This window comes from Equus caballus, chromosome 2, assembly GCF_041296265.1.
Source record: "Equus caballus isolate H_3958 breed thoroughbred chromosome 2, TB-T2T, whole genome shotgun sequence".
Taxonomy (NCBI): Eukaryota; Metazoa; Chordata; class Mammalia; order Perissodactyla; family Equidae; genus Equus; species Equus caballus.
This window is the reverse complement of record NC_091685.1, coordinates 27,324,183-27,444,587: the sequence shown is the minus strand read 5'-3', so window position 1 is coordinate 27,444,587 and position 120,405 is coordinate 27,324,183. Positions and strand designations below refer to the sequence as shown.

At 42.1% G+C, this 120,405-nt stretch overlaps 3 protein-coding genes and 1 non-coding gene across 15 annotated transcripts; 3 read left to right on the top strand and 1 right to left on the bottom strand.

The window, feature by feature from the left end:
* Positions 1–259: 259 nt before the first annotated feature.
* On the bottom strand, positions 260–25,982 carry TAF12 (TATA-box binding protein associated factor 12). 4 transcript variants are annotated; one of them, XM_023634966.2, is made up of 7 exons: positions 25,812–25,943; positions 15,152–15,236; positions 14,168–14,419; positions 12,277–12,354; positions 7,126–7,240; positions 2,242–2,330; positions 260–737 (listed from the first exon to the last, which is right to left on the bottom strand). In XM_023634966.2, exons 2-7 carry the CDS (start codon positions 15,221–15,223, stop codon positions 702–704), a joined length of 642 nt encoding a protein of 213 aa, XP_023490734.1. In that variant the 5' UTR covers positions 15,224–15,236; positions 25,812–25,943; the 3' UTR covers positions 260–701. The 4 variants fall into 4 exon arrangements, with proteins under 4 accessions (XP_023490734.1, XP_070116729.1, XP_023490737.1 ...); XM_070260628.1 differs by having other exon boundaries at positions 25,742–25,905; XM_023634969.2 differs by lacking the exon at positions 15,152–15,236 and having other exon boundaries at positions 25,812–25,982.
* Positions 25,983–30,011: 4,029 nt separating this feature from the next.
* LOC111772611 (U11 spliceosomal RNA) lies at positions 30,012–30,145 on the top strand. The gene has a single exon (XR_002806618.1). It is a non-coding gene; the product is annotated as a U11 spliceosomal RNA (small nuclear RNA).
* Positions 30,146–45,215: 15,070 nt separating this feature from the next.
* Positions 45,216–72,914, top strand: GMEB1 (glucocorticoid modulatory element binding protein 1). Of its 8 annotated transcripts, none has more exons than XM_070260622.1 (10): positions 45,216–45,648; positions 51,788–51,945; positions 56,967–57,049; positions 58,024–58,148; positions 59,754–59,857; positions 62,085–62,242; positions 64,121–64,252; positions 65,242–65,379; positions 67,623–67,745; positions 70,602–72,914. In XM_070260622.1, exons 2-10 carry the CDS (start codon positions 51,818–51,820, stop codon positions 71,300–71,302), a joined length of 1,692 nt encoding a protein of 563 aa, XP_070116723.1. In that variant the 5' UTR covers positions 45,216–45,648; positions 51,788–51,817; the 3' UTR covers positions 71,303–72,914. The 8 variants fall into 8 exon arrangements, with proteins under 8 accessions (XP_070116723.1, XP_070116725.1, XP_023490708.1 ...); XM_070260624.1 differs by having other exon boundaries at positions 45,223–45,648; positions 51,791–51,945; XM_023634940.2 differs by having other exon boundaries at positions 45,530–45,648; positions 56,937–57,049.
* An 11,599-nt stretch (positions 72,915–84,513) lies between these two features.
* Positions 84,514–115,929, top strand: YTHDF2 (YTH N6-methyladenosine RNA binding protein F2). 2 transcript variants are annotated; one of them, XM_001500333.6, is made up of 5 exons: positions 84,514–85,060; positions 85,537–85,561; positions 86,137–86,216; positions 89,034–90,620; positions 111,862–112,710. In XM_001500333.6, the coding sequence occupies exons 1-5, from the start codon at positions 85,034–85,036 to the stop codon at positions 111,883–111,885; spliced, it is 1,743 nt and encodes a 580-aa protein (XP_001500383.2). In that variant the 5' UTR covers positions 84,514–85,033; the 3' UTR covers positions 111,886–112,710. The 2 variants fall into 2 exon arrangements, with proteins under 2 accessions (XP_001500383.2, XP_014592872.1); XM_014737386.3 differs by lacking the exon at positions 111,862–112,710 and adding an exon at positions 113,839–115,929 and having other exon boundaries at positions 84,696–85,060; positions 89,034–89,235.
* Positions 115,930–120,405: the final 4,476 nt, after the last annotated feature.

Below are 120,405 nucleotides of genomic sequence, written 5' to 3'. Positions count from 1 at the left end.
CAAAGGTGCTTCTTCAGTTTGGGCCTCATGAGAGAAAGAAGGTCACCCTGCCCAATACTTATGGCAGAGAAACTGGACACAAACTTCTCCTGATGGTTTGGTCTTCCTTGGAGTAAAACAATGGAAAAATCCCTGGGTTTTTTCTCAATCACAGAAATTAATAATGTGCTGCCACCTGCTGACTAGAGAGCTACATCCAGCCCTGCTTGTCCTAACTCCCTCTGGCATCTCAAAGGCTGTAAGCCATGTACCCTGTGTCTTTCGATTAATAACTTCTTTATTCTGGAAAAGCAAACCAAAGTCATATTCATATAAACACTGACATTACAAAGTACAGGGAAAAGGGGAAGGGAGAAGGAAACAAAAACCTCTACAAATCCTGCTAATACTGTCTCACCGAACAAGACCATAATGCTTTGTCCCATATTCAATCACTTATATAATTAACCACAAATAAAATCTTCTCTGGAAGATACATTGCTCCTCTTTGAGACGGCAGGGAAAAGGGACCGGAAGTTGGGGCAGGAGGCTTTATTCTTTTGGCAGATCCTCTCAGTCATTATAGATATTGCTGCACTGTTAATAAAAAATATATGCTTCTCTGTAAAGCATTAAAAAAAAAATCCAAGGATGAGATGGCTGAGGTCTCAGCTCAAGTATCTCCAAGTACATTGTTGTCCATTCCCTGACCTGTCCGTGTGTTATTTCTTGGTTGTTTTCCGGATCAATGCCATTCTCTGAAAGGAGAGAGAAACAGGCAGTTACATGGGCTAGAGTCAGGAACTTTCTGGGTGTTCCATGTGTGGACGTGCAACCCGGTCTACACCACAGGCTGGCGCCCTCGGGAACCTACCAGCACAGGGCAGCTCGGCAGGCTGCTTCTAACCCAAGAGCAGTCTGCAGGCCCCGGATGCTTAGCAGATAAGCCAGGGGACCCATTGCATCGGCCAAAGACCCAAACTGCTCTAGGCCAGCAGGATGGCGAAAAAGTTAAAAGCAGGAAAAGGTGACAGCTCTTGCCTTTTGAGGACCTGGGACAGGCCATCAAAGCATGTGTTTTGTAGGTGCCCGTCCCCTCCCACCCCCGTCTCTTTCCCTGATGATGGAGACAGTAGGGAAGGGCCTCTATTCCAAGTCTCTTGCCACACATAAAGGGAGCAGACATTTCACACTCGATGACCTACAATGAAGGAAACTGACGCTGACAACTTCCACTGCAACCCAACAGGGAAACAGTCAGATCGTGGGTTTCCAATTTACTATTACCAGCCGCTGGGCAAATTGCTAACTTGCTTTGCTCACCCTTTTTGACCAAGAGATTGTCCCAACATTACGATATTGGTTGATAAGTAAATAAATAAATAGGGCTGAAAAGTGGGTAATTTGGGAACTGAGCCAAAATGACTGTCCATTGTCTGGAGGGGCTCCCTTCTGGATAATGTTTCGGCCCTTTGATTCAAGCTCTTGGCAGCTTCCTGGTAGGGTTTCCTTTGTGAGCTCTGTAAACGTACCCACTCCAGAGAGCCCAAGCTACGGAAAAGCAAGGGCCACGCAGCCAGGACTGCCCAGTTGTGCCTGTCAAGCTTGGAAAAAGCTCACTTTTCAAATCAGAGTAGCCAGTTAAATTAAGACAGAAGGGTAACAGCCTTGTCAAGGGAGGCCAACATTGTTATGAGACTGACCAATGACAGGGACAACTGGCTCCAGAGCAGAAGTGGTGTTGGGTTCTCACGCTGACCCCTCAGTTCCACAGTAAGAGCGTCAGAGAACAAAGGTCGGTTAAGCTGGGACAGAGGCCAGAAGGCCAGACGGCGAGGCAGAGCAGCGCGGGTGCTGGCTCCCACCACAAGCATATTTCTGCTTTCATTAACCGGCCCTCTAGTCATAGGGCCGTACATGACGTGCAAACGAGCAACGATGGAGGAGGATGTCATTAAAGGGATGTGCAGGCGCCAAGTTCCACCCATAATAAAAGAACCTGGAATCAACAGCTTTAAGTGATGCCCATGAGAGCTGACAGAAAAAACTGAGACCCCGTATGGGAACAGCAAAGCACCACGCAAATATCTGATTGATCTCCCGCGGAGCCCAGCTGCCTCTGCCCTCTCTGACCGTTGGGGCAGAGTGAAGCTGGCCATGTGGGGAAGTGACAACTGCAGTGACGGTGGCTGTGTGCACGCCCTCTGAGACACAGCTCAAGGGATCAGCTGTGGCTGCCCTGCGGCTCTGGCTGCTCCTCACCTGTTTGTGAGCTTCTGTGGTGCAAGCTTTTTTGTAGGGTCGGATTTCTTCAGAGCCGAATCCTGGGATCCACATGTTCCACTGGCGCTCTGCAAGGAAGAGGCCAGCACAGAGATGAGGGGACTGGCAGGGTGGCGGCAGGGCGCAATGTGACCCTCAGACATGGGTCAAGGAGGACTAATCTGAGCCATCACCTGTATTCACACTAATACTGTGGCAAGATCCTATACAAATGGGAGAATCGCATGTGACACCTCCAAGGTTTTTTTTTTTTTAAAGATTGGCACCTGAGCTAACAACCGTTGCCAATCTTTTTTTTTTTTTTCCTGCTTTTTTCTCCCTGACTCCCCACAGTACATAGTTGTATATTTTAGTTGTGGGTCCTTCTAGTTGTGGCATGTGGGAACGCCGCCTCAACGTGGCCTAATGAGCGGTGCCATGTCCGCGCCCAGGATCCCAACCGGCGAAATCCTGGGCCGCCAAAGCGGAACGAGTGAACTTAACCACTCGGCCACAGGGCCAGCCCCACCTCCAAGGTTTTAAGGGGCAGCATTAGACTGTCTTGCAAAGAAAAAAGGGGTAAATGAGTCAAAGCTGTGAGCGCTAAGCTCTAAGGCTTCCGGGCGGCTCCACAGAAAAGGAAAGTCATCTGTTTCTTCAGTTGTCTTACTCCGATGTGCAAAGTAACCCCTCTCAACCGAAAGGAAGAGGAGGAACAGAAAGGTATTGCTATTCCTAGCATTCTGGAGTTAACGGCCAAGTCCTAGCTCTCCTGCTTCACCGTGGAGCTGCATGACATCGGCCTCAGTTTCCTCATCTTTCACATGGCAGTAACAACAGTAAGCACCGTCTGATAGGCTGACTGAGAGCATTCAATGACACCATGCAATCCCAGAGCCTGGGATAAGTACATGGAGCTATGGATATAGATACGTCCATGCCACAGCTTCATGTCCTTGTGCCACCAGATATGATCATTCCTTTAAGACTGTCACTAGAAGATCCCAGAGGGCAGAGATTTTGTTTATTCCACTTTGCCAGTAACTGGCATAGTTACATGGCCCCTAAAACCCCAAAATAAAAATATACTGCACTTTAGGGGCCGGCCCGGTGGCGCAGTGGTTAAGTTCACATGTTCCACTTCTTGGCAGCCCAGGGTTTGCCAGTTCAGATCCCGGGTGAGGACATGGCACCACTTGGCAAGTCATGCTGTGGCAGGCGTCCCACATATAAAGTGGAGGAAGATGGGCATGGATGTTAGCTCAGGGCCAGGCTTCCTCAGCAAAAAAAGAGGAGGACTGGCAGTAGTTAGCTCAGGGCTAATCTTCTTCAAAAAAAAATACTGCACTTTAAACATACCCAATATAAAAAAATTATACTTACAGGAGATTATTTAGGGAGTAAGTCTCTACTCAAAAGGAATTACATGGGGACTCCTTCATCACCACTCCCCTACGGCAGTGAAAACATCAGTTTTGCAAATTTGTTTGCCCCAGCAGGCACATACTTAAATCAAATGAAATATTAGTGGCTTTGGGCCGGCCCGGTGGCGGAGTGGTTAAGTTCACACGTTCCATTTCTCAGCGGCCCAGGGTTCACCAGTTTGGATCCCAAGTGCGGACATGGCACCGCTTGGCAAAAAGCCATGCTGTGGTAGGTGTCCCACATATAAAGTAGAGGAAGATGGGCAAAGGTGTTAGCTCAGGGCCAGTCTTCCTCAGCAAAAAGAGGAGGATTAGTAGTGGATGTTAGCTCAGAGCTAAACTTTCTCAAAAGAAAAAAAAGAAAGAAAGAAAGAAAGAAAGTGACACTGCACAACTAGAAGGACCCACAACTAAAATATACAACTATGAACTGGGGGGCTGGGAGGAAGGAAAAATTTTTAAAAAAGAATGAAGGAAAGAAAGTGACACTAAGATTATTCTCTGAGAGTTAAACTTTGCAATCAACACCAAGTGGGTAAGTTTATGGATATGCAAAGTCACTTCAAAGAAAGAGGGCAGCTACCAGGCATGAATGCTCACATGTAAGTATGTGTAGCTATATATTTAAATGTGTGTATTTATATTTTACATAATATGAATATAATAGCAACAACAACCATTTAGTGAATAAAATATGTAGGAAAATGCCTGGTACAAAGCAGCAATGTGCAAAGCATTCTATGTACATTATCTCGTTTAACATTAACATTTCGAAAGAAAATCTCCGTGAATCAGAAGGGAGGTTAGTCAACTCCGCAAGTATAGAAAGCTGGGCAGAAGCAAACACTGGCAGCACCCAGCCGAGCCCAGCCGGAAGACAGGCCTCGAGGGTTACAGCCCAGTGGCAAGCTTATCTTTGTTGAGGGGTGTGGGGCACGTGTGCAGCAGACCCAGCCAGGCTGGTGCCATTGAACCCCAAGTTCCCTAAGGCCCCAACTCTGATTCGGCTCCAGCCTCTCCAGGCCGCCTTCTGAAGAGGGTTTAGCGTCCACTAGGGCCTGCCGCAGAAGCGTGTCTGGCCACGCAGACTTTGGTGTCTTCCAGTCTCCGTGATAATGATTTCTTACCTTTAATGAATAAACTGACATTCCAATTTTATTTTCAATAATTAGAATACAAAATATTTTTAAAAATAGGAATGCTAAACTCTCAAGGTAATATAATGTGTTGTGGCGGGGTGTTTTTCTGTGTGTGGTAAAATATACATAACACAAAATCCACCATTTTAACCATTTTCAGTGTACAGTTGAGTGGCATTAAGCACATTTACACTGCGCAACCATTGCCACTATCCATCTCCAAAACCCTTTCATCTTCCCAAACTAAAACTCTGTACCCAAACACTAACTCCCCATTCCTCCCCGCCCCCACCCAGCTCCTGGTAACCACCATTCTACTTTCTGTCTCTACGAATTTGTGTTGTGGTGATTTTAAAATATGTCTGCAAATTCTTTGACACTCCTCCCATCAAGAAGTGGAATCAGAGGGCCGGCCCGGTAGCGCAGTGGTTAACTGTGCATGTTCCGCTTTGGCGGCCCGGGGTTCGCCGGTTCGGATCGTTAGCTCATGGCCAGTTTTCCTCAGCAAAAAGAGGAGGACTGGCAGATGTTAGCTCAGGGCTAATCTTCCTCAAAAAAAAGAAGAAGAAGAAGAAGTGGAATCAGTGTTGCCTCCCCTTGAACCTGGACAGGCTTTGTGATTGCCTCAAGGAAAAGAATTCAGCTGAAGTGATGCCATGTGACTTCAGAGACTGGGTTAAAAAAGGCCATGCAGTTTCTGCCAGGTGGTTATAGGACACTTGTTCTGGGAGCCTTCAGCTGCCATGTGAGAAGTCCAGCTATCCTGAGACTGCATATGATGAGGCCACAGACACAGAGAGAGAGACCTGTGGAGTCCCAGCTTCTTGAGTGTTCCTCGCCCAGGCATCACACAGGGACATGAGGAAACTCTGTTATGGCTTAAATTGTGTTCTCCAAAAAGGAGTGTTGAAGTCCTCACCCCCAGTACCTCAGAATGTACTGGAAAGAGCGTTGTTACAGATATAATTAGTTAAGATGAGGTCATACTGAAGTAGGGTAGGGCTTTAATCCAGAATGACTGGTGTCCTATGAGCAGAGAAGGGAGACAGAGACAGAGACACACAGGGGAGAAGCCCACGTGAAGATGGAGACACAGACTGGAGCGATGCAGCTGCAAACCAGAGAATGTCAGGACTGCTGGCCACCACCGGAAGCTGGGCAGAGGCCAGGAAGGATTCTGAAGTTAAGGCACTGGAGAGAGCACAGCCTGCTGACACCTTGATTTCAGACCTTGGCCTCCAGGCTGTGAGAGAATAACTGTGTTGTTTTAAACTACCTAGTTTGTAGAACTTTGTCACAGCAGCCCTAGGAGACTACCACACCTTCGTTCAAAACCATCTCAGCCCCAGCCACCACCTGACTTGAATCACATGAGAGACTCCTAGCAAAACTGCCCAGCTAAACCCAGTCAAGCCTCAGACTTAGGAACAAAATAAACAACTGTAATTGTTTTAAGCCACTGTTTTGGGGTGGTTGGTAACACAATAATAGACAATCGGAATATCTGTCCCCTGCTATTAATACCAGCAACGTTAACCAGAAGTGCGTGGTTTACTCCACCTAGACGACCAGCGCCTCCCCAAGCAGTATCTTCCCGACACTGGGAGGAAGGCTTTCAGTGACCAGTCGCGGGCTGAGCTGCACTGCATCCCTTAATGTCTTCCGCCTCATTCACTTGGCCTGACTGTCTGTAGTTAGGGATTGTGCCCTTTCTTTGGATCACACTGTAACCACTGCAGAGAGGGGCTTAGCATTTCCAAGTGATCATGGTTATCAATGTTAGATGAATATCTCCTAGAAAAATTCAAGCTCGAATTTAGTGTCTGTTAAGCAGAAAAGCAGAATACAAAGGTACATGTACATTATGATTGTAATTTTCTTGGGGAAAATGCATAAATAGGCTAGAAACTGGAAGGGAAATGCCATTATTTGAATGGTAGAGATATAGTAGCTACATTTACTAAGCTCTTACTTTGTGCCAGGTCCTATGCCAGCTAATTTACAAACACTCCATAATTCTCACAGTTACCCTGTACGGAGGCTATTATGATCCCCACTTTACAAATGAGGAAACAGGCTCTAAGAGAAAGTAAGTAGGAAAGATAAGTTGATACAGTAGGAAAGTGGCAAAAACAACGCCCGGGCTCATTCCCCCTACTGTGGATGGCCTTCTCTTTTCTATTTAATGCTACTATTGAATGAATACATAAATCCCAGAGCCCAAAGGTCTGACGCCGGCATGAAGGTTCCTCTGACTCACTTTCCCTGGCGGTCCTGAAGGAGCAGTAGTGGGGATCCCTTAGGGAGGAGAGACCACGTACCTAGATGCAGCTGGACATCTTTCACCTCCAGGGTGCTGGACTTGCGATGCCGAGCAAGCTGGCAGGCTGCTGTCACCACACTCTCGATAAAATCATCAGCAATCTGCAGCAGCATCTGGGGAAGACAAAAGTAAGGGAGAGTAACCATAACACTGGCAGGGCAGGCTCCTGCTGCTGGGACAACTCTATCTGCCCAAGTCCCACATTTAGTCAGGCTTTCGATTACAAGGCCTGGAATCAGCATTTGGGCTAAGGTCGGGAGGAGGAGTGAGGACAACAGAAACACATCAACTCCTTAACCAGGCAGAGTGCAACTCACACCCGAGGACATACCTTCTGCACTTTCCCCAGGAGGGAGCAATTAGTTCAACCCCTTACCCCTTTATTTTCTTCTGAATTAGGTAGGAAAACAAAAATGAATCATTATAATTCCTTACTCATAGTCTCATAAAGCATTTTTATTTCTCACCTAGTCCTGATTATTATAAGTCCTGTGAAAAAAATGTGGCATCAATTTCATCCTTATTCTGCAGAGAAGGATGCTAAGATTCAAGGAGACTAACTTGCTCACGGCCATGTCACTATTAAGCAGTGGAACCAGGATTCAACCTCAAGGTTCTAAGTCCAAATTCTGGGTATTTTTCACTTCATTACCAATTATTCCTGGATTGTGTAAAGACCAAAATCAGAATTCTGAAGCTAAAAATCTAAATAAAAAATTCGATCAGTCAATACATTCCCCATGGCTTCCGCTGCTGACCAAAATATAAAATAAAGTTACATCCATAGATACAGACATTGCTTGTTCAGCTGGAGCATTAACACATTGTCCTCTTTCCTATGGCGCCAAATGGATTCCACCTAATGGAAAGATTTCTGATTATACATGGCAGATCAACTCCAAAAATGACCTCCTCTCCTTCCCTAAATGCACTAAAGTAACAGTAAAGGAAAAAAAGACAAACATAAATCAAGAAAGACACAAGAACAGGAGAGACAACTTTAATGGACAAGACATTCCAATAAACTTTTTTTTGTCTTGAGGAAGATTAGCCCTGAGCTAACTGCTGCCAATCCTCCTCTTTTTGCCGAGGAAGACTGGCCCTGAGCTAACATCCGTGCCCATCTTCCTCTACTTTGTATGTGGGATGCCTACCACAGTATGGCGTCCCAAGCGGTGCCATTTCTGTACCCAGGATCCAAACTGGCAAACCCTGGACTGCCAAAGCAGAACATGTGCACTTAACGGCTGCGCCACCAGGCCGGCCCCTAATAAACTTTTAAAGTAAATATTCGCTAAAGAGATAGAGGAAGAGTAGGAATTAACCTAGCTGACAAAAGGTACAACACAAGTACCTGGAGAGGGGCCATCAATGAGGAGTGAACTGATTTGCCCTTTGTAACCCCTAAGAGATCCAAGATTTGGAGGTGCCGTTTATCATAGAAGATTGGGCTGAGGCATGGAACTGAAAACTGGGGAACTACCTCATGTCTGCATACAGAGTAGTCTCCCCAGCCCCACACTCCAAAAGCAGCCAAGTGACCTCTCCCCACACATACCTGACCCAGAACACAGTAGGTCTATTCTCTAGAGAAAGGGAATGCGAGTGAGCTCTGGATCAGAATACACCAGATACGGCAGAGGGAGGGGAGAGACATAGCCCCTTTCTCTTGCCTTGCTTCCAGAATGTTAGAAGCTAGGGATAAACCCTCCAGATAGGAGACTGGAGGATTTTTCTCTGGAGATTCTAAATGACTTCAGAGAAAACACAGATACAGACATTTAGGGAACTCCTCAGTAAGAAGGTTGACTTGTGAAGAAATTATTCTGAAGGGAAGCCAGTGGTGTGCTGGAGCCAGCTGAGATGAGCTCATGAAAGCCAATTATATGCATTTCTTCCCAATTGTGCATTCAGTGTCAGTATGTTGATAGCTTAAAATAGGGCATAGTGGGAATATTTACAACACAGACATCAGGAAATGCTGAAAATCAGGGCCTTTTTCTCCACACAGTTGGTTGTTAAACATTTACCAGCACTTTACTGGGCAAAGCCCATCAGTCATTAAGTTCTGCTTCAAACCAGCTTTTTAGTAGCTGCTTCTTTAAGAATAGATAGCCGGTATCACCAGACATTTGAAGAAAGTCTCCAACACCAAAAAGAAAATAAACAAAAGAGCAAAAAAGGGACCCAGAGGAAACAAAGACATGCAGAGAAAAGAAGAAAGTAAGATAATTTAATTAATATCCTCAGAGAGAAAGGAAAAAAAGACATTACAACCACAAAATGAATGGTTTAAGAAAAAAAAATAATAACCAATCAGTCAACAAGAAAAAGCTTGTGAAAATTAAAAATTTTATATATAAAAAAACGTTGGGGCCGGCCCGGTGGTGCAGCAGTTAAGTTTGCACGTTCTGCTTCAGAGGCCCGGAGTTCGCGAGTTCAGATCCCATGTGTGAACATGGCATCACTTGGCACACCATGCTGTGGTAGGCACCCTACATATAAAGTAGAGGAAGATGGGTATGGATGTTAGCTCAGGGCCAGTCTTCCTCAGCAAAAAGAGGAGGATTGGTGGCAGATGTTAGCTCAGGGCTAATCTTCCTCAAAAAAAAAAGTTAAAAGCTTTAAAAGATAAACAAAGGAAAATCTCCTCTGTAAGTAGAACTTAGAATTACAAAGAAATGAAAAGTAGGAGAGAAAAGACCAAAAAACCTAGGAAGATCAATGCAGAAGAGCCAATATCCAACTGCCATTCCAGAAAAAAAAGAGCAAAAATAGAGAAGAAATTATCAAAAAACTTAGATAAGAGAAGAGAACCCTCAGACACTGCTGGTGAGGTGCAAAAGGGTGCAGCACTTTGGAAAAACAGTCAGGAATTTCCTCAAAGGAAAGCAGAAAGTTACCATATGACTCAGCAGTTCCTTTCCTAGGCATATCCCACGAGAAATGAAAACATATGTCCACACAAAACTTGTACACGAATAAAAAAAAGAAAGCAAAAACAAACAACTTGCAACACACACGTCCATCAACTGAGGAATGGATAAATAATATGTGATCTACCCATACAATGGAATGTTATTCAGCCAAAAATGGAAGTACTGATACCTGCTACGGCATGGATAAATTTTAAAAACATTATGCTAAGTGAAATAAGCCAGTCACAAAAGACCAAATATTATATGATTCCATGTATTTGAAATGTCCAGAATAGGCAAATCTAGAGAAATAGAAAGTAGATTAGTGGTTGCCTAGGGCTGTGGGGGTTGGGGAGAAATGGAGAGTCACTGCTAGTGGGTTTGGGTTTCTTTTTGGGGTGATGAAAATGTTCTAAAATTGATTGCACTGATAGTTGCACAACTCTGTGAATATACTAAAAACCACTGAAGTGTCTATTGAAATGGGTAAATTTTATGGTACGAATTATATCTCAATAAACTACTACTCAAAAAAAAAACACATACACACAAAAAGGGCAAATATTTTCCCTCTGGTTAAAAAAATAAAAATAAAAATAACAGTGGAGGGGTCAGCCTGGTGGCGTAGGGTTAAGTTCACGCACTCCACTTCGGCAGCCTGGGATTCGCAGGCTGGGATCCCGGGCATGGACCTACACACCCCTCGTCAAGCCACGCTGTAGCAGCGTCCCATATACAAAATAGAGGAAGAGTGGCATGGATGTTAACTCAGGGACAATCTTCCTCAAGCAAAAAGGGAAAGATTGGCAACAGATGTTAGCTCAGGGCCAATCTTCCTCACCAAAAAAAAAAAAACCCAGAAAACAAAAAGAACAGTGGAGTTATACTGTTTTTGTAACCTGCATTTCCTTTCCCTATCATGACATATTCCTCAGCAAAAGCAAAAAAAAACAACCAAAAACATACAAAATCACCCCAGAATCAAGGTACGCAAGTCTCCAGAATCAAAGAAGTCTCTCAGAATTTAGCGCGACAAATGAAAAAAGATACATATTAAGGCTCATGTGAAAATTCAGAGCAGGAAAAAGTTAAGACACGAAAAGGATGGGGACTAGAATAGCATAAGATTTCTTAATAGGAGATTTTAGAAGACAATGGAGCAATGCCTTCACAATCGAAAGGCAAAAGCAACTTCCAAAATAGAATTCTAAATCCAGCCCAACTAAAAATTAAGTGTGAGGTTAGAATGTAGATATTTTCAGACATTTACTTCTCATCTATCTTTTCATAGGAAGTAACAAAAAATCTGCTCTAACAAAAAGGGAGTCAAGTAAGAAGAGGACGTGAGATCTAGGAAACAAGAGATCCAAAGAGAAAAAGAGCAAAAGGAGGGTCCAGGAGGGGTTTGTGCAAGTCACCTAAAATTAATCAGACCAGAAGAGGATGGAGGTTTCTGAGTGAAATATCCTGGGGAGGGGGGATGACCCGAACCAATAGATTATTTTACATTTGGAAAACAGTGTTAATAGGTGTATAACAGAGCTGATAGCCGAAGCAGAATAAAAAAGGCACAAAGAAAACTAAGTAAATAAAATTGGGTCAGTTATCAACTTCAAGAAAATAAGTTGTACAAGAAACGAAAGGTAATCATGGACATGACTTGGCTCAATGGTGAACAATACTTATGTAGTCAGAGTAATGTAAATACTGAGTTCTGAGTTATCCAAAAATTGTGAGAAAACTCTATTGGAAAAGAGGGAAAGAAGGCGTGTATGGCACGTGTATGAGTGGCTTAACAAAATTCTCATCTACCTTAACAGGAAGTGTACAGACTATTATAAAATTCATGAATCAAAGAGTATCTGTTTAAGTATACTACTTAGAAATACAGAGGAATATTCTAGAAACAAAACTGTTGCAAGTACTTATGAGCAACAGACCTTTTTGACAGGTAAAAGTAGTAGCAGCTGTTGAGTATAAAGTGCTGGGCATTCTAGCTGATTTGTATAAGTTATTCCATGGGACCTTCACAAGAACTCTGTAGATAAATAATGTCATACCCTACCAACACAGGAGGAATTGAGTCTCAGAAAGCTTAAGTGACTCATCCACAGCTATGAAGCTGGTAAGTGGCAGAGCCAAGATTCAAATTCAGATTTGTCTGCTTCTGAAGTGTGTGCTTTTAACCGCTATTCTATACTAGCTCTCAGGGGTACCCAACCCCGCCTTACCTCCTCCACATCTTCATCCAATTGCTCATTAGGATCCACTTCTCTTACTAAATCTTGTAATTTCTTCTTGGTCAATACCTAAAGTTAATTGGGAGAAGACTTTTCAGCCAGGTATCAAGGAAACAAAACAACTCATTACCCTGTAATGAAGAAAGGCTGTCAATTTGTTGGGTTTAGTTGCTACTTTCCAAAGAGTTAACAGTCTGGCCTACCTGAGTATTTCCTACAAGACTACACTCTCAAGACAGAAGTAGCTTAGGGAAAGGCAGAAAAAGCAGTTTGGAAAAGACGCCAGCATCTATCAGGCCGTTTATTTCAGCCTCTTCTTTTTCTCACTGTCTCACCTTCCCTCTACATTAAATAATTTGCAATCTTCTGCCCACCATAAATTGCACTGTGCCTCTGTGCCTTTGGACATGCTCTTCTACCCTTCTTCCTACCTGCTCAGCTCGTGGTGCCTCCCTTCTGATGCTTTTCGTAGCCCACCCAGCTAAAAACAACCGCTTCGTCCTTTGGCCTCTACTGTACCCTGTCCACCCTTCTATCATTGTACATATTTATAAACTTGCCCGTTTCTGACTTAATAGGCTGAAAGCTCCCTCAGGGCAGGGAACTAGTATTCATCTCTTTATAACTAAATATTTCTATAAGTATGTACAACTATGATCCCTCTTTGATAAAGGAAATGTCATCACATATATATGCCATTAAAAAGTGATCAAAAGACATACACTAAAGTACTAATCATAGTTATTTTTGGGTGGTAGTAGAATTATGGGCTATTTATTTTTTGTGTTTTTCTAAACTTTTTGTGATAAACATGTATAACTTTGGAAACAAGGAAAAATTAATGTTTTAAATAAATATTTGCTCATGATGTCTCAGATCTAGCCATTCTTTTCCATTTGATGATTATCACTTAATCACTTAAAAAAGCCTTTACCGCATGTCTTGATTTAGTGCAGAAGTCTTAGACTTGGTCTTCCTCCCAGTCTACTCCCTTTCCTACCTTTTTTGTCCTTTTATTGCCAAGTAAATCCCCCTAAGACATATTACTTTGATCAGGTTACTCTTACTCCTCTATTAAATATTTGGAAAGATTGTTTATTGACTAAAAGTTCCAATGGAAATTGACTAGTATAGGCCCAGTAAGTTCAGCCGTAATCCTATCCAGTTTCATCTCTTGCTCTTCTCCAATAAACTCCACATTCAACAACACAGGTTGGCCCCCGACTATCTGCCTAACCCTCCCCATTCACCTTTGCTAGTCCCCCCCCCCCATTCTCTTGAAATGTTGTCCCCTCATCCTGTTCTATCCAGCCTACAAGGCCTAAGTCAAGAGATTATGCTGATTTCTATTTCGTGTGGCTCTGGAGGACAGAATCAGGATCATGAGGAGAAAGAGAGGGGCAGATTTTAGAATCACTGCAGAAAATTAATAATGGCAGCAGCTGGATGAACTACAAGGAGAAAAGACTTGAGGCAAGAGTACTTTTATTATAGGAACAATGAATAATGAATCCATTAATTATTTTATCATTTTATTTAACTATTGCATTTTATTTAACAATTATATAGCATATATATTTATATATATAAATATATAAAAACCTATCATAGGCAAGGTATTTGTTAGTGTGTGTGTGTGTGTGTGTGTGTGTATGGATCTATGTATATGTGCATACACACACACATAAATACTACAGGATAAAAACTGGTAAATGTTGTACAGGATAATTCAATAAAGAATTTTATAAGTCCAAACGAGGGAAAAGACCTTCTTTTTCTGCTGAGAGAAAGAGGTAGCATATGAGATGGACATCTCTCAGAGCATTACTGGTTCAAAGAACAGATAAGAGATGCCTTACAGAGAACAAAAAGAGGAGGATACCTGATTGTTTTCAGGGCTGAGACGCCCCCCTGTCCCAGGAGTGCCTGGTATCTTTACCACTGTAGTGCTATTGGCCATGGAGGCTTGTGGAGGGGTGCTGGCTGGTTCCGGTTTAATGGATGAGAAATTGGAGAGGTTAATTAGGGCTGAGGGGCCAAACTGGTTCATAATGTGCCGAGCTTTGGACTTCAGATCATAGAGCTTATCCAGATCCTGCTTCTTTTTGGAGCTGTGAGGACCAAGGCCAATCAACTGTAGAAGGAAAACATGAGAATTAGCTCCAGAAGCACCTGTAATAAAGGATGAGTTGTGAAAGTAAAATTATATGAGGTCTGTCTGACTTTGAAGCGTCTTCAGTATATCTGGGGTAGTGACCATTTGAGACCTGCACACTAAAAATGGAGGGAATGAAGAATATTCATTGCTCTCACCTGATATTTAGAAACCATCTCTTCTCCAAAAGCAAAACGAAATAGTTCACAAATTGAAATAAGGAAGAAAGTAAATGAAATGAGGGATCTTATGTACAAAAATAAACTAGAATAAGCAAGACATTTCTGAAGACTTTGTAAAAATAGAATACTTGGTTAAGTACTACATGCATTATTTCTGAGCATCAAATAAGGTTAAAGTCAAATAAATTATGGCACAATCACATATTTAAAACTCAAACACAAAACTTCAGAAAACAGATTAGTTCATTTTGGCATTTCAAAACATGCATAAGTCTATGGCTATGTCAGGACTATGCCTAACACAATTTTTAGCAATTGTTAAACGTAAGATCTTCTTTGTCATCAAGAGCACATTTTCTCTGAGTGTTAGCAATCTTTAAGTACATGCAGAGTCCCTAGCCTGGAGTAGCCGAGACTCCTAAATTTTAGAGCCATGAGATTGACTCTGTGGACATCAGCTTTGGTGTCACCAAGATCAGAAGCACATTCACCAAGTTCGGCCCACAGTAGCCTCAAGGAGCTTACTTACAGCTATCTGAGTGTCTAGATCTTTAATTACATCAGCAACGGCTGTGAGCCCGGTGAAATGAGAGGCAGCCATTTTCAAAAGCTACCTGTAAATGAACAACTAGCATCAAGCACCACCCTCGCCAGACATCCATTTCAGCTGCGCGGCCTGGCGCATCTTCACTAACCAGGCTCTGGCAAACTGAATGCGGAGACACATATCTCCTTAGCCCCACTGGGCACCAAGAAAAGTATCTCCATCTCTTTCACATACAACTTATAAAATTACTTAATGATAATTATAGTAACAAAGACTCTCTTCCTATAAAATAAATCTTCTGGGGCTGGCCCGGTGGCACAGCAGTTAAGTTTGCAAGTTCTACTTTGGCCTGGGGTTTGCTGGTTCAGATCCCGGGTGTGGACCTACATACTGCTTGTCAAGCCATGCTGTGGCAGGTGTCCCACGTATACAGTAGAGGAAGATGGGCATGGATGTTAGCTCAGGGCCAGTCTTCCTCAGCAAAAAGACGAGGATTGGTGGCAGATGTTAGCTCAGGGCTAATCTTCCTCAAATAAATAAATAAATAAATAAATAAATGTTCTATTATTAGGGACAAATGGGCAGCATATGAAACACTTTATTGGCCAAAACGGTGGAATTTTAACTTGCAGGAATCATGCAACAGTTTTCAGAACTTGGTAAAACTTGGCAACCTGAATGAGAACCTGCATTTCTTCTACTCTTGCCCTTATTGCTGAGTTCCTCGCCAACACACTAACTTTCTAATATGAGAAATCATCTTCTGCTAGTTTTCCCTTAGTAAAAGCAACTAACTGTGCTCTGGTTAAATGATCAAGAGAAACTTGTTGGCTAAGAGCCAGCTGAGGGGGACAGCAGAGCATCAAGATCATCTTTCTTTTTTTTAACCATATGTGGTCCATGCCTTTTCCCTTACAAATGTTACCAATGGAAGAATCAGGATAGCAAAAGATTGCTAACATGGTAACAGGCATTCTAAGTTTATAAAAGCAAACAATTTTCCCAGAGCAAATTTCATGAAAAAGCCTTATTAAAGATTATCAGTATGTTTACCACACTGAACATAGTCTACCTCTCAAATAACAGTCCCACGACTTTCAAGGAATTCCCAAACAGTACTGCTCAAAATAAATGGAGACTTTTTCATAATAGAGATTTCTGTATAATGGCAATTTTTCACTTTTGGGGGTGATTTCTATAATAAGACCTGAAGACAAAAAAGATAGCCTATCTGCTAATCACAGATCAAATTAGGAATTAATTTTTAAAACTTTTAAAAAATTTTTTTTTAAAGATTGGCACCTGAGGGGCTGGCCCTGTGGCTGAGTGGTTAAGTTTGCGCACTCCGCTGCAGGCGGCCCAGTGTTTCGTTGGTTCAAGTCCTGGGCGCGGACATGGCACTGCTCATCAAACCACGCTGAGGCAGCATCCCACATGCCACAACTAGAAGGAACCACAACGAACAATATACAACTATGTACTGGGGGGCTTTGGGGAGAAAAAGGAAAAAAATAAAATCTTAAAAAAAAAAAAAAAGATTGGCACCTGAGCTAACATCTGTTGCCAATCTTCTTTCCTTTTAATCTCTTTTTTTCTTTTCTTCAAAGCCCCCCAGTACATAGTTGTATATTCTTGTTCTAGGTCCTTCTGGCTCTGCTATGTGGGACGCCTCCTCAGCATGGCCTGATGAGCGGTGCCATGTCTGAGCCCAGGATCCGAACTGGTGAAACCCTGGGCCGCAAACTTAACTACTTGGCCACGGGGTCGGCCCCAGGGATTAACTTTAAGGAATAGCTCCAATGGCTATTAAGGAAACAAGTCACTTTGATGAAATAAGTGGAATCTCTAAAATGTGAGAAAAATCAAAGTTTCTCCCTAAGAAACTACACTGCAATTTACTGTACTCATTGATCTTGTTGAGAAGCAAACAATACTTCTGAATTTTCAATAATTCTGGGTAAATGAGCTACTTCTTCATTAAAACGAAACAAAGCAGATGATAACCAGACACCCATTGCTAGACGGACACTGCCCTTAGTTTCCTAGACTGCTCCTTTATTTGGGTGGATTTAACACATCATAACAGGGGCTGGCCCCGTGGCTGAGTGGTTAAGTTCGTGTGCTCCGCTGCAGGCGGCCCAGTGTTTCATTGGTTCGAATCCTGGGGGCGGACATGGCACTACTCATCAAACCACGCTGAGGTAGCGTCCCACATGCCACACCTAGAAGGACCCGCAACAAAGAATATACAACTAGGTACCGGGGAGCTTTGGGGAGAAAAAGGAAAAAAATAAAATCTTAAAAAAAAAAAATTCATAACATGTTTGGGTGGGGTGATTATTACAAGAGTTTATACAACTATCAAACACATCACACTGAACATTTAAGATCTGTGCATTTTATTGTATGTAAATTATACCACGATTAAGAACAAGAAATCAAATCCTCTCCACTAGGTAAAGGATTGCACTCCTAGGCATTTATCCTAGAAAAATGAAAACTTACGTTGCCATACAAGCCTGTTTGCTAATGTTCATAGCATATATCAACATGGAAAAGACAGATTCTTGAATAAATGATGGTATATAACTGAGTACATCTGGAAAACATCTGGTTTAATGTTTAAAATTTACATATTTGATCCATCTGGAATGAGGAGGAGGAGTATAATATACATTCCTCCTTTCATACACTCCTCTATCCCAGAGGGCTCAAATATTTAAATTTTAAATATAAAATCATGTACTAGAAAAATACAGGAGTTTTTAACAATATTCTGAAACCTAAACCTCAAACTTTATACAAAATTCAACTCAAAATGGATCACAGACTTAAACGTAAAAAGTACAAGTGTAAAACTTTTCTAGCCAGGCAAAAAGTTCATAGACTTGACACCAAAAATCAATAAAAGGAAAAATTGATAGATTGGCCCTCATCAAATTAAAAGAGTTCCCTCTGTGAAAGCCCATGTGGAAAAGATGAAAAGACAAGCTATAGACTTGGAGAAAATATTCACAATCTACATATCCAACAAAGACCAGTATCTAGAATGTACAAAGAACTCTCAAAACTCAATAGTTTAAGAGATAAGAAAGGTAATTCAATTAGAAAACGGACAAAAGGCATGACCAGACACTTTACCAAACAAGATATATGGATGGCAAATAAGCACATGAAAAGATGCTCAACATCATCAGTCACTAAAGAAAGGCAAATTAAAACTACAAGGAGATAGAGGCCAGCCTGGTGGCGCAGTAGTTAAGTTCGCACGTTCTGCTTCGGTGGCCTGGGGTTCGCCAGTTTGGATCCCAGGTGTGGACATGGCACCGCTTGGCACACCATGCTGTGGTAGGTGTCACACATATAGAGGAAGATGGGCATGGATGTTAGCTCAGGGCCAGTCTTTCTCGGCAAAAAGAGGAGGACTGGCAGAAGTTAGCTCAGGGCTAATCTTCCTCAAAAAAAAAAATTAAAAAATGGGTTTATTTTAAAAAAATGAAATGACCCTTATTCTAATTCATAATAAAAATGCAAATTAAAACTACAAGCTACTACTTATTCCCCATTGGGCAATGATGAAAAAGTTTTATACATACTGTGTTTGAAAATTTTAGGAAGAGTCACTTCATGTTGGGGTAGAAAGAAGATAAATTAGCTAGAGGTCTCTATAAAGGGCTACTCGGCAGTATCTACCCAAATTAAAAAAGTATATATTGTTTTGATGTCATAGTTCCATTTTTAGTGATTTATATTATAGTTGAACTTGTATGTGGATAGAATGCTACACATACAAGGAATTAAAACCTAAATGTCCATCAAAAGTGATAGAGTTAAACAAATTAGGGTACAACTATATAATAGAATACACTGAAAAAGAATGAGACTCATGAAAATATTATGCTAAAGGAAAGAAACCAGTCCCCAAAAAACACATATTATGTGATTCCAAATCTACAGAGACAGAAAGTAGATTAGTGGTTGCCTAGGGCTGGGAGGTGGGGGAGAGAACAGAGATTGATTGCTAATGGGCATGGGGTTTCTTTTAGGGGGGACAAATATAACCGAAAATTAGATTGTGGTGATGGTCACACAACCCTAAATGCATAAACAAACACTGAATTGTATACTTTAAATTGGTGAATTGTATGATGTGTGAATGATATCTCAATAAAGCTGTTTTAAAAAAGAGGAAGCTCACGAAACGATCTCCAAGATACAATGGAGATATAATGGTCTCCAAGAACAAGACATTGTTCAGTGAAAATGCAAGGTACAGAATAGTGAGAATAATTTGCTGTCATTTACTAAAACACACAGACACGCAACTGTAAATGCATAAGTTATTCCTGGAAAGATACATAAGAACCTGATAACAGGGGGTGTCTTGGTAGTATCTGAGTGGCCTATGGGACTAAGGAAAGAGAAGACTTACTTTTCATTGTGTACCCTAAATTCTCTATTATGTGGATATGTTACCTATGAAAAAAAATTAAAATAAACTACTATTTGGTTGGTTTCCTCTGAAGAAATAGATAATACTGATCCCTGTTTTTAAATCATAACAAAAAAAATAGAGCAGTAACAACAAAAATGAACCTTGACCTATATCTCACATCTTATACAAAAGTAAATTCAAAATTGATAATAGACTAAAAGTAAAAATATAAGATTATAAAACTTTTAGAAGAAAACTTAGGAGAAACTCTCCATGACTTTGGGTCAGGCAGAGTTCTTAGATACAACCCCAAAAGCACAATCCACAAGAGAAAGAAATTGATAAAGTGGACTTAAACCAAAATGTAAAATTTCTACTCTACAAAAGAAAATAAAAAGGTAAGTCAGAGACTAAGAGATTTACAAATCACATAGCTGACAAAGGACTTGTATCCAGGATATATAAAGAACTCTCAAAATTAAACAATAAGAAAACAAACAATCCAATAAAAAAATGAGCAAAAGATCTGAACAAACCCCTCACCAAAGAAGATATAGATGGCAAATATCATTAGAAAAGATGCCCAATATCATTAGCCATCAGGGAAATGTAAATTAAAACCACAATGAGATACCACTATTAGAACAGATAAAACAAACAAAAAAAAGTGCTAGAGAGGTTGTGGAGCAAATGAAACCCTCATACATTTCTGATGTGAATGTAAAATGATGCAGTCTCTTTGGGAAACAGTTTGGTAGTTTCTTTCTTTTTTTTTTTTTAAACAATTTTATTCCTATAAATTTATTCCTTCTTTTTTTTTTTTTTGAGAAAGATCAGCCCTGAGCTAACATCTGCTGCAAATCCTCTTCTTTTTGCTGAGGAAGACTGGCCCTGAGCTAACAACCGTGACAATCTTCCTCTACTTTATATGTGGGACACCTGCCACAGCATGGCTTGCCACGTGGTGCCATGTCCGCACCCAGGATCCGAACTCGCAAACCCTGGGCTGCCAAAGCAGAACGTGTGCACTAAACTGCTGCACTACTAGGCTGGCCCCGTGGCAGTTTCTTATAAAGGTAAATATACACTTATCAGAGGACCCAGCAATCTTACTCCTAGGTATTTTACCCTAAAGGAATGAAAACTTATATTCACACAAAAATTGGTACATGAATGTTTATAGCAACATTATTCATAATTGCCCCAAACTAGAAACAATCCAGATGTCCTTCAGCTAGTGAATGGATAAACAAACTGAGTTTATCCATACAGTGGAATACTACTCAGCAACAGAAAGGAAGGACTACTGAGACATGCAACAACATGGAGAATCTCAAATGTGTCACGCTAAGTGAAAGAGGCAAGACTCAAAAGGCTACTTACTGTACGACTCCATTAACATGGCACTCTGGAAAGGGCAAAGCCATATGGATGGAGAACAGATCAGTGGTTGCCAGGGGATTGGGGTGGGGAGGTTTGACTGCAAAGAAGCAGCATGAAAGAAATGTTGGCAGGGAGACGGGGGCGTGGAACTGTTTGGTAACCTGAGTGTTATGGTGCTTACATGACAGTATGCATTTGTCACCACTCACAGAACTGTACCCATGAAAGGGTGAATTTCGAGGTATGTAAATTTAAAAAACACAACATCACAACCTGATCAGAATGGTCAATGGCTCCCAGTCCAGTTACCTGCTTACTGACAACTTTCATTAAGCCACATTGTGGATGATGCTGAGCAAGCACAATGAAATGAAGTGACTGTAAATAACCTGGATTCCGATATGTAATGTACCATAGTTGCCTTTGGGCTACTCAAATTTGTTATTCTCACTTCCTTAGAATGCCAAGAGATAGGGATGGACTACTGTGTAAAAACAGAGGCGTTAGCTGTGGGACAGTTTGAGAGAACAATTACGATAGTAAACTCTTGCCATCACCTGCTATGTGGAAGTCACGTGCAATGGGATTCACAGAGTAAGTCCCGAAAGTCCACGCCCTAGTGATCTATAGTTGAAAATACTTAAGAATCTATCAAAACAAGATTATGTGGCTGAGAGTTCAATTAATCAACGAAGTCGATCCTTCCTCCCGCCATGTGTCATATTTAAACTGTGGTTGATAGGCTGAGGAGGACAAGCCCTAACTGCTTTTCCTTTTAACAATGTGTACCTCAAGCAGATGTCCACTTGCAACCCTATCACTGTATTAAGAGGATCTGACTTTTCAGAGGGTAGGAAACTCGGGGAGACCTTGCAGTAGCTATAGCACCCTGGCCTTCTCTGGGCATGTGTTTCATTAACAGATTAGTGTTTTTTTAAGTGAAGAGAATAGGGGAATAGAAGACCAGATTGTCTTTGACACCCTTTACCTCGGAAATGTTTAGGAATTTATTATTTAAACAAAATCCTGGAGAGGAGTCAACCAGCCTGGTTGTATGAAAGCCCTATCACTGTGGTGCATGGCTTGACTGGGTTTTCCACCTGGCTGTTTCTCTCCTCACTGGCTTCTGCAGGTAACTAAATAAGCTCCTATTTCCCAGCCTAAATAAACCAAAAGGAATCAATTAATTGCAGTCTGTGAGACTTGAAAGCAACAGAAACATAAGATTTTTTTCCACTAGTTTTTTGACTAGTTTGATCCTGTTTAGGTAGTTTTGACTGAGAAAGGTAGTACAGTATAGCGGTCAGGCACGTGGACTGTGGTGGCAGTCTGGGTTCAAGTACCAACTCTGCCACTTAGTAGCTTTATGTCCTTGAGCAAGTTACCTAATCTCTTTATGCTTCGATTTCCTCATCTGAAAAATCGAGTTAATCATACAGTGTATCTCATGGGATTGTTGTGACAATTCAGAGTTTATATATGTAAAGCACTTAGAAGAGTGTGTGGCACACGTTAAGTACAAATAAATGTGTGCTAATATTATTTATTTATTTTAGGAAGATTAGCCCTAAACTAACATCTGCTGTCAATCCTCCTCTTTTTGCTGAGGAAGACTTGCCCTGAGCTAACATCCGTGCCCATCTTCCTCTACTTTCTATGTGGGACGCCTACAACAGCATGGCTTGCCAAGTGGTGCCATGTCCATACCCGGGATCCGAACTGTCAAACCCCAGGCGCCGAAGCAGAACATGCACACTTAACCGCTGCAGCACCACTGGCCCTGCTAATGTTATTTATGTGTTCTCCTCTTCTAAATCTTAGTTATAAAAATCAGTGTATGAGGCCCACCCAGTGACATAGTGGTTAAGATTGCGCTCTCTGCTTCAGTGGCCTGGGATTCGAGAGTTCACACCCTCGGTGCAGACCTACACACTGCTCATCAAGCCATGCTGTGGTGGTGTCCCACACACAAAATAGAGGAAGACTGGCACAGATGTTAGCTTAGCAACAAGCTTCCTCACCCTCTCCCCCCAAAAATCAGTGTATTAAAATTAAAAGGTTTCACCTATCCTGCTATGTTTTGGCGGCATCCTATAACTATTCTTATGACTAAAGACATTAAAAGAAGAACAGTGGATTGAAAAAAAAAAAAGTTCAGTGTCAAATGGTCAGCAGGAGGCTGGTGAGAGGTACTGTGGTAGAGGGAAGACCCAAGTCAGGAGGGCTGGGTGCCATCCTACCTCTGATATTGAGTTATGTGAGCTCTCTTTGACCAGTTTCCACAACTATAATTAGGAGCGGGACCAGGCAAATTGTAAAGTCCCTTCTAGCTCTAACAACCAGTGTAAGATTTTTAAATTAAGTCTATATGTACACATTTCAAAGTCTGTCTTCTGCCTCCAACACACCTGTTTCACAGTGCAGACTGTAAACACTGCTCATGTATTGCCTCCAGGGTATTTTGGGGCTTTTCATGAAGACCTTGGGTCAAAAGTAATGTGTCCTATGTTCATATCTGCTCTAAGACAATGATTTTCTGATCAGATACTTTGAAATCCTACTATAATAACTCAATCAATGCTAGAGCCACAAATGAGTGAAACAAATACCTTTTGCAAATGTAGATGAGGATGTTAACTCAGGAATAAATTATCATAAATTAAACCATCAAGTACTTTGAAATGGTGACATGGGCATGCTTTACCTCACAATCTGGTTTAAGTTTTGGTCACTTGCATACAGAATAGGTACTTCCAAATAATATAACCCATTGGGAAAAAATAGTAGTTTCAACTAAGTTAGCCTAATTTCCCCAACCATATAGTTCATGCTACAATTAATTGTAGAGTTAATCCAAGTTAAGTCCTGGTTCTTCAAATTGGTCTTTTTTGGCCTCCTAAATCTAAAAGGAAATATATTCTACTCCATTGTGAGGAAAAGTTGTATTTAGGTCCTATTTTTATTTCTTGAGTGTCTATGCTTCTTCAAAAACATATTTAATTTAGTTCTCCTCAAATACCACACTAACTTAAGTACCCCAATAAGTTACAGTATTTGACATTAAGAGGAGTCTTAAGAAGGAGGGGGTGTTTCATTCAATGATATGCTTTATAGAACCATCCTATTTTGCTGATATGCAAAACATGGTGAGGAATCCACTTAGAAAAGTAGAAAAAAGTTTTAGTCAAACATATAACTGGGTTTGCCTGGGGCTGGGCCACTTAGTACCATGTGATTTCAGGCAAGGTGCTTAACCTCTCTGAACCAATCTCCTTTTCCGTACAATGGGATTAACAGTATCTAATGTGTGGGGCTGCAAGTGATATTTAAATGATATAATACTTGAAACTATTTATGATGATGCCTGGGTAGTCGAAGCAAATTTCAGCAAAAGATATTACTGAGGATGGGAAGCGACTGGTCCAACGCTCCCAGCCGTCCTTATCCTTATCCCAAACCAGCCATCTCCAGTAAATGCTTATGCTAAAAATAAAGGCTACAACTGACTCATCTGCAACTTTCTAAACCGCTTACTATATTTGGGGGGTTGGGGTTAAGGGGCTTCATTTAAAGGTTTCCTAACTGGTAGGTGACATTCACTGTATCAATATCAATATGACTCAAAATAAAGTACTAGAATCTGTGAAAACTCCCCTCTTGAGTTCGAAGTTAGAGCAAAGATTCTAGAAGCATGTTTTCAAGGAATATTAACCAAGCGTCTCCTATTGCTATGCACAGCAGGGCGCTGTATCTCAATTATGATCTAATCAATCACTGTCAGCCTGTGATGCGAAGCCCTCGTTGGACCTCAGCCTCCTTTCGGGGAAAATAAGAGTTTAAGACAGATTCTCTTTCCCGGCCCTTCCATTTCTGACATTCTTTTATTGGAGATGCAGAGATCTGTGCTCCATCGGGGTGGAGTGGAATGGAATTTAAAGCACTTATCCAGTATATAACTGAGTTCAAACTGCTTCAACTTCACGTCAGAGCTTCGCAAGTATGAAGCTGAAAACGAAGATGCTTGCAGGTGGGCTTCCTAGATTAAGTATCTGACACAAGAAACGCCTGCCAACAGCCAAGGAGGCAGCGCGCAGGAGGAGCCGTCTTCCCCTGAAGACATCCTTTACCACTTCGGGTTCAGAGCACACGAGAAAAATGGATCACTATCTCTTTCCCGAACTCTCTCCCTTCCCCCTGGAGGCTGATCTCCTCACGGCCATGGCCCCTGATCCTCTCTGCTTGCGGGAGCTCGGGTCCTCACAGCCCTGTTCCCGCAAGTACTTCGGAGTCTCCAAGCCCAGATCCCGTCCCCACAGAAGCCGGTCTTCACTGCCCGCTCGTGCTCCTTCCCAAACCCAAGTGCTCTCCTACTGCTCCAGCCCCTCAGGAACCGAAGTCTTCGTGCCCTGTTTCTGAATCCTTGGGATCCTGGGTCTTCACTGTCCCGCTTCTGCCTCTCAGGAGCCCAAGTCCTCTCAGCTCCGCTTTTACCTCTCAGGAGCCCGTGCCTTCACGCCCCGTTCCGCTCCGACCCTCTCCTCTTAAGAGCGCGGGTCCTCACCATCCTGTCCCTCTCTGACCGCTTTCCCTCAGGTGCTGGAGAACTCACATCCGTCCCCGTTCCCCGAGTCCCGTCTGGAGCCCGGGTCCCCAGAGCCGCGTCTTCTCCGAGCCCCGAGCCCCTCACTCCCGTCCCAAGAGCCTGATTCCTCACAGCCCCGTCTCCTCCACAACCTGGCTCTTCAAACACTGACCCGCTGTGGGTCTGGGTCCTGACTCCCTCCTCCCGCTCTTCTTCCTCGACTGCCAGGGCCCAAGACTCACAGGCAGCAGCGTCTATCTCCCCATGATATGCGGAGACTGCCCCAGTGAAGCGATCGTCTCAGCAGCCGGTCCGACTGCTCGGCCCTCCCCGAGTACTTCCGGCACCGCTCCCCGCCTCCAACCCGGAAACGCGCGGCTCTTCCGGCTGGCGGGCGCGCGCCTGGCTTGCGCAGGCGCAGACGGCCTTCCGACACGTGGTCGCCGTCTTGGGCTGTTGCTCGGCTCTGGCGGTTAGGCTTTTTCCTGCTTGCGGTTGACTGGCAGCGTGGGCGAGCTCCGCGCCTGCTACCCTGGCGTTACTTCCCGACTCCGCCTGTCGTATCTATGGCTAGGATGACAGGTAATTGACGCCCTCTGATGGCTTAGAGGTCGCCATTTTTGGTTGGTGACTTTGTGGTGATCTCAGGACTGGGATATCACCTGGGACGACAGCATCCCATAGATTTCTTGTGGGACTCCAACAGGGAAGTTGGCATCACAAGAACATGGGGACAAGAGAGACCGGTTGTGTCTGTGAATTCGGAATTAATAATAATAATTGACCGCTTACTTTCTACCAGGAACTTTGCTAAGCCCCTTACCTCTGATAAATCATTTAATGATTTAAAGGAAACTTCTGAGAGATTAAGCAAGGTTCTAGCTAGTAAGTGCAGAGTTTCAACTTGAACTAAGAATTCTCACTCCAAAGCCTGACCCTGCCCTGTACCAATTAAACTGATGCTTTCGGTTATTTCATCTAGCAAATGCTTGGTGAGAACTGCTGTATTTACCCTATGCTAGATGCTAGGCATGTAAACAAGCCCCGGTTCCAGCCTAAGTCCCGTCTGGAGCCAGGTTCCCCACACTAGGATGGATAATACCCCACAAACGTAAAGGAATGTACAAAGGGCTGTGACAGCCCAGTGGAAGCGACAGTAACTGCCAGCAGGAATCAGGAAGAGCTGCCTCCCACCTGGATTGGAGCAGCAACCTGCCCTCCCTGTTTATATCTTCCCATCCTCATCCCAGCAAATTTCCAATCCCCTTAGACTGCCTGCACCAGATCCAGATTCACAGATTTGAGGCCCATTCACCATTAGGCTCCAAGCCATGTTCCTAGTCTTTTTTCTCTGCCACTGCTATCTTCATTCTCCTAAGGTTCTGGCATACCACTTTTTGTGTTTGCCCTCCAATCCATCTTTTTAAGACCTGGTTCAAATGTACATTCATTCATTAAACAAATAGAGTGCTCATTGTGTGCCAAGAGTTTTGCTAGGTGCTAGGTATATACACTAGTAAATAAGACAGGCAATATCTCTGTCCTTAGAGAGTTTACAATCTAAGTGGGAAAAAGACCACTAGCAAGTACACAAAAGCCTAAGAGGAGGGGCCAGCCTGGTGGCGTAGTGGTTAAGTTCATGCACTCTGCTTTGGTGGCCAGGGTTCTGGTTTGGATCCCGGGTGCAGACCTAGCACCACTCGTCAAGCCATGCTGTGGCAGCATCCCGCATAAAGTAAAGGAAGATTGGCAACAGATGTTAGCTCAGGGCCAATCTTCCTCACACACAGATGCACACAAAGTGTGAGAGGAGGGAATACCAGAATAAACTAGAATACCAGAAGAAACTAGCTGGGTGATGAAGGGCCCTGAGCTAGGAATGAGCTTATTCAAGGCCCAAGATGGCCAAGGTGGCAACGCTTAATAGGTGATGGGGAGAGTGGGAGGTGATGAGGTTAGAGAGGCAGGCAGGACCTTGTAGGCTATGGTGGGCATGTGGCATTTTATTTATGGTGCAGTGGGAAGGCATTGGAGGGTTGAGTGGAGGCGTGAAATGATGATTTTTTTAAAGAGATGACTGGTGCATTTCAGGAGGAGCCCTCAACAGACAATTGACAGTGTCCATATCTAGGCTTCCCACCAGTTTATACCACACAGCTGCTTCCTATTATAATGTACGCTGTTTATGTGACTCCCTTCTCTTGCAGCTTCTACTTTGTAGAGGTCAGGGACCTCCATATATTATTAAAATATATTAAGGAAAGTAAAATGCCTGAGTCTATATTTTTTGTTTAAAAAAATCTAAGTATATAATATATATATATGTACATAGAAAACAGTCTGGCAAGATAAACACTAAACTGTTAATAGTAGTGTGGGGAAAGCATTCTTACATTCCTGTACTCTCAATTTCTTTACCATTAGCACATTTTTTTTATATTAAAAATGAAATATACGTGAATGGTTCCATTTTTATGCCATTCTGGAAAAGGCAAAACTACAGGGCCAGAGAAAAGCACTGGTTGCCAGGTTTGGGAATAGGGGAGGAGTTGACTAGAGAAGGGGACAAAGGGACTTTTTGGGGTAAGAGAAATGTTTGATATTTTGATGAATTGTGGTAACAGATACATGTCTGTATGAGTTTGTTAAAATTCACAGAACTGGATGATAAAAAAGGTGACTTTACTGTATATAAATTATACCTCAATAAACCTGACTTTTAAAAGTGAAATGTACAGAGAAAATATAGACAGCAAGGACGATATTTTATTTTCTTTTGAGGAAGATTCGCCCTAAGCTAACATCTGCTGCCCATCCTCCTCTTTTTTGCTGAGGAAGACTGGCCCTGAGCTAACATCTGTGCCCATCTTCCTCTACTTTTTATATGTGGGACGCCTGCCTCACCATGGCTTGACAAGTGGTGCATAGGTCTGCACCCAGGATCCAAACCCGAGAACCCTGAGCTGCCAAAGCAGAATGTGCCAACTCAATTGCAGAGCCACCAGGCTGACCCCAAGGACTATATTTTTAAAATAATTTTAGGGCCAGCCCCTGTGACCTAGTGGTTAAGTTCAGCTCGCTCCCTTTGGTGACCCTGGGTTCAGTTCCCTAGGCATGACCTACACTGCTCTGTTAGCAGCCATGCTGTGCTGGCAGCCTACATAAAAACTCTAAAAATATTTTAAATTACACAAGCAATAAAATTACACAATAAATAAATAATCCGTTATGCATTTTAAAAATTAGAACATTACAGGTGAATCTAAAGTCTTGTGTGTCAGGTCCCCATTCTGATCCCCTCCTTCCTTCCCGGGGGTGAACACTGATGTGTGTTCTTCCACATTTTTTAAAAAGTTAAAACATACAAATATGTGGTTGTAGAAAATGTATAGCACTGGGTTTTCTGTGGACACGTGCGTGCTCTTTATTACATTAATGGTATCACACAGTACCCTAATCAATAACTTTTTCACTGTTTTTTTCTTTTTGGTGAGGAAGATTGGCTCTGAGCTAACATCTGTTGCCAATCTTATTGTTTTTGCTTGAGGAAGATTGTCCCTGAGCTAACAACCGTGCCAATCTTTCTCTATTTTCTATGTGGGATGCTTCCCCAGCAGCGTGATGAGCAGTGTGTAGGTCGGCGTCAGGACAGCCGTGAAGCCCGGTGCAGGAATTTAACCAATACGCCACCAGCCGGCTCCTCGCTTTTTCTTTTTTATGTATCTGTTGATAAAGATCTACTTCCATCACTCCAAGTGCAGGATTAAATTTTTTGTTTGTTTACGATCATGGTATCATGCTGTACCTTATTCTGCAACTCATCACTGTTTTTTGATGTCTAATTCACTCGCTGGAAGTGCAGCAGATAGCATTCCACTTCACGAACACACCGCATTCTGTTAATCCGTTGTGTAGGTGATTAGCTGGCTCCCAGTTTTTCGCTCTTACAGTGATCCCCTGCCCACCGTGCTCGCGTGCTGGGCCGCTTCAGGGTGGATGGCTAGGAGTGGCACAGTTTGTGCACTTTCAATTTTAACAGGATAGGACTCGCGTCTTCCCCAGATAGGCACCCAGAGCCACCCAGAAGCGGGTCGGCGGCGCACCGGACGATCGGACAGACCCCGCTCATAGCCGCCGCCCGGGGCTCCACGGCTGCCCTAGCGCAGCCGCTCTTCCCCGCCCCTCCCTCGGCGCCCGCCGAGACCTTCCCAGCAAGCACTGCACATATTTGCATAGCAATTCGCGTCCTTGCTTCACTTCAAAAAACAGAAATGACAAATCAAAGAGTCTTCTTGTGAAGACGTCCCTTTGCTTCAGAAGATGTTGCAGTTCCTCTCTCAAACTCAGGAACAGGGAGTAGGAAATGGCATCGGCTTTGTTTTCACCTTTACCAAAAGAGAGGTTCGGCAACAGCGCCCCCCTGCTTTGAATTTTTTCTTTTTAAAAAGGGCTTCTGTCGTGAGTGGCACACGTGGGGCAGCTCAATTGCTCTTCGTGCGGAATCGACATCAAGAGATTTCGGAAGCATAATTTTTTGGTACTCGGGCAGCTGGTGATCGTTGGTCTCGGCGCCCCTGTTCAGATGGGTCCGAAAAGAAAAACGAGTTCTCGTTGGCCTCTGTAAGAGTAGTAAGTGACGTGCTTTTGAGCTTCGAGTTCCCGTGCTAAAGTTTAATTGTGAGAGATTCTTTCCGAGTCCAGCGTTGATGTTTCCTAGGCTTCTCTCAATGTTGCTGTGTAACCTGAAACTTAGGTTGGAGTTTCACGGGTGTTTGCCCACGTGCTGCTTTCTAAAACCTGTTCAGTCCTTGAAATGCCATTTCTGTAAGACACTTTTTGGCAATAAGCCGTTTGCCAAATTAACTGTTTGTGAGAAGCGTGGAAGAACTGATGTGGTTATAAACTTTTTCCCAACTGCCAAGGACGCAAGGGACCACTTTGATAGCCAAGCAACTGGTTCTCTCCTGAAATAGAAAGAGGAGGTATTATTTTTCCCGTTTCACAGATTAGGAAATTGAGATTTCAGCAAAGCAAGTCGTAGGTTTGTCCAAAGACACACTGCAGTTATGCAGAAGAAAGATATCCGTATTCCGCCCAGGTGCCTGCCTGCGGGAGTGATGGAATCATCATGCAAAACTTTGATTTTGTAAAAAATCCGCCCCTTTTACCGGGCACACACATCCTTTTCTAAAGCTGCATTGATGTTCATTCTGTGGTTTTTATCCTTTAAAAACATAGAGGCAACAGTTTAAAACTCCAGCTAAGTAGCACTTTCTCACTGCTGATAGCAACCTTTGTGAAGAGCAATTCAGCAACAGACATAAAAATCTAAAACTTTCCAAAAATTCCTCTCCTAAGAATGTATCCTCATATGTAAAATTATGTTTAAGAGGAGATTTAGCAATAAGCATTCATTAATTCTTTTTTTTTTTTTTTTTGAGGAAGATTAGCCTTGAGCTAACTGCTGCCAATCCTCCTTTTTGCTGAGGAAGACTGGCCTAGAGCTAACATCTGTGCCCATCTTCCTCTACTTTACATGTGGGACGCCTACCACAGCATGGCTCTTGCTAAGTGGTGCCATGTCCACACCCGGGATCCGGACCGGCAAACCTGGGCCACCAAAGCGGAACGTGTGTACCTAACTGCTGTGCCACCGGGCCAGCCCCAGGGTTCATTAATTCTAACAACAAATATGTAATGTGCCCCAGTATAGTGCCAAACACAATAGACCCAGTGCCTGACTTCACAAGGCTTACAGTTTAGTGAGGGGAGAGAACAGGAAATTGAGCACATCTGCGGGGAGGGGAAGATCTGGGAAAGCTTTCCTGAGGCAAAAACTTTGAAGCTAAAACCTAAAGAATAAGTAGAAGACAATCAGGCAAAGTTGGGGGGTGGGGAGATGTTTATGTAGAGGCAAAGCCTTGAGGGTGGAGAGAATGTGCTGCGATCCAAGAGCTGAAAGGCCTGGATGGCCCCAGTGAAACATTCAGGTGTCCCGACACGGGAAGCCTGAAGAGACGGCTGAGGCCTGGTCTCACAGGCCTTGGATGTTCATTGCAGTGTTTTTTATAAAGCAGAAGAAATGAAAATCTACCTACACAGGGTATCAATAAATCTTTCCTGTAAAGGGCCAGATAGTGCATATTTTAGGCTTTGTGGCCATATGGTCTTTGCTAGCTACTCAACTCTTGCTGTTGCAAAGCAGCAACAGACAATGTGTAAACAAATAGGCATGGCTGTGTTCCAATAAAACTTTATTTATGGACACTGAAATTTGAATTTCATATAATTTTCATGCGTTATGAAATAATATTCTTTTGATTTTTTTTTTCCTGCCAACCATTTTAAAATGTGAAAAGCATTCTTAGGTTCCCAGGCAATACCCAGGAAGCTGTAGTTTACCAACTCCTGGCCCACGTGTTCAAGAGCAATAAGAGCCTGGTCAAACCAGCTACAAGGCATCCACACAGTGGAATACTAAGCATTCACTAAAATGTTGAAATACGATCCTTCGTGATAATGGTTCATCTCTATGCAGCACTTTTCAAGCGCCAGGCCCTGTATTAAGCACTTAGTATGCTTTAGCTCTTATTAACCATCACATAAACCAATGAGGTAGGTAGTATTATTATGCTTGCTTTACAGATGAGAAAACAGAAGCTCCAAGAGGCCCAGATCACATAGCTAGAAAGTAGCAGAGTCAAGAGGTGAGCCCTGGTCTTCTGACAGGAATCAGTTGCTCTGACCACACAGAACGCCCAAAGGGAAGGCCAACTGCAGTGGGCTCTCTCAGAGAGCGAAGATTTATTGGGAAAGTGAAGCTGGTTTCCTTTTGCTTATCCATAATTTCCTATTTTCTAAGAAAATATGGAGTACATGAAAAGGTCAGAGAAATAATGAGGACACATGGTCACTGGAATACAAATGATGACAAATAAAATCAGACTCACAAAGAAGTCAGTCACAGAAGGCCACATATCACATGATTCCTTTCATAGGAAGCGTCCAGAAATGGCAAATCTATAGAGACAGGAAGCATGGGGCTGGGGGGGGGGAGCAGGGATTGACTACAAATAGGAGGGATCTTTTGGGGGTGAAGGAAATGTTCTAAAACTGGATAATGGAGAGTTGCACGACTCTATAAATTTACTAAAAATCATTCAATTGTACACCTAAAATGGGCGAAGTTTATGGTATGTAAATTATACTTTTAAAAAATTTATTTATTTATTTTTTTAATTGCAGTAACATAGGATTATAACATTATATAGCTTTCGGATGTACATCATAATATATTTCAAATTCTGTGTAGATTACACCATGTTCACCACCCAAAGACTAATTATAGTCCATCCCCTCACATGTGAGCCTAATCACCCCTTTTGCCCTCCCCTCCTTCCCCTATGGTAACCACCAATCCAATCTCCAATGCTATGTGTTTGTTTGTCGTTGTTTTTATCTTCTACTTATGAGTGAGATCATACGGTATTCGACTTTCTTCCTCTGACTTATTTCACTCAGCATAATACCCTCAAGGTCCATCCATGTTGTCACAAATGGCCAGATTTCATCATTTCTTATGGCTGAGTAGTATTCCATCGTGTATATATACCACATCTTCTTTATCCATTCGTCCCTTGATGGGCACCTAGGTTGCTTCCAAGTCTTGGCTATCGTGTATAATGCTGCAATGAACATAGGGGTGCAGGGATCTTTATGCCTCTGCGTTTTCAAGTTCTTTGGATAAATACCCAGCAGTGGGATAGCTGGATCATATGGTAGATCTATCCTTAATTTTCTGAGGATACTCCATACTGCTTTCCAAGTGGCTGCACCAGTTTGCACTCCCACCAGCAGTGTACAAGGGTTCCCTTCTCTCCACATCCTCTCCAACATTTGTTGTTTCCTGTCTTGTTAATTATAGCCATTCTGACCAGAGTGAGGTGTAAATTATACTTTAATAAAGCTGTTTACAAAAAAAAAATCAAGGGCTGGAAGGAGAAAAGTTCACCCAGCTAGGAGCCTGAGAATCTATAGTCAGTTTATGGAATAAATTCTCTAATTTAGAAACTTGACCTTAGTGCATTTCCTGCATGCTGAGCTTCTGGAGCTGGAGGTGGGAGCAGGGATTGACTACAAATAAACATGAGGGATATTTTTAGGGGCCGGCCCCATGTCTGAGTGGTTAAGTTCGCGCACTCCACTTCGGTGGCCCAGGGTTGCGCCAGTTTGAATCCTGGGCATGGACGTGGCACTGCTCATCAAGCCATGCTGAGGCAGCATCCCACATGCCACAACTAGCAGGACCCACAACTAAAAATACACAACTATGTACCAGGGGTCTTTGGGGAGAAAAAGGAAAAATAAAATCTTAAAAAAAAAGAGGGGTGTTTTTGGGGTGAAGGAAATGTTCACTGATCGTGTGTTAGCTGGTCATGTCACTCACTCCCTCATTTAAAACCCTTCAGTGGTGCCTAACTAGCTTGGGTTAGCATCCTGTAAGTCTCGAGTGACCCACCACCATTCTTTGTTCTCAGGGCTCCAGCCACACCTATCTTTTCTCTGTATCTCTGAAGCCACTACTCTCCTCTCCTCAGGGCCTCCAGAAAGTTCTCACCTCTAGCTCTTTCTCAACAGCCCCCTCTCCTCTCCCCCTCTGCCAAAGTGGCTAACTCCTCTTCATTGTTCATATCTCAGCTCAAATGTCACTTCCTCAAGGAGGCACTCCTTGACCTCCCCACCCTTCACTAGGTTAGCTCCCCCACCCTCTGTGACATTCTTTCACAGCACCATGTGCTTCTCTGCAGAACATTATCGTGATGGTTATTAGTGCATTAGTTGTAAAGTTAGTTGCTCAATATTTATATTCCCAAGTCAGAATGTCACCTATGTGAGGGCAGGGAACCTGACTAGGTCTTGGATGCCACTTGCATCCTTGGTGTCTGGTGCAGTACCTGGCACATAGCAAGCATTCAATACATATACGTGGAGCACTTCACAATCCACGAAGTACTTGTATATATACAATTACATTGGCCACTATTTATTAAGCATCTACTATATGCTGGGTCTTAGGATATAGGAATAAACAAGACAGCCAGCTCCTGTCCATTCTAGAGGGTTGACTGTATTCTCCTAAGAAGGATAAGAACAATCTTCCCAATTTACAAGTAGCCTACGCTTACACCACTTGTAAGGCAGTAGCAGAACTTTCTGAAACTAAAATGGAACTCCTTCTAGTAAGATCATAGACTCCCAACAGGATGAGTTTACTGCAGGTGGCTGAGGGGAGGGGAGGGGAGGTGGCTGAGGGAGATGGGTTTTTAGAGAACATGAAGCTTTAGCATTTTGAAGGGTGGAGAGGAAGACGGTGTCAGTTTGTCAGAGGAGAAGAGGAAGTTTCCATCCTTCAGGTGGGTGGATACAAGCATGGCTCCTCTCTTAAAACCAACCATACTTGGTCCCTGAGCTCACCTATTATTGGTCCATATCTGGGATGTTGGGATCAGCGAGCACTGATAAGAAACGATGGTCATGCAAAAATTGTGTTTCTATACACTAACAGTGAACAATCCAGAAAGGAAATTAAGAAAAATATTGCATTTACAATAACAGAAAAAAAAACCCTTATGAATAAATTTAATCAAGGAAATGAAACTTAACCAAGGAGGAGTGTAACTTGTACACTGAAAACTACCAACATTGCTTAAAGAAATGAAAGAAGGGGTCAGCCCTGTGGCCGAGTGGCTAAGTTTGACACACTTCTCTTTGGTGGCCTGGGTTCATTTCCTGGGCGCAGACCTACGCCACTCATCGGCAGCCGTGCTGTGGTGGTGACCCACATACAAAATAGAGGAAGTTAGGCACGGATGTTAGCTCAGCACGAATATTCCTCAAGCAAAAAGAGGAAGATTGGCAACAGATGTTAGCTCAGGGCAAATCTTCCTCAGCCAAAAAAAAAAAAAAAAGAAGAAGAAAAAGAAATGAAATAAGACATAAATAATCGGTAAGATATCCCATGTTCACAGATTGGAAGACTTAATGTTGTTAAGATATCAGTACTAGCCAAAGTGATCTGTGGATTCAATGCAATCACTAAAAAAATGCTAATCACATTTTTTTTTGTAGAAATAGAAAAGCCCATCATAAAATTCATATGGAATCTCATGGGACTCTGAATAGCCAAAACACTCTTGAAAAGGAACAAAGTTGGAAGACTACACTTCCTGATTTCAAAACTTACTACAAAGCTACAATAAGTAAAACAGTGTAGTACTGTTAGATAGACAGACATATAGACCAATGTAATAGAGAGTCCAGAACTAAACCCTGGCATCAAATGATTTTTGGTCAGAGTTCCAAGATCATTCAATGGGGAAAGGACAGTCTTTTCAGCAAATGGTGCTGGAAAAACTGGATATTCACACACAAAAGAATAAAGTTGCATTCTTACCTTACACCACATACAAAAATTAACTCAAAATGGATCAAAGACCTAAACATAAGAGCTAAAACTATAAAGCTCTGGAAAAAAAACAGGAGAAAACCTTCATGACATTGGATTTGGTGATGATTTCTTGAACATGACACCAAAACCACAGGCAACAAAAGAAAAAATAAGTAAATTGGACTTGATCAATATTTAAAACTTCTGTGCGTCACAGGATGCTATCACAGGAAAGGGCACCCACAGAATGGGAGAAAATATTTGCAAATCACATATCTGATAAGGGGTTAATATCCAGAATATATAAAGAACTCCTACAACTCAACAATAAAAAAGCAATAAAACAATGGGAAAAAGACTTGGATAGACATTTCTCTAAAGATACACAAATGGTCAGTAAACACATGAAAAGATGCTCAACATCATTAATCATTAGGGAAATGCAAAATAAAACCAGAGTGAGATACCACTTAACACTTATTAGGATGGCTACTATAAAAAAAAAAAAAGCAAATGTTGGCAAGGATGTGGAGAATTTGAAACCCTTATGCCCTGTTGGTGGAAATGTAAAATGGTACAGTGCTGTGGAAAACAGTATGGCAATTCCTCAAAAAATTGAAAATAGACTTTCCATATGATCCAGCAATTGCACTTCTGGGTAAATACCCAAAAGAATTGAAAGCAGAGTCTCAAAGAGATATTTGTACATCCACATTCATAGCAGCATTGCTCACAATAGCCAAAAGGAGGAAACAACCCAAACGTCCATCAAAGGATGAATGGATAAACAAAATGAATGAATATCTATACAATGGAATATTATTCAGCCATAGAAGTGCATGAAGTGCTGACACATGCTATAACATGAGTGAACCTTGAAGACACTATGCTGAGTGAAATAAGCCAGACTTAAAAGGACAAATATAGGGCTGGCCCCGTGGCTGAGTGGTTAAGTTCGCGCACTCCGCTGCAGGCGGCCCAGTGTTTCATTGGTTCGAATCCTGGGCGCGGACATGGCACTGCTCATCAAACTACGCTGAGGCAGCGTCCCACATGCCACAACCAGAAGGACCCTCAACGAAGAATATACAACTATGTACTGGGGGGCTTTGGGGAGAAAAAGGAAAAAAATAAAATCTTTAAAAAAAAAAAAGAACAAATATTGTACGATTCCATTTATTTGAGGTATCTAGAATAGTCAAATTCAGAGAGACAGAAAGTGGAATAGTGGTCCCCAAGGGCTGGGAGGAGGGAGGTATGAGAAGTCATTGTTTAATGGATACAGAGTTTCAGGTGAGGATGATAAAAAAGTTATTGAAATGGACAGTGGTGATGGTTGTACAACAATGCAAATGTACTTAATGCCACTGAACTGTACACTTAAAAATAGTTAAAATGAGGGGCCAGCCCAGTGGTGTAGTGGTTAAGTTCACATGCTGTGCTTCAGCAGCCCAGGGTTCGTGGTTTTGGATCCAGGGCATGGACCTACACACTGCTCATCAAGCCATACTGTGGCAGCATCCTACTTACAAAAAATAGAGGACGACTGGTACAGATGTTAGCTCAGCAGCAATCTTCCTCAAGCAAAAGAGAAAGATTGGCAGCAGATGTCAGCTCAGGGCCAATCTTCCTCACCAAAGGAAAAAAAACAAAACCAATAGTTAAAATGATAAGTTTTATATGTATATTTTACCATGATTTAAAAAAAAATAAAAATGAATACAATAAAATAACTTTTTTTGCTTGGGAAGATTCACCCTGAGCTCACATCTGTGCCAGTCTTCCTCTATTTTGCATGTGGGTCACAGCCACAGCATGTCCACTGATGAGTGGTGCAGGTCTGCGCCCAGGAACTGAATCTGGGCCACTGAAGTAAAGCATGCTGAACTTAACCATTAGGCCAGGGGGCCAGCCCCCTAAAATAATTTTTTTTTTAAGATTTTATTTTTTCCTTTTTCTCCCCAAAGCCCCCCGGTACATAGTTGTATCTTCTTAGTTGTGGATCCTTCTAGTTGTGGCATGTGGGACGCCGTATCAGCGTGCCTCGATGAGCAGTGCCATGTCCGCGCCCAGGATTCGAACCAATGAAACACTGGGCCGCCTGCAGTGGAGTGCGGCGAACTTAACCACTCGGCCACGGAGCCAGCCCCCTAAAATAATTTTTAAGAAAAGAAAAGATGGGGGCCAGCCCAGTGGTGCAGCAGCTACATTCGCATGTTCTGCTGTGGCAGCCCGAGGTTTGCCAGTTTGGATCCCAGGTGCAGACATGGCACTGCTCAGCAAGCCATGGTGTGATAGGCATCCCACATATAAAGTAGAGGAAGATGGGCACGGATGTTAGCTCAAGGCCAGTCTTCCTCAGCAAAAAGAGGAGGATTGGCAGTGGATGTTGGCTCACGGCTAATCTTCCTCAAAAAAAAAAAAAAAAGAAAAAAGAAAAGAAAAGATGGTAAAGAACAAGGTTTGGGGCATGTCTGATGTCCCTGGCACTGGGCTGGAAGCTGGTCACAGCTCAGGGAGCTTATACTCTGGTGGACAAAACCAGGCAAGTGCCAAGTGCCTAGTAAAGAGTGTGTGCTCATAAATGTCCCAATGTGCTACTAATGGTCCCAATCACAGATGAGGAGACTGAGGCCCAGAGAGGGCCTTAACTAAGGTCCTGGAGCCACTGGAGGCAGCTAACTGGGCTCTGAGTTCTGTAAGGCAGGTGTATGGTGAGTGCCAGTTGCAGTGTTAGTAATAATACCAGCTGGCATTTCTTGAATGCTGACTACATTCCAGGCTTTATTCTAAGTCCTTCTGTAAGTGTGGATTACCTCATTTACTCTCCACAACCCCCCTGTGATTGTGAGCGAGGTAGCATTACCATCTCCCTTTTACAGATGCGGAAACTGAGGCCAAGACAGAGACTGATCCAAGGTCACGGAGCCAGCAAGCACTGAACTTGTCCTCTCTGACTCCAAAACCAGGAAGTCCGCCTTTCGCTTTGGTCGTGGTGGTGGGCAGTGGGTGAGGGTGGGGTGAGGGCAGGGGAGGAAGTGATTCACTTGGCTGTATCCAGATTCATCCCAGACTTTTTTTTTCTTGTACCCACTGGCAGAACTTCCTCCTTTTCTCTCTCTGCCTCGTTTTCTGATTCACTCCCCATCTGTTATGGTTTCTGAGAATGTGGGTGCAGAGGGTGGGGTAAGCTGTGGGGAGTGGGAGGGAGAATGCAGCCAGTCCTTAATAAACAAATATTTTTTATGCTCTCTATGTACCAGGCAACGTTCTAGGGGCTGGGAGTCCTGCCGTGAATAAAACAGACCTTGTCCCAGCTCTCATGGAGAGTCCATTGCAGGGTGTATGTGTGTGTTGAGGGCATGGTGAGGGATAAAGAGGGGGCTGGGGTAGAAAGGGAGGGAGAGTGGGGGAGAGGGGAGGAGAGTGGATACAGACAAAGAACAAGATATGTCAGGTGTCAGTAAGGACTACAGAGGAGACATGAGAGGGAAAGACTAGGGAGGGGAGATAACTGGAGACAATGAGAACAGGGAAGGCCTGGCTCAGTTGCTGAGACCTGGAGGATGAGGAGGAGCCAGTTAAAGATCTGAAGAAGAGCGTTCCAGGATAGGGAAACAGCATGGGCAAAGGTCATGAAATCCATGGGTTGGAGGAACTTGGAGAAGGCCAGTGAGGCTGAAGCAGTGACAGAAAGAAAAGGAGTCAAGAGAAGATCCCAATGCCAGTTCATGTAGGGTCTTGTAGACCATAAGGAGGAGTTCAAGGTTAATTCTAAGGGGAAGGCAGGCCATCGGAGGAGTTAAGAATGAAGACTGGAAGGCAGCATGACAGGAAGTGGGGAGACCAATTAGGAGGTTCTGGCTGTAATGTAAGAGAGGCAGGGGATGATGGTGGTCTGGACCAAGAGGGGATTCAGAGAGAAGGTGGTATTAGAGGGGTCTCTGGGAGGTGGCTGAGTGATGGAGATGCCATTCTCTGAGATGGAGGAGACAAGAGGAGAAGCAAGTCTGGAATGCAGGAGGACCTAAGGAAAGGTGGGAAGAAATTTTGAATTCAGTTGTGGACCTGTTGAATTTGCAGAGTTAGTGGCTGGCCAGGCAGCTAGAGACACTGTTCTGGGCTAGAAGTAGACACCTGAGAGGAGAGACCAGAGGCTGCCACTCGGGACCCACAGGCCACACTTCTTCACAGATGGGTAATGTAGAGCCCAGAGGATGCTTTAAGTTTTTTTCCTTTTTAATTGGTTATCAACATTTACAAATCCAGAAATATCAAATAAAACTCAGGATTTCCACCTCCTCTTCCAAGTTGGATGCTCTGGCCACACTGGGGCCACATGCTGGAAAGGCCACAGCAGGCTGGTAGAGGAGCTGCAGACCCTCCAGACAGGGCGTGAACTCTCTGGCTGGTCCCACCCCCCAGCAGGCCTGCTGCAGATTCCATTCAAGGCCTGGTCCTGGCAGCACTGCAGTTTCAAGCTCTGTCACAGGCCTGGATTTTGGACAGACCCACTGGGAACGGCAGCTCTGCTGCTTCTCAGCCTTGTAACCCAGGGTGTGCCATTTATTTCACTGAGTCTCTCTTGCCTCTTCTGGCAAATGGGGGTAACATTCTCTACCTGGAGAGGAAATTCCTACCTGGAATTTCATCTATGGGAAAGCTCCCAGCACGGTGGCAGACAAAGAGAAGGCGCTCAAGCAATGTCAGTTTCTTTTCCTTTCAATCTGATGAGCAGCTAGTCTCAAGGGAATCAGAATGATTAGGCCATAGCACAGGCTGAGGTAAAGAGCCCAGATTCTGGCTCTACCACTTATCAAGTATGCAACCTTAGTTTTCCTATCTGTAAGATAGGGACACTGGTGGTACCTACCTTGTGGGGATTAAACAAGCTAATACAAGGTGTTTAAAATGGCACAGCACTCAGTAAGCATTACCCATTATTACTGTTGTTGCTGTTATTGTTACTTGGTATGGAATAAATATACGCAAGAGCCAGCTGTGGTTCTGCTACCTGGCTGACTGTGAGAGTCATCTGGGGACATTTTAGAAAATATTCATGTCTGGGCTCTACCCTCAGAGATCCCACCTGAATTCACCTGGGGTGGGGTCCTCATATGGGTATATTATAAAATCTCCCCAGGAGCCAGCTCCATGGTTTAGTGGTTAAGTTCAGCACGTTCCACTTCGGTGGCCTGGGTTTGCTTCCTGGTTGTGGACCTACACAACTTGTCGGCAGCCATGCTGCGGAGGCCACCCACATACAAAATAGAGGAAGAGTGGCATAGATGTTAGCTCAGGGCAAATCTTCCTCAGCAAAAAACCTCCAAACTCCCCCAAAGATTCCACGTGCAGCCAGGGATAGGAGCTCTGCAGTGGAGGGGTAATAAGGAGCCTGGGCTCTGGAGCGCAACTGTTCAAATCCAACCCAGCTGATCAACAGGTGTGTGAGCTTGGGAAAGTTCTTAATCTATCAGGTTAAACAGGACTTGGGAGGTTGTCTGGATCTAAAGTGCTCAGAGCAGTGCCCTGCAGCTAGCAAGCCCTCAGTAGGCCTGGGCATCACCACGCCTCAGTTTCCCTGCTGTTTCCAAACTGGTCGCAACCACTGTGGGCCTATGTCCAGCTCACAGCCACAATCTCCTCAAGGGGGGCTTGGGTGCCTTAAACATCCCACAGCAGGGCCTCTCCTAACCCTGCCAGCTGCCCCCGAAGTTATTTTTGGCCCTTCCACTGTTCAGTTTATTCACCCAAACTGAACAGAATTATCTCCCAAACAAAATTGTCTGGTTAGAAACCAAAGAACCCCAAGAATGTTAGAGGAGAGGATAGAACCAGGAGAGACTGGCCATTCAAGTGTGGGGTGGGGGAGCGGAGGAGGAGGGTGGAGGAGAAAAATTATCTTCAATGCTTAGGAAACGGTGTTTAGAGGGGGGAAAAGTATAACATGAAATTGTACATTCAACATAATTTATCCAGGTAAAGGAAAAAAAGACATAGAAAAAAGACTGGAAGGAAACAGGCCAGATATTAAATAGAAGTTTTTTCTCTGCTTCTCCATTCTTTATGCACTTTACAATTTTCTACAGTGAACATGTAATTATAGAAAAAATAAAGTGAAAAAAATTAAAAAGAAAAGCCTTCACATGACTTTCTCTCTTCTTAAAATAGTCATCTTATTGCCATATGTCTTAGTTCCTCCTTTCTATCAATAAATTTTAAAGAATTGTCTCCACTCTCTGTTTCTGCCACTTCTCTTTCCATTTACTACTTGATCCACTACAATCTGGCTTCCTCCCCCACCTCAGAGGTGACCCTACCCTGGAAGGATCAGCAATGACCTCTTAGTCGCCAAATCCAGTAGCTCCTCATTTTTCCTTACCAGAGCTCTCTGTGGTATCTGACATTGGTGGTGCCATCCCCTCCTTCTGGAAGTCCCCTGCCTGCTCTCCAAGCCTCCTCTCTCCCCTCTGTTCAGGGACCTAACCTTTCCAACCACTTCTCTTTGGTCCCTGCAGGTTCCTCAAAGCTTAATGTTGCCCAGGTTTGGGCCTCTAGCCCCCTCCCTCTCCACACACTCTTTGTGGGTGACCTCATCCACTCTTGGCCTCTGTGGTCACATCTACACGAGAGGTCCCAAATTCCAGCCCTGGCCTCTTGCCTGGGACAAGTCAATCCAATTTCCTTCGGAACACTTTCATTTGGATGTCCCTTAAACACCTCAGATTCAACAAGTCCAAATGGACTCGTCATTTCTACTTTCCCTCAATCCCCAACCAACTCTTCCTGCTTTGTTCCTTCACTGGGTCATCCTTGTCCCTTTCTCTCCCTCACCCCCAACATCTGGTTGGTCACTAATGCCTGTTGGTTCCAATTTGGAACTGTGTCTGGAGCACATCAGCTCACATTATCATAGCAGTCTCGCCCACATACTAGTTTCCTTTTCCCAGTTGTTCCCCTTTCCAGTCCATATTTTATAATTTTCCTGATTATTCATTCATTCAATAAACAAATATTTGCCATGCACCAACCTCTGCTCCAAATACTTTGTGGGGTAAATGATAAAGATTGACACAAAATAGGTAAATAAACAATCTAGGGGATTTCAAATTGTAGGGATTGCTATGAGGGTAAGCAAGGGGATTGAGAGAAAAGAACTAGGGCGTGGAGAGGGGAGTTCTCTCAGACGTGGTCTTTGCCCTGAAATAGTCACCCAAATGAACATGACAGGTGCCCTGATGGAACTGGGTGCAACAATGATAGAGCAAATTGTGGCTGGGGCCCCTACTTTAGGTTGGGAGCCAGGGAAGGCCTGTGAAGAATGAAGGATGAGGATGAGTTCTGAAGATCAGAGGAAGGAGCTGTCCAGCTAAAGGGAAGAGCCAGTGACTGGTCCGGAGCGGGTTCACAAGGCCCTGGGCACACAAAGGAGCCCAGGGTGTCTGGAGCACAATGACGGAGGGGCAGAGAAGAGGAGGGCAGGAAGGAGATCATGCATGGTGGCACTGGTGGGGGGCTCTAAGTTTTACTCTAAGTGGATTGGGAGGCTATGGAAAAGTTTTTAACAGGAAGTCACATCTGATTTTCTCTCTTTAAAAGATTACTCCATCTAGGTGCCTAGGGCAGACAGCATTTGGGGGTGGGGTGATAGGGTTCCTGAGTACTAAGAAATTACTTCAGTGGTCCAGGCAAGTCCTGTGGGCTGAGGCTCGGTGTTAGCAGTGCAGTTGGAGAGGAATTAAACTTCCCTTGGGTCCCCACGCCCTGCAGGACAGCTTCTTATTTCTTGACAACCATCTGGTTCCAGCCTTCCTCTTCAGCCCCATGTCCCATCATTTCTTACTTCTTTGTCTTTGCACATGTTGTCTTTTCGGAATTCTCTTCCCCACCTTTCCCTCTGATGAACTCCTATTCATCCTTGAGACCAGACTCAAATACCCCCTCCCCCGTGAAGTCTTTCAGGAATTCTCCAGGGAGAGTCCTTTGCACTTTTCAGTGCTTTGTTTATATCTCTAGGATAACACCTGTCACACTGTCCTGTCCTGTATGTTTACAATCCTGTCTCTGAAGAAGGTGGACCAAGAGCTTCTGGAAGGCAGTGACAGGTTTTTGGTAAATTTTCAGTGAGTGTTTGGATGCATAATCAAAAGATATAGATGGTCCCACTATGGAACAGTTCACACAGGTCAAGAGTCCAGTCATGACCAGTCCCCATTATATTCAGAATCATCTGCTAATGTGTAAGTCCTTGGTCATAAGAACAGATACTACCATGGGTACTAAGTGTCCTCATTTGATCCTGGAAACAGCCCTGAGAGGTGGCCACAGTGGAAAATCATTCCTATTTTACAGATGAGGAAATCAGGGCTTAAGGGAGGTGTGACTTGGCCAAGATCCCCAAGCTACTAAAGCCAAGCCTAGAATCCACCATGGTTGACCCCCAGAATTCACTTCTATGGTTTACCCCGGGGCTGCCTCATCTGTCCTTGAATTAAGATCTTGTAAAACTTCCCTTCACCTCTTTATGAGGGAGGGGATAGAGCGCAGAGACACGACTCAGAGGAGAAGGCAAGACGGGGAAGCAATTCTCCTTCCCCCTCAAAAAAGTGCTACCATACCACCACCTCATTTGTTCTTAATAAGGACAGCAACCATCTTAGTGGGTGGGCATAACCATGGACTCTGGAGAAAGAAGGGCCTGAGATTAAATCCTGGCTACACCATTTACAGGTTTTGTGACCTTGAGGAATTAGTTCACTTCTCTGGCCCTCCTGGTTTACTTTTTTTTTTTTTTGGAAAGAAAGTGGAAAGAAGCTACTTAGTAGGGTTGCTTTGAGGATTATATAAGACAAAAGCATCTCCTCAAAGCCTGACCATATAGAAAGGTCTTAATACTTGGTAATTTCCATTACTGGCCCCAGGAATTTTCCTAAGTACTTCTTATGTATCACTTCTTTTAATACTCACAACAACCTTATTCCTCAGGCGAAAGTGAGGCTTAGAGCTGTTAGACAACTGCCCCAAAAGAGGTGAAGACTTGAACCCAGAGCCTCACAACCAGGAAAGGCTTGACAAACGTGCTTTGATAGAGCATTTGAGCAGCCTGCTCAAGGACTCGCGACCGGTTACTGACTCTATACTCGGCCAGATCTTTTAATCCAAATTGATACTTGGGTCATAACTTCTGAAGGTCTGATAAGATGTAAGCTTCACAAAACAGGACTGGGGAAGGCAGGAGGGGCAGAGTCCTCCAGTGGAGTCGAGAGACCTGCCTTTGCCCCCGTTTGTGGATGAGGTGCATCTTTAATTTAGGCCTCATCTTCCTCATCCATGAAGTGGGAGAAGGAGAGTTCCTGGAGTCCCTGGCGTCCTTCTCAACACTGACTTTCCAGACCAGAAGACCCCTGCTCAGGGAAAGGCTCACTCAGATCCCTCCGGCCGAGGCTCATCCTCCGAGGGACCGGCAATAGGGACGCGTCCCCTTTAAGGCGCCAGCTCGCCCTCGGCGGCGGCCGGAAGTGTGGAAGCCGGGCCTGGCGGCGGCGGTGGCGGTAGCGGCCGTGGCGGCCTCTGCGCATGCTCCGTCGCCCGCCCGCCCTGGCCGCTCGCCGCCCGCCCGCCCGACGGAGACGGTGAGGAGGGGGAGGGGTGGGCGCGCGAGCGCGGGCGCGGGGTGGGGTGGGGGCGGGGGGGCGGGCGCGGGGGCCGCGCGGCGGCCGGCGAGGGCGGGCGGGCGCGCAGGGGGCGGGGGGCTGCTGCCTCCGCGGGCGCCTCCCCACGCCCTGTGCGTGCCGCCGCCGCCGCCGGGGAGCGAGCGGACGTCGCGGCGCCGCGGGGGGGTGGGGGGACGCTGCCGCTGGGTCCGCCCGAGCAGCCGGGCCGCCCCCAGCGCGGCCGGCCGCGCCGCTCGGGCTCGGCCCCCGGCCGAGAGCGGCGGGGGCCGGCGAGCCCGGGACTGGGGGGGGCCCTGGCGCCCCCGGACCGGGGGGCCCGGAAGTCCTCGGGCGAGGGGCCAGGAGGGGCCGGAGCGCCTCCGGACCGAGAGGCCCGGACGTCCAGGACCCCGGCGAGGGTCCGGGGACCCTGGGGTATCCCCAGAGGCGGGGTCCGGGGCGCGCCGGGCCCGTCGCTGAGGGGCTGAGGAGAGGCCTGGGTCGCGCTCGCGGGGGAGGGAGGGGGCGAAAGGGGAGGGGGGCCTGGGTGGCTGCCGGGAGGAGCCCCCCGGAGCTTTGGCGCGCGCGTAAGAGCGGAGGGTGGGTTCTGCTGGGGACAGCCGAGGCCAGGCTTCACCTGAGGGGCGCGGTGGAGGCCTCGGCCCTGCAGTCCGGCCAAAGAGGCAGGTGTTTTTCCCCAGGCAGGCGTGGTGGCAGTCCGGGTAGTGGGAGCAGGGGACGCGGAGGGAGAGCTCCCGGGGAAGCCAGGGGCCCCTGCCTTCCCGTCGTGAGGGGCCGGGAGTAGGACACCTCAGAGGCTCCCAAAGTCGGGATGGGGCGGGGGTTGAGTCCCTGCTGGTAGAGAACGGGGTGATCTGGTGTGTCACGGGTGGGGAGGGCCATGTTTTTGAGGGCCCGAGAGGAGATAATTGAGGGCAGGAAGTGTAGAGCACCCTCACTCTCTGAAATTAGGTGTCTCCTGATGGAGGGGCAGAATCCTCCCTCGGGGTCCTGGACACTGACCCTCCAGACTGAGGCTTGTCGAGTCTTGCCCCGGGGTTCAGGGGAAGGCTCGGCTGCCCAAGGAGCAGGAGGAGGCCTGAATTCTTCTCTCAAGATGAGAGAAATCTCAAAGCCACTTCCTGGCAGACCCAGAAGGGGCCTGGAATGGTGTCTGTTTAGGAGAACCAAGAAGTGGGGTTTCCTGCGTAACCTCGAGGATTCGGGAAAGGGACGACCAGATCATTCTGTCCTCACGGAGGGATTCCTTTTGCCCCCCTTGCCTCTGATGATTACCAAAGTGCTGTGGGGGGACTTCTTCATTAAATGTCTGGACTGCTGCCCCCGATTTGTCAGCTTTTCATCGGTTATGCATGTTTAGTATCTACTGACTTGATGACTGTTTCATCAGTCAACGACCACTTACATTTCCCTCAGCAAGCATGTATTGAATAGCTGTCTTATACTTCAGCTGGGTTAGTTTGGGCCCTGTTTTGGTCTTGTACTAAGCACAAGTACCCTAGACTCTAGTGGGATGACCCTTCAAAGAACCCTCTTGTCCCACTGCTTCCCCAAACACCTGCATCGTAGTCTCCGATGTGTGACTTACCCTGAACTTGGTTTGCTCTGGCTGTTCCCTCACAGTGGTCCTGGGTGGCCTTCCTGTTGGCTTCATTACATCTGGTAGCACTCTGAATCACCTACTAAATACACGAGAAGGAATAAAGAAGGAAAAAAATCAAGGAGTTTTGGCCTCAAGTAATAATAAAGTTTTAACTTGGAAGTTTCTTGAGAATAGACTGCGAAACAGTCTACAAAAATTACAGTGTGGAATAAATACATTTTGGGGGTTAGGAAATTTCAAGATATCTGGTATTTCTGTTATTCCTTTTCAGCATCAGCTCTGATGTCCCTGTGATCATGTGACACTTGTGCTTACATCTTGCCATGTTTTAAACATTAGTTTTCAGGACACAAAAAAAATTTAATCCTGAGTAGGTCAGATGTCATTGTTTAGCTTTCCACTTGTTTATGTGAGCAGTCATGTGCTTACTTTTAGGGTGTCTTGGAAAGTAACTGCAAAATAATTTTTGCTTTTCACATAAATATGACATACTGCCTTTACATGTGTTGCCCTAGAATTATAGATAGTGTAGTGTGATGCCACCATGAATTCTCTAAGGCCTCTTCCATGAAATACCCGAAGGATCAGTTCACTCATCTTGCCTTAGGAGTTTTTGTTGCTATAAACAAGAGCTGCTTTTCACTTTACACTCAGCTCAAAGAGATGGCCTTGCAATTAGCCAGTGTAGTCTGTGGAGCTGGTAGCTGGTTACTTGTTAGAAATATGGTATTTAGGGTAATAAGAAATATTCAACCCAAACTTGCTTCTCTAAAGAATGTAAGAATTGCCATGTTGGATCAGACCTGTGTTTCTGACTGACACTGAGAGACATATTGTAGATGATTATAATTATCTTCTCTGATAAACTCAGAAGGTTGGAGAAGCAGCTAGAACATTCAACTTAGGTTCCAAGGTGTGGGAGGGGTAAGGAGTAAAATAAGAGTTCCTATTGAGTAAAGTATTAATCAAGTGCTTAGTCAACCACTTATTCAGAGTGTTGTAGAGAGACCTCAACCTTAGAGTAGAAGGTTGAAACTAGAATCATCCTCCTAATTCTGCTTTTCTAAAACCCATTAATTTACCTAATCTGTTAATTTTTAAAAAATTAAACATCTTTTTGGAGTAATAAATTCCGCCTTTTGGAATAATAAATTCCATAAGTTTGTTACCTGCTAAAGTATTACATCTTTTTAATTAGTTAAATATGTAATAGTAACAGAACAGTGCTCGACCATAAATGAGTGGCCAACAAATGTTAGCTGTGATGATTATTTTAATTCACCCTACACTTTTGTGTTTCACGCTTTGAAGATATCTATTGGTTCAATTATTCTAGGATTGATGGCGTTTGTATGCTTCATCATATCCCTTTTTTTCTTTTTCTAGACTTCAGGGTGCTAGTTGTTTTGGTTCTACTGCTGGCACTGAGCCGAACCAGCCTATCGATTCTTTTTTTTATTTTATTTTTTGTAATGCTTCAGTGCATGGTTGTACATCCTGGTTGTTAGTTTAGTGCTCTCTGTGTGCTGCCACGACAGTATGACAGACGGGTGGTGTGGTTCCACGACTGGGAAATGAACCCAGGCCACAGTGGTAAGAGCGCCAAATCTTAACCATTAGATCACCAGGGCTGGCTCTGTTTTTCTTCTCTAGGTTTAAACCTTTATCCTAAAGAAGTCATATTGTGTACTGCAATATCTTATAATTACTTTTTCCCTGTAGTATGTGACAGTGCCATGCATGTCTTTCCTTTCTGTAGTTCCTTAAGAGCAGATACTGTCTCCTTTCCAAGAAGGGGAGGCTAACTCTGTGCCTCATGTAGAGTAGAGACTCAGTAAATATTTGTTGAACTGGGAATAGTGATGGGCAATAAGTAAGGCAGCTTAGCCTAGCTGCCTAAGCAAATTTATATCCCCTAAATTAGAAGAGTAGAAAATTCTAGAAGTCTTTTAGGGTAAATTGGGTCATTCATCGCACAAAAATTTAATTACATGCCTGCTATGTGTTAGATTTCCTTAGAAAGGTTTAGGTAGGCAGTTTTGGAGATGGAGTCTGATACTTGAAAACTCTTACACTCCTGTGTCCTGGGCAGGGGAGCTGTTGAAAAAGAAAAGCAATCCTTGCTCTCCCAGGATGCAGTCTGGTGGGGAGAGGCTGTTGGTTGTGATGGGGTACTGCAGGCACTGAGGAAGCAAGAACACAAGCTCAAATCTGATCCAGGAAGTCACAGAAGGCCTCCCCGAGGAAGTGATGTTTTAAATAAGTCACAAAAGTTTAGCACTGACTAGCCCAAGAGGAAGGAAAAGAGAATTCCAGGTAGAGGAAACAAGTGTGAAGGCTCCGCTGAAGAAATATGACATGTTTGAGAAATTGGAAAAAATTCAATGACAGGAGCCCACAATGTGAGAGGAAAACTATGAGAAATGAGACTAGCAGGGTGGGCAGGGGACAGATTGGGAGGATTTTGTAAGCCATGTTAAGGTGTTTGCACTTTATTCTAACAGCAAAGAGAATCCACTGAAGAATTTTTAAGTAGGAAAATGACCTGTGGCCTTTAGTAAGATCACTTTGTCTGCTCTGTAAATAATAGATTGGAGAGCAAGACCAGAGATTAGGATACTGATGAGAAGCAGCTGGAAAAATGCAGGTAACAGTGTAGTGGCTCAGAATGTGGTGGCAGCACAGATGGAGAATGGGGGATAGTCAGAAGAAAGATATAGGTGATAGAATGGATAAGATTTGGTGGTTGATTGGATTTAGAAAGAGGAGTCAAAAATAACTCAGTTTCTGGACTGAGAAAATGAGTGGAGGATAGCACCATTTACTGAGGCAGGAAACACAGGAGCAGTTTTGAGAGGGAACATGAGTTCGGTTTAAGGTGACTACAAGATATTTTAAGAGGCTTTTGGATAAGAGGAGGTGTAGAATTCAGGAAAAATTTTGAACGTGAGACTCATAAAGGGCAGAAGTATAAGTCAGATGTGGGAATTTTAACTAGGTCAAATACAAACAAAAATTGATTGAATCAACATATGTCAGTGCCTATGATGAGCAGGGCTATGGGAGACAAAAAGAGTTTTAGATAAGCAGTACCTGTCCTCACAGACAGTACAGTGCGGTTATGAAGATAGATATCTGTTCAGTTAACTACAGTATACTATAGTATAACTATAGTATAGGTTCATCACAGTGATGAACACTAGAGGAGAGCTACAGACCACGTGTCGGGGGACTGCAGAAAAGAAAATGGTTTGGCAGTGTTTTGTGGAGGAGTGGGTTTTGAGTTGGGCCTTGAAAGAAGAAGGAGCTGAGGGAGAAAGGAGTTTGGGGCTTAAGGAATAACAAGGGTACAGAAAGCACATATTACGTATTCAGAATACAGTGGGTGGTCGGTATGTCTGGAGCTTAAGATTCTTGGGGTATGATAGTTGCAGGTAACTGGAAAAGTATTTTGAGGCCAAATGAGGGAGACTTTGAGTGCTATGCTTAAGTATGTGTATCATAGGCAAACAAGTGCTGTGGCAGAGCTGAGATGTGGATTCAGTTGTCTGACTATCAGTCACATATTCAAACCTACATCCGTCGTGTGCCTACTCTGTTCAGCACCGTCTCACATATCTAAGTAAATACAGTGCTCTTACCTATACTCTCTTAAGTGACTCCTTTCTTTTCAACTGTGAAGACTACCAGCTGGAGAATATCCTGGGGCCCTCTGAGTTTTCAATACGATTGGGACAATGCTTTGAGTTACTTTAGAGTCAAGGAGCATGTGTCGTGGATGGTTTCTTCAACAACCCTGCAAGGGAGATGTCAGGTGGATCATCTCTCCTTTCAGTCTCAGGCAAACAGGTATTAAGAAGTTCCTAGAGGTCATACAATTGGATTCAGCATTTATTAAACAACCACATGATGCAAGTCATCTTTCTCTTTCCATACAGCTTAATTCAGTTAGTCAGCAGATACTTATTAAGTACTCACAAAGGACAGAGTGCTCGATGAGGTGTAATGGCTGGTTGCAAAGAAAATAGATGATTCCTACTTTCTAGGAGCTTACTGTTCGGGATAGAACTAGTTTTGTACTGTAAACCAGCTCTCCAGAAAAAAAAAAAATACCCTGATTTGTAGTGCTTGCCAATTTCTGTGGTGTATATACTCCCAGCACCACTGATTTCAAGCTACCAACTTGATGTCGCTAAACTCAGAGTTGGGAATAGATGTGCACAGTTGGTTCTTAGGAGCTGGTAGAGTTGGCTCCAGCACGCTACTGGATGAATCACACATACGAAGAAAACCTACAACAGCAAGTGGGTACGAAGGCATTTCTGGAAAGATCAGAGCCTATGTGAGCCCCTTCTCACAGTTCCCCATCTTTTTCAGAAGACCATGATCTCCAGGGTGCCCTTGGAGTTGGTAGTCATTATCTTGGTGTTCCCTTCCTATGGTTGCCATCTTTTCAAGCCAGACAAAATTACTGGTGCTTCTTTTTTCTGACAGCAGCCTCAGCTATCTGACTTCATGTGAAAGATGGCTAATGCGGAAGTGAGTGTCCCCGTGGGGGATGTGGTTGTGGTACCCACTGAAGGAAATGAGGGGGAGAACCCTGAAGACACTAAAACCCAAGTGATCTTGCAGTTACAGCCTGTGCAACAAGGGTAAGTGACTCGAGATGTGGATATTCTGAAAAATTTGGGAGGTTTAAAGAGTGGGGAAATTATAACTTTATGGTTGCTTAGCACAGTGAAACATTCACCATCAATCTCTCAGAGCTGGCTAAGTTTTCATCTCCATAATGTAGTTTGTGCTATATTCATCATTTTAATACTTATTACAACAATCAGCTGTTTCCTTTCTCTCCCTCTTCTCCACCGTGATCTCCTTGAGGGGTAGTTATGCAGCTCCCTCATCTTATTTATCCACACTAGTTAGCACGGTGCTTTGGTACATGTTTACCCAAAGACAGTGAAGTTAGAGTCAGAGGAGATTAGGCAAGGCAGCTATAAAAGTTTTCCTACCAGAACCTCTCTTTGCCCTCATGGATGGACAAATTATCAAGCTTAGTCTATCAAAAATATATATCAACCACCTACTATTATATAATGAGTTACAAAGGTGTCAGAAGAAATATAGCACATGGTTCCCAAAGTCATGGAGCTTGCAATCTAGTTGTACAAACCAAAAAATACATATATGTAAATAAAGAGATCACTTACATGGCAAAAATCTAAGAAGTGCTAAGTGGCATGGCTAGGAAGTGCTTTGATGTCAGAGGATTACTATGAATTTGAAAGGAGATAAGTTTTAAAAAATGGTCTGGAAGGTTAAATAAGAATTAGATCTACTGGGGCAAAGGAGGGGTAGCTATTTTATCTTGGGGAATGTATAAAAGATTCTTCAGGGGCCCGCGGTTCAGGGGCATAGCGGTTAAGTTCATGCACTCTGCTTCGGTGGCCTGGGATTTGCTGGTTCAGATCCTGGGCACAGACTTATGCACTGCTTATCAAGCCATGCTGTGGCAGGCGTCCCACATATAAAGTAGAGGAAGATGGGCACAGACATTAGCTCAGGGCCAATCTTCCTCAGTAAAAAGAGGAGGATTGGTGGTGTATGTTAGCTCAGGGCTAATCTTCCTAAAAAAAAAAAAGAGAGTCTTCATATGATTAGAAATGTTCTTGGGCAAACATAATCCAATCCCAATCTACTAAGTAATGTACCTTGTCTTAACACTTCTGGAGAAAGACAATCAACTTCTTGGTAATTTTTAAAACTTTTTAATATAGAAAACTTCAAATATACACAAAAATGAAGAAGATACTATAATAAACTCCCATGTAAGCACCCATCAACCAGCTTCAATAATTATCAACACAGGGCCAGTCTTGTTTCATCTCTAAATCCACCCACTCCTGAATTTTTCTGAAGCAAACTCCAGACATTAGCATGTATCTGTAAAAGATAAGGACTTTCTCTTTTTAGTTTTTAAAATATATCATAGTTTGCTGACATTTCTGAATATTGTTAAGCATGAAGAAAATATTCTAACATCTATAAGGGAAAGTTGATATAAATAATTCCTGACATATAGTCAATAGCATGACTTAAATTTTTATAGGGACCAAAAGAATATCCATGCTTATTCACATTCGCTTCCTTGGGAATTTCATTTGTTACACGTACAACAACTTTAGTCATTACCCTTTGGTACAAGAGGAAGGAGTAAAGGGTAGGTTGTGTAGTCCTCAGCAGCTTTGTTTTCTTATGGAGTCATTATTTCTCTGTCTTTCCTAAAGCACTCAGTTGTCACTTGTCATATGCCCTGTAGAGAGAGAAAAAATTTCTTTGCTACTTAGAGACTTAATTCTTTTGAAGATTTAGTTTCCCTTATTTTTCTTTTGTCTCTTTATTTTACAAATGATACTGCCTTTTCTGGAAACCTCTCATTGCTTGATTAGATATAGGCATCTTTCTACAACATGTGTTGACTCCCCAGTCCACTGTTTGCGCTGAATTTAGTATATAAGCTAGTGAATAATCATTTTGAGGTACTGCATTCTGAGATGCCTGCCAATCTGATGCTCAGTTGATTTCTCTTGTTGTATTATTTAATTATATAATATTTTATTGCATTTTAGCCTCATTTTATAAAAAGGAGCAGGGAACAAAAACATTGATACTAGTGACAAGAAGTACAGGTCTTATAAGTTTAATATACTTGAAACAAAGATGGAAGTCAGCAGGTGTCAGTCTTCAGCCTCAGTCACACTTAACCTGATTGGCTGTAGGTTCAAGTATGAAGGAAAGAAACAGTCAAAGAGCATGTATGAATTACTAGGAACATATTGGTAAAGACTGTATCCAAAGGCCAGAAATAATTGGAGATTTTAGATACAGACTTTTGGATTTCAATATATAAAACTCCTCTTAATATGTCTTTAGCTTTTATATATATGACATTTTATACTTTTTAAAATATTCATTATGTACATGTTTTCAAGAATACATTGTGAAGCAAAAGTAGAGTGTCTGGTAACAGTCTCCCGATATGAATACATAGAACCTGACACATTGTATAAGATGATGCTGTCATAGTAACACCAGATCAGCTTTAAAATCTGTCCACATTTAACTTTTTTTTCTTAAACATAGTTACTAAGGTATCTAGAAGGCTTTTAATTCTGGGAGCTTGTCAACATAGAAGAGATGTTTAGCATATACTTTGTTTAAAAAAAGAAAAGAAAGAATAGTTATTAACTTTTTCAAGTGAAGTCTTTGATAACATACTCAAAAAGTTCTCGGAGGAGAGAAGGTACTAGGGTTCTGTCACTGTTCTTGGCTTTCCAGTTCATTTTGGATTCATAATAAAGTTTTTGACACAATGAGATCAGGGACTGGTGATTTTCGTACTACGTAAGTTTACTGAGTGTGCTGACTGACTTCATTCTTCTGTGGAGGACTGGGGTCCAGACGGAGTGGAATAGTTCAGGTTGAGGTATAGGAGCCCTCCTTTCCCTTTCATGCTCATATCCCTCCCTAGTAGAAAGTTTAAGTCTTAAGAACATATATAAACTCTTCCAGATTAGTAGGGTACCCCTTAGTTTATATCATAATCTTAATCCAACATTCAATTAATCAGAATATCTTTCCTCGACATTCTGGATAAAAAGAACTTAACTATATGTGGATTTTCAGTTTTCAGAGAATTAGAATACAATAAGGTAGACTTGACTTTAAAGCTCTAGTGAGCATAATTTTACCTTCCTTTAATGATTTATAAGGCATGTTAGTATCTTAAAATGCCTTAACATTTTGAACGTATTTTATGATTTTTTACTATAGCTGTAGTAGGTATAGAGAATTAGGCTAAATCCATTCCTACCCTGAGTTGCTTTAGAAAATTTTTCCCTGATAAAACCTTGTTTACTCATAAAAATATAGACTATGCCCTCTACTTCCCACTCCATGTGCAATTACTGGTTGTTGAACTTAGGTATAAATAAGAGTTTATTCTTTTAAGGGATTTTGCAGATATTGGCCAGTTTAGAATGAGTTTACTAATCTTACCTTAAGCAGTGGTTTCTCATATTTATTACCATCCTCATTCATCGACCAGCCATTTGAGTGCTTTGCCATGTTCCAGTTAGTATACTATGTTCCAGGCATACAAAATAGAATAAATGAATAAGACATAATCTCTGCTCTCAGGGACCTCGTAGACTATGCCCAAGGGGAGACAGACACGTAAACAAGTGTATAGAATTAAGTGTTTTAGGTGTTGTGACAAAAGCCTAGAGTAAAGTTGGGTCACAAAGGAGGACATGGGTGATTATACTGGAAGGAATGAGATGGAAGGAAAAGCATCATAGAGGCTACTCATTAAAAAAATGAATAGATTGGGAAGAATTTTCTGGGAAGAGGGAGAAGTAAGAGCAAAGAAAGAAGGTATAAAAGAAGATAGCAGTTTTGGGAACCACAAATAGTGTGGTATGATGAGGGCTTGGATTATAAGGTGGGGTTTGGGGAGAGTTGAAACCAGGGGTCAGATCTTGGAGGAACTTAGTCCTCCTTAATATTACTCACATTAAGGATTTGGGGCTTTATTTGAACAGCGAAGAGAGGGTTCTTGAAGGGTTTTAAGGAGGGATTTATGTGATATAGAAGATCAGGTAGATGCATAGAGACTAGTTCAGACTAGAGGTGATACAGCCTGAATTAAGGCAGTAGCAGTGGAAATAGAGTCGGGGATGGCGAGTATAGGAAGAAGAGTAGTTTGGGAGGTGGGAGAGGGAAGAGAACTTGGTTATTTTAGACATAATGTATTCCACAGAGTGTTATCGGACGTGCAAATGTAGTTATTCATTTAGCAGTTAACTCTGTCCTGGTGTGAAATTCAGAAAGGAGGTCTGTGCTAGAGCTGTCACCGGTGGGGATGGGTAATCACTGATGCAAAGGAGATTATTCAGGCAGTGCTTTCAAATAACAAGATGCAATAATTAACACATTGTTTACTATAGAATTTAAACAAAGGACATCAGTGTGTCATATTAGGTTATCTGAACTCATTTCTTAGAAGGTAGAAACATTTTAGAGAGACACTTTCCCTAAGTGGGACCTCTAGTTACTGCTAGGTACTTTGGGCATAGTCTTTCTCTCGCTTTTTTTTCACTAGGCTTTACTCATGTCAATAGTTTGGTTATGGTGCCTTAAAATATGCTAAAGTGCTAAAAAATGCTAAAGTGCCTGGATTTCAACAAGGAACAATAACTTCTATGGTCAACAGGTTATTCCTGTCTCGAACTGTCCAGCAGTATTACTTTATAGTCTTGTTAGGATAATTCTATAATATGACTTAATCTTATACTTGAAGCAACACTTTGTGTTATGAGCTTTTAAAGTTATGAAGGGAAAATTCTGGAGTAAAACGGTGGCAAGTGGAACTTTCCTTTGAGATGAGGAAAGTTGTTGATTCATTTCCATGGTAGTAGCTGCTAAGCAGACCTGGAGAGCTTAGAGTTTAAATACAATGGGGAACTAGTCACAGCATTAACATAAAGTTGTGAAGTATATTTATGTTAGTCCTTTTGAGATAGATTAAAACAAATTTCTTAACCCCATGCTGTGAATATTAATTTTTTCATGATTTATGTAGTTTGTTTATCGATGGACACTTTTACAACAGGATTTATGAAGCCGGGTCGGAGAACAACACAGCAGTTGTGGCAGTAGAAACACACACAATACACAAAATTGAAGAAGGGATTGGTAAGTCTTTTTGTTATTCTAGTACCTTTGACATTAGCTTCTTTGGTTGAGATTTCTTGCCTTTCGTGCTTTGTTTTTTTCCCCATACCTGGTGTGCCCTACCAGTGCTGCAGCCATCAATTTGATGGTGGCACATCTAGAAACACCACTGACTGAGATGCTAGGGCTGTCAGTTGATTGTTTAGCATCAGTTTGCTATAGTTGCTGAGAATATTTTTCATCTGTAAAAATCCCACAAAGAAATTGGAGCCTCAAGTTTGATCCCTGTCATTAGGGAAGTTATTGATGAAGACTGATGAGGTGTTGACTAGAAGGCAGTCAGTGGAAAGAAACTTTGAAATTAGACAAACTTGAGCCAGCCGTGATGGCCTAGCGGTTAAAGTTCGCTGAGCTCTGCTTGGGCAGCCTGGGTTCAGTTCCCCACGCGGAACCACACCACTCGTCTGTTAGTAGCTGTGCTGTGGCAGTGGCTCACATAGAACTAGAAGGCCTTACAACTAGAATATGCAGCTATGTACAGAGGCTTTGGGGAGGGAAAAGAAGAGAGAGGAAGACTGGCACAGAAGTTAACTCAGGGTGAATATTTCCCAGTTAAAAAAAAAAAGAAAAATGAAATTAGACAAACCTGAGTTTGACTCCCACTTTCTCACTTCTTAGCTGTATGTGCTTGGGAAAGTCCCTTCACCTTTCTGAGTCCCACAAATGTATATGTAAATACAGGAAACAATTGCTGCTTCATGATTGTTGTAAGAACTGAATAAGATTAAACATGTAAAAGCATATAGCTCAGTGCCTGGCATATAGTGGGAGCTCAGTAAGAGAGCTGTTATGCCAAACTTCTTCCAGAGGATTCTGAAACAATACCAGCCAGTGTGAACTGCTAGACCGTCAGAGGAACCAGAAGACTAGAGATTTTGAATTTAAGCTTTGGGGAAGAGTGTTTGATAAATAACTGATATTTTTTCCATTTTCAGATGCAAGCACTATAGAAGCAAATGAGGATATGGAAATTGCTTACCCCATAACTTGTGGGGAGAGCAAAGCCATCCTCCTCTGGAAGAAGTTTGTATGTCCAGGAATAAATGTGAAATGTGTCAAGGTAATTGTCTTCTCTCCTTACCATGGCCTATTTTGGGGTTCCTTGTTTTCAAAGGGCATGTTTTTGATGCCTCCTGTCTCTCTTCCACCATATCAATGTTTTTTGATTTTGTGCCTATAGTCCCATTGTGTCACAGTAGAAAAAACAAGGACTTGGGAGTCAAATAGACCTGGATTTAAGTCCCACTAGAATACAAGTTCTATGAGAGCAAGGAACTTGTCTGTCTTGTTCACCATTGTATTCCAAGCACCTAGAATAGTGCTTGGCTTATAGTAGATGATTAATAGATATTTATTGAATGAATGAATGAATCGAGTCTCATCTCTATCACTGACTAGCTGGGTGATCTTAAACAAGTCATTTGATGTTTCAGAGCTTCAGATGTTTCATTTCAGATGTTTCAGAGTATGTTAAAATACAAATAATGATATATACACACTGTAAGGTTGCTAGGAGATGAATGAGATAATATATGTAAAATCCCTTACATTGGTGTGCATAGTGGTAGAGTGTATTGGAAATTATTAATGATGAAAATAAATAATCTTGGGGGCCAGCCCCATGGCATAGTGGTTAATTTTGCATGCTCCGCTTTGGCATCCTAGGTTTTGTGGGTTCAGATCCTGGGCGTGGATCTACACACCGCTCATCAAGCCGTGCTGTGGTGGCATGCCACATACAAAATAGAGGAAGATTGGTGCAGATATTAGCTCAGGGATGATCTTACTCAAGCAAAAAAGAGGAAGATTGGCAACAGATGTTAGCTCAGGGCCACTCTTCCTCACTAAATAAATAAATAATCTTCACGAGAGCACAATGTGGAAATAATTGCTTATTCTAACTCCATTGGTAGCCACAGCTGTACCCATTGATAGTAATCACCCTCAGTGGCATCATCCTAGCATCATTAAGGATTACAGAGTTTTGAGGCTCTGCACTGCTATTGGTAGAAGTAAATATGGTTATAACCATGCTTATTCTTTCTGCCACATCGTGAATCTTATCATTAAAGCTGGATAGAGGGCCGGCCCTGTGGCACAGCGGTTAAGTTCACACGTTCCGCTTCTTGGCAGCCTGGGGTTTGCTGGTTCGGATTCTGGGTGCAGACATGGCACCGCTTGGCAAAAGCCATGCTGTGGTAGGCGTCCCACTTATAAGGTGGAGGAAGATGGGCATGGATGTTGGCTCGGGGCCGGTCTTCCTCAGCAAAAAGAGGAGGATTGGCAGTAGTTAGCTCAGGGCTAATCTTCCTCAAAAAAAAAAAAAAAAGCTGGATAGATTACTTGGGTTTATTTAAACAGCCTTTGCAACATTGGACCCAACTGCCTGATTAAGGGCATGAATAGATTTTAAATGCTAAGCAATATATTGATGTCTGATCCTCCTTGTGTCTTCTGTAGCTTTGTATCAGGGACAGGGCACTGTGCTCAGAGAAGGATCATCTCTGGCACAATAGGACAGGAGGCTGGATAATTAGGCTATGACTTAAGAGGTTGTCTGGGTATTTTTTGTATATAACAAGTAGTTATCATCTCCTTCTTTTTCCTCTTTCTCGTCCTGTCTAAGTTGACATTGGATTATTTTAGACTTTTCTTTTCACTTTAGTTCAATGATCAGTTGATCAGCCCCAAGCATTTTGTTCACCTGGCTGGCAAGTCCACCCTAAAGGACTGGAAGAGAGCCATTCGTCTGGGTGGAATCATGCTCAGGTAAGCTCTAATGGCAAGCACATACCTTTCAACAGACCTTGAGACACTTAATCATGGTAGAATCCAGAGAATCCAGTCTTTGCTCTGTAATTTCAAATTTTATTCTTTCTGAAGGATTGTTTTGAGCAATCCATGCATTATTTGACTTTCATCAACCTGTTCTTAAAATCCCTGGGAGAGAAGGAATATTGAATTAATTAACTCTTCTCAGCATCTGGGGCAAATTTTTCTGATGTCAGGATGGTGGGTAGGATCCTCTTTGGGCAGAGGAGCTCAGGAGTAGATGACAGTCCTGCCTGACATCACCAAGCCTAGGCAGAGCTAAGACTGGTGCTGAGAAAATGTGACAACCACAGACAAGTGTAGGCTGACTGACAAATCCTGGGATAATCTGATAAAGTAGAAGGGTGCTGTTGATAAGTAACAGTTATGCACAGGGAATGTAATTTTTGCCATCATTGTATCACAGAAATAAACTTAGAGAAGTGTAATATTCCCTCCCCCACTCCTTTTTTGCAACAAGTTTACTATTGTAATTTTTTCCCTCTGGTGAAGATTGACCTTAGTTGGTTCCTTGAGCACTTGCCTATTGATAGAAAATTTTAAAATATGGTCAAGAATTAAAAGTTCCCCACAAAACTGTATCAAGAGCCTTAAAAACATTTTACCCTTTGTCTTTAATTCCTTTCAAGGAACTTGTCTTAAAAATCTATAGTGCTTGTAGAGATTCACGCATAAATGTTCATTGCAACATTATTTATTATGGGGAAAATTACAGTCTGCTTTAATATACAGTCAAGGTATATTTAAAGTAAGTTATGGCTAGTCTAAATAGGTATGAGTATATACTATGGGATATAATGCAGTTATTAAAATATTTCTAAAGAGTTTTTAGGGGCTGGCCCTGTGGCCGAGTGGTTAAGTTCACGTGCTCCGCTTCAACAGCCCAGGGTTTCACCAGTTTGGATCCTGGGCGCGGACATGGCACCACTGGTCAGGCCATGCTGAGGCGGTGTCCCACATGCCACAACTAGAAGGACCCACAACTAAAATATACAACTATGTACCGGGGGGATTTGGGGAGAAAAAGCAGGAAAAAAAAAAAGATTGACAGCAGTTGTTAGCTCAAGTGTCAATCTTTAAGAAAGAGCTTTTACATGGAAAAATGCTTATGATATAATGTGAAGAAAGAAAACAAAAGATAAAGTCGATTAAACAGTGTGATTTTAGCTGTGTTAAAAAATACACATATGTAAGTAAAATTTAGTAGAAGAAAATATGCCAAAATGTTGATGTTATCTCTGAGTTGTGGGATTTTTTTTAAAGGGTAGTTATTTTCTGTACAGCTTTCTGTATTTTCCACAGAAAATGTTAATTTTTTATTCACATATTATTTTTATAGTCATAGACAATTTAAAAAAAATTCACCCCAGATGATTTGTGTACAGAAATCAGTAGTTGAATAAAATTGGGGAGGAATACCTTTAACTTTCATTTTCATGGTTCTTGGCCTGTTTTATTTGCCCAGAAAAACAAGCATATGCCTACTTTCTGCAAATGTAAAAAGGAATAAGAACGTCTAAAAAACCTTTAGTGAAAGCCAAGTAACATTATAACATAGAGTTTACTATAATTAAAATACTCCACGGTTTTGCACATGACCTATAATAACAATGTCTTGTGGATCCACTTAGAAGGACATTTTATAGTGGGGGTTTAGTATAACCAACTTTGCTCTGTATTTATAGGAGAGATGTTATCAATTTTTTTTTTTAAGGAAGAAAATATGCTGAAGTTTTATGTCTCCAAAAGTGGAAACAGATCTTGCTGATCTATAAATACTAATACATCAGAATCTCATCATAAAATTCTAATTCCCCTGTGGCATTTCTCAGTTGTTCTGGGGTATGAGCTAGTTTTTTTGCCATTAGGGTTTGGTTTTAGTGAAATTCTATGGGGAAATAGCTATTGTCAGGAGTGTTTACCTAAAGCTTAGTGATAAGGGGAAATAAAAGAGTACTCAAAATGTGTAGACTGGGGAAGGCAGAGGAATACTTGTAAATGTGGGCAGGACCAATGAAAATTTTATAGCCCCAGTTAGAACTTTTGCAACCTAATGACTTTTGAGGTTTTGCTAATCTGCAGAGTAGACTCAGCAAGTTTGTCCCCGAGGCCTAATTCCCTCTAGAAGTGCGGACTGAACTGGTCCTTATCTCCCTTTGCACAGGAAAATGATGGACTCCGGGCAGATTGATTTTTACCAACATGACAAGGTTTGCTCCAATACCTGCAGAAGCACCAAATTTGATCTTCTGATCAGCAGTGCAAGAGCTCCAGTGCCAGGACAGCAGACAAGTGTGGTGCAGACACCCACTTCGGCCGATGGTAGGGGGTAGGAAACCACCTGAAAACCCGCTATGTTTTTCAATAGCACTTTCCCTCTCATTTCTTCTTTGTGTTTCTTAATTTTGATTCTCATGAGCATTGATGTCTCTGTAAAGTATAAGAATCTTGGATGGGATTCCATGCTTTAGAAACAGACCTCTTCATTTTCTCCCAAATGATTCCTATTGGCCAGACCGCCTTCCTTGTTTCTTTGTTACAATGCATGGTAAGCATTAGAAGGATGGTTTGGTAATTCTAATACTTATTCAGCTGTTTCACTTTGGTGCCACTTGGCATATCTAGGTTGAAATTAGACTGTTTTGAAAATCCTTTGCTCTATTAGTGGTCAAAGCAGGAAGGTGGATTAGAATGGTGGATGGTTTTCAATTGTTGAACTGAGATGTATCAAAGATGATGAATTGTTGACTGGGCTGGACTCTGGAGACTGTGCTGTAAGGATCAAAGAGCTCTGCCTGGAAGGGATCCAGATAACCCAGCTGAGGCTTCCTCTCAAATAAGGCAGGATGGGCACACACTTAACTTCAGTATTGTTGAGCTTAGGACTGGGGCTCCCTGCCCATCTCCAGGAATGATGTAGCTGTGTGAAATTGTTACTATTAAGCATTCACTTAGTCCAACTGGAGACTTAGCACAGTTAGATAGAAGTAGTCTCAACTTCTATCCAGAAGACTTATAAGTATGCCTGACAGAGTTGCAAGAACCCTAAAGGATGTAGGGGAAGTACTGTGCTTTAAAGTTTTTGAGGTTTCTTTTGATCAGCCCTGATATTCTGTGAGTAACCACTGGGTGAGTAGAAGCCAACTGTCTTGGAACCCAAGTCCTTTCCAGGAAAGTATAAAATATCTGGCAGCTTGGATTTTTGGTCATGTGACTCACTGGAAAAATGGAAAATGCTGTCATTATTTACTTCCTTTTTATTTGGCTAAAACTCCTTTACATGATTATCCATATTGATACTACTTTTTTGCTTGATTATTGATATCCTCCAGCATGTAGAGTCCACACTTGTCTGTCTGGATCAGTTTGATTTTTCTCAATTCTCTTTGTTTAAAATCTTAGGGGGCCGGCCCCATGGCCAAGTGGTTGAGTTCGCGCATTCTGCTTCGGCAGCCCAGGGTTTCGCCAGTTCGGATCCTGGGCGCGGACCTAGCACCACTCTTCAAGCTATGCTGAGGTGGTGTCCCACATGGCACAACTAGAAGGAGCCACAGCTAAAATATACAACTATGTACTAGGGGGCTTTGGGGAGAAGAAGGAAAAATTTTTTTAAAAATCTTAATATACAATTGATAACAAAGGGTTTTTTTCTCTGTGAATCTGCTATTCATGGATCTCTTCTTATCTGATTTTTCTTTGGTCTCATATCTCTTGCTTTCTTTTACATAGGCTGATAAATAAGCTGTAGCAACTTCAGATGTTCTAGATACTTAGTAACAAACATGCTTGTAGTAGGGTTCTTGGTTAAGCACCATTCTCTTCTCTTATATTTTTTTAGGTCCTCTTCATCCTCACTAAGTCTCGGGTAGGCAGCCCAGCAATCATACCCACCTTCATTCAGTCTCTTTCAAAAACATCCCTGCTCAGGAAGCAGATTGCTCTTTTGTGATTTTATAAGTTATCTTTCACTTTCTATTCAGAGTAAGAAGAGAGCATTTTCTTTTGCAAGGCAAGTTTTCTTTAGAAAATCCAATATTCATCCTGGCTTACTTAGGATTCTAGTTTTTAATATATGGACCTGCAGGCAAAAGGTCAGAAGGTTAAAATAACAGGGTCTCTTTGACTGTGAGTATGAGACAGAGGATAGCTATGACTTTTCCATAAAGTTCACTGGCCTTACCTCCAATGGACTGCTTTTAGGTAGCATCACACAGATTGCCATCTCAGAAGAGAGCATGGAAGAGGCAGGGCTGGAATGGAACTCGGCTCTCACTGCTGCTGTCACCATGGCCACAGAAGAGGGCGTGAAAAAAGACTCAGAGGAAATTTCAGGTACTTTTCTATAGGGCTCAGATACCTTGCGGGATTTTGTAATCCTTATCACTATTATGATTATGGACACAGAAGGCATCTTAATTACTTTTGCTGGTTTTTCTCATGCATATTAATACTACTTATAGCTGCAAACATCTTATTTTAATCCATGCAACAGCGCTGCAAAGTCACATTTTACACGTGAAGAAATTGAGATTCAGAAAGGTGCAGCAACTTGCCAAAGACCAGTCACACAACCAATAAGTGTCAGAGCTGAATTCAGCTTTTTGACTCTATAGCCCATGCTTTTCATCCAATCAAACTGCCTCCAACTTTGGCACATTTCTTGGCTAAACCAAGCTGCAAGATGTTAGAAGGAAAAATTAGGTAGCAGGTTGTGTAGAGGATGGTGATTAATGATGATTCACTTAGAGGGGACCAGGAGAGGCCTCACATTATCCTCCGTTCATTAATTCATTTAAAAAATATTTATTGCTGCCTGTTTGTGGTTGGCACTGTTGCTAGAGGCTAGATAAATAGATGAAAAGATGTAGCCTCTGCCCTCGGGGAGCTTATCACCTCACCTATGCAACTGTTTTGTTTTTTATTTTTTTAAGTAGAGGACTAGGAGGAATATATCTTTAGTTTAATATCTTTATTATTTAACTTTTAAAATATTAAATATTATTTAATTTTAAATTAAATTATTTAAATAAACAATATTTAATTTAATATCTTTATTAGGACGATGCCTGCTCGTTATAGCCAGAGCCATGACAAATTGAGGCAATTATCCCAAATCCCTTTTGTTGCTGAAGAGGCCAAATAATTAGGTACCAATTCAGGGAGGCAGCTAGTTTTTCAAAAGCTTCTTCCCTTTTCCCAGAAATGGCCCAACAAGAAATCATTTTGAATTGAAATAATTTTGAATTTAATATGTTGTAGACATGTGCCTAAGAATATATAGTACCCTTTGTTTACCCTCTGTCTTATCCCTCTTGTACCAGAGGACACTTTGATGTTCTGGAAAGGAATAGCTGATGTGGGACTGATGGAAGAGGTTGTCTGCAATATACAGAAGGAAATAGAGGAGCTGCTGAGGGGAGTTCAACAGCGCCTCATCCAGGCTCCCTTCCAGGTCACAGGTGAGTGTATTAACCCTAACAATAGTCGTCGTTTATTAAACACTAACAACTGTAGGCAGATCCTGTCAGCCTCGCGAAAACAGTGAGGTATAGGTGTTATCATCCCCATTTTACAGATTAGGAAACTAAGGCTCATAAAAGTTAATTTACTTGTTCAAAGTTCATAACTAGGTTTTGAAGTCAGATCTGGCCATGCTTTTTGCAAAGGTAATTTTTGCCTTTGTAAATGGTGCCAGGAAGCAACCTCTCTCTGTCTCTATATAAATGGTCTGAAAATTGGAGAAATCTACCTGGTTTTAGATAATTCTCATATTCTATTAGTTTAAAGGCTCCAGAACTACAGAACTATTGTGTGTACTTATAGCTGTTTCTGAATATTCACAGAGTGCTTGCTGCTGTGCACAATGTAAAAAGGATGTTCTAATCATCTGATACCAAAAGGGGTCATGATGAGATCTCATAAGGTTGTGTGTTCATTGAGTTCTTAGATTTGTTGGTTGTATCTTATTACCTCTTTATAACTCATACATAATGTAAATACACCTAAACAAACTTTACAGAAAAATCTTTTTTTACATGCTTGAAGTAAAAAAAAGGCAAATAATATGGAGAATGGGGGTGGCTATTTTAGATAGTGTAGTCAAGAAAGGCCTCTTTAAGGAGGTGGCATTTGAGCAGAGATCTGAATTGAAGAAGCTAGCCATGTGACAAGCTGGGAGAAGGAACATTCCAGGTAGAAGGAACAAAGACCTTAAAGTTGCAATGAGCCTGATGGGTTAAAAGAGTTACAGAAGCATCGACGTGGCAGGTAGTAAGGTTGGGGAGCGTGATAGGTGATGAAGTTGGGGAGGAACAGAGCGGACAGTTTAGATAAGCTTTGGTGAACTTTGGGCTTTATTTTAAGGTGATGGTAAGCCGTCATAGTGATTTTGAGTAGGGGAATGAAGTTATCAGATTTATTCATATTTTTAAAAGATCACTCACACTTTTAAAAGATCCACACTCTGTGTGGAGAATAGGCTATATGGGGCAAGAATGGAAACAAGAAGATTGATTGGGAAACTCTTGAAGGAATTACTCCAGGCAGGAGATGATGGTGGCATGGATTAGAGTGGGTAATGGTAGACCTGGGAAGAAGTGATCATACTGGGGATATGTTTTGAATGTGGAACTGACAAATCTTGGATTGGATGTAGGGTGAAAGAGAAAGAAATCCAGGATGACTCATACAGTTTTGGCCTGAGCTGTGAATGGTGATATCATTTCCTGAGATGAAGACCACTGGGAGAAGAAATCAAAATTAGTTTTTGACTTGTTAAATTGAAATGCTTATGAGGCCTTCAAATGGAGCTTTCACTCAGCTAGATGAAAGTATGAATCCGGGGAAGTATGAATCTGGAACGCAGGAAAGAGGTCAGGGCTGGAGATCTCCATGTGGGAGTTCTCAGCTTGTACATGTTATTTAAAAGATGGAACTGGATGAGAAGATTGTGGAAGAGTTATAGGTGGAGAAGTGATCCGATTTAAGGAAGTAAGGACCACAATTACTGACAACTCTTTCAAGAAGTTTTGTATAAAGGGAGACAGATAATACTATTAATAATATTGTATGCCAGTCCCCATGTTAAAATGTGATATTTCTGGGGCCGGCCTGGTGGCACAGCAGTTAAGTTTGCATGTTCTGCTTTGGTGGCCTGGGTTTGCCGGTTCGGATCCCAGGTGTGGACCCTTGTCAAGCCATGCTGTGGCAGGCGTCCCACATATAAAGTAGAGGAAGATGGGCACAGATGTTAGCTCAGGGCTAATCTTCCTCAAAAAAAAAAAATAAATATGATATTTCTAATCTTCATATCTATCTTGCAGAGTAAGTATTATTAGTCCCACTTTTTTTCAAATGAGAAAACTGAGGCATGAAATGACTTATCCAAGGTCACACAGATAGGAGGAAACAGCAAAACTGAGATTCTATGACCGTGTTTTCTAAACCAAAAGTCAGAACCTATAACCAGATGCAAGATTTTTTTCCTTATGTTTGTATTTATTTATATGGAGAGATGTATAAAAATATAACAATTAAATCAAAATTAGTTATACATGTGATAAATCTTTGTTAAAATTTTTAAAAAATGCGATTAGAATCATCCTGCCATTTCTGGGTTGTTTCACATTTATACGCAGCAAAACAGGGATTTGGTGGAGCATTTCTGTTTTAGCTCAACAGGCATGTCTTTTGTTTCCAATAGATGCCGCTGTTCTCAACAATGTAGCACATACATTTGGCCTGATGGACACAGTCAAGAAGGTTTTGGACAACAGAAAGAACCAAGTGGAGCAGGGGGAAGAGCAGTTTCTCTATACTCTGACAGGTGTGTTTAGCTTCTCTCTCTTCTTAGGTGATACTGTGCTAATATCCTTGAGTCTTGCCATTTCTTTGTTGACTTCTGTTAGGACTGGCTTCCTCCCTCCCTCCCTCCCTTCCTTCTTTCTTTCATTTCTTCTTCATCATAGTCCTCCTTCTATATCTTTTGGAGGATTAAGAGGTTGGCTAGAATGCTCCATTAATCCAGTAATATTGGTAGCAGAAGAAACAAATTTGCCTTTGTCTTTTTTTATATTATTGATACTGCATCTTTTGATAGATATAAATTTAGCACCCTCTTTATTATTCGTGGTAATCAGAAATTATGAAGACATGGATAATTTAACTCTTTTTATCAAGTATTTACTTTGTGCTGTCTCCACACTAGGTTTTAGAAATATAATGTTGAATAAGACAGGCTCCATTTCTTCATGGTCTTCAAGGAACTCAAGGGAAAAGCAGACATAGAAATAAGTCCAAAGAGTAGTTCAGTTTTGTGACAGAGGCGTATAGCAGTGGGTATGGTAGAAGAACAGAGGGAGTTGGCACTTATACCTGGAGAGAATCAAGAGGCGCTTTTGGGGGGGGTAAGGCAGATGAAAGATATCAAACAAGTCAGGTTTGGACTCTCAGCCTTTGAATGATGCAGGATGTATTATAGTCAGTCATGAAGCCAAAAGGCAAAGATCATTTGGTAAGAGAAGAACAATTTATGTTGTCTTAAACTTATTTTTATGCCTAGTTTATATTTTAAACTCAGTTTACCGAGTACTCTTAGAGATGCCCTTTTTCATGTGATCCTCCTGAGAATGTTATAGGCTGTAATCCCTATTTTACAAATGATCCAATAGAGGCACAGAGAGGATAAATGATTTGCCTGGGGCCACACCACTACTTGACAGTGAAGCCTGGAGTAGAACTCTGTCTTCTTATTCCCAACCCAGTGCTATCTTCCACCTTGAAACTTTACACCATCTGAAAAATGGTTTTTGTTAGAAATGTAGGCTTCTGGTTACTTGTCCATATTATTTTTTTAGATAGTTTTAATTATAGTATACATGAAGTTTTGTTTTCTGCTTTTTTCACTATGACATATTAATATTTTTCTGAGTTAGCTACACAGTACTTCACATAGACATGCTATTAGGAGACATTTGAATTTTCAAAATTTTCCTCAGTAGCTTATATTATTGCTGTGAGCTTGTATGTATATAACTTTTTCTTTTTATTTCTTTCCTTTTCTTTTTTTTTTTTTTTTTTTTGCTGAAGAAGATTGGCCCTGAGCTAACATCTGTGCCAGTCTTCTATTTTGTATGTGGGTTGCTGCCACAGCATGGCTGCTGATGAGCAGTGTAGGTCTGTGCCCAGGAACTGAACCTGGGCCACCAAAGTAGAGCGTGTCAAACTTAACCACTAGGCCACAGGGCTGGCCCTACTTTTTCTTTTTATGTCCTTTTAAACTACTTCTGAGGACTAAGCTTGAGGTTAAATGGTATTGATAATTTTTTTATGGATTTTTGTGACCTATTGTCAAATTTCCAAGGTGATTATACCAATTTATGTCACCAGTTTGAACTTACCAAAATTGGGCGCTGTTATTTATAATATTCTCTGATTTAGCTTTTTTTTAAATTATAGATTTAATCTGTATCTTGTTTAGGTTCACATTTCTTTGATTACTACTGAACAGGGAAAAAATGGAGTATTTTGTAACCTTAAAGGGCAGTATTTTAAAATTTTTTAACATGTTCTTAATCCCTGCCTACTCCTTTTATTCCAAGCAAGGAATTAACTTGCTTTTGGTGTTCAAAAGGAAGCAAAGTGCTCTGCAGGTGAAACTGACTACTTATTGGATGCTTATCAGGTACTAAGCAGTAGAGAAGTTCTGTTGTAGAACCAGACTCACCAGTGGTCACCAAGGTTAGATTGGACACTTGGGAGAGGGATAGTGACAGGTGTATTGTGGTGGAAAAGCCACCAAGTTGGCCATCAGGAGACTTTTGTCTTGGCCCAAGATTTGTGACCTCAAGTAAGTCACTTTACCTCTCTGAATCTCTGTTGAAATGAATGTGCTAGAACTCCAAGACTTCCTTCAGTTCTGTAATTCTTAGGAATTTCTTCTGTAACTTTATGTAGACTTCTCTGGGGGCTAATGGTAGGCTAAGGCCATTTGGGTCACCAGCAAGGTGAACCTGCCTTGAAGGACATTTTGGAAATCACTGTTTTTCAGAGTGACCATTGTAGCTCCTTTGTCGGTCCACGGCAGATACAAAGGGATTATGCAGATGTTCCTTATTTTCATCTGTAGACCAGGCAAGGTGTATATAAGCTGCTAGATCAACTGGAGGCTTCTTTGGTTTGCATTTTGGTGACAGGTGATAAAATGCCACAGGAGCTCCTGGAGTTGAGCTATAGTAGGATCACAGCTTAAAAAGATTCTGAATTGTTGCCCTGCCTATAATCACACAATTAAATGTAATTACTGGAGGGATTTTAAAAATCATCCAGGGGCCAGCCCAGTGGTGTAGTGGTTAAGTTTGCACGCTCCACTTTGACGGCCTGGGGTTCACAGGTTTGGATCCCAGGCTCGGACCTACACACCACTCATCAAGCCATGCTGTGGCAGCATCCCACATACAAAATAGAGGAAGATTGGCACAGATGTTAGCTCAGGGCCAATCTTCCTCAGCAAAAGAAACAAAAAAAATTCATCCAGTCTAGTTTCTTCTTGAAAACAATCAAGTGACTTGCCTGAGGCTACATAGTGGCAAAACCAGGACAAGGCTGCAGGTCTCCTCACTCCAAGTTTACTGTTCCCAAGATTAGACTTCCCTCCACACAAAGTCTGTCTTTTTTTCCATAGACTTGGAACGCCAGTTGGAAGAGCAGAAGAAGCAAGCTCAGGATCACAGGCTGAAGTCCCAGACGGTTCAAAATGTGGTACTGATGCCTGTGAGCACTCCTAAGCCTCCAAAAAGGCCCCGGCTCCAGCGGCCAGCCTCCACCACTGTCCTGAGCCCTTCTCCTCCTGTCCAGCAGCCTCAGTTCACAGTCATCTCACCCATCACCATCACCCCAGTGGGTCAGTCGTTTTCCATGGGCAATATTCCAGTGGCTACCCTCAGCCAGGGCTCCAGTCCTGTGACTGTCCACACACTGCCTTCTGGCCCTCAGCTCTTCCGCTATGCCACAGTGGTCTCCTCTGCCAAGAGCAGCTCACCAGAAACAGTGACCATCCACCCTTCATCTAGCTTGGCACTGCTAAGCTCCACCGCCATGCAGGATGGGAGTACCCTGGGCAACATGACCACTATGGTGAGCCCTGTGGAATTGGTGGCCATGGAGTCTGGCCTGACCTCGGCAATCCAGGCTGTTGAAAGCACCTCAGAGGATGGGCAGACCATCATTGAGATTGACCCAGCCCCAGACCCAGAGGCTGAGGATACTGAGGGCAAAGCAGTCATTTTGGAGACAGAACTGAGGACTGAGGAGAAAGTTGTAGCTGAGATGGAAGAACACCAGCATCAAGTTCACAACGTGGAGATTGTAGTCTTAGAGGATTAACTGGGGATCTTGGGGCCAGGAGATATGTTTTGGTTTCAAATTTTAATTATTTGTGTTTTTTTTTTTTATCATTGTCCCACTCATTTCCACATAGGATCCTTTTTTTTAAAACAAAATCTCGTTGTTATAATTGAAAATGTTGGGTCCCTCCCACACCCTCATTGAAAAATGGACAAAAATAAGCTGCCTTTCCAGAATTTGAGAGTAGGTCACTCAATGTCCTAAGCCTCTTACACCAAGAAAGTTATTTCTTTTAGGGGAGGCATCAAGATAACCGGAAACCCTATCCAGAAAGCTCTTTCCAGACTAGTCTATCTGTGTACGCATGTGTTTTTATTCTCATAAAGATGCATTGACCAAACTCTGGAACAGAGATCTGACACTGGAAGGCAACCCACTCACACATGGATGCAGAAGGATACTTTATTTTGTATCTTGGAAAGGGCCCTCAGAGGCCAGTGCAAAACTGAAACAAAAGGAAGTTGAACTCTGCTTGGAGGGGAAGGTGGCATACCAGCAGCGGCTTAAAAAGGGAAGTGCTTTGGCCAGGATGGGGCAAGGAAATTATCTTACTTCCAGAAGTGCAACTGATGCCTCTTGATATCTCTGAGGGTTACCACCATGGGTGCCGTTTTGAGGAGAGGGCAGTGGTAAGTGGAAGGGTACGTCTCCATGGAACAAGCAGCATCAGGGGCCTGCGGCTTTACAGAAATAGCAATCCAGGGATGTCACAGCTGTGCTTTGGGATTGAAGCTCACCTTGCCCCCGACTTTGTCAAAGCACTTAACCCTTCTAAACTAGGATCAGTCCATTCCTTTGCAAAGTGTGTTTTGTGGTGTAAATTGCTCTGGTTCTTGGACTGTGGCTGTCATGGGGGTGGGGCTCCAAGGCCATCATTTTTACTGCATGACCCCAGGAGCGGGGGAGTTCCTCATCCAGACCAGCTGCCCTCTTTGGTGGGGCCATGTTTTGGCTTTGGAACCAAAAGCAGCCACTCATTTGGTGCTTCCTCTTGTTCACCCCTCCATCCTTCAACTGTTAATGGCATCTGTCTTCTGGATCCCACGCTCTTCAGCTTTTTGGCTGATTCCGAGAACAGTGACAGGTGCCTGCCTGCCTTCATCCCCTTTTAGATTCATTTATACCATTTATACCACAGATGTTTCTGTGAGATATTGAGCTCATAAAAAAACCTTAGGCTTGGCAGGGAAGACTCAACACCCCCAGCCTATCCTGAGGCACTGAGTAGATGTCTCCTCCTGAGCGAGCTGGACTCCCTGGGAAAGAAGCATTGTCTGCCACGTTACATTATAGGAAATGTACAGCAATGTCAATAATGATGTCTTTGGGGGGATTTTTTTATGTTGTTTGTGTATTTAGAGCTGGGCCATTTTCCGTGCTGTGATTCCTTCTCTTTGACCATCGTCAGTGTTTGGGGGCAAGAGTGGACCCTGGTTTTTATTTCTTTGATTGCATTGTTTACTGCACTAGGAAAAACATAGGGAAACTGCAGACAATTTAAAGGAAAAATAGGTCAAAAAAGAAAGCACACACCTTAGGAGTGGGAGGATTTTTGTTTTTTTTTTAATTAAAAGCAAAACTTTGACCTGTAGTTTCTTTTTTTTTTTTTAAAGAGGGCAGCCGCCTGAAGCCATGTTTCTTCCAACAGATGTTGGAAACCCTGTCGTCAAACACGTGAAAACCGCGTTCTGCCATCCTTCAGATGGCTCTATATAGTTAGAGAAGCCCTCTAATTTGGGAGGGACAATCTTGAAAGCCTTAAGTATGAGATTTCTGAACCCCATACAGTTGTGGTTTTCAGCTTTAAAATTATCTGGGGTTTTATTTTCCTTGAAACATTCAACAGACATAGCAACCAGCTTAGAACAAACCTTTGGCCATTTATGTATCTTTAGTGAGGGAAGTGGCTTTTATTTCTTGCTTCTTTACATTTTCTCTTGGTACATAAACAAAAACAAAATTTCTGACTAAGCCTAAAACTACTACTTGAACCTAGAAAGGCGCAGGTAATCCCTATTGTGGTTTTTAGGGACACTTCTCTTTCGCAGAGACAAGAGGCCCAATTCAGGACAGAGCAGGAGCCCTGGAGAACACCTACATGCTAGCTCAGGTCCCTTTCTTTCCTCCGTCAGAGCTGTTGGCAGTGTTTTAAAGTAGTACGAACAACATGCTTCCAAAGTCAAGAGAGCTCCTCCTCCTAAAGACAGAGCGTGTTTACTTTCACTATCTGAATATTCTGACTGGTGGAAATACATGAGCCTTGTTTTCCTGGTCTTCCAATAGCCTATCATTATTGCTAGATGCTATGGCACTTGTTGTTGAGTGTGGGTTCCCTCACAGCCCTGGTCTAGAGGATCTCAGACCGGGTGAGACATATGCAAGCCATTGGTATGTGCGCAAGCAGTTGCAATGAATCATTCCTCAGGCTAACTTGGCAGTAGCCATCTATCTTTCTGTTCATTCATTAAATAAACATTTGTAAGTACCATCTATGTGCCAGGCTTTGTGCTAGGCACTGGCAGTACAGAGATGAAGACATAGTCCCTGCACTCAAGGAATTCGTACTCCAGAGGTTATCTGGAGTTAAGAACTATATTTCAATATAATTGGTTTCCTTTGTAATTCTATATATTTTATTTCATGCATTGAAAAACATTCTGAGAATTGGTCCATAGGTTTCAGAGGACTACCAAAGGCACAAAAAGTTAAGGCCTTCTCTAGTGAGAGACTGAAACAGATCATATTGGGGTAAGTATGGTGATAGAGCTATTGGCTGGAAGCTGCTGTGAGAACAAAGGATTGAGCACCTAACCTAGCTTAGGGCAGGGGTCAGCAAAGATGGGAGCACTCCCTGGAGAAGGTGTATACCTAAGCTGAGTTAGGAGAGACCATTTTTAGCTAGTTTTTCTGTACTCCATTTTCAAGTAGTTGAAATTTAATTTATTTCTCTTATTTATATAAGAAAAAAAACTCCTTAGTCTCTTGCTGCTTCTGCCTCCAGAGCTAGGCAGAGTCAGCAGTATGGGCAGTCTCTCCTGAGAGTACCCCACTAGAGAAAGCCAAGCCATGTGTTGGCTTCTCTGGGTTTCCACCAGATGAATCCAGTGCAGAACTGGAGTTTAGCTTATAGAAGGTAAATGCCCCAAACCTTCCTGCCACATGGTTTCCACAAAGCCCTGAGAGTCAACTGTACCACTGCCTCGCCTTGGCCATGTCCCTGCTTGGCCCCTGCCTTGTTCTCTTTTCCTTCCTGCCCCTCCCGCCTCAAACAACCAAAACAAAACAAAAAAACTCCCAGTCATTCTGGAAATGGACAACAGACTTGAATATTCAAGCTTCAAAACCACTTCATGTGAAGTTTTTTTCACCCCTCTGCCCATATTAGGGAAGGAGGACCAATGTTAATCCAAATACCATGGAAATTAATATTCAGTTCCGGTGGCCTGACACCCTTTAATGGTGGCATTTTATCCCATTTCGTGAAAGGCTCTAAAGGTAAGTCTGTATAGTGGGAAGTACTGGTATTGGTAAAATTTGATTAGAAAGATTGTAAAATCGAGCATGAAATATGGAATTACTAGTTCATTGAGTTGTAACTGGTCCAGGGTTTAGTACTATCAAGGAGGTGGAAAGGACAAAGAAAAGTTTGAATTCTCAAAATAGGCGTGAGGTTGTGATTCACTTCGGGCAATACTCCAGAGGAAACAGTCCTCTCAGAGACAAATTCTTGTAATGTCCTCCAATAACAACCAAAGTTGTTGTACTAGACAAGGGATTCCAAGGGACCAGTTCTGCCAGATTTGGACTCTCTTTGCTCCAGGTCTCCTTCCCAATCCTGGAACACCTTTCTTAGTTCTGAGCTATGCAGTTTGACTTCCTCTAGAAGGTTCTACATTGCTCAAACTTCCTTATCCATAATCCTACATCTCTAGCCCTTGCTTTTGGGAACCAAACGTTATTTGGTTACCAAATTCTGCCATGTTAGTAAGTACCTTAGTGCTGTGTCAGTAACACATTCAACTCAAGACAATCATTTCTACTCAAGGCACCGCCAAGACCCAAACCTCAGCATACAACCATAGATCGCAGGCTTCACCACCTAAAACACCCTTCCTGACTCTATCAATCACCTGAATTGAAAGCACCTTTGGGATGTGCTTGTGCAGTGACTTATAGGCAACTTCCCCAGAACATCTAGAATCAAAAACCTCTCTTTTACACCCAATTCATTCTCGACCTATGGTCTGTGGCCCAGGCTAAGACATGCCTGTTTCTTGGATAAATTATTTCAGCCCAGTATGATTCCTGCTACGTCTTCACAACTGCCTGAGATTTCTGCTACATCTTGTGAGCCTCTCAGTCTAAAGAGTCCTGATGTCCTCTCGACGTGAAGGAGGCCACACCCTACTTGGAAATTGCTTCTGAGTTCTCCTCCTGCATCTGTGGTTTCCAATTCTGTAGCTTTACTGAAAGTTATGGCTTATAATGTAGTATATATGGATTTATTTTTCTGATTTGAGAACAAGAAGGAGCAATAGTATTGGATCACATATAAGGGTAAATGTGAGGCTGGGTAATAACCCAGAAGGAAGGACGAGTTCCTCATGGGGCTTTGTAGGAGCTTCTCTAAGGGAAGCATACACAGGGGGATTTACCTGTATTTCAAAGTATAAATTTGGTTTTTTAAAATGTCTCTTCTATTTTCTCTAAAGAAATCTATGAATTAGAGAGCAAACTGGAAGCCCACAGCCCTGATCCAGCCTGAATACCTACTCTGGCCCACATTTTTTTTGTTTTGTTTTAACTTTTTATTGAAGTATAAATGCATACAGGAAAGTTCACAAATCACTGTACATTTTGGTAAATTTAATGAACTGAACCCACCCCTGGAATCAGCTTCCAAATCAAGAAAAAAAAATTTACCAGCATCTCACCCAGCCAGGGTAACCACTACCTAGTTCTTTAATTCCATAGCTTAGTTTTACCTATTTTTGAACTCTTCTGTAGCTGGCTGTTTTTCAGTCAACATTGTGTTTGAGATTCACCCATAATATTGTCTGAAGTTGTAGTTGGTTCCTTCTCGTTGCTGTGTAGAAACAGTGACTATGCCGCAGCTGACCCATTCTAATGATGGGTGCTTGGGTAGTTTCCAGTTTGGGGCTATTGTGAATAATGCCTCCAAAGATTCTCGTACATGTCTTTTGATGAGCATATACAGGTATATGCATTTATGCCTGCACAGAGTTTCAAAGAGTTGGACAGTCCATGTGAAAAGTTCAAGATACAGTTTTTCTTCAAAAAACAAAAACCAGAAACCCAGAAGATCTGACAACATTGGGTCCACATTTCCTCATAGCCACACTTGACTGGAACTGAGGCCCGTCTTAGGTGGGGCACGGCTTCTTCACGGACCCTGTCACTCCCTGTTACAAACCTAGACCTACTTATTCGGGTAATTAATTTTTTTGATTCAATAATCTCTTAGGACACTCTTCCCCCAGATAACTGCAAAGCTTATTTCCTCACTTCCTTCAAGTCTCTGTTCACGTTACCTTATCAGAGAGGACTTCCCTGACCACCCACCCTATAAAAATGGCAACTTCCCCCTGCACTGTGCTTCCTTTTTTCCTTTTACCCGGCTTTATTTTTTTCCTTTTTACTTATCATCTGACGTACATTTATTTTTTCTTCCCCAACTAAAATGGAAGCTCTATGAGAGCAGGGACCTTTCTTGTGTCTTAGTCACTGCTGTTTCTACAGTCTCTGGAACGGTGCTTGGCATGTAGTGGAAGCTCAGTAGATATCTGGTGCATGAATAATAATGCTACTAACAGCCAATACTTATTGAAGGGTAACTGTGTACCAAGCATTGTTCTGAGCACTTTATACATGTTAATCCATTTGGTTCTCACAACCATCCTTTGTGGTGGATAGCATTATTTACTTCATTTTACAGTGAGGAAACGAGGGGCCGGTCCCGTGGCGGAGCAGTTAAGTTCGCACTTTCTGCTTCAGCGGCCCAGGGTTTCACAGGGTCAGATCCTGGGCGCAGACATGGCACCACTCCTCATCAGGCCACGCTGAGGCGGCGTCCCACGTAGCACAACCAGAGGCACTCACAACTAGAGTATACAACTATGTACCGGGGGGCTTTGGGGCGAAGAAGAAAAAAGAAAAAGAAGAAGATTGGCAACAGATGTTAGCGCAGGTGCCTATCTTTAAAAAAACAAAACAATACAATGAAGAAACTAACATTTATATTCTACTTTAAACAATAGATACATTTGAAGCATTGTATACCAATCAAATTTATTAAACAGTGTCTTTAAATGTACTAGAGAAGCTTAATACCTAAAAGGAACCCTTCAACAAATCATTTCATAATGATGGTATTTTATTGGTAACATGTTTAGTCATTACTTAAGTTGTTTTGTTTACATTCAACTTTTTTTTTTTAAAGATTTTATTTTTCCTTTTTCTCCCCAAAGCCCCCCGGTACACAGTTGTGTATTTTTAGTTGTGGGTCCTTCTAGTTGTGGCATGTGGGATGCCGCCTCAGCGTGGCCTGATGAGGAGTGGTGCCATGTCCGCGCCCAGGATCTGACCCTGTGAAACCCTGGGCCGCTGAAGCAGAGGGCACGAACTTAACCGCTCGGCCATGGGGCCGGCCCCCTAACTTTTTTTTTTTTTTTGAGGAAGCCTGGCCCTGAGCTAACATCCGTGCCCATCTTCCTCTACTTTATATGTGGGATGCCTGCCCAGCATGGCTTGATAAGCGGTGTGTAGGTCTACACCCAGGATCTGAAATGGCGAACCCTGGGCCACAGAAGCTGAGCGTGTGAACTTAACTGCTGCGCCACTGGGCCGGCCCTCAACTTTTAGTATATTAAAGTTTTCAGTTATAGGACTGGGCCTAGATCAGGACGCAACTTAGCTGGGATTTCAGAGATCTGGGGCAGTGTTAACTGATCAGATTCTGCTATCTGTGCTGGGCAGCAAGTCTTGTCGACCATCTCTCAAGAGTTCTGGAGAGGGAGTAGTGGAGGGAGGGAAAATCCACTTACCTGATGAAGGATTTTAGAACCCAGATCATCTGTCTGTCACAAGAAGCTCTGATTTATCACTTTGTTAATGACCCTGTTTGAGATGATGCTGATGTCACAGTCCCTGGTTAGAACTCCTTCATTTCTTTGCTAAGCTCCTACTGTGCAGAGCCCAGCCCCACATGCCAGCTGTTACACAAGGAACCTACTCCATAGAACATTGGTAGTACTGCAAAGCCTGTGCCAACTGAGCAAAAAGCAAATATTCCCTGCTCCAGGGACAAAAATGCATCTACTATGCCTCAGAAATGCTAAGCTGACACTTCCACTGACTGAGACATTCTGGTTAGCCTTTCTGAGCAAACTGAACACAGCTCTCATATTCTTGCCTTGTTTAAGTTCTCTGCAGTTACCACCCAAGGATCAAAGGGGAAGGATTTATCTGTAAAACATTGTCACCAATAGTTCAGACACACATTCATTGGTTTAACTACTTTTTTCTTGGCACAGACATATAATTGAACCAGTCCTTCTAGGGGTTTCCTGGCTTCATTTCCCCTTGGTGTTATCTCCAGAAATTTGGTTTGCCCTTCTTTTTTCTCTCTAGCCTTCTGTCTTAGATTGAGACTGTAAGGTGTTCCCTACCACAGTGCTACTCGGACTTTTAGATTCCATGTATTAATAAAGAGAGGAAAAAAAGTCTTAGGAACCAACATGGAGTTCCCAACATTATGTTTTAACAAAGAAGGATTTTATTTATTTATTTTTTGGTGAGGAAGATTGGCCCTCAGCTAACATCTGTTGCCAATCTTCCTCTATTTTGTGTGTGGGACGCCACCACAGCACAGCTTGACAAGTGTGTTAAGTCTGCACTGAACTAGCAAACCCCAGGCTGCTGAAGTGGGGCACACGAACTTAACCACTACACCACGAGCTTGCCCATAAGGATTTTTTTTAGTGGTCAACCCATATTGGCATCATTTGAAAAGAAAAGGCATTTTTATATCAAAAAGAGAAATAATTTCAGAATAAAGAACAGTCCTTTACATTGAATAAGTTTAGCTTTATAAAAAACTCATTATAGGGGCCAGCCTGGTGGCACAGCAGTTAAGTTCACACATTCCGCTTCTCTGCAGCCCGGGGTTCACTGGTTCAGATCCTGGGTGCGGAGCTGTCACCGCTTGGCAAATGCCATACTGTGGTAGGCATCCCATGTATAAAGTAGAGGAAGATGGGCATGGATGTTAGCTCAGGGCCAGTCTTCCTCAGCAAAAAGAGGAGGATTGGTGGTAGTTAGTTCAGGGCTAATCTTCCTCAAAAAAAAAACCACATTACATTGTCATCACCTTTCTCACTTCCTGGAGGACCGATGAAAATTTCTGCTCTCACCTCTAGATTCTGAATTGAATCTTCAAGGCTCCTTTACTGCTGGCTCTTTCTTGGTTCTTGTTCTTTCCTGCCCATGATGTCTCTAACAGCTTCCCTTGGTTACATGCAGCTGTGAATTCCTAGTGTCTTAAGGCCATCTGGCCCGGCTGTAGGCCTTTTCTTCCTTTAGCCTCATTCTCACATTGCTCTCTTGATACCTCCATTCAGCAATTCATAAAACACACCTGCACATGACAAAGCCAATCAACTTCTCTAGGGATTTCCACAGTGCCTTTCCTTTAACATTCAATTAAGCTAGTTAAGTCTGCGCTTTTAACTTTTTAACACAAATGTTGGCCCTACCAAGTTTTCTTTTTTGAGGAAGATTAGCCCTGAGCTAACGTCTGCCACCAATCCTCCTCTTTTTGCTGAGGAAGACTGGCCCTGAGCTAACATCGGTACCCATTTTCCTCTACTTTATATGTGGGATGCCTTCCACAGCATGGCTTGACAAGTGGTGCATAGGTCCGCCCCCCCAGATCTGAAGCAGCAAACCCCAGGCCCCTGAAGCAGAACGTGTGAACTTAGCTGCTACACCACCAGGCTGGCCCCCACCAGGTTTTCATTAATAAAATGGGGATTGACATTACTAGGGAGAATTTTGAAAATGAGTGCGATAAATTAATTCAACATTTACTTAGCTTTGGATTATAAAGATTAATAAAAATGTTCTTTGTTCAGCAAGCAGTCATAGATTGATTGGAGAGGCAATATGTCAGCTAGGGGATGGTCCTCTTAACCTGGGGTCCATGGGCTGGATGGACTTGGGGAAGGGGCTACTTAATGAGATCATTGGCGGAAATTTGGATGTATGTGCATTTTTCTGCGAAGATTCATTACTCTCATTAGATTATCAACTCAAGACTTCCAAAAGAAAAACAAATATTGATGTAAGCAGATAGTTTTAATACACTAAAATGTTACAATAATGAGATATGACCAATATTATGGGTAAACAAAGAATAGAGCACCTTCTTTCTGCTTGGAGGAAGGCTTTGTTGGTCAGGGTCTTGAAGAACAGATAAGAGTTGAGTGGCACAGACGGCAAGGGCATCTCAGGCAGAAAGAACTACATATGCAAAATAATGGGTTCTCGAAAAAAAAAAAAAGAGTATTTGGGAAAAAGTTGAGGAGCACGAGTACACAGTGAGAAATATACAGGGCCAGAGACCGGCAAGCTTTGTACACTGTGTGGACCGTAGAGAGCCAGGAGAAATCTTTAAAAATAGGTTTTTACACTGGCAGTTGTGTGAAGTATATAAACATTTCTAACGAGGTCTCTTCTCTTCCTGCCTTACTAAGCAGGTGACTTGGGCAATGAGGTCTACTGTTCCTGAAGGCTGGAAAAGTTGGAGAACCAGAGCTCTAGGACCCAGCCAAGCCCATGGCAAAATTCTGAAGAATATGTAAAATCTGCCATCTTTTCCTACTTCTTTTCTCTCTCCTATCCCTTCCTCGCCCTTCGTATGCCCAGGATCTCTTTGGTTTCCATCTTCCAGAGGTCTAAAATGGTGGAACTCTAAGGGACTTAGGAGTTATTTTGGTCCAACTTCCTTATTTTACAGTCTTGGAAATAGATTCTGAGTGAGGAAATGATTTACTCTCCGTGTCTCCCCTTCTATCTCTGGCTTGGTGTGGGGTCTTTTGCTCTTCTCTCTCTCTTCTCAGGAAATCTCATGGACTCCTTTGGCTTCAACTAGTATCCCTGTACCAAAGACTCCAAGATTTGTATTCCCAGCCCTATTTTTTCTCTCTAAGCCCCAAACCCTTTGTCTACAGAACGTTTCTATCTGATGTTTTATGTTCTCCTGAAACTCCGCATGTCCAAAGGTAAATCTTTCTCCACTCCTACGAATCTCCTCTGGTGTTCCCCACATTAGAAAATGGCACCTTGGGGCCAGCCCCATGGCAGAGTGGTTAAAGTTCCAGGCTCTCTGCTTTGGTGGCCTGGGTTCATGGGCTTGGATCCTGGGCACAGTCCTATTCCATTCATCAGCCACGCTGTGGAGGCATCCCACATACAAAATAGAGGAAGTCTGGTACAGATGTTAGCTCAGGGCAAATCTTCCTCACCAAAAAAAAGAAAGAAAGAAAGAAAGAAAATGGCACCTCATCCACCCAATTAGCTCAAATCAAATCAGGTATCATCCTCGATACCTCTTTCTCCTTTAGTGTCCTCCCCCAAATCCAATCACCAAGACCTCTTATTTTACCCCCTAAAATGTCTGGTTTGTCCATTTCTCACTGTCTTCAGTACCACTATATTACACCATTATCTTTTGCCTGGACTTACTGCAATGCTCTTCTAACTCCTAATCTACTCTTTTCTCCCTAAATGTATTTTCTGCACTGCAACGAGAGTGAAATTCTTAAAACACAAACCTGGGAATGCTATGCTCCTATCAACCCTTTACTAGCTGATCATCATTTGCAGCTAACGACTAACGTTCGTATTTTTCTCCTTTCTGCCCAATTCTCCAGTCTTACCTGCTGCCACCCTGTCTCTCATTATGCATCAGTCATGCTGGCCTTCTTTCAGTTCCTCACGAGTGCCAAGTTCCTTCCCTGCTTGGGGCCTTTGCACACATTGCTCTCGCATTTCCTTTTCCTCATTGTCTGGTCAATTTCTGGTCATCCTTCAGGTTTTAGCTGAAGCTCATGACCTTAGGGAAAACTTCCTTGCCCCCCCCCCCCCCCCAATAGGGCAGGTCCACCTAATGCCTTCTCCTTGCACTTTGCACAAGTGTAATTGAATAACTATTTGAATAACTATTTGCTTACTGTCAGTTTTTCTGACTAGTTTATAAGCTTCAAGGGGATGTGAACTCTTAAGACTCTGTCCAGCACATTGCGTGGCCCTCAGTAAACACATGTTAAAAGATGGATTGAATGCTTTATCTACCCAGCGGCAGAGCTGAAACTCAAACCCAAAACCATTTCCAGCATCGTATTCTTTTCTCAAACCATTAAGGGTCTGTCCCCATAAACTGATACCCTACTCTCCAGACTTCCTCTTCCTCTTCTCTCCCAGTGATTAAATATATGAGTTACGTGTGTTCTGTTCAGGAGCCTGTTAAAGCCAGTCTGGTAAACTAATCCAGGTTTAGAAATTATCCTTTCCCAAGCATATTTGCATTTTAACTGGGAGCTCCTGGAGGACAGAGAGTAATCCCAAAGGAATAGAAATTTCAGGCACTATGAAGATATCATTGGAAGGAGGGAATGTTCACCATCATCCCTTAATGAGATTATACGAAAGGAACTTCAGTGTACCAGACTTACTTTAATGTCTGTGTTGTTTTATGTTTTTAAAAAATTTACCTTCATAACAAATCTGTTAGGTAGATTTTATTACCCCTTTATCAAATGAGGGAATCTCTGGACGGTTTAATAATTTACCTAGTATTGTAAATCTGGTGGGGAGGCCACTATTTATTCCTCCCCCTCCGAGGATATGACTCCTGGTCTAATCCTCTTTTTTCCCATACCATGCTGCTTTCAAGGGTAAGTGTACGCAACTGCTTCCAGTTTATACATAAATCTTGGCCGTGGGGTTAACTGGCTGAGTATCTTAACAAAAAAAAGGATTACTAGGTTTTTCTTTTTAATTCCCTTGGTGGCATCTATGTTCTGAAATTTGACATTTTACTGTCTGCCAGAAGTCCATCACATTTGATGCCTGACCTTATTCATTCCAACCATAAATGTGATCATGGGCAGAGAAAATGCTTTGAGCACTTTGAGCAAAATTATGTTGCAAAATCCAAGATGCTATGTTATTTATTTTACTAGTGAGTCCACCAAAGCCTCCTGTATCCAGGGAGTGGATGGTATCAGGTTGACCCTGAATAGTGCATTATTTATCTGCTTACTACTATTTGCAATAACAAAAGCTACCAGGAGATGCGCTGTCCTCATATCAAATATCCCTGCCTCACTTGGGTTTGCCTCTGATTAAAAATGCTTTTGCCCATCCTTTGGATCTCCGGATTCTGGGTCCTGAAAACAGGATGTCTCTCAGGGGTGGAGGGACACTGTTGTGTTCCTCTTCGTGTCAGATACACCGGCTATTTAAAAGCTTTGTGACCTTAGGCACATTACTTAACCTGTTTCCCCAGTTTTAAATGGAGAAACTGTTAGCTACTTTGAAGATGCGGAAAGCCTCTGTTTGAAAGCACCTAACAAGGAAGCCTAACTCACAGCAGGTATTCAAATAGCGTTAAATTTCCTCCTTCCCAAATAAGGACATTCCCTCTTGATGTCCATAGATTTATAGGTTCTCAGGACTGAAAGTACATGTAAAATTTTGTGTAGATGTATGAAGTGTGTTTTTTTTGGAAATAAAGCCCACAGTTTAACAGATTATCACGGAGGCCAGTGACTTGGCTAAGAAAGAATTGTAGATTCTCCTCCGTGCAATGCTAAAGGGTGAATCTCCTTTTCAAGGGACAAGATTTTTTGTGGATTTTTTTGTTCTCTGGGCACTCTTTTTGCAGTCTGCTAACAGAAGAAGATAATCAGGCCCCTGGGCTCCCCAACCATGTCATTCTCGGGGCAGGGTCCCCATTACGTTTCCCTAGGGGCTCTGTGACCCCTCTTTGGGTTCCCCCCCAGATGGGGGTGGGGTGCCATCTGTAGCTGGGAAGGTTTATTTTAAGGTCTCTCAGACTTCGGGAATTGCTTCCTCACTGAAAAACCGGCTTTTGTGTGTTTCCTCAGGCTAAAGCTACCCTCTCCTGGTGTTAGTCAAAACCTCGCGGTGCGACCCCGAACGCCCCCACCCTCCTAGGCCCCAATCCCGAGGCTGTGGGGGCGGGGAGGCAGCGCACGCCGCTTCCGCTCCTCCAGGCCAGCAGAGGGCGCTGCGGCTCCGCCTCTTCATTCCCGGGGTGCTTCGCGCCGGGCCCCTTCCGCGTGGGTGAGTGAATGTGAGAGTCAGCGTCGCGCCGCGCGCGCCGCCCGCCTCCGCCGCTCGGCGCCCTTATTTCGGCTGCGAGGGGCGGGCGCGCGCGTAAAGGCATAGAGACGGGCGTTGAGCTGTCGGGCTAGAGCGTCGCCGAATCGGAGCCGGAGCCCGAGCCGCGCGCTGTGTCTCCGCTGCGTCCGCCGAGGCCCCCGAGTGTCAGGGACAAAAGCCGCCGCCGCGCCGCCTGCTCCCGCCGCCGGGGCTCATCCGCCGCCGCCGCCGCAGCCCTGAGGAGAGTCCGCCGCCGTCGCCACCCGTGAGGATCCGAGAGCCATGTCGGCCAGCAGCCTCTTGGAGCAGGTACAGGCCCGGCCCGCATGCCTCGGCCATTGTGTGAGGCGAGAGGGAGCCTGACTAGGCCCGGGCCCGCCGCCCCCGGTCGGGCCGAGCCCAGGCGGCGCCTCTGGCGGGCCGGGTTTCGGGCCTCGCAGGCTGGCCGCACCCAGCGCCTCGCGCTCAGCCGCCTCTGCCCGCGTCTCCGGGCCCCCGGCCGCGCCGCGCTCCCTCCTCTCAGCGGGCCGCGTTTTCTTCCTTGTTTCCTTCCCCTTCCTTGAAGCGCCGGTTTCCTCGCGGCGCTTCTGGCGCGTCCTCCGCGGGCCCGCCGGCCTGGCGCGTTCCCCCGCCTCCCGCTTCCAGCCTCCCCCTTGCCCCCATCCCTGACGCCTCTCCTCAGGCCTGCTCCTTTATCCCCTCTCGGGCCCGGCTTTAATTTGTCTTCCCTTTTCGATTTCTTCCTCGGACGACTTGCTGCTCGGCGACGTTTCCTTCGCCCGCAGAGACCAAAAGGTCAAGGAAACAAAGGTGAGCCCAGCTCCGCCGGTGGCCCCGGGCCGGGAGGGGGGCCCCCGAGTGGTGGGGGCGGGGTCTCCGGGAAGCGCCTCGGGGAGAGGACCTTTCGGAAGCCGCTTAGTTCGCAGGTGCCTGCCACTTAAGTATTTGACCCTTTTGGTGTGTTCTTGCAGCTGGCCAACAGCTTTTTAGTGAACAAGGAGTAATTCATTAAGGGTGGGGGTGGATGCGGTTTTGAAATGTCCCAGGTCCTTAGTTTCCTGTAGGTCTTAGAAGGCCTTTGTTTTTCATCCTCGTGGATCGCACTCTGGAAGTACTCACATGTGATGGGGGAGGGGAAGCGGGAGGGAATTGAAATCGAGAGGCGCCAATAAAATGACCTTTTTAGATCAACTTGCTCTGGGTGGAGGGAGACATTTTCAGTGACGGATGTTGCTCAGCATTCGCTCTCGTCTTTATCGTTCTGAAATTCAAACTGATTTGCTCTGTTTAGTAAGGTTTTTATCTCTGGTTAGAATATGTTTGATTAATTTGGGGGGGGAGGTTGTGCGATGGAGACACTCCTAATTTGAGTTTTTTTCCTTTAGTACAAAATGGATCTGTACATCAAAAGGATGGATTAAACGATGATGATTTTGAACCTTACTTGAGTCCGCAGGCAAGGCCAGTGAGTAGTTAACCATTTACATGCCTGATCAAAGGGTCTAGTATACCGTTATACCTTCGCCGCCCTGTCAGTAAATCTCATTTCCGGGGGTGACTTTCTTAATTCCAGTCAATGTGTTGTAAAAACAGTTGTTACAAATGTTAATAGACTTTTAAGATCCCCACGTCTGTTGTCAGCAGACATTGTATCCTGAGACTAATATTGATAACATTTTACAGCGTAGTAACAGTAACACTCGTTTGAGTAATTCTTCCTCCTTACCAAGAATAGAAGAGTGCAAAACTTACAAATACTTCCTGGTGTTAGGTGTTCTGAATTTTCATCCCCTAACCCTTTTTCTTTTAGGAAAATTGGATTCATGTGTGTTGGGAAAACTGATATAAAATCACCTGAACTTTATTCGGTGCTGCAGAACTAGTTAGCGGGTTCTTAGATTATCAGAACTATTTTGGAGTTAGGTACTCGTTGTAGAGTTGAGCTGTATCTATAGAGACCAACTTTGTAAACCTCTGGCTTCTCACTTAAGAGAACTATAGGACTTACGAAATGGAGTTAAAGGAAGATGAAATACTAAGCACAGAATACTTTAGCACAAACTAAGATTGAGATTTTTGCAGTGCAATCAGTCGTCCAACGTGTAAATTAGTTGCATATAAGTTCATATGTTGATGTGACCTGTGCATGTGGAAACTTGTTTGATTTGGCAGTTCTTTCATATTAACATCTTGGATCCCAAAGACGTGGTCACAGAGTTTTAGCTAATAAATAGAACTCTCCAGACTAATAAACCAAAAGGAAAATTGACAATAACTTATCCAAAATATTCTAAAAGGTGAAGAAGCTTATGGAACATTTGTGTAAATTCTGAACAGATGCTGTCTGACATGTATAATAGTCTTGAATAAGTTCACATGATAGTGCATGCCCATTTTTGGACCTAATTCTTACATAAAGTTTTCACATTCTCTGTGTAAAATTTTTTGCACTGAAAGTACAGAAACTGCTTAAGCAAGTGATAGGAGAAAAGTTTTCACAGAAGACAACCAGTTAATCAGGAAAAGTAGGAAAGGAAGTAAAGGAATGAACTATTAATAGGTTCCTGCTATTGAAGTAGTTTGCTTACATAATCGTTATAACAGGGAGAGTGGGAGCATTTGGAAACAGAATTCTAGGTAGTTCTTGTGAAACATTGTGTAATTAATTCAGATTTGTGAGCTCAGGGGCATGTGGGAACCTGCCAGTTAAGGTGTAGGCATTCAGGAATATAGTGGCATAACCTGTGATATTAAGTGTTTGTTTTTTATTCCTCAAGCTAAAGCTTACGTGTCTTTTGAAAATTTGAGGGGAAAATACAAATCTTGGTTGAATAGATGAATAACTTGAGAATCTTTGTCCATTGTAGTTTATTGTCAAGAGTATTTCATCTACTTTTTAACCAATTTTTCATTGCCTTGTGTTGGAATAATCCTTTAATTATAGACTGCTTTTCTCTACATAATGAGTTTGGGTCTGTTAAAGTTTTAGCATTATCTTCAAGAAATAACTTCTCTTAAACTTCAGAGTGTGTGAAAAGACTTAGCTTTGTTTAAGGAAAATTTTAAATTAGCAGAGAAAAGCACCGTTTTATCAAACCACATCAGTTGAAATACTCAATCTTCAAGAGATGTGTTTTAGTGGCTAGGGAGAAGTACTGTTGGCTTTGACAGTACAGATTTAAGACCTGACATAGTTATGGTCATCCAAGTCTCTTAAGAGCAAAATTCCCTATTGATTAGTCAGTGGATTCTTTTATACCAGAGCTGTTTTGAAGTTACGATAAAGTACTCTCTTTTTTGAGTTGAGCTGTATCTACATCTATAGGGGCCAGTTTTATATACCTCTCACTTCTTGTTTAGGGACTGTTCTTTGAGCTATAAAGCTTTAAAAAAGTTAAAATACTTTTCAGCACAAACTAAAGATCAAGAATGGTTGGGGGTTTTGCAGTGTAATGTCTTCTAATGTAAAGACTAGTTGGTGTAAGTTTATATTTCTGGTTGTTATTCTTTAGGATGATTCCTTTTTTAAAGATACGGATTGAATGGTGTCTTTAGAATTATACTCCTATTTTTAAGTACATTTCAGCTTACAGTCATTAATTTCATAGGTGAAGCAGAACAGTGAGTAACATTTTAAATCCTCTGGAAGCCATGGTGCATTTCCTTTCCAGGTTATAATTAAATAATGTCATCTCCTGATGTTCCCAGATGGTTTGGCAAGAGGCTAACGCTAAACTAGATATAGTGAACCTTGCATTTTGGTTTATGGTTGAGGAATGGTTGCACAGTTTTTTGGGATAGAATTTGAAACTTCCAGTTCTTTTCTTTTCATTTTGTTGTCTTCCTTAGTATAGTATGGTTTTGGTAGGAAGCTCTTTTGAACACTCCTCCATTATGCCAAAATTCCCATTCCTTCAATCCAGAGATACTGGTTTTATTAAAAGCCTCATCTCAGCACTTCTATAGAGCAAGACTTACTCTGTTGGTGAGATAATGGCTTTTCCCTTTTCCAAATTGTGCTAAAGTTAAGGCCCATATTCATTTGTATGTCATTTTAACTTTAAATGTTTAAACGTTTCAGTTATTAAGCCAAAATATCTTATGATATAAAAATACCAGCAAGTTCATGGGAAGAGACCATTTGAAATGGTCACTCTCCTTGTTTATATTAGTGGCTTAAACCTTTGAGTTGTGTAAATAATTGGGAGAGGAAATGTCCTGGTTATTGTTTCATTTATTTTTGTGTTTAGTTTTGATTTACCGTTTTTTTTTTTCTCCACAGAATAACGCGTATACTGCCATGTCAGATTCCTACTTACCCAGCTACTACAGTCCCTCCATCGGCTTCCCCTATTCTTTGGGCGAAGCTGCTTGGTCTACTGGGGGTGACACAGCCATGCCCTATCTAACTTCTTATGGACAGCTGAGCAACGGAGAGCCTCACTTCCTACCAGATGCAATGTTTGGACAGCCAGGAGCCCTAGGTAGCACTCCATTTCTTGGTCAGCATGGTTTTAATTTCTTTCCCAGTGGGATTGACTTCTCAGCTTGGGGAAATAACAGTTCTCAGGGACAGTCTACTCAGAGCTCTGGATATAGTAGCAATTATGCTTATGCACCTAGCTCCTTAGGTGGAGCCATGATTGATGGACAGTCAGCTTTTGCTAGTGAGACCCTCAATAAGGCTCCTGGCATGAATACCATAGACCAAGGGATGGCAGCACTGAAGTTGGGTAGCACAGAAGTTGCAAGCAATGTTCCAAAAGTTGTAGGCTCTGCTGTTGGTAGTGGGTCCATTACTAGTAACATCGTGGCTTCCAATAGTTTGCCTCCAGCTACCATTGCTCCTCCAAAACCAGCATCTTGGGCTGATATTGCTAGCAAGCCTGCAAAACAGCAACCTAAGTTGAAGACCAAGAATGGCATTGCAGGGTCAAGTCTTCCACCACCCCCAATAAAACATAACATGGATATTGGAACTTGGGATAACAAGGGTCCTGTGGCAAAAGCCCCCTCACAGGCTTTGGTTCAGAATATAGGTCAGCAGTCAACCCAGGGGTCTCCCCAGCCTGTAGGTCAGCAGGCTAACAATAGCCCACCAGTGGCTCAGGCATCAGTAGGGCAACAGACACAGCCATTGCCCCCACCTCCACCACAGCCTGCCCAGCTCTCAGTTCAGCAACAGGCAGCTCAGCCAACCCGCTGGGTAGCACCTCGGAACCGTGGCAGTGGGTTCGGTCATAATGGGGTGGATGGTAATGGAGTAGGACAGTCTCAGGCCGGATCTGGATCTACTCCTTCAGAACCTCACCCAGTGTTGGAGAAGCTGCGATCCATTAATAACTATAACCCCAAGGATTTTGACTGGAATCTGAAACATGGCCGGGTTTTCATCATTAAGAGCTACTCTGAGGACGATATCCACCGTTCCATTAAGTATAATATCTGGTGCAGCACAGAGCATGGTAACAAGAGACTGGATGCTGCTTATCGCTCCATGAACGGGAAAGGCCCCGTTTACTTACTTTTCAGTGTCAACGGCAGTGGACACTTCTGTGGCGTTGCAGAAATGAAATCTGCTGTGGACTACAACACATGTGCAGGTGTGTGGTCCCAGGACAAATGGAAGGGTCGTTTTGATGTCAGATGGATTTTTGTGAAGGACGTTCCCAATAGCCAACTGCGACACATTCGCCTAGAGAACAACGAGAATAAACCAGTGACCAACTCCAGGGACACTCAGGAAGTGCCTCTGGAAAAGGCTAAGCAGGTGTTGAAAATCATAGCCAGCTACAAGCACACCACTTCCATTTTTGATGACTTCTCACACTATGAGAAACGCCAAGAGGAGGAAGAAAGTGTTAAAAAGGTAACCAGCTTACCATTCTTAAGACTTAGGGAAGGAGAAGGAACTAGAGAGAACAGGAGAGGTATTATACTGAACCATTAATAAGAGCTCTGTAAACAACACACCTATCACTTAACAGTTGAACCCTTTATGGAAGTATAGTTGGTCTTAACTATTTGAACCTTAGTGTGAAGGAATGTGGGAACATTAATGGAGGACAGAAATGTGGGCTTAAAGGAAAGCAGAAACAATGTTGGTGAAGAATGAGCCTGAAAGAAATGCAGAGGGAATAATCGAAGTGACAGAATAATGAAAATTAAAGTAGGAAAAGTTTGAGACTGTAAAATGGCATAGAAAAAGATGAAAGTGTTGTTGCAATTAACGTTTGACCTAGAGTACTGTGGTCTCTATTTTCAAGAGGAGTTGTGTCACCAAGTCCTGACATAGCTTTTTGAGCCTGCTTTCTGACGACGGGCAGTGTTATGGGGATGTTTTTCAGAACTTTCTTCCTTGCTCCTATCCTTCCTAGTGTTCTGCTTAATTACTTTTTTCAAAACCTTTTTCCCATTAATGTTTATTATATAAAACTTGGAAAACAAGATAATCAGAAAAAGCTGGCCTCTTGCTCTTAACATTTTGTTGTATTCCTGAAGACTCACTCTCCTTTGTTTCCTCTGTACAAGTGGTAATCTTGGGCGGAGTGATGGAAAATAGGTCCAAACTAGAGAGTTGAACTTATTTTGAAAGTTAGTAATGCTGGGTCCTTGAGTATTGAGTGAGTGTAAACTTTTACCATTTAGAGAATGGTAAAATATTGGGGCAGACCATATGTTATCTAGGACTTAGCTGTATTTAAATGTAGGAAGTAGGTGAAAAGATTATGGGCAAGGAGAAAATTTTTTTAAAAGATCTATATATAGGGGCCGGCCCCATGGCTGAGTGGTGAAATTTGCGCACTCTGCTTCGGCAGCCCAGGGTTTTGCGGGTTTGGATCCTGGGCGCAGACATGGCACTGCTCATCAAGCCATGCTGAGGCGGCATCCCACATGCCACAACTAGAAGGACCCACAACTAAAAATATACAACTATGTACCAGGGGTCTTTGGGAAGGAAAAGGAAAAATAAAATCTTAAAAAAAAAAAAAATCTGTATATTAATGGTTGAGAGAATCCTGAGCAGTTAGCTTCAAATCTAAAGTAAAAACCAAAAGCTAACAAGCTTATATAAATATGTTTTCCTTAAATTTGTCATGAGTTCCTAGGGATCTTACATCTTTGCTTTAGGATCCAAAGCACTTGTTATGCCTCTATAAACATGTATTCCTTTGAGCAGTAGGAGGGCTCTTTGGTAGAGTCTGCACCTCCAGAACAGAGAATCAGGTGCATAGTCGTTTAACTAAAGTAGGATGGTTTCCATCTTGTTTTCTAGTGTGTGTAGATGATTAAGAAATGAAGATATGCTTGTCAGTGATGCCAAAAGTATTGGGGATATGGAGCCAGATTACTGAAAAGTTGGCTGTCAGAAAAAACTTTGTCCTTTTTTGTCTTTTAAATTCTCTTCTTCCTTTCCCCAAAGTTTAACAGTTTAACCTGAAATCTGCCATAATCTTGCAGAAAAAGCTAGTTTACTGATTGTTTTTACCAGACATCTGAAAGGCTCTAAAGATGTCTTCACAGGCTCCTCTTTCTAGGGGAACAGGGAATGAGGCCATGATCCTTTAGGCATCATGTAGTGGCATGACAGATTATTAACGGGTGTGAGGGGCATTCTAGTGCTTGGTTTAACCACTTGAACCGTGCATAATATCTATCCCATATTAAGAATCTGCTTGCTTTCATCTGCAAAGTTTTGTCCTGCATCTTGTGATTAAAAGCAGAAAGGCAGAGAGGAATATTTTTAAGAATGCACAGCATAGATACTAAGATAAACTTGGGTGTATTAGAACTAGTGAGGAAACTTGGGTTTAAAAATGAAGTAGCAGGGGCCAGCCTGGTGGCATAGCAATTAAGTTTGCACACTCTGCTTTGGTGGCCCGGAGTTTGCTGATTCGGATCCTGGGTGTGGGCCTAGCACCGCTTATCAAGCCATGCTGTAACAGATGTCCCCCATATAGTAGTGGAGGAAGACGGGTACAGATGTTAGCTCAGGGCCAGTCTTCCTCAGCAAAAAGAGGAGGATTGACAGCAGATGTTAGCTCAGGGGTAATCTTCCTTAAAAAAAAAAAAAGAAAAACGAAGTAGCACATTTGAGGACTGTTAATTTATGTAAACTTTTAATCAGGTATGTATTTGTATTAAATTCACTTGAGTGGTTCATTGAATGGTAATTGAACTTAATAAGTAGGTGTAAGATTCATATGTTGGAATTGACCAGCCTTGTGGTGTTTTCGTAGACTGTGATAATAATCAAGGTTTAGCTTCTTTGTTAAGCTAACTAATGGATCTTTCTTAACACCATTCCATAAAGACTTTTGATGAATGAATATCCTCATTGTTCTGAAGCTGGTAAACAGACCACCAAAAACAGAAATAAAAAAAACTTTGATTTTTACTTGTGTCAGATTACTTTTTAGTTTACCTTCTTTAAGAAGAGCTTGCTGAGGTTTCAGGAAGGTCCCTACGATTGCTTCTAGACCCAGTTACCGTTTCAGTCAGTATTGCCTTAACTCCTATGTTTGCCCACTATTATCCTTAACATCCTTACGTAACTGACTGTAAACTGTTCTTCCAGTCTTTATTAGGCTTTCAAGACAAAACAAGTTTCATGAGAACGGACTGATAGCTCTTTGAGGCAGTAGACTCCCTTAGGTGGGGTGTTTGTGTTCCTTTGTATTTATAATATTGCAAAAAATCTTAATGCCAAATGAGCATAGTAACACAATAAGTACGGAAATAACTTAAACGTCGTCCTGAAAACGTCACAGCTATTCTAAAGTTCTGTGTATGGGCATGTATTTGGCAGAAGACCCTGAACCGGAACTAAAGCCGTTTTTGCCTAGTATTACTGATTTCTTCTGTCACCTGATCTAATTCAATATCATAGAACCTTCAAGCATTGGATCTGCCTGGCTTGAAACTTCCAGCAGATTTTAGTGACATCTTCCATATTTGGTTACTCTATTGTATACTTCAGATACTATTTTGCAACCTGCTTTCTGCTTTTGTTTAGAACCTTTCCCTAAAGGTTAAATGTTCTTCTGTGACATCACTTTTGATGGCTTCATAGTATTCTATCATAGATTTATTATAATTTACCAGTCCGTTGTTGAATATATCAGCTACTTTTTAATTTTTCTAGGTAAAGTAACAGTACAGTGAAATTCTTTGATATAAATATTGATTCACATCTGTCCTTTAGTGTTATTGCTGGGTCAAGGGATGTGTGCTTTTAGAAGGTCTTGGCTGTGCTAAATATTGCCATATAGGCCTTTTTCTTACTGAAAAATTTTTTGAGAGAATTACTGTCAGCTCTTCAGAAAAGTGAGTTTTCCCTTTGTCTCAACTTTGGAATAGTCTGGCATAAAGGGAGAGTTATTGCCTCCATTAATGATAGGCTTTTTATAAATCTACTAATATTGGTTTAATTTTTGTCTTTCATTTCTAGCCTTTTAACTATAGGTAAAAATAAGAAGAACGTAGTAGAGGGAACTAAGGACTGTATAATTCTCTTAAAGGTTAGCCCAATGTTAGACTCACTCAGGCACTTGGGTAAATGATTTTTCTGAATAATTGGAAAGCTAATGGGAGAGTAGGGAGAGAGAGTGAGATCTAGAGAAGATATGCTTATAGTGACAATAGCTTAAGGCATATATTTTTAAAAATTTCATTGCTATTAAGTGAGAATAGCAGGATTTCTTAAATAACCTCTGGAATTATTCCTGTTTTCAGGCAGAAGATCTAAAAATAGTGACTTGAAGTGTGTTTGGGTATGCTTAAAATTTATGCTTTATGTTAAGAATTGAGATGAAGCTATTCATCTTTTCTTCAAACAACTTTACTGTGTGCTAGACACTACAGAGAAACCAGGAGTGTATTGTCAGGGAGCCTTACATTAGTGACAGGTAACAGTACAAAACAGAAAGTGTTTTCTCAAGGTATGCACAGGGTACCAATTTGGAAGCTTGAAGATTGCCTAACCCAGCCTGGGGCATGGGTGGATTGGTTGTAGAAGAATCCTGGAAGAAGTGATCTCTGAGCTGAGCCTTGAAAGATGTATAGAAGATAGCCAGAGGTGTTTTGGAAAGAGTGAAGATAGGTTCAGAATAGCCCAAATCTGTGACACTGTATAGATGATAACTTGGAACAGGAATTTCTGTACACTTCAAGAACAAGTCTAATTGGTATTTGTGGAATGGGTTTCCCAAAAGGGAAGTTTGGAGATTACATTAGGAAAAGGGAGTTGAATGAAAAGTTTATGTAGTTTGATGTGGAAGGAATCTACTGAGACAGGTACAAAGTTGGCTTTAAGAAAAAAGGACTAGATTTTAAAAGAATGAGGAGTAAGGTGTAATTTGAATCAGGATGGAGGAGCCGTCTTATTTCTCATCATAATATGCCTTAGTGTTTAGCAGAGTATTTAGCATAGAAGAGATGAATTTAGAAGGGGAATATGATAGGTGTTATCAGATGCTTCTAAAATTCTGATAGGTTTATTCTCCTTACCAAAATACACTGCTAGAACCAATGGGTAGATGTTATAAGGAGGAAGATTTTTGTAAATGAAAAGGAGAACTTTCTAAAAATGGAGTTCTTAGTCACAGGAGAATTTCAAAAAGAGACTGAAAGAACTTTTATTAAAATATGTTCTAGAGGGCCGGCCTGGTGGTGCAGCAGTTAGGTTCACACGTTGTGCTTCGGCAGCCTGGTGTTCACTGGTTCAGATCCCGGGGGCGGACATGGCACTGCTTGGCGAGCCATGCTGTGGCAGGCGTCCCACATATAAAAAGTGGAGGAAGATGGGCATGGATGTTAGCTCAGGGCCAGTCTTCCTCAGCAAAAAGAGGAGGATTGGCAGCAGATGTTAGCTCAGGGCCAGTCTTCCTCAGCAAAAAAAGGAGGATTGGCAGCAGATGTTAGCTCAGGGCTAATCTTCCTCAAAAAAAAAAAAAGTTCTAGAGAAGATTCTTATATGGGGTAGTGTAGACCAGAGAAACCAAGGATAAGAGAAGAGTTAGCTGGCCCAACAGAATATTTGAGGTTCATGGAGAGGAATTGATGTTACTAAACAGGTCTTTTTTAGGAAGGTTATTGTTTCTATTCTATAATTTCTGACCTAAATACTTATAAAAAATAAGAAAGGACTTGAGGCTAGAAGGACATGGGTGACAGAAAGGATTGGTGGATTCCCAGTGAATATTAGTATAGGTTAGATATATGGGTAGTTATTTTTTAATGTATTTACTGTGTATTAATGAGAAAATTGTTACCGAGGATGTTTAGAGATTTACTTGTCAAAGGAACATAGAAGTGATTATTTAAGAGAAATGTTTCCTCTTTTTTTCAATGTAGTTTTCCTTCAGTGTTGGCACGAGTAATGTTTCTCTTTATAAGGAAGTTTTTTTTTTTTTTCCTTACAACCATCTTTTTCCTCCTAAGTCCCCCCTTTTTTTCAGTGGGAAGGATTCGCCCTGAGCTAACATCTGTTGCCAATCTTCCTCTCTTTTTTATTTTGTCTCCCCAACGCACCACTACATAGTTGTGTTCTAGTTGTATCCTTCTAGTTCTTCTATGTGAGCTGCCACCGCAGCATGGCTACCGACAGATGACTGATGTTCTGCACCCAGGAACTGAACTTGGGCCGCCCGAAGCAGAGTATGCTGAACTTGCACCACTAGGCCACTAGGGCTGGCGCTCCTCTTTAACCCTTTAATTTGAACATTTAGTCCCTTGTTGAGAAATATTTGAGGTAATCACCTTGGCTCTATTTTCTACAATAGAAAAAATTTAAAATATCCAAGTTTTAGTGATAGAAAAGTCAGAAAGGAAGGGGGCGGCCCGGTGGCATAGGGTTAAGTTAGCGTGCTCCACCTCAGTGGCCCAGGGTTTGTGGGTTCGGATCTTGGGCATGGACCTGCATATTGCTCATCAAACCACATTGTGCAGGCATCCTACTTACAAAATGGAGGAAGTTTGTTGCTGAGCTGCCATCTGTGCCAATCTTCCTCAAGCAAAAGGAGGAAGATTGGCAACAGATGTTAACTCGGGGCCGATCTTCCTCACCAAAAAATAAAAAAATAAATATATAGAGAGATATATCAGGAAGAAAACATCACTTGAGCTAAATATATTGTTTTCTTATTATTAAATCCTTAGGAAATAAATAACCATGGGGTGTTTTTCCTTTCCATTTAGCATTTCCCCACTCCATTGCTGTTTTAAATTGCTTCTTCAGAACTAGTAAATGGGCATCCTGTTTTAATTAGCATGGCAAACCTGAACTTTTCGTAAAATTTTAAGGCTATGTCTGCTTCTGTCTTGCAGACAAATGTACTTGTCTCTCTGCCAAAATGTCGAGGGAATTCAGTTTGTGTTACTCATTACCTGCTTTGCTTTGTGGATAGATAAAATGTCTTTCTGAGCCTCCTTAAAGGAGGACTAGAAGAGAGTAGATGACACTGAATTTGAATCTCTTTGAACCATGCCCTTTGTATCCATCTTTCAACAAATGTTGTGTTAATTGCTGGGATAGAACAGATCAACACAGCACCATCTTTGCTCTAGGACCAGACACTCTTGTTAGGAGGACAACAAAATGGATAAAATATGGGGTAAGAATTGTAATAGGAGAATGAAGAAATGTTTTGGCTTTATGGAGAAGAGTGATAAATTTGGAAAAATTAAGAAAGGCTTCATGGAGTAAATAACATTTGAGCCGTGCCAAATAGAATAAGTAAGAAGCACTCAGATGATGGCACAGTGCTTGGCACATAGTGCACAAAAATGTTTAGCTATCATCTAATATATCATTCTCATATCTCAGATGAGGAAGCAGGCTCAAAGAGCTTATTTATACAAGGTCTTACAGTAAGCGGTGAAGTTGGTATTTCATTGTAGGTGTGGTGATGTGCTGGAGCTGGCTAAGTGTGAGCCAACTGTTGAGCTTTCAAGAATTTTAGCAAGCTGGTTGTTAACAGTCATTATTAACAAATTACATAAACAAATACATTGTAGTAAAAAGTTTTAAATGCTTTTCTATTTACGTTAATTTATGTTATAAACTACAGTCTGTAACATTATAAATTACAATTAAACTACATAAACTTAGGCTACCATTGTTATTACCATTAAACTAATAAATATTCAAAATCATCACTCGAGGTTATTTACATCTATTGTATCAATATATAGTAACTGTTCTATTGCACGTCTCTTCTCAACCCCACATTCAGTAACATCACATTGGTAGCTTGAGCTCAGCCATATTATTTATACAATAGGAATTGGTAAATGTTATATACAAATCAGGACTTGATTTTTGTTGATTTTCTAGACTTAAAGTGACGGAGAAAATATTAATGCAGGTTAAACTCAGTGTGTCATGTCTGTAGCTCTGACGTATTTTGAATAACACAAAAATTTGGGGAAATAGTCTTCTAGAATTTGAAAATTTATTATCCATTTTAGCAGAGAAGTTGCTCAAAATCATTGATGAACCAGTGAAGTTCTGACATATGTATTTGTTGTTTCACTTTTGTCTTAATAAGTAAGTGACAAATGAAAGTGTGTTGGAACTACACCCAAAGAGCCACAGAGTCTCTCACCCTAAAGCCCATGGACTTCTGTTGTGGTATATGGAGTCTGTCAGGTAGAACAATGTGGAGAAGGGCGTTCTGGGAAAAGGAGACAGCATGTTCAGAAACATGGTCTTGTGAATACTTAGCTTGTGTTTTTAGAATAATGAGAAGTTTTAATGTGGAAAAGAATGGTAAGTGATAAAGCTGGAGAGGTTGGTTGGGTCCAGTATATGAAGGGCTTTGGATTTTTATCCTATACTTTTATTTTAGTTGGATTGTAAGAGAGGGTGGTTAGTGTGGAGTGACAGTTTGGAAGATAGAAGGATGAAACATTTACTGAGCACTGACTTTGTTAGGTGCTTTTCTAGTCGTTCTTTAACCCTCACACCAATCCTGGGAGGCAATATTCTATATTTACAGATAGGTAAATGGAAACTCAAGTTAGCAACTTACCTAAACTCATCTGATAAAGAGAGATAGGTGTAGATGGCTCAAAGACAAAATGAGAGGCTTTTACAATAGTGGGAGAAAAAGACATTGAGAACCTGAACCAAGACAATGGGGATGGGGAAGTTGGGTTTGAAGAATGTGGTACACATATTTGTTGATTAGTTATTTTAGAAAAATTTTAGAGAATATGGGAAGAGCAGCAGGTTATGGTTAGGGGTGGAAATATGTTGGCTTTTGGAAATACCGTTTGGGGTGCCTGTGGGGCAGTAAGGTGAAAGTAGGTAGTAAGGTGACAGATCTGGAGCTCAGGAGAGAGATCTGTTGATAGAAATTTGGGAATTTTCAGCCCTCAAAATAGGTAATGTTATGGGAGAATTTAAGATTATTCAAGAGTATTGGTAATAAAAAATGGCTGATATTATTCAATGTTCTGTACAGTGTCTATCACACAGCCGTCCTGAATACTTTACATATTTGTACGTAAGTTTTCCTTTAATTCTCGTGGTGAAGTATGTGCAACTCTCAATGTTATGGATGAAGACACTGAAGCACAGAAAAGGGTAAATAACTTTGCAGAGTAGTCACACAAGCTAAGAAAGCAGAGCTGGTGTTCCTACTTTTGTAGTGAGTTTCTAGAGCCAACACACAGTGAGAGAAGAGGGCCTAACAAAGAACTCCCAGAAGTAAAATTTAAAGCATGGGTTAAAGAGGGAGCAAGTGAGAGTTTGAGAGGGCATAGTCTGAGCTTTAGAAAGAACAAGGAAAGGGCTATATTTTGAATAGAATTTCAGGCAGTGGGGTATAATCAGTTTATTCAGAGACTGCGGAGAGGTAGCAGATGAGGATTGCAAATGCCAACAGCTATCTGTGGGATAAAAGTAACATGAGTGCTTTGTTGTTAGGGGTTTGAAGGTTTTGGTCTCCGCACATCATTCAACAGACTCTGTATTTGTTTCTTTATTGTTCTAGCCCCTTCCCACCCACAAAATCTGCCAAGCCTTAAAGAGATTTAGTGAAGTAAAACCAGCTTTCATTTAGTTATTATGGGCTGTTATACTATGAGACCAAGTACAGAATAGCAAGACCAGTTATGACTAGAGTCAAGACATTTTTTGGAAGACTGGATTTGAGTTGGGTCTGGAAGGATAGATAGGAAAAGGTAGTGGAGAGATGAAGGAAGAAAATGGCTAAATCCCCAAGTTTGAGCTGTTGGATATGGAGGGGAAAGGGAAGAGGCGGGCAGTTGCTTTTCTTTCCAACTCATTTGCACTTACTGCTATTCTAATATCTGATGGGTCTTATGAGATATTTGGTACTCTGCTATGTATGTCAAAGTTAAAAAGTTGGCTGTGTATTACACTAGTGTAATAATACATGAAGCCATTTAGAAAAGGTAGACTTTTATAACCTTTTGACTTCATGTGAACTTTTTTTGGTAATCAGGGTGTGGATAGCATGTAGAATTTTTAAAGTGCATGTAAGAAATTTACAATGTGCAAATTTTATACTAATATTTGCAGATTTTGCCCTTTCATTTGTTTCACTGTAAAATATAGCCAAATTACAGAAAGTGTAGGAAATGAAAGAAAAATCATCCATAATTCCTCTCCTCTAACAAAACTTAATCATTTTGGCATTTTTCCTTGTCATCTTTTACCTACACAGGTAGTTTATACAGTTACAATCATTCTATATAGTATTTATTTTATCCTGCTTTTTCCCCTTAATATTTCAGGCATTTACCCATATTTAGCCCCCCCTTTTTTTTTTGCTGCAGAAAATTGGCCCTGAGCTAACGTTTGTGTTCATTTTCCTCTGTTTATTTTTCTGCTTTTTTTCCTCCCCAAATCCCCCCAGTACATAGTTGTATATTTTAGTTGCGGGTCCCTCTAGTTGTGGTGTGTGGGATGCCACCCCAACATGGCCTAACGAGTGGTGCCACATCTGCACCCAGGACCTGAACTGGTGAAACCGCAGGCCGCTGCAGCGGAGCATGTCAACCCAACCATTCTGCCAACCATTCCACAACAGGACCTTCCCCCTCATTTTCCTCTGTTTTATAAGCCTGCCACAGCATAGCTTGATAAGCAGTGCATAGGTCCGTGCCCAGGATCCAAACCGGCGAACCCTAGGCTGCTGAAGCAGGGCGCATGAACTTAACTGCTGTACCACCTGGCTGGCCCGTATTTAGCAGTTTTTTTTGACATCTAGGCACTTTTCATATTTTTGATCCCTTGCAGTATCTTTATTTTACACTTAGGGAACAGAGATTCAAAAAGGAGTAACTTTCTCAAGATCACTAGCTAGGTTATAGAAGTGTGGAAGAGCTGGAATTTGTTTTTCCCCAAAGCTTTTTTTGTTCTTATCCTTGCTGCATCTTCACATTTATCATTTAAAATAGCTACCAACAATGTTCTGTTATCTGCTGATGCCTGTAGCCAGTTGTCTCTGTGGGTATATGAGGAGAACATAATTAATTGAAATTTAAACCTTTATTTAAGCACTCAGGTTGAATCTTCCCTCATCACAAGCATCAATATGGAGTGAATTGGATCTGCTCTACCTAACCTTGTGAAAGTTGCTGCCAGTGCCGGGCAGCAGAAGTAAAGGAGAATGGATAATGTACTCTGAAAGATTATAAAATTGAGAAAGTTTTAGTCTACCCCACTCTTATTTTGTACACAAACTGCAAGATTACCCCACTTTAGTGGCAGAGCTAGAACTAGAACCCAGACAAGTTCTTGAGTAATTCAAAGTCATTTATGACAAATGTTGCTTTGCTTGGAGTCCGTGAACCTGCAGAGGGATGGGAGGGGGGAGCAGGGTGGACCTGAGTGAGAGCTTCAGAGCATAAACTCCAAAAAAATGGTAACAATGATTTAAAACAAACTTTGAGTCATCTGGAAAGTATTTACAAAATTACTGATAACTAGGCTCTACTCCCAGACTTACTAAACTAGAAATTTTGTTTAGTAGGCTCCCTAGGTATTTTTTACAGGATTAGAAATGCTTGACGAGAAGTTCCTCAGTTTGTGCGAGTTACCATCTGAGAGTACTTACACTACAGATTCTTGTGCTCCCTCACCTACTAAAGGAGCATCTTTGGAGGTGAGGCTTTTCAATCTGCATTTTATCAGCTTTGTAGATGATCTCTTGTATTTAAAGTTTGAGAACTCTTAGATTATGTGTGTCATTAGTGTTTTGTGTGCCCCCCACCTCCAATTTTTCATGCTTATTTTACCTCTAAGTTTTCTTTCTAAAATTTCTTCCTTTGTACTGTAGTCCAGCCTCCCCCGCCATGCCAAGTTTCTGTTACCTACTAGACTCAGGACTGAATCTTTAGAAACAGTGTTAGAATTCACCATGTGTCTGATAAGCCTGGCTGTGCATTTCAGTACTGTGTCTTATATAAAGGCTAAAAGAGTTCTTTGAATAGTTTGCCCACTTTCCATCAGCTGTCAATGTTATGAGCTTCCAGTGAATTGTCTGCACTTTTGTCCATTAAAAGGTGGCCTTGTCTTTGGCTTAATATCCTACACGTGTAACTTCATGTTATCGGCTACTCTTTTAGAGGCATTATGGCTACTTCTAAGAGGCATTAATGTTTGAAGTTTTACATTATTTAGTGTTTTTCTTTTTCCCCCCCCCAAGCCCCAGTACGTAGTTGTGTATCCTAGTTGTAAGTCCTTCTAGCTGTTCTGTGTGGGATGCCACCACAGCATGGGTTAACGAGCGGTGCATCGGTCCATGCCCAGGATCTGAGCCAGTGAACCCTGGGCTGGGCTGGCAAAGCAGAGCACATGAACTTAACCACTGCGCCACTGGGCAAACCCTATTTAGTCTTCTTTTTATTGTATCTTCCTTTTTATGAACATATTAATATTTGAGAGAGTGGTTAGATAATTTTAAGCTATAAGATTTAGTGGATGGGGCTGGCCTGGTGGTGCGGCAGTTAAGCTTGCACGTTCTGCTTTGGTGGCCTCGGGTCCGCCGGTTCGGATCCCGGGTGCAGACATGGCACTGTTCATCAAGCCATGCTGTGGCAGGTGTCCCACATATAAAATAGAGGAAGATGGGCACAGATGTTGGCTCAGGGCCAGTCTTCCTCAGCAAAAAGAAGAGGATTGGCAGCAGATGTTAGCTCAGGGCTGATCTTCCTCAAAAAAAAAAAAAAAATTCATCAGTAAATTCAATTTTGGGGCCAGCCCCGTGGCCAAGTGGTTGAGTTTTTGTGCTCTGCTTCAGTGGCCCAGGTTTCGGATCCTGGGCGCGGACATGGCACTGCTCATTAGGCCATGTCGAGGCGGCGTCCCACATGCCACAACTAGAAGGATCCACAACTAAAATATACAACTATGTACTGGGGGGATTTGGGGAGGAAAAAAGCAGGAAAAAAAAAAAAAGATTGGCAACAGTCGTTAGCTCAGGTGCCAATCTTAAAAAAAAAAAGATTTAGTGGCTGCTAGCTGTCTTTAGGTTGCTCAAACTGAGATGTTAAAAGCTGATTTTTAAAGGTAGTCAGTTCTTTGGCATGTGAGAAGGGAATCTATTAAGGATATTACATATGATGGGTGTTTAAAAAATATGTAGGTGTATGTATATATTAGGTTGATATTATCAATAGAGCATGAATCCTAGATTCTGTGATCTTATTAACATATCATGTATAGTAGCGGAAAGGCTCTCGGGGCTCTAGAAGACCTGGTGTCTTTTTTTTTTTTTAAGATTTTCCTTTTTCTCCCCAAAGTCCCCCGGTACATAGTTGTATATTCTTAGTTGTGGGTCCTTCTAGTTGTGGCGTGTGGGATGCTGCCTCAGCATGGCTTGATGAGTGGTGCCATGTCCACGCCCAGGATTCGAACTGAACCGGCAAAACACTGGGCCACTGCAGCGGAGCACCCGAACCTAACCATTCGGCCACTGGGCCAGCCCCAGAAGACCTGGTGTCTTATCTCCACTATCACTGATTTGAACAAGTAAACTTCTCTGAGTCTTAGCATTTTTTTAAAAATAGGGAGAATACCTTATCAGTTTCTTAGGAGGATTAAATATATAAATGAAGTGTTTGCATACAAGTCTTTTATGAATGATTATTATGATCCGTAAGGCATATATATGTGTATTTTTATATATGCATAAATATACACACCTTTATTTACTTTGAATCAGTCATCAAATTCTTCAGTAACTTTTGGCATGGTACTTAATAGTGCTACTGGGTTTTCGTTTTGGGGTTCAATCCTTGGAATAGACTCGAAGGCACAAGAGTGAAAGGGAGGTCAGTTAAGAATCTGAGGGAAAGTCCAGGTGAGAGATGACTAGCTTGGACTAGAGAGGTATTAATGGAGGTATTGAGGAGGGTTCCTTTGGAAATTTTTGAAGGTGGAGCTGAAAGAGAGTATCATTTATCAGGTAGCTGGAAAGCATGTTCTAATGATTGATTGTTTCTTTCTGAACTTATCTGTCACATGCAGAATATGCTTATGCTGGGAGTAGGGGATTTGACAAGCTATTAAAAACCTTATTTACCTGAAGTGTTGTGAGAAATTGGTGTTATTTGTGAAATTAGTTTTGGTTCACATGTTCTTATCGGGGAGCCAAGGAGTGATTCAGAGAATAGTCCAGCCTGTCAGAGTATTTCATTTGGTTTAGAACTGGTGTTTTCTCATTTTACTTTTAGTTAAGCTGAAAAATGTTAATGTATCTGTTTATCTTACCCTTTGTTCTGTTACTAGTCAGATTTATTATTCAGGTACTGATAATAATGGATTATTCAGGCTTTTTACTTCTGATTCTTTGGTGAAATGTATACTCGAGTTCAGCTACTAATTAACAGTCTTGGAGAAGAATTTTATGGTAGGAAAGGTTCTTAATTAATGCATTTACTTCATCTTGGTGCTCCTACTTCAGTTCCAGAAATTTGTTCCAGTTGAATGTTTATTTCTGCACCTAGGAAACTCAAAAGAGGATGAGAAGATAGAAGATATTTTGAATAAAATATCACAGTCCTACTTTAAGTTGGAGAACTGATGGAAAATGTTTTTGTTCTCTCAGCTGTAGAAGGCAGAATAGTATATATATTCAGTCTTTCTGCTATTATACTCATTTAGCTTTTATTCACAGTGTCGGAGACTGTAAAGATAATCTGATAAACCATATAAAGCACTGAGGGTGATTTTAGTATAAGCACATTTTTTCATGTTAGCCTATCTAAGCATTTTCTTATTTTTAGCCAGAGGCGCTAAAATTTGTGTTCTTTTCTAACAAAGCCCATGGGGACATAGGAAAAATTAGTTGAGGGCTATATAAGTAAATTTAAATTTGGGGGGTTAATCATCAGGTTTTAAAGTTAATAAAATTATCCCCAACAGATAAATAGAAATATGCTCCAGTTGTGTTTTATGGTCCACTTAAAAGTGGAGGGAGAGGGGTGGTAGTAGAAATGAGAAAGGATCATAAGCTAAATAGAGGAAAAGTAAATAAGCAGAGAGATCTACTGTATGTATTAAAGGAAAAGATTTCAAATGTGCAGACTTTAAGTAACATTGCCACCTTGTGGCTTTTAGGATATTTCTTCTAGAGATGAAGTATTTTATAATCATAGATGTGAAGTCGAGAGGGGCTGAGGTGAGGAGGGTGGATAGTGTGAGTTTTGCCTCTAGTTATTTAAGTGACAAACCAGATATTGAAGGCTAAAAACTTCTTACCCTAGTTTATACTTTCTTTAATTTTCTTTCTTTTTTGAGATTGTCGACTGATTTGAAGATTTGGATGAATGTCCTAGTGGGAATTTTGGGGTGGGTTGTGAATTCAGGAAAATCTTGGCTTTGCTGTTTTCCTCTACTCTTTGCTTATTACCGTCATGGTATCCTTGAGCTCTAGGAATGCATCTTCCCTTCGCTTTAGCATTTGAGCTGTTTTCTGGTTAACTGGGACTTTGTAATTAATTTCGTGTTTGTGCTTGAGGATCTTATGTTTACCTCTTTGCTCCTCTGGACAGCCACTCTGTAGTAGGAGCTTAATCTGGACTGGCCGGTCCAGCCTGTTCCTACCACAGGTCTCACTGTAGCTGCCTTGTACCTGGCTGTAGGGGCACTAGGTTAAGAAAGTGTTAGGCAGGCTTCATGTGACAACACCATGGGGAAAACCAACTTGCCATACCACTTGCCCTGCTACAGGGGCTTAGTAGCATCTTCAAATATTTTTATGGAGTGTCCAACAAGACACAAATGTATATTGTACTTATGGCAGTTCTGGCTGGGACTTGTACTCTTTGGAGATCCAAGTTTTCTTTTATGTGTTGTTCTGTTCTTTTCCCTTTGTTGTGTATCCATCAGCATTCTCCTGCCCCTTACCGTTTCTTTATTGAATATTACCAGAGTACGACTGGTTGATTAGAAATGTCAGTTAATACAGCTGACCTATAAGTGAAGCCCTTTGACCATAAATATGGTCAGAGCATTTAGTGGAGTTGTTCTCAGTGGTGATAGGAAGTAGTCACAAAAGTGAAAGAAAACCTGTAAGAGAAATTTTTATAGAAACTAAAAGGTTTTGGGGCCAGTGCGCACGTTCCACTTCTCGGCGGCCTGGGGTTTGCCAGTTCGGATCCTGGGTGCGGACGTGGCACCGCTTGGCAAGCCGTGCTGTGGTAGGTGTCCCACGTATAGAATAGAGGAAGATGGGCATGGATGTTAGCTCAGGGCTAGTCTTCCTCAGCAAAAAGAGGAAGATTGGGAGTAGTTAGCTGAGGGCTAACCTTCCTCAAAAAAAAAGAAAAAGAAAAAAGAAACTGAAAGGTTTTATGGAGCCAGCCCTGTGGCCGAGTGGTTAAGTTTGTGTGCTCCAGCTCTGGTGGCCCAGGATCTTGCTGGTTCAGATCCTGGGTGCGGACGTGGCACCGCTCATCAGGCCTTGTTCAGGTGGTGTCTCATATAACACAAGAAGAAGGACCTACAATTAGAGTATACAGCTGAGTGCTGGGGGGCTTTGGAAAGAAGGAGGACAAAGAAAAGAAACTAAAAGATTTTTAGTAGCCAAAAGTGGTTAAAAAAATATTGATCCTTGTGTTAGAACCTTCTCCCTGTCATCTTTTCTCATTCTAAAAGACTTGTAAAAAGCTGCTAGGCAGGCTTTATTTTCATTTTTGCCAGAATACCCTTGTGTTTGATGACTTTTAGTGTAGGTCTGAGAAAATAAACACATTTCAAAGTTTTATGAATTGTTAAACATTTTGTGCAGCTGATTTTTGCGGAAAAATTAAGTAAAAACTGTCATTTTTCCTTCTACTTTTTTTATTTTGAAATAATTTCAATCTTAGAGAAATTTCAAGAATAGTACAAAGAAGTCTGACATACTCTTCACCCAGATTTACCAATGTAATACTTTGCCACATTTGCTTTATCATTCTTTTTGTTATGTGTAATTTTTTTTTCTGAACCATTTGAGAGCAAGTTCTAGACATCATACCCCTTTCATCTAAATATTTTGCTGTGTAGTTCCTGAGAACAAGAACATGCACTGATAATCACAGTGCAGTTATCAAAATCAGGAAGTTTAACATTGACACAATACTATAATCTACAGGTCTTACTCATATTTTACCAGTAGTTGTAATGTCCTTGATAGCAGGTTTTTTGTGGTCCAGTACAGGATCTTTTAGTTTTCAATGTCTCTTTATCTGCAAAGATTATATGCACCCATACCCCACCCAACCACCTGTTTCGCTTTATGTCACTGACATTTCTGAAGAGTGTATGCTATTTATTTATTTTTATTCAGGTAACATTGGTTTGTAATATTATATAAGTTTTATGAGTGTATATGCTGTTTATTTTTGTAAAATGTCCCTCAGTTTGTCTAAGGTTTCCTCACTATGTACATTCAGATTATTCTGCTTTGGCAGGAATACTACATAAGCGACTTTGTGTCCTCATTGCATCACATTAGCAGGTATAAGATGTCTGTTTATGCCGTTATTGGGACAGTTAACTTTGATCACTTATTTAAGGTGTTCATCAGGTTCTCCACTGTAAAGCTGTTTCCTTTTAGTAAGTGGGAAAATAGAGAGTGTATAAATATCTTATTCTTCATCAAATTTTCACCCTTCAGTTTTAGCATCCATTGCTAATTCTAGCCTAGTTCAGATATTACTATGCTGTTACTTACTTATCCTTAAAGTTATATAATGCTCAAATTGTCACACATTTGGGCAGTGGGAGGATCCTGTTTATAATCTGTACTTGTTTTTTTTTTTGCTGAGGAAGATTTGCCTTGAGCTAACATCCACTGCCAGTTTTCCTCTTTTTGTGTATGAGCTGCCACCACAGCATGGCTGCTGACAGATAAGTGGTGAGGTCCACACCTGGGAACCAAACCTGGGCTGCCAAAGTGGAGCGCGCCAAACTTAACCACTAGGCCACTGGGGCTGGCCCTAATCTATACTTTTAATGAGACTAATGTTTAAAAAACCTAATCTGATATTTAAAATCTTGTGAGTCATTTACCGTTTTTTTTTTTATTCATGCCAAATTAATTTATTTTATTTTTCAAGATAGTGTGATGTGAATTGGTGGTCTAGTGGTTAAGATTCGGTGTTCTCACCACCTCATCATCCCAAGTTTGTTTCAGGGAACCAAACCACCTGTTTGTTGGTTGTCATATTCTGAAAGCCATGTGTTGCTGTGATGCTGAAAGCTATGCCACCAGTATTTCAAATACCAGGGTCACCCATAGTGGACAGGTTTCAGCAAAGCCTCCAAACTAGACAGACTAGGAAAAAGGACCTGACCACCCACTTCTGAAAAACTTGTCCATGAAAACCCTATGACTTTCAGTGGAACATTGTCTGATATAGAGCCGGAAGGTGAGAGGATGGCCCAAAAAGAGGTCCCCTGTGCTGTACACAGGGTCGCTAGCAGTCAGAATCAACTCGATGGCACTAACAACCAAGGATGTAAATGCTTAAGTATCTTTGTAATCTCTCAGAAGATGGATGTTATCTTTATTATTTGTAAATATATAAGCTTATTTTTTATGTACACAGCAAAACTGTATTTGGAAAGAGAAGAGCAATTCAGCTTGCTGAATTCTATCAAAGTGATGTTTTCTTGTTGTTGATCAGGAGATTAAGGCAGCTAATGTCATTTGTATAATTTCCATAATTTAAAATAAACTTTATGGCATATGGCTGTACATTATGATGCAGGTTGTACTTGCCTTCTTGGTATCATTGTGTATTTAAGATTCAGGAATAGTTTTACATTATGTTTGGGGCAAAATTGAACAGAGAGGCATTTGTGGGGCATAGTAGCACATTATAAAGAGGAACAAACTTTCTGTTTAAAAAATAAGATGACGCAGTAAGTGCAGTTACACAATGCTGTGTTTTTTTTTTTTGTTTTTTTTTAAGATCGGCACCTGAGCTAACATGTTGCCAATCTTTTCTTTTCCCTTCTTCTCCCCAAAGCCCCTCAGTACATAGTTCTATATTCTAGTTGTTGGTCCTTCTAGTTCTGCTATGTAGGATGCTGCCTCAATATGGCTCGATGAGCAGTGCCATGTCTGTGCCCAGGATGCGAACAGATGAAACTCTGGGCTGCCAAAGTGGAGTGCGTGAACTTAACCACTCAGCCACGGGACTGGCCCCCACAATGCTGTTTTGAATTTATTCTGACTAAATATTTTAAATATCATTATTAAGCATGCTAATGAACTTACATATAAGTGTGTTGCTTAGGGAAAAACGGATTTCGCAAAGTCTGGGTTTTATAATTTAGTGGTAAATTTGGGGCACGTAAGTTTATTTGTATTCCTGGGGTTACAGTACGTTAAAATAAGTGATAATAGGCAGAATTTTTTTTTCCAGTTTTTTTTAATTTTTTTATTTATTTTTAAGAATGCTGAAAGCATTCTAAAGATTTTATTTTATGCTTTTTCCTTTTTCTCCCCAAAGCCCCCTGGTACATAATTGTGTAGTTTTAGTTGGTCCTTCTAGTTGTGGCATGTGGGACGCTGCTTCAGCATGGCCTGATCAGCGGTGCCAGGCCCGCACCCAGGATCCGAACCAGTGAAACTCTGGGCTGCTGGAGTGGAGTGCACAGAGTTAACCACTTGGCCACGGGACCAGGCCCCCAGAGATTTTTTTAAAATTATGTTTTTTTCTATTACAAATGATATATTCATTATCAAAACTTTGGGAATGTATATAGAAAGGGCAAAAAAAGGGTGAGGGCATCAGTACCGCAGCCCAGGAACTTTAAAATTTTTGACATCTCTTTTATGTTGAACTGAATTTTTTTCTTTTTTTCTTTTCTTAATTTTTCTCCTGCTTTTTTTTTCCTCCCCAAATCCTCCCAGTACATAGTTGTATATTTTAGTTGTGGGTCCTTCTAGTTGTGGCATGTGGGACGCTGCCTCAACATGGCCTAATGAGCGGTGCCATGTCTGTGCCCAGGATCTGAACCCTGGGCTGCCGAAGCAGAGTGCACGAACTTAACCACTCGGCCATGGGGCCAGCCCCTGAATTTTTTTTTTCTTGAATTGAGTTTGATTTCCAGAGATAGGAGTGTATGGGTGAGTTATTTTATTAAATTTGAAATTTCAAAATGGCTTACTTAAAAAATAATATCCCAGATCTTGGTGTGTTGGTGAGTTTATCCCTGAATTCTAGATACATGAAGTGGGACATCACAAAAAGAAGACTGTTCTTTCTGAATAAACAATTTGCTGTTTTTATGTCCATGGAGTAATTTAGTGGTAGAATAGTTAGTCCATCAGAAAGCCTCACTTAAATTTGTTGACTTTTATGTAAATATTTGTAATAACATGGTGTAGAGAAAGAGCCATATGGCTCTACATTTGAATCTTGGTTGTTATTTAGTTAGGTAACCTTGCTCAAGTAACTTTCTTGAACTTTAGTTTTCTTATCTCTAAAGCTAATACAGCTCTTACAGGGTGGTTATAAAAATTACTATGTACAGTGCCTGGAACATGGAAGCCCATTCATTTTGAGTCATATTTAACTTTAGAACCATAGCTACCATAGGGTGGATGGGAGCAAATGACTCTACTCAAATAGATTGATGAATCAAGTGTAAGTTCAGGCCTGTGTGCTCCTAACCACTTAATGCTTTTGCTTTTAAAAAGCATGTCAGTTGAGTCATATTTTTAAAAATTCCAATACATGAGATAGTGTGTGAAATGGAAGACTGTTTAGGATGAATTTATGAAAGGCTCATAAAGAATCATTGTTAGGGGCCGGCCCCGTGGCCAGTTGGTTAAGTTTGTGCGCTCTGCTTCGGCGGCCCAGGGTTTCGCCGGTTCAGATCCTGGGTGTGGACGTGGTACCGCTCATCAGGCCATGCTGAGGCGGCATCCCACATGCCACAACCAGAAGGACCCACAGCTAAAAATATGCAACTATGTACTGGGGGGCTTTGGGGAGAAAAAAAAAAAGAGATTCTTAAATGAGCAGTTAGATTTATTTCAGGGAAAACAAGTACTGCAGTCAGTTTTCAAAAACCACCTCTTAAGTGGATTTTAACCTCTCCCTAGGGAAAGGGAATGATGTTCTTGTCGTGGTCTAAGCTTTCTGTATGTCAGCTCATTAATTCTCCCACAGCCCTGTGAGATACGGATCCTCGTTTACAAACAAGAACATTGAGGTTTATGGATCTAAGGCCTTGGGACTAGTATGAGAAGACTCTCTTAATACTGTTAGGGTTTATATGCTGCTTCCCTCCTTCAGGCTATTGATGTATGTTTGAATTACTTCCATTAGGCCCATATTTTGAGGGACTGAGAAGTATTAGCCTAAACCATCTATAATAGGAAAACAACTCTGTTTAGTCATCTAAGAAATTTTAAAGTCGAAGAAAAATAGTTTTATATTAATTGGGATGCTTGAGTGTTACTACTATGGTTTAAAATATAAGAAGTTAAAGTCAATTTTTGTGGACTATATTCTATCTAGCACAAATAGTTAAATTTCTATTGTTATTCTATGAAGTTTTAATTCTTAAGCAAGACTGTTCAGATAAGTTTTAACTAATTCTTTGGTTTTTTTTTTTTTAACCTCTGTAGGAACGTCAAGGTCGTGGGAAATAAAAGGCAGTTCCGCACAGACTGCAGCAACGGTTGCATCTGCATATCCTAAGAGGAAAAAAATGACCTTCAAGAGAATTAGGACTTTTTTCTTAATTTCATTGACTTCAGAGACGATTGCAGACTTGCAGTTTAAGTATTGGAATTTCACAAAAGACATAGGACTTAACTGGAAAATGAAAAAAAAAAGAAAAAGAAAAAAACTAAACAAAAAATCCCTCTAGGTAGCTTAGGTGAAAAATGTCCCTTTTATTTTGGCTTTGGTTGTGATTTCAGAGCATAATGCTTTGTTTTTTGTCTTTTTACTATGTTTTTCCGGATTTTAAAGTCCGTAAGTGCATACAGTTTTCTCTAATTTTTAAACCCTTTCCTCCCCCCATTTTGACATTTGCACTTGGAGAACACTTGAGTTTCGAAGGTTTTGGGCCTCCACCCCAGAAAGTGGGAATTTGGTTTTTCCCTTCCGAACTGGAAGAACATTTTTATGAAGAATTTTTGTCTTGGAGAATTTAACAGTGTTACCCAAGGTTGTGTCTTTAAGGGTGGTTCATTTTCTCTGACCCTTTGTTACTCGAAGTAAAGTACTAGGAGTCCTAAGAAATGTTCTGTTCTTGTACATTATACTGATTAAGTCAGGATTAATTTGATTTCAAAGCTAAGAACAGTGGTAAAAACCTGTTTACAGAAATGCATTTTGGAAGAGAAAAATATTGTAAAACGTGTAGTGAATGTTTCTTCAGTTTCTTGTTCAGCCAATGAGGAAAGGGCATTGCCTTTCTTTTTACCATTAATCACTTCTCAATAAACGTGAGATCCTGTTGAGCATCACTTCTAGTACCATTTCTTAGTGTTATTTGAGTTTGCTATATTTTATGAAGGATTTGGAGTGTAAGGAGCTTTAAGAGGTGAGATGATGACTATTTTTAGAAAGTTTGTTGAGACAAAATAGTTCAGACTTGCTTTTGTACCCAAGGCTGGATAACCATAACCTCTGCAAAGCAAGGTGGGCCAGAATTTGTAATGCTTTATTTCTGGATACTTCCCAGAGAAGGTAGAGCTAAATCATTGAACAGATATTTGACTGTGTTTATTAGATGCCAGGCACTGTGCTCACCGTGTGGAAGCCTGGCCAGATAGCTTATGTGTAAAATAGCTAGAGCCCAGTATCAAGGATGTAAGCGTGCATCTGAAATACGGCTTATTTAGATAGGATTCCGCATGGATGCAGGTCCAAGAATAAGAAATTGCAGTGGCCTGGGTCTTTGTGAACCAACCGTATAACCGTAATGGTATTTGATTCATCCTTTTTTATTTTCTAAGGTTTAAGGCTTCTCTGCCTTAAAGATTTTTAGCCCTTAAGATGTCCCACTTTTGGAGAGTTAGTTAAATGTGTGAGAACTTACATAATAAAAGGGGGTTCTGAAAATGGGTTTTAATACTGTTGTATAGTGTTTGCCCTCAAATGACTTATTCATATTATTCTACACAGCCCAGGCTACTAAATCAAGGGTGTGATAAAAGTAATAAATGCTGATTTGTAATTAGCATTATAGTCTAGGTGAGAACTTTTTGCTGCTTGAGGCACAGTACAGTACACCTAAATTTTTTATTCCTATTTGCCAAGCTTTTTGAAATAGATTCCCCTTAAACAGGGGCATCCTTTGTATTTTCATCAGTTTGAAGATGCCCAATTTCTGAATTAGAAATGTAACATTCAGTGTTTTCAATTTTAACTCAAACTTCTGTGACTTCTAGAGGACTCCCATGGACTTAATTGTTTAGTACTTCACCTTCAAAAGGGAAAATATCCTGAGAAAAGCAAATTCAAAAGCAATTTTACCTAGATTTTCCTACCTTGTATTCAAGTTGGACATTCAAGTTGGAGATATTCAAGATGCTTTTTTGCAATTTGAATGTTAAAGTCAGTGCTTCTCACTCTTTCTTTTCATGTCACAGATTCTGGTATGGCTTTGGGAGCACACTGAAGGGAATTTGGAGCCCCTGACAAGACAAGGCTGCTCGTCTAGCTCTCCCTGAGTGCTGATGGGGTTGGGATGTTGGATTTGTGTGTTAAAAAAACAAAACAAAAAACCCGAACATATTGTCCTTTAGTATAAAAAAGAGTTTGTTCTAAAAGTTGGTTTGGTGAAGACCCCAAAATGCAGCTAAACTAATTTTTTTATTTACTAATGACAGCTTTGCTAGTGGAAATTGTTGACTTTTGACTATTTGCACTCAATACTTCTGTCATTTGTGAATGTAAGACTTTGGATAGCCATGTTTGTTTATTTTTCTCCTTTGTTAAAGATGAGGGGAACCTGAATAATCTCACCACATACCGTTAGTGTCAATTCAAAGCATTTTAAACCTTTAATATGAACAAAACGTATAAATCTTTTTTTTTAAAGGTTCTACTTTTCGTTTTTCTCCCCAAAACCCCCGGTACATAATTGTATATTTTAGTTGTGGGTCCTTCTAGCGTGGCCTGATGAGCAGTGCCATGTCCGTGACCAGGATCCGAACCAGTGAAACCCTGGGCCATCAAATCAGAGCGTGTGAGCTTAACCGCTCAGCCACGGGCCCGGCCCCAAAATGTATAAATCTTACATTCACTCAATTTAATCTTAGTTATATTTGACTGGCTATCTTCCCTCAACATGTTCCATTTTTAAAAAATTATTTTGGAATAATTTTAGACCGTTATGAAAATAGTATGGGGAGTTCTCATGTACCCTTTCCTCAGCTTCCCCCAAATGTCAACATTTTATATAACCTTAATGTGGTTATCAAAAACGGTAAATATTGATACAGTACCATTAACTAATCAACAGATCTTATCTGGATTGTGCCAGTTGTCCAAGGAATGTCTTTTTTTCTGGCTCAGCGTCCAATCCAGGATCCCACGTTGTGTTTAATTGTCCTTAGCCTCTAACCTGTGAGTTCTTCAGTCTTTACCTTTTATGATTTTGACACTTTTACAGAGTACTAGCCAGTTATTTTATAGACTGCAGAACTGGATTCGTCTCACATTTCATACTATTGATTGAGATTATTTTTTGACTAGAATACCGCAAAAGTCATGTACCCTTGTCTGCATTATATCAGGATACATGATGTCCGTATGTCTTCTTACTGGTGGTGTTAACTTTGAGCATTGGTTAAGGTAGTGTTTGCAAAATTTCTCCACTGTAAAGTTTCTGATTTTCCCTTTGTAATTAATAAGTAACTCGTGGCGAGAGATACTTTAAAACTATCAGTCTTTGGTTCTCTAATTTTGACATCTTTGGATTGTTATTGCCTGCAACAAGTATTACCATGGTGTTTGCCAAATGTTAATTCACTGTGTATGTTGTTATTCTACACTTATAAGAATTAGAATCCTACTATGAGGAGGAGCTGTCCCTTCTCCCCATTTTATTTATTCAGTTATATCAGTGTTTACTTAGGGATATTTTATTCCAGGGGACAATGTTACTTATTTTTTTCCTCAAATTTGTCCCAGCTTTGGCCATTGGGAGCTCCTGCAAGGTGGCTCCTGTGTCTTTTTGACATGCCCCCAGTGTTTTTTGGAGCCCTTCCTTACTTTCTCTTCCTTTCTAGTCTTATATTTTCCCTGCCCCAGCCTTATTTTTCCAAGAAACAAACGTTCCTTTTTTGGGAGAATATTTAGGAACCATCTTTGATTTTTTTTTTTTTTTAAAAGCAATTCTTTAAGTAGCAACAGATTGTAAAGTGAGGTTTTTATCACTGATGTGCGTGCAGAATTATTTAGCCTAATCAGAGCACCTAACCACTTCAGTTCTTCCTCCCTTTCCTAGTGCCATGTATGAATCTTCTGGAGTCATGGAGAGGGCGTTCACTTGACATACTCCTTCACCTAGAGTGAGACCCAAAGAATGTGGCCTGGTTTGCACCCTTCCATAATTTCTACCTTTAGCCTTGTGAATAGAGAGCCAAGGTGTTGGAAGTCCTAGTTTCTACCCCACAACTATTTTAGAGGTTCAGAGCTTTTTCTACCTGTGAGAAAATAAATGGTCATATACTGAAGTTTTCTGTTGTTTATTATAGAGCTAATATAGCACTTGAGTATTGCTTCTTATTTTGATCTTTAATTGAAAAATGATTTATTTGAAATGTCTGTCACGAATGTAGGACCCTTCGTTCTGAAAATGAGACTGAGAGTAAGTGTCCCTAGGGTTCAGATCTGACAGGGTTTACAATGTTTTTTTCGTTGTAAAGTAATACCACTTTCCTATGACTGTCACTCATTGCTAGTGGTTTCTGAGCATCTGGTGAAACCCTGAGAAGCCTTTCCTTGGAACTGTAATACTCATTACAGCTGCTGGGTTTGCATGCAACGTGGAAAGCTGACATGGCTGTGGGATAAGCCATGCACAGCCAGGTCAAGTGGATTGGAGAAGGTCCCGCAAACCTGCTGGCCTCTGCTTCCGGGTTTCCGGGACTGTGCTCAGGGCGTTACCTCCCGCCCCGCCCGGCTCCGCCCGGCCGCGGGGCTCGGGGACTGACGGCGCGTGCGCGAGGCCCCCAGACGCGTGGTTGGCTGCCGCGTTGTGGCCCGCAGGAGCTCTCCCTGCTAACCTGATGCTCTTCGTGCTCCCGCGACCCTGCCAACTCTAGCCCGCTGTAGCCTGCGGGGCCTCTCTACAGACCCTCTGTTGTACGCTTCCCCCTGCCCTGACCGAGTGCCTATTCTACTGCGGGAAACTGGATCAAGATGGTGTCTGCCATTGCTTTTGCACCTGCGCAAAAGCCGGTCCCCGTCCCAAACCCCTTAGCCTCACAGGTGAGCTAGGTCCCCTGAGGGCCGGGGAAATGGGATTTCGAGCTACCCTGCTGCGGGGCAAAGATGCCATTAGTGTCAAGCATGGCTTACGCTTCTACCTTTTTAAATAATGCTCAAAAATAATGGCTAAAAGTTCGAAGGGTATTACTCTGGCCCCACCTACTGGCCATAGGCGCTGTACACGTGCTGGAAAAAGAAAAAGTTAAAAGTTGCACTTTAAGGGTGAAGCTCCCTGAAGAAACTCTCAATTTTGTTGGTTGGTTCAGTTTTGCATGTAAGTGTAGTCATCTGTTTTTTCTATGCAGTCATTCAGCCTGTATTTTGTGAGCCCCTGTTGGTGCTATTGGTCACTAGGGGAACGGGAACTAAGATTCTTGTCCTCTCAGAATTCAGTTTAAGGATTACATTGTAACGATTTGGAGTTGTGGGAGATACACATGGGGTCCTGTAAGAAGAGAAGAGAGGCATCTACCCAGAAGATTGCTCTTTCTCTATTGGATTTTCCTTCCTAGCTTTTCCTTATCTCGGTGGAAACCACAGGAGCCCCTTGCCTCTTCATCTGCTTCACAGCTTCAGCTCTCACTCCTGGCTACTCTGCTCCATCATTAACCAGCTGTGTGATGTTGGGCAAGTCAGGGGATTGCTCTGAGCACACGTTTCTTCATTGGAAAGAGGAAGTGATGTCTGAAGCCATTTGTATGATTTTTGCAGAGATTTAAATTCATTTTAACTAAGTACTTTTCTAATAAAAAAATTCAGACAGTTACATATATAGAATAAAAGTAAATATCTTAGTATAACAGTTTGCTATCCTTCTAAACCTTTTATTAAAGAACTTTTGCTTTATGACATAAAATCAGCATATATAGCATTGTGTATTCCTAAATATATATAATCCACATAATTTTAAGTTGTTTTACAAAAATGGAATAATGCCAAACCATCTGCAGAGTTCCCCTGCCCCCCTTAGTCACTATTCCATGAAATTTTTTTTTCCTTCTTTCCCCAAAGTCCCCCAGTCCATACTTGTGTATTCTAGTTGCAGGTCCTTCTGGTTGTGCTATGTGGGACGCCGTCTCAGCATGGCCTGATGAGCGGTGCCAGGTCTGTGCCCAGGATCCCAGCCAGTGAAACCCTGGGCTGCTGAAGTGGAGTGCACTTAGTTAACCACTCGGCCACAGGGCTGGCCTCTGAATTTTCTATTTTAGTCGACTAAAGGAGGACCCAGTTCTTCTATGACAACATAATATGGATAGCTTTCTAGGATCCTAGGGTGAGCAGCACCCCAAGGGCCTGCATCTCCATTATCAAAAGCAACTTGGCAGAAGCTTCTAACAAGCCTTGTTCCTCTTCGGCATTAGAACCCAGACTTTTCCAGATTTCTGCTTCCCCAGAGCCTGTCAACTTTTGCAGAGTTAGGCACTCCATTTTTAGATGAATGTTTCCAAATCAAGGCATTTCAGTGCAGAAGTGTAGGACCTGTCCTGGACATGTGATTGGAGAGTAAGGCGGCCATGATTGGATGGAGAGGATAATGTGAGGGCGGGCTGCTACATGCCAGGCAGAGTTCTAGGCACTGGGGCAACAGCAGAAAACTAAAAGCACCTGCCTTCAGTGGGACTTTAATTCTGGTGGAGAGACAGATTTGTCAGGTGGTGATAAGTGCTATAGAGAAAAGTAACAAGAGAAAGGTTTGAGGCTGGAAATGAGAGTCATGCTAACAGAAGCCCAGAGAGGTGACAGGAAGACAAGTTGGGTAAGGCTTTGAGAAGAAAGCACCCACTTTTGAGGAAAGTATATCAACTTTTTCATTTTACCTCACCGTGCCTCCTATCTTTCTCCTTTCCCAGCCTAGATTCCAGGGTCCATCACAATCCTCCTCCTCATCTTGTATTCACCATCAACTACCTTGTGCCTTTCTCTTGCTTCATCTGTTTTCATCGACACAGCACAATCCTGGCTATATACAACACTCCACCTCCTTGCGCCTGTGCGGTTTAACATGGTTGGAAAAAAACAGTCAACCAGTGTCTTATTTTAAATGCACGATCAACCTCAGGAGGAGAATCATCATTTCCTCCATCTATTCACTTTCCTACTCACAAGACGCTCATTTGGTACTTTCTCCCTTTCCTCAAACCTCCATCTTGTATCTCAACTTTACTCTCAGTTAATGACCCTACTTGACTGAGGAAATTGAAGCAATCAGAACAAAACATCACAGACTCCCTCTGCAACGTCTGCTCAACTCACATAATTGGAGAGCACTGTTGCTTGAAACCCCGTCTCCCAGCCAGCGGCATCGCACGACCCAGGAACTTATCAGAAATGCAGATTATCGGGCCCCACTTCAGACCTACTGCGTCAGAAATTCTGGGAGTGGGGCCCAGCAATCTTGTGCTTTAATAAGTGCACCAGGTGATTCTGATGGATCTGAGTTTGAGAACCAATGTCGTAGGACGTTGCATGTTTTCATCTAGAAAAAAGCCCTCCACTTGTACACTAGACATGAATCTCACCAACTCAAGAACATGGATCCATCAAATCTCCATCTCTTCCACAGCCCCATTTCACCTCTGTTGGATCATTCCTATCAGCACACAACCACACTGTTGTTTCTCCCATTTCTACTGCCAGTGACCCCATTCCTCTTTGCAGCAAAACCCCAAAGAGGAAACTGGCTCCATTTCTCCTTCCATTCTAACTCTCTCCAGCCAGGCTTTCATCCCCTTCATTCTGATAGAAGTGGTCTTGCCATGGTCTCTAGTGACGGCGGACGGTTAATTCTCGGTCTTCATCTTTTTGACCCATAAGCACATGTGGCATTGTTGCTGTTTCCTCCTTGATGAACTTTCTCACTTGCATTCTAGCACAGCATCCCTCCTGATTTCCCGCCTATTTCGCTGGTTGTTCCTACTTAGTCTCCTTGGCTGGTTCCTCCTCTGCTTTTTGTCCTCCTGAGTCCAGAGTGATCCAGGGCTCAGTCCTTGACCCTCTACACTCAATAGATTTCATCCAGTCGTGTGGCTTTAAACACCATCCATATGCCAACAACTCCCAAATGTATAACCAGCCTAGGGCTGCCTCCTGAGCTCTGGTATATTCAACTGCCAGCTCGGCCCCTCCACTGGATGTCTCACCAAGTCTCAAACCCAAGACTTCCAAACCCCTTCCTTCCTCATCTGTGCCATCTCATTTAATAGCAAATTCATCTCTCCTGTTCTCAGGCCAAACCCTGGGAATAGTGTTTGACTCCCTTTCTCACATCCTGTATCATTTGTCAGCAAATCTTATTGGTTGACCACTTTTCGCCATGTCTGTGGGCCAAGTCACCGCCCTGTCCCACCTAAATGACAGCAACAATCTCTTAGCTGGGCTCTACTTCCACTTTTGCATTCTAGTCCGTCCTCCACACAGCAGCAGAGGGAGCCTGTGAAAGTATACATCAGAGCCTATCAGCTCACACTCTCTCATGGTTCCCATCTCACTCAAAGTAAAGGCCAAAGCCTTCAGCGGCTCATGAAGCCTTATGCCATCCGACCCCCATTCCCACTCTGCTCTCACTGCTCTCCCTGCTCACCTTTCCACTGTTCTTATCTACTCCACTCATCTTGACCTCCTTGCTACCCTTCAAACATGCCAGCTTCCTGTCAGTGATTCTTCGCCCCAGCTGCCTCTCCCACCTGGAATACCTGTCCCTCAGATATCTGCAAGGCCCA

Excerpts from the sequence above, each read along its gene's own strand:
- TAF12 (XM_023634966.2), bottom strand. The coding sequence starts at position 15,223 with ATGGCTGCCTCTCATTTCACCGGGCTCACAGCCGTTGCTGATGTAATT. Across the intron at positions 14,420-15,151 it reads ATCTAGACACTCAGATAGCT|TTGATTGGCCTTGGTCCTCA; the intron begins GTAAGTAAGCTC and ends TTCCTTCTACAG. Across the intron at positions 738-2,241 it reads CCACAGAAGCTCACAAACAG|AGAATGGCATTGATCCGGAA; the intron begins GTGAGGAGCAGC and ends CTCTCCTTTCAG.
- GMEB1 (XM_023634940.2), top strand. The coding sequence starts at position 51,818 with ATGGCTAATGCGGAAGTGAGTGTCCCCGTGGGGGATGTGGTTGTGGTA. Across the intron at positions 57,050-58,023 it reads CAAAATTGAAGAAGGGATTG|ATGCAAGCACTATAGAAGCA; the intron begins GTAAGTCTTTTT and ends TTCCATTTTCAG. Across the intron at positions 62,243-64,120 it reads GACACCCACTTCGGCCGATG|GTAGCATCACACAGATTGCC; the intron begins GTAGGGGGTAGG and ends GACTGCTTTTAG.
- YTHDF2 (XM_001500333.6), top strand. The coding sequence starts at position 85,034 with ATGTCGGCCAGCAGCCTCTTGGAGCAG. Across the intron at positions 85,562-86,136 it reads AAAAGGTCAAGGAAACAAAG|TACAAAATGGATCTGTACAT; the intron begins GTGAGCCCAGCT and ends TTTTTCCTTTAG. Across the intron at positions 90,621-111,861 it reads AGGAAGAAAGTGTTAAAAAG|GAACGTCAAGGTCGTGGGAA; the intron begins GTAACCAGCTTA and ends TAACCTCTGTAG.